Source organism: Triticum urartu, chromosome 1A, assembly GCF_056163025.1.
Source record: "Triticum urartu cultivar PI428250 chromosome 1A, HENAU_Tu73, whole genome shotgun sequence".
Taxonomy (NCBI): domain Eukaryota; kingdom Viridiplantae; phylum Streptophyta; class Magnoliopsida; order Poales; family Poaceae; genus Triticum; species Triticum urartu.
In genome coordinates, this window is record NC_141873.1 from 517669157 (window position 1) to 517812945 (window position 143789).

General features: G+C 45.6%; 6 protein-coding genes, 1 long non-coding RNA gene, 2 other non-coding genes and 2 pseudogenes across 12 annotated transcripts; 4 read left to right on the forward strand and 7 right to left on the reverse strand.

Annotated features, from left to right (window-relative positions):
• Positions 1 to 45235: 45235 nt before the first annotated feature.
• Positions 45236 to 53612, forward strand: LOC147992139 (uncharacterized; annotated as a pseudogene).
• Positions 53613 to 54874: 1262 nt separating this feature from the next.
• LOC125529171 (Translation initiation factor 2, small GTP-binding protein) lies at positions 54875 to 61472 on the reverse strand. 3 transcript variants are annotated; one of them, XM_087528080.1, is made up of 7 exons: positions 61125 to 61472; positions 60892 to 60982; positions 59643 to 59738; positions 58891 to 59207; positions 57203 to 58237; positions 56638 to 56787; positions 54875 to 55568 (listed from the first exon to the last, which is right to left on the reverse strand). In XM_087528080.1, the coding sequence occupies exons 1-7, from the start codon at positions 61152 to 61154 to the stop codon at positions 55134 to 55136; spliced, it is 2154 nt and encodes a 717-aa protein (XP_087384206.1). In that variant the 5' UTR covers positions 61155 to 61472; the 3' UTR covers positions 54875 to 55133. The 3 variants fall into 3 exon arrangements, with proteins under 3 accessions (XP_087384206.1, XP_087384208.1, XP_087384212.1); XM_087528082.1 differs by having other exon boundaries at positions 58891 to 59221; positions 59672 to 59738; positions 61125 to 61471; XM_087528086.1 differs by having other exon boundaries at positions 59672 to 59738; positions 61125 to 61469.
• Positions 61473 to 67340: 5868 nt separating this feature from the next.
• Positions 67341 to 71969, reverse strand: LOC125524506 (2-oxoglutarate-dependent dioxygenase 11-like). The gene is made up of 2 exons (XM_048689548.2): positions 71663 to 71969; positions 67341 to 68193 (listed from the first exon to the last, which is right to left on the reverse strand). Exons 1-2 carry the CDS (start codon positions 71915 to 71917, stop codon positions 67363 to 67365), a joined length of 1086 nt encoding a protein of 361 aa, XP_048545505.2. The 5' UTR covers positions 71918 to 71969; the 3' UTR covers positions 67341 to 67362.
• LOC125524510 (uncharacterized) lies at positions 68161 to 70518 on the forward strand. The gene is made up of 2 exons (XR_007290791.2): positions 68161 to 70143; positions 70224 to 70518. It is a non-coding gene; the product is annotated as an uncharacterized LOC125524510 (long non-coding RNA).
• Positions 71970 to 72254: 285 nt separating the features above from the next.
• TRNAD-GUC (transfer RNA aspartic acid (anticodon GUC)) lies at positions 72255 to 72326 on the reverse strand. Its single transcript has one exon. It is a non-coding gene; the product is annotated as a tRNA-Asp (tRNA).
• Positions 72327 to 73659: 1333 nt separating this feature from the next.
• LOC125533021 (uncharacterized) lies at positions 73660 to 78324 on the reverse strand (annotated as a pseudogene).
• A 9339-nt stretch (positions 78325 to 87663) lies between these two features.
• On the forward strand, positions 87664 to 89207 carry LOC147992140 (protein SRG1-like). Of its 2 annotated transcripts, XM_087528106.1 has the most exons (3): positions 87666 to 88044; positions 88145 to 88389; positions 88492 to 89207. In XM_087528106.1, exons 1-3 carry the CDS (start codon positions 87790 to 87792, stop codon positions 89054 to 89056), a joined length of 1065 nt encoding a protein of 354 aa, XP_087384232.1. In that variant the 5' UTR covers positions 87666 to 87789; the 3' UTR covers positions 89057 to 89207. The 2 variants fall into 2 exon arrangements, with proteins under 2 accessions (XP_087384227.1, XP_087384232.1); XM_087528101.1 differs by having other exon boundaries at positions 87664 to 88044; positions 88145 to 89207.
• A 5864-nt stretch (positions 89208 to 95071) lies between these two features.
• LOC125537191 (protein SRG1) lies at positions 95072 to 96751 on the forward strand. Its single transcript, XM_048700501.2, has 3 exons — positions 95072 to 95525; positions 95621 to 95868; positions 95982 to 96751. Exons 1-3 carry the CDS (start codon positions 95274 to 95276, stop codon positions 96547 to 96549), a joined length of 1068 nt encoding a protein of 355 aa, XP_048556458.2. The 5' UTR covers positions 95072 to 95273; the 3' UTR covers positions 96550 to 96751.
• Positions 96752 to 105322: 8571 nt separating this feature from the next.
• Positions 105323 to 105394, reverse strand: TRNAD-GUC (transfer RNA aspartic acid (anticodon GUC)). The gene has a single exon. It is a non-coding gene; the product is annotated as a tRNA-Asp (tRNA).
• Positions 105395 to 107226: 1832 nt separating this feature from the next.
• Positions 107227 to 111388, reverse strand: LOC125524515 (uncharacterized). Its single transcript, XM_048689561.2, has 9 exons — positions 111110 to 111388; positions 110227 to 110387; positions 109381 to 109469; positions 109166 to 109301; positions 108976 to 109050; positions 108726 to 108847; positions 108392 to 108467; positions 107698 to 107757; positions 107227 to 107614 (listed from the first exon to the last, which is right to left on the reverse strand). Exons 2-9 carry the CDS (start codon positions 110359 to 110361, stop codon positions 107480 to 107482), a joined length of 828 nt encoding a protein of 275 aa, XP_048545518.1. The 5' UTR covers positions 110362 to 110387; positions 111110 to 111388; the 3' UTR covers positions 107227 to 107479.
• Positions 111389 to 113807: 2419 nt separating this feature from the next.
• Positions 113808 to 116234, reverse strand: LOC125537204 (putative F-box/FBD/LRR-repeat protein At4g03220). The gene is made up of 3 exons (XM_048700504.2): positions 115179 to 116234; positions 114867 to 115070; positions 113808 to 114218 (listed from the first exon to the last, which is right to left on the reverse strand). Exons 1-3 carry the CDS (start codon positions 116214 to 116216, stop codon positions 113841 to 113843), a joined length of 1620 nt encoding a protein of 539 aa, XP_048556461.2. The 5' UTR covers positions 116217 to 116234; the 3' UTR covers positions 113808 to 113840.
• Positions 116235 to 143789: the final 27555 nt, after the last annotated feature.

Consider the following 143789-nt stretch of genomic DNA (forward strand, 5'->3'; position numbering starts at 1 on the left):
TATGTCATCCCTGGATCGGTAATGCTGACACGCACAGTACTTGAGGATTTATAACAGAGTAGCAATCACACACTTATTACATCGAATGTCTCAAAAGAGAACTTATTACAATAAATATGGCTTAAGGCCATCTAATACGATAACAGCGGAAGGCTTGGAAGATAAAGTGAGTCCATCAACTCCAATGGCATCACTGAGTGAAAGACCACGACCTAAGGCTCCTTACTCGTCGTCTGAAAAGTCTGCAACATGATACGTTGCAGCCCGAAATGGGTCAGCACATGGAATATGCTGGCAATGTAACACAAGAGAGTAATGAATAGAATAATGCTATCACTACATGCATATTTGGCTGGTGGAGGCTGTATGGTTAATATGTTTTGCGGAAAGCCAATTTTTCCCTACTGCAAAGGAATATATTTTATTTAACTACAAAGTTGGTTAAAAACATTGAGAAGGTAAACCCCCTCTCAATCCCAATTAAAAGGTAAGTAATAACCCAATCAAATTATATTAAAGGTGATGAGATCCACATGATAATCCAAGAACTAGATACTCAAAAATGTCCATAACCGGGGACACGGCTAACCATGATTAGTTTGTACACTCTGCAGAGGTTTGTGAACTTTTCCCCACAAGACTCGATCTCCTCCGTTAGATTTCTCGCACTACATGATGTTTGAGAAATGGATGACCGAGACACGGTCTTTCCGAAGAGGTCCCCTTAACCAATGGATAGGCATGTACACCTACAATCCCCTACATCTGCTAGCCCATCATGGAAAGGTTTCCCACAACTTACTCAACTATGCCAGAGCCCATATTGATGGGGAACGTAGTAATTTCAAAAAAAATCCTACGCACACGCAAGATCATGGTGATGCATAGCAACGAGAGAGGAGAGTGTTGTCTACGTACCCTCGTAGACCGAAAGCGGAAGCGTTAGCACAACACGGTTGATGTAGTCGTACGTCTTCATGGCCCGACCGGTCAAGCACCAAAACTACGGCACCTCCGAGTTCTAGCACACGTTCAGCTCGATGATGATCCCCGGACTCCGATCCAGCAGAATGTCGGGGAAGAGTTCCGTCAGCACGACGGCGTGGTGACGATCTTGATGTTCTACCGTCGCAGGGCTTCGCCTAAGCACCGCTACAATATTATCGAGGATTATGGTGGAGGGGGGCACCGCACACGGCTAAGAGATCAATGATCAATTGTTGTGTTTCTGGGGTGCCCCCCTGCCCCCGTATATAAAGGAGCAAGGGGGAGGAGGTGCGGCCAGGCAAGGGGCACGCCAGGAGGAGTCCTACTCCCACCAGGAGTAGGACTCCCCCCCTTTCCATGTTGGACTAGGACTTGGGGGAAGGAGAGAAAGAGGGGAAAGGAAAGGGGGGCGCCGCCCCCCTCCTTGTGCAATTCGGACTTGGGGGGAGGGGCACGCGGCTGCCCCTTGGCCTCCTCTCTACTTCCTCCACTAGGCCCATTAAAGCCCATTAAGTAACCTCCGTGTACTCCGGTAAAATGTCGATTTCAACCGGAACACTTCCGATGTCCAAACACAGGCTTCCAATATATCAATCTTTATGTCTCGACCATTTCGACACTCCTCCTCATGTCCGTGATCACATCCGGGACTCCGAACAACCTTCGGTACATCAAAATGCATAAACTCATAATATACCTGTCATCGTAACCTTAAGCGTGCGGACCCTACAGGTTCGAGAACAATGTAGACATGACTGAGACACGTCTCTGGTCAATAACCAATAGCGGAACCTGGATGCTCATATTGGCTCCTAAATATTCTACGAAGATCTTTATCGGTCAGACCGCATAACAATATACGTTGTTCCCTTTGTCATCGGTTTGTTACTTTCCCGAGATTCGATCATCGGCATCTTAATACCTAGTTCAATATCGTTACCGGCAAGTCTCTTTACTCGTTCTGTAATACATCATCCCGCAACTAACTCATTAGCTGCAATGCTTGCAAGGCTTAAGTGATGTGCATTACCGAGAGGGCCCAGAGATTCCTCTCCGACAATCGGAGTGACAAATCCTAATCTCGAAATACGCCAACCAAACAAGTACCTTTGGAGACACCTGTAGAGCACCTTTATAATCACTCATTTACGTTGTGACGTTTGGTAGCACACAAAGTGTTCCTCCGGTAAACGGGAGTTGCATAATCTCATAGTCATAGGAACATGTATAAGTCATGAAGAAAGCAATAGCAACAAACTAAACGATCAAGTCCTATGCTAACGGAATGGGTCAAGTCAATCACATCATTCTCTAATGATGTGATCCTGTTAATCAAATGACAACTCATGTCTATGGTTAGGAAACATAACCATCTTTGATCAACGAGCTAGTCAAGTAGAGGCATACTAGTGACACTCTGTTTGTCTATGTATTCACACATGTATTATGTTTCCGGTTAATACAATTCTAGCATGAATAATAAACATTTATCATGATACAAGGAAATAAATAATAGCTTTATTATTGCCTCTAGGGCATATTTCCTTCAGTCTCCCACTTGCACTAGATTCAATAATCTAGATTACACATTAATGATTCTAACACCCATGGAGCCTTGGTGCTGATCATGTTTTGCTCGTGGAAGAGGCTTAGTCAGTGGGTCTGCAACATTCAGATCCATATGTATCTTGCAAATTTCTATGTCTCCCACTTGGACTAAATCCCGAATGGAATTGAAGCGTCTCTTGATGTGCTTGGTTCTCTTGTGAAATCTGGATTCCTTTGCCAAGGCAATTGCACCAGTATTGTCACAAAATATTTTCATTGGACCCGATGCTCTAGGTATGACACCTAGATCGGATATGAACTTCTTCATCCAGACTCCTTCATTTGCTGCTTCCGAAGCAGCTATGTACTCCACTTCACATGTAGATCCCTCCACGACGCTTTGTTTAGAACTGCACCAACTGACAGCTCCACCGTTTAATGTAAACACGTATCCGGTTTGCGATTTAGAATCGTCCGGATCAGTGTCAAATCTTGCATCAACGTAACTATTTACAATGAGCTCTTTGTCACCTCCATATATGAGAAACATATCCTTAGTTCTTTTCAGGTACTTCAGGATGTTCTTGACCGTTGTCCAGTGATCCACTCCTGGATTACTTTGGTACCTCCCTGCTAGACTTATAGCAAGGCACACATCAGGTCTGGTACACAACATTGCATACATGATAGAGCCTATGGCTGAAGCATAGGGAACATCTTTCATTTTCTCTCTATCTTCTGCAGTGGTCGGACATTGAGTCTTACTCAACTTCACACCTTGTAACATAGGCAAGAACCCTTTCTTTGCTTGATCCATTTTGAACTTCTTCAAAACTTTGTTAAGGTATGTGCTTTGTGATAGTCCAATTAAGCGTCTTGATCTATCTCTATAGATCTTAATGCCTAATATGTAAGCAGCTTCATCAAGGTCTTTCATTGAAAAACTCTTATTCAAGTATCCCTTTATGATATCCAGTTCTTCAAAACTTTGTTAAGGTATGTGCTTTGTGAAAGTCCAATTAAGCGTCTTGATCTATCTCTATAGATCTTAATGCCTAATATGTAAGCAGCTTCATCGAGGTCTTTCATTGAAAAACTCTTATTCAAGTATCCCTTTATGATATCCAGAAATTCTATATTATTTCCAATCAATAATAGGTCATCCACATATAATATCAGAAATGCTACAGAGCTCCCACTCACTTTCTTGTAAATACAGGCTTCTCTAAAAGTCTGTATAAAACCAAATGCTTTGATCACACTATCAAAGCGTTTATTCCAACTCCGAGAGGCTTGCACCAGTCCATAAATGGATCGCTGGAGCTTGCACACTTTGTTAGCTCCCTTTGGATCGACAAAACCTTCTGGTTGCATCATATACAACTCTTCTTCCAGAAATCCATTTAGGAATGCAGTTTTCACATCCATCTGCCAAATTTCATAATCATAAAATGCGGAAATTGCTAACATGATTCGGACAGACTTAAGCATCGCTACGGGTGAGAAGGTCTCATCGTAGTCAATCCCTTGAACTTGTCGAAAACCTTTCGCAACAAGTTAAGCTTTGTAGACAGTAACATTACCGTCAGCATCAGTCTTCTTCTTAAAGATCCATTTATTCTCAATTACTTGCCAATCAACAGGCAAGTCAACCAAAGTCCATACTTTGTTCTCATACATGGATGCCATCTCAGATTTCATGGCTTCTATCCATTTTGCGGAATCTGGGCTCACCATCGCTTCTTCATAGTTCGTAGGTTCATCATGATCTAGTAGCATGACTTCCAGAGCAGGATTACCGTACCACTCTGGTGCGGATCTTACTCTGTTTGATCTACGAGGTTCGGTAGTAACTTGATCTGAAGTTTCATGATCATTATCATTGGCTTCCTCACTAATTGGTGTAGGTGTCGCAGAAACCATTTTCTGTGATGAACCACTTTCTAATAAGGGAGCAGGTACAGTTACCTCATCAAGTTCTACTTTTCTCCCACTCACTTCTTTCGAGAGAAACTCCTTCTCTAGAAAAACTCCGAATTTAGCAACAAAAGTCTTGCCTTCAGATCTGTGATAGAAGGTGTACCCAACAGTCTCCTTTGGGTATCCTATGAAGACACATTTCTCCGATTTGGGTTTGAGCTTATCAGGTTGAAGCTTTTTCACATAAGCATCGCAGCCCCAAACTTTTAGAAATGACAACTTTGGTTTCTTGCCAAACCACAGTTCATAAGGCATCGTCTCAACGGATTTCGATGGTGTCCTATTTAACGTGAATGCAGCCGTCTCTAAAGCATAACCCCAAAATGATAGCGGTAAATCAGTAAGAGACATCATAGATCGCACCATATCTAATAAAGTACTATTACGACGTTCGCACACACCATTACGCTATGGTGTTCCGGGTGGCATGAGTTGCGAAACTATTCCGCATTGTTTCAAATGTAGACCAAACTCGTAACTCAAATATTCCCCTCCACGATCAGATCGTAGAAACTTTATTTTCTTGTTACGATGATTTTCAACTTCACTCTGAAATTCTTTGAACTTTTCAAATGTTTCAGACTTATGTTTCATTAAGTAGATATACCCATATCTTCTTAAATCATCTGTGAAGGTGAGAAAATAACGATATCCGCCACGAGCCTCAACATTCATTGGACCACATACATCTGTATGTATGATTTCCAACAAATCCGTTGCTCTCTCCATAGTACCAGAGAACGGCGTTTTAGTCATCTTACCCATGAGGCACGGTTCGCAAGTACCAAGTGATTCATAATCAAGTGGTTCCAAAAGTCCATCAGTATGGAGTTTCTTCATGCGCTTTACACCGATATGACCTAAACGACAGTGCCACAAATAAGTTGCACTATCATTATCAACTCTGCATCTTTTGATTTCAACATTATGAATATGTGTATCACTACTATCGAGATTCATCAAAAATAGACCATTCTTCAAGGGTGCATGACCATAAAAGATATTACTCATATAAATAGAACAACCATTATTCTCTGATTTAAATGAATAACCGTCTCGCATCAAACAAGATCCAGATATAATGTTCATGCTTAACGCTGGCACCAAATAACAATTATTTAGGTCTAATACTAATCCCGAAGGTAGATGTAGAGGTAGCGTGCCAACCGCGATCACATCGACTTTGGAACCATTTCCACGCGCATCGTCACCTCATCCTTAGCCAATCTTTGCTTAATCCGTAGCCCCTGTTTCGAGTTGCAAATGTTAGCAACAGAACCAGTATCAAATACCCAGGTGCTACTGCGAGCATTAGTAAGGTACACATCAATAACATGTATATCACATACACCTTTGTTCACTTTGCCATCCTTCTTATCCGCCAAATACTTGGGGCTGTTCCGCTTCCAGTGACGAGTCTGCTTGCAGTAGAAGCACTCAGTCTCAAGCTTAGGTCCAGACTTGGGTTTCTTCTCCTGAGCAGCAACTTGTTTGCTGTTCTTCTTGAAGTTCCCCTTCTTCTTCCCTTTGCCCTTTTTCTTGAAACTGGTGGTCTTATTGACCATCAACACTTGATGCACCTTCTTGATTTCTACCTCCGCGGTCTTTAGCATCGCGAAGAGCTCGGGAATAGTCTTATTCATCCCTTGCATATTATAGTTCATCACGAAGCTTTTGTAGCTTGGTGGCAGTGATTCAAGAACTCAGTCAATGACACAATCAACAGGAAGATTAACCCCCAATTGAGTCAAGTGATTATGATACCCAGACATTTTGAGTATATGTTCACTAACAGAACTATTCTCCTCCATCTTGCAGCTATAGAACTTATTGGAGACTTCATGTCTCTCAATCCGGGTATTTTCTTGAAATATTAACTTCAACTCCTGGAACATCTCATATGCTCCATGACGTTCAAAACGTCGTTGAAGACCCGATTCTAAGCCGTAAAGCATGGCACACTGAACTATCGAGTAGTCATCAGCTTTGCTCTGCCAGACGTTCATAACATCTGGTGTTGCTCCTGCAGCAGGCTTGGCACTTAGCGGTGCTTCCAGGACGTAATTCTTTTGTGCAGCAATGAGGATAATCCTCAAGTTACGGACCCAGTCCGTGTAATTGCTACCATCATCTTTCAACTTTGCTTTCTCAAGGAACGTATTAAAATTCAACGGAACAACAGCACGAGCCATCTATCTACAATTAAACATGGACAAGCAAGATACTATCAGGTACTAAGTTCATGATAAATTTAAGTTCAATTAATCATATTACTTAAGAACTCCCACTTAGAAAGATATCACTCTAATCCTGTAAGTGATCACGTGATCCAAATCAACTAAACCATGTCCGATCATCACGTGAGATGGAGTAGTATCAATGGTGAACATCAATATGTTGATCATATCTACTATATGATTCACGCTCGACCTTTCAGTCTCCGTGTTCCGAGGCCATATCTGTTATATGCTAGGCTCGTCAAGTTTAACCTGAGTATTCCGCGTGTGCAACTGTTTTGCACCCGTTATATTTGAACGTAGAGCCTATCACACCCGATCATCACGTGGTGTCTCAGCACGAAGAACTTTCGCAACTGTGCATACTCAGGGAGAACACTTATACTTTGATAATTTAGTGAGGGATCATCTTATAATGCTACCGTCAATCAAAGCAAGATAAGATGCATAAACGATAAACATCACATGCAATCAATATAAGTGATATGATATGGCCATCATCATCTTGTACTTGTGATCTCCATCTCCGAAGTACCATCATGATCACCATCATCACCGGCGCAACACCTTGATCTCCATCGTAGCATCGTTGTCGTCTCGCCAATTTTATGCTTCCACGACTATTGCTACCGTTTAGTGATAAAGTAAAGCATTACAGCGCGATTGCATTGCATACAATAAAGCGACAACCATATGGCTCCTGCCAGTTGACGATAACTTGGTAACAAAACATGATCATCTCATACAATAAAATTTAGCATCATGTCTTGACCATATCACATCACAACATGCCCTACAAAAACAAGTTAGACGTCCTCTACTTTGTTGTTGCAAGTTTTACGTGGCTGCTATGGGCTTAGCAAGAACCGTTCTTACCTACGCATCAAAACCACAACGATAGTTTGTCAAGTTGGTGCTGTTTTAACCTTCGCAAGGACTGGGCGTAGCCACACTTGGTTCAACTAAACTTGGAGAAACTGACACCCGCCAGCCACCTGTGTGCAAAGCACGTCGGTAGAACCAGTCTCGCATAAGCGTACGCGTAATGTCGGTCCGGGGCGCTTCATCCAACAATACCGCCGAACCAAAGTATGACATGCTGGTAAGCAGTATGACTTATATCACCCACAACTCACTTGTGTTCTACTCATGCACAACATCAACGCATAAAACCTAGGCTCGGATGCCACTGATGGGGAACGTAGTAATTTCAAAAAAAATCCTACACACACGGAAGATCATGGTGATGCATAGCAACGAGAGAGGAGAGTGTTGTCTACGTACCCTCATAGACCGAAAGCGGAAGCGTTAGCACAACGCGGTTGATGTAGTCGTACGTCTTCACGGCCCGACCAATCAAGCACCGAAACTACAGCACCTCCGAGTTCTAGCACACGTTCAGCTCGATGACGATCCTCGGACTCCGATCCAGCAGAATGTCGGGGAAGAGTTCCGTCAGCACGAAGGTGTGGTGACGATCTTGATGTTCTACCGTCACAGGGCTTCACCTAAGCACCGCTACAATATTATCAAGGATTATGGTGGAGGGGGCACCGCACACGGCTAAGAGATTAATGATCAATTGTTGTGTTTCTGGGGTGCCCCCCTACCCCCGTATATAAAGGAGCAAGGGGGAGGAGGTGCGGCCAGGCAAGGGGCACGCCAGGAGGAGTCCTACTCCCACCGGGAGTAGGACTCCCCCCTTTCCATGTTGGACTAGGACTTGGGGGGAAGGAGAGAAAGAGGGGAAAGGAAAGGGGGGCACCGCCCCCCCCCCTCCTTGTCCAATTCGGACTTGGGGGAGGAGCGCGCGGCTGCCCCTTGGACTCCTCTCTACTTCCTCCACTAGGCCCATTAAGGCCCATTAGGTAACCTCCCGGTACTCTGGTAAAATGCCGATTTCACCCGGATCACTTTCGATGTCCAAACATAGGCTTCCAATATATCAATCTTTATGTCTCGACCATTTAGAGACTCCTCGTCATGTCCGTGATCACATCCGGGACTCCGAACAACCTTCGGTACATCAAAACATATAAACTCATAATGAAACTGTCATCATAACGTTAAGCGTGCGGACCCTACGGGTTCAAGAACAATGTAGACATGACCGAGACACGTCTCTGGTCAATAACCAATAGCGGAACCTGGATGCTCATATTGGCTCCGACATATTCTACGAAGATCTTTATCGGTCAGACCGCATAACAACATACGTTGTTCCCTTTGTCATTGTTATGTTACTTGCCCGAGATTCGATCGTCGGTATCTTAATACCTAGTTCAATCTCGTTACCGGCAAGTCTCTTTACTCATTCTGTAATACATCATCCCGCAACTAACTCATTGGCTGCAATGCTTGCAAGGCTTAAGTGATGTGCATTACCGAGAGGGCCCAAAGATACCTCTCCGACAATCAGAGTGACAAATCCTAATCTCGAAATACGCCAACCCAACAAGTACCTTTGGAGACACCTGTAGAGCACCTTTATAATCACCCAGTTACGTTGTGACATTTGGTAGCACACAAAGTGTTCCTCTGGTAAACGGGAGTTGCATAATATCATAGTCACAGGAACATGTATGAGTCATGAAGAAAGCAATAGCAACAAACTAAACGATCAAGTGATATGCTAACGGAATGGGTCAAGTCAATCACATCATTCTCTAATGATGTGATCCCATTAATCAAATGACAACTCATGTCTATGGTTAGGAAACATAACCATCTTTGATCAACGAGCTAGTCAAGTAGAGGCATACTAGTGACACTCTGTTTGTCTATGTATTCACACATGTATTATGTTTCCGGTTAATACAATTCTAGCATGAATAATAAACATTTATCATGATACAAGGAAATAAATAATAACTTTATTATTGCCTCTAGGGCATATTTGCTTCACATATTGGCATGTGGCTGCACACGGAAGTTTCCAGCATGAAAAATCTTATGATCGCTTTGAGCCTGGGTGGCAGTCCATAGGAGAATCACACGGTACCCCAGGATTTCCAAAAAATACAGGCAATCACTGGGTTCCCCAGGTGCCTCAATCCACCCAGATGTGTATTTAAGTTGCCACCTTAAGTTGAACCATTAATTAACAATTCACATCTATCATAGATACCCTCAAACCCAATCCACATCTACGAGCATAACATGGCAATATAAGCATAACATAGAAGTAACTCCCAAGGGTTTGATAATAAACAGGTGAATAAGTACTACCTCATCTACTTCCCAACCCACAATTTATTCAGGTCCTAACCATGCAAGTGTTTGAGGGTTGATCTAATGCAATAAAACTGGGTAGTAGAGAGGTATGATCAAAGTGTTACTTGCCTTGCTGATGATCCGTGAAACCTAGAGACTCGTAGTAGCACGCTTCACACACCAGGTACTCTATCGCAATCAAACAAGCATACAATAAGCAATCAAGCAAGGTGCGTGGCTAAAACTCAAACAAGATCTAACCAGAAAGTTCAACTTAAGAACTCCGATTTGCAAAAAGAATCAAATCAAACAAAGCAACGAAACTCAAACTACGAAAGAAACAAGCTTCATTTATTAATCTGGACTAAAGTCAAATTTTACAGTAGCCAAAACCTGTTTAAGTTGGTTAAACAAAAAGAGGGCTTCGAGACGGAACTCTAGGCGCTTGAATCGCCCGATTCCGATAAACGAGCGAAAAGTTAAACTAAAACGAAAATCGGATCAGGAATCGCGATCGAAAATAATCACAAAAAATCCGAGAAAAAGAAAAACTGACGAACAGTCTAACGAACGAACGTTCGCTATCTGCGGCTAACGGGCGAAAACCGTTCGTTAAAACGAATGTACGGATGAACATCCGCTAAATAACTAAACCGACGGAAAACCGATCTAACGAAAATAAATCGAAAAAATAAAGAAAACCGGGGTTTAATCGAAGAAAACCGACCGGTCAACCGGTGGTCAACGGCGACGAGATCTGGCGGCGGCGGCGCGGTTCCGGCGACGGCGGGCGGCGGCGGTGGCGGCAGGGGGCGGCTAGGGTTTGGCGGCGAGGAGCGGGCTGGTGGGCTGCGAGGCTCGGTCGGCGCGGCTTATAAAGCCCCCCCCCCCCGGGCGGAGTCCCGCTCGGGTATGGCCCGGAGTCGGTTTCTCTTTTTTTTTACATATTGTGACATGCAAAAAAATAAAGAAAAGAAATACTAAACGAACTCCAAAAATCCTGAAATAAATTTTCCCTGTCCTTTAAAAATCTATCGAACAAGGTGAACATTTATTTGGGACTCTAATGCAATTTGGAAAATGCATATTTTTTCTAATTCAAATAAAATAGTGATAAAAATCTGAATAAAACTCTTATTTGATTTTAATTTTAAATCTCCAATATTTCTTTATTTTGAGGAAGTCATTTTATCCTCTCTCTTTTATTTTTATAAAAGAAATATTCGAAGATAAAATAATTAAAATCAAACGATCCTCTTTTCAAAATTCGAGAAAAACTCAAATATGAAAATAAAAAATTTCCCGACTCTCTCCGTGAGTCCTTGAGTTGTGTAGAATTTCTGGGATCAAGCCAAAATGCAACAAATATGGTATGCAATGATGATCTAATGTATAACATTTCAAATTGAAAATTTGGGATGTTACAGATTTAGCTGTAGCTTAGTGTTCATGTTTTGTCAAGCATCTCTTGTGCATCACTGCCATATGCTTTGTTGTTATGTTGGAGTGCAGTAGCTTAGTTTCTTGTTGCATTCTAAGTGGCATCGTGCTGTTAATTACAGTTTTGCACCATTCTTATTTTGCTTGCCATTTGCAAACCATGCATCCGTTTCCGGTGATCTTTATATCGATTTCAACCAAAATCATCTCATCTTTCCAACGGCATACTTGGTTTCCCAAGTTGATGCCTTGATCATCCTTTCCCTTCCGGAGCTCGCATATGCATTGCATATCATATCTTGCATTTCATGCCATGTATTGCATCATGTTGCTTGTGCATTGCACCGTGATTGATTGCCGTTCCCTTGCTTGTGTTTTTGCTTTGGGTAGAGCCGGGAGACAAGTACGTGATGAGGAACCTGTTGAGTACGCTTTCGAGGTTCAAACTTTTGTCAACTCTAAGTACATTGCAGGCAAGATGACCATACCCTCGAAATCACTTCTATCTTTGCTTGCTAGTTGTTTGCTCTATTTCTATGCCGCGCTACCTACCACTTGCTATATCATGCCTCCCATATTTCCATGTCAAGCCTCTAACCCACCTTTCCTAGCAAACCGTTGGTTGGCTATGTTACTGCTTTTGCTCAGCCCCTCTTATAGCGTTGCTAATTGCAGGTGAAGTTGAAGTTTGTTCCATGTTGGAACATGGATATATTGGAATATCACAATATCTATTATTTTAATTAATGCATCTATATACTTGGTAAAGGGTGGAAGGCTCGGCCTTATGCCTGGTGTTTTGTTCCACTCTTGCCGCCCTAGTTTCCGTCATACCGGTGTTATATTCCTTGATTTTGCGTTCCTTACGCGGTTGGGTGTTATGGGAACCCCTCGACGGTTTGCTTTGAATAAAACTCCTCCAGCAAGGCCCAACCTTGGTTTTGAACATTTTCCACCTAAGCCTTTTTCCCTTGGGTTCCTTGGACTCAAGGTTTATCTTTATTTTAAACCCCCGGGCCAGTGCTCCTCTGAGTGTTGGTCCAAACTGGGCGATGTCTGACGCCCCCTAGGCAACCAGGGTCTATGCCAACCCGACGTCTTGCCCATCCGGTGTGCCCTGGGAACGAGATAAGTGCGACTCCTATCGGGATTTGTCGGCACATTGGGTGGCTTTGCTGGTCTTGTTTTACCATTGTCGAAATGTCTTGTAACCGGGATTCCGAGACTGCTCGGGTCTTTCCGGGAGAAGGAATATCCTTTGTTGACCATGAGAGCTTGTGATGGGCTAAGTTGGGACACCCCTGCAGGGTATAAACTTTCGAGAGCCGTGCCCGCGGTTATGTGGCAGATAGGAATTTTTAATGTTTGGTTGTAGAGAACTTGACACTTAACGTAATTAAAATGCATCAACTGTGTGTGTAGCCGTGATGGTCTCTTTTCAGCGGAGACCGGGAAGTGAACACGGTTCTTGTGTTATGCTTGAACATAAGTAGCTTTCAAGATCACTTCTTGATCACTTCTAGTTCATGACCATTGCGTTGCTTCTCTTCTCGCTCTTATTTGCGTATGTTAGCCACCATATATGCTTAGTGCTTGCTGCAGCTCCACCTCACTACCCTTTCCTACCCATAAGCTTAAATAGTCTTGATCTCGCAGGTGTGAGATTGCTGAGTCCTCGTGAATCACAGATACTTCCAAACAGTTGCAGGTGCCGATGATACCATTGCAGGTGACGCAACCAGCTCAAGTCGGAGCTCGATGAAGATCTTGGTCGTTGTTTTGTTTTGTTTCCTTTTGATCGGTAGTGGAGCCCAGTTGGGACGATCGGGGATCTAGCATTTGGGGTTGTCTTCCTTTATTTTGGTTCTGTAGTCGGACCTTTGATTGTACTTTGGATGATGTATGAATTATTTATGTATTGCGTGAAGTGGCGATTGTAAGCCAACTCTTTATGAAAGAATTCCTTATTTAACACTACTTTAAATTTCGTTTCCTTATTTGACACTGAAAACATTTTTCTTCCCTATATAACAACGAGTCTAAATTTTATGCCCTTTATGACACTTTCGTCAATTTTGAGCATAAAAGACACTTGAAAAGACCCTTTTGCCCCTCATGTAATATGTGCGTGTGCGGGACAGTAGCAAACACAACATCAGTACGGGGCAGTATCGCGCACACACACGCAGCAGCACATACACGCACAACAACACACACGCATGCCCGCGCACACAACAGCACACAGTGGAGAAGCCACGTTATACGTGTAGTGGCTTGACTACACAGGATTTTGGTACGTCGTTCCCGCATACCACGCTAGTGAACGAACGAAAATTGGAATTTGACTACACAGGCTCATGCATCATCTGCTATTCTGCTTGCAATTAGTTGGGCCACGGGGCCATACAGTAAGAAGAAGGCCTAAATCACGTGATCTCCTACATGCCTCTCCAATGGCCGGGTACAACCGCCGCACCGCAGCGTATTCCCATCCTTTGGCTAGCGCTGGCGATCTCCAATCTGGCCTCTGATCTGGCCGTGAGATGTGAGGCACGACCACCTCCGGCCGTCCGGCGAGCCGCTGAGTGATCACCGCAGGAAGATGCACGCACGCAGCACACACAGCAGCACACATGTACGTGGCAGCACACACCGAGCAACACACGCAACAGCGCACACGCGCGCGCGCACAGCAGCACACACGTACGCATGCGCGTGCACACACACGCACGCACCCACAAACACGCAGCAACACATGCACGCACACGCGCATCATCAGTAGCACATCTATCATCAGTAGCACAGATGTGCGCACGCGCACGGCAGCACACACCCGCTCACGCACAAACATACTACATGAGGGGCAAAATGGTCTTTTTAGACACCATTTAGGCTAAAAATGGATAGAAGTGTTATAAAAGACATAAAATTTAGACTTCTTGCTAGATAGGGAAGAAATCATTTGTCGATGTCAAATAGGGCATAAAATTTAAGCACGGTGTTAAATAAGGAATTCTGTCACTCTTTATCCCTTTCTTATTCAGTACATGGGATGTGTGAATATTACCCCTCTTGCGACAAGCCTACCATGCGGCTATGCCTCTAAGTCATGCCCCAACACATGGGAGATATAGCCGCATTGTGGGTGTTACAAGTTGGTAATCAGAGCCTTCCCCGACTTAGGAGCCCCTGCTTGATCGAATCGCTGACGTTGTTGAGTTTAGAACAAAATGTTTTGAGTCTTAGGATTATATATATCGGAGAGTAGGATTGTTTTTACTCCTCAGTCCCTTCGTCGCTCTAGTGAGGCCTCCTGGCGTAGAAGTTTTGACTCTCCTCTCCTCAAATTTCATGAAAAAAATTAGGATCACGCGGGTATCTTGGAATCGTTCCGATAGTCTTGTGACGAGAACATTGTTCTTGGTGCCTCCTAACATTTAAGGGTTGTGGCAGTGTCACAGGGAGTTGAGCTCCGAGGTATTGTCGTCACAATTTTATCGTTGCAGTTCTGGAATACCTGAGTTCGCCGACATCGTAAATCTCTTTTATGCAGTTGTTGGTGAGATAACCTCGATGCCACCCAGTACTGGGGCGGGAGTTCAGGAGTATTGCCATAACTTGTATAATGGATGCTTTTCGAAGGTTGAGGTACACGATTTCCGAAGGTTTCTTGGTTATGTGTTGAAGGATGGATACAGCTAGATGTAGGGATTGTTAGTTTGGGTGAGATATTATGCTTCCCCTGTATCCCCAACACCTGATTGCATAACCAGAAAGTTTCGGGAGTTTATAAGTGGGAATTCAAGTAGCTCCTAGAATATCTTTCCGACAGATGCATGATATGGGATTGGGTAATCTCTATCATATGTATTTGTTCCGGCTTATTTTGCAAGCCAATCCTTTGTTTTTGTTTTTGTTGTGGTATTCGAGTTGCTTCAATGCCAAGTGTTGATTCCATACCTTTCCTAAGCGATGTTCTCATATTTCCATGTGAATAATAATCCTTCATGATAATCGAGATTGTCATGTCAATCCTTTTCAACCAGCGTGTTTCTCTTCAAGTGGATTCGATCATTTCAACATACGCAAGATCACCTCTCGGTTTTCCCAACGTTGTTCGTTTCACCTGTCCCTAAGTTGCCTTTGTTTTCCCGCCCACCCACCCTTTTTTCTTCAAGGACTCATATTTCTTAATCAAGTATCAATTTCATTCATGTGAAGACTCTTCATCATTTTCCTTCAATGTTCTTACCCGGTGTTTCTTATGAAGATGCTAAGGAAACTTCAAGTTCATTATTCTTCATTCTTTTCTTCTATGGTGGATTCAATTCAAGCTTTGTCGATCATATCTTTTCCTCGTTTCAAATGTTGTCTCATGTCGGTGCACCTCTTAATCGTTCATCTCTCTCTATTCTTATCCGAAGTGCTGAAGATATCTCAGAAGATTCAAGTTTACATTCTCAATTCGCTCAAGTTCTTTTGAGGTTGTTACCTCATTCAAGCCATTTAATTCAATAGGCACAATCTCTCTTTTAAATCATTTCAATGGTTTTTCTCTTCAGTGGGCCGTAACCCACAGGTCTTTTCCCAGGATTTTACCTGACTCTTCTTTTAAGGAGTTATTCTCAAATTCTTTTCAAAGTGTGACGTAAGAATGAATTTTCATCAGTCATATGTCTTTCTCCAAGATCTTTCAAATTCTTTTCATTGTTGATTCAACCTTTATATTCTACATTATTCCGGAGTGTCTCAAAAATTCATGGTGGTGTTTCTCGTCGTCATTCTCGGATTTTGAAGACCGAAGAAGAGTTTTTCCTCCAAATCTTATCCGTTCTCTTAGAGATGCGTAGTTCAAGCTTGCTTCCATCCTCTCATAATTTTTTTTGATTGTGAGAATTCTTTTCACCCATCCGGAGCAATTCAAGACTCTTTTCAGTTTGATTCTCCGAAGGCCATCATTTCGGGTTTATTCATTCTCAGCTTTCAGCTCTCGTTCTCAAATCTTACCGGTGCATCGTTCAAATATCCTCTAATCAGCTCGTGATCTCTTTGTTTCACTTGTATCTTAATTCTTCTCGAGTATCTTCTTTCATTTTTTAATTCTTACGGTGGTCCGTTCAAGATTCCTCTTCCTATGTTCTCATATCAATTCATTCGTTCATTCCAAATCCTACAAGAATAAATAGTGTGCCAAATCCATTTCTTGTCATCAATCTAAATTGGTGAAGGATACGCATAACATAATTCTTATTCTTGTTTCATCCAAGTGATGGATTCATTCTTCCGGAGTGTGTTCTCAATGAGTAAATTCTCGGTTCAAGTGCTTCATACTTTCTCGGAGTTCCAACATCTCTCAATTATATCATCGCGAAGCTCCATCTAATCATTGCAAGGCTTCAATCTTGTTCGCTTCAAACCTACAATTCTTTTATGTTATCATTTCCTTTCCAGAGTTTCTTCATGGAGGCTCAACAGGGTGGTTCGTCAAGGATTCTTTTCATTCTTCAATTGTTCTTCAAGTTTTATATCGAAGCTAAGATCCGCCAAGATATACTCTAAAATGAACATGGTGTTCAACACATGTCTTTTTTTTAGGAGTTCAAGCATTCTTCATCTTGCATTCTGAAGTGCAATTCTTTCTACCTTATCTTTTGAGGTGGTGTTATGTAACTCTTGACAATTTCCCTTCGGGTGTCATGATTCAATAGTTTTCAAGAATGAGATAGTTAAGCATGAGTTCTTCTCAATCCATCAATCTCTTCATTGGAGTTATCTTGGGTTATATTTCACCTAAGACCTTCCCTAAGGAATGTTGCTATTGTGGTGCTTATCAATAATTCAAGTTTCCTCCTATTCTCGAGTTGAAAGAAGTTTTCATCTCTTCATTGCTCTCAAGCAAGCAATTGATTCCGTTAGTGGCTGAATTTCACCTCAAATTTTGAGAAGTTTTTTCCATAAGCCCACTACAAGCTTTTCATTTCATTGTCGGTTTTCCAACAACTCCCTATGACCTTCTTGGAAGGGTGCTTTCCAAGCTCAATTGTGGAAGAAGTTTTCCTTTTCTTCTCCATTTTGTTATTCCAATGATCTATCTTCTATTATTTCTTCCGGAGGCATTGTGATGTTGCTCTATTCACTCATCATCTCGAATTGTGAGGATTGTGTTCTCTTCGTGCTTATCCATTTAACCGGAGTGTCGTGCCCTCTTTTCAAGTTCTTCCCATTTTGTCAAGTTTTACCTCCCTTCTCAACCGGAGTGTTGTGTCATCTCTTCAAGTTCTTTTCATCTTATCAAGTTTTCCTTCTCCTTTCAGTCGGAGTGCTATCCAAATTATACCAATATTATTCCTTCTCCGTCTAGTTTTAATCGGAGTGGTTTCAATATCCATCTTATCACTAAACCTCTTGGTTCTCGTCGTATACCATGTTCCTCTTTTCTAACGGAGTGTTTTCAAATTTGTTCATCTTTGTTGTTTTCTTTCTTTCAATTTGCTCAACCTCTCAAGGTTCTTTGGTTTCACTCATTTGTCAAAGAAGCAGCTTAGTTTTACCTCTTCTCTTCCTCTTCCATTTTCTCTCGGGTGCCATCCTAGATCTTGGGACGAGATCCTCTCGTAGTGGTGGAGTGTTGTGATACGTCTCCAACGTATCTATAATTTTTTATTGCTCCATTCTATATTATCTACTGTTTTGGACATTACTGGGCTTTATTATCCACTTTTATATTATTTTTGGGACTAACCTATTAACCAGAGGCCCAGCCCAGAATTGTTGTTTTTTGCCTGTTTTAGGGTTTCGAAGAAAAGGAATATCAAACGGAGTCCAAACGGAATGAAACCTTCGGGAACGTGATTTTCTCAATGAACAAGACCCAAGAGACTTGGACCCTACGTCAAGACACAAAAGAGGAGGCCATGAGGTAGGGGGCGCGCCTACCCCCTCCCCCTAGGCGCGCCCTCCACCCTCATGGGCCCCCTGTTGCTCCACCGACGTACTCCTTCCTCCTATATATACCTACGTACCCCCAAACGATCAGATACGGAGCAAAAACCCTAATTCCACCGCCACAACTTTCTGTATCCACGAGATCCCATCTTGGGGCCTGTTCCGGAGCTCCGCCGGAGGGGGCATCGATCATGGAGGGCTTCTACATCAACACCATAGCCCCTCCAATGAAGTGTGAATAGTTCACCTCAGACCTACGGGTCCATAGTTAGTAGCTAGATGGCTTCTTCTCTCTTTTTGGATCTCAATACAATGTTCTCCCCCTCTCTTGTGGAGAACTATTCGATGTAATCTTGTTTTTGCGGTGTGTTTGTTGAGATCGATGAATTGTGGGTTTATGATCAAGTCTATCTATGAACAATATTTGAATCTTCTCTGAATTCTTTTATGTATGATTGGTTATCTTTGCAAGTCTCTTCGAATTATCAGTTTGGTTTGGCCTACTAGATTGATCTTTCTTGCAATGGGAGAAGTGCTTAGCTTTGGGTTCAATCTTGCGGTGTCCTTTCCCAGTGACAGTAGGAGCAGCAAGGCACATATTGTATTGTTTCCACCGAGGATAACAAGATGGGGCTTTCATCATATTGCATGAGTTTATCCCTCTACATCATGTCATCTTGCTTAAGGCGTTACTCTGTTTTCATTAACTTAATACTCTAGATGCATGCTGGATAGCGGTCGATGAGTGGAGTAATAGTAGTAGATGCTGGCAGGAGTCGGTCTACTTGTCTCGGATGTGATGCCTATATACATGATCATACCTAGATATTCTCATAACTATGCTCAATTCTGTCAATTGCTCAACAGTAATTTGTTCACCCACCGTAGAATACTTATGCTCTCGAGAGAAGCCACTAGTGAAACCTATGGCCCCCGGGTCTATCTTCATCATATTAATCTCCTACTACTTAGTTATTTCCTTTGCTTTTTACTTTGCTTTTATTTTACTTTGCATCTTTATCACAAAAATACCAAAAATACTATCTTATCATATCTATCAGATCTCACTCTCGTAAGTGGCCGTGTAGGGATTGACAACCTCTTATCGCATTGGTTGCGAGGATTTATTTGTTTTGTGCAGGTGGATTGATACCTTGGTTCTCAAAAACTGAGGGAAATACTTATGCTACTTTGTTTCATCATCCCTTCCTCTTCGGGACAAACCAACGCAGTGCTCAAGAGGTAGCAAGAAGGATTTCTAGCACCGTTCCCGGGGAGGTCTACGCAAAAGTCAATATACCAAGTACCCATCACATACCCTTATCTCCTGCATTACATTATTTGCCATTTGCCTCCTGTTTTCCTCTCCCCCACTTCACCCTTGCCGTTTTATTTGCCCTCTTTCTCTATTTGCCTCTTTTTGCCCGCTTGCTTTTTGTTTGCTTGTGTGTTAGTTTGCTTGTTTGTCACGATGGCTCAAGATAACACTAAATTGTGTGACTTCGCCAATACCAACGACAATGATTTTAGTAGCACTCCGATTGCTCCTCTTACCGATGCTGAATCTTGTGAAATTAATATTGCTTTGCTGAATCTTGTCATGAAAGATCCATTTTTCGGCCTTCCTAGTGAAGATGCCACTACCCATCTAAATAGCTTCGTTGATTTGTGTGATATGCAAAAGAAGAAAAATGTGGATAATGATATTGTTAAATTGAATCTATTTCCTTTTTCGCTTAGAGATCGTGCTAAAGCTTGCTTTTCGTCTTTGCCTAAAAATAGTATTGATTCTTGGAACAAGTGCAAAGATGCTTTTATCTCTAAGTATTTTCCTCCCTGAGGGAGTCCTGGATTGGGGGGTCTCCGGAAAACCGGACTATCTCCATTGGTCGGACAGTTAGACTATGAAGATACAAGATTGAAGACTTCGTCTCGTGTCCGGATGGGACTCTACTTGGCGTGGAAGGCAAGCTAGGCAATACGAATATGGATATCTCCTCCTTTGTAACCGACCTTGTGTAACCCTAACCCTCTTCGGTGTCTATATAAACCGAAGGGTTTTAGTCCGTAGGACAACAACCATAACATACAATCATACCATAGGCTAGCTTCTAGGGTTTAGCCTCTCTGATCTCGTGGAAGATCTACTCTTGTACTACCCATATCATCAATATTAATCAAGAAGGACGTAGGGTTTTACCTCCATCAAGAGGGCCCGAACCTGGGTAAAACTTCGTGTCCCCTGTCTCCTACTACCATCCGGCCTAGACGCACAGTTCGAGACCCCCTACCCGAGATCCGCCGGTTTTGACACTGACATTGGTGCTTTCATTGAGAGTTCCTCTGTGTCGTCGCCGTTAGGCTTGATGGCTCCTACTATCATTGATAGCGATGCGGTCCAGGGTGAGATTTTTCTCCCCGGACAGATCTTCGTATTCGGCAGCTTTGCACTGCGGGCTAATTCGCTTGGCCATCTGGAGCAGATTGAAAGCTACGCCCCTAGCCATCAGGTCAGATTTGGAAGTTTGAACTACATGACCGACATCCGCGGAGACTTGATCTTCGACGGATTCGAGCCACAGCCGGGCACGCCGCACTGTCGCGATGGGTATGACCTAGCTCTGCTGCCGAACAGTACCCCAGAGGCCGCGCCCGCATCAGCTCCGACCCTTAACTCGGAGCCAACTGCGCCAATCGAGGATGGGTGGTTAGACACCGCCTCAGGGGCTGCAGTCTCAACGGCGATCGAGCCAAACACTAGCATAATCCTCTGCGCAGCCCGTGACTCCAAGGTGCCAGACTCTTTTTCTGACTCCGAACCATCCACGCCCCTGCCAATCGAATCCGATTGGGCACCGGTCATGGAATTCACCGCCGCGGATATCTTTGAGCACTCGCCCTTCGGTGACATTCTGAATTCACTAAGGTCTCTCTCTTTGTCAGGAGAGCCCTGGCCGGATTATGGCCAACAGGATTGGGATGCGGACGACGAAGAAATTCGACGCCCACCCACCACCCACTTCGTAGCCACTGTCGATGATTTAACCGACATGCTCGACTTCGACTCCGAAGACATTGACGGTATGGACGACGATGTAGGAGATGAACATGAACCAACACCTATAGGGCACTGGAAAGCCACCTAGTCATATGACATATACATGGTGGATACACCCAAAGAAGGCAATGGCGACGGGATAGCGGAGGATGACCCCTCCAAGAAGCAACCCAAACGCTGATGTCAGCGGCGCCGCTCTAAGTCCCGCCAAAGCAAAAGTGGTGATACCGGCATAGGAGATAATAACACTCCGGATAGTGCCGAAGAAAACAACAAACCCCTCCAGCAAGATTTAGAGCAGGAGGATGAAGGAGCCAGCTCTCTTGAGAGAGCGGCAGACGAAGAGGAGGAGGATGATCACATGCCCCCCTCCGAAGACGAGGCAAGCCTCGGCGACGATGAATTCGCCGTACCAGAGGATCCCGTCCAACAAGAGCGCTTCAAGCGCCGGCTTATGGCCACGGCAAATAGCCTGAAGAAAAAGCAGCAGCAGCTTCAAGCTGATCAAGATCCGCTAGCTGACAAATGGACTGAAGTCCTCGCGGCCGAGGAATATAAACTCGAGCGTCCTTCCAAGAGTTACCCAAGGCGCAGGTTACTACCCTGACTGGAGGAAGAAGCGTATGATACGGCTGATCGGCCACCTCGTGGCCGCGATAGAGAGGCATTCCAGCCAAAAGCTCAGCCTCCACCCCAATGACATTCAAATAAAAAGGCATGGGGAGATATGCCAAACCTGCGAGACATGTTGGAGGACAAGGCAAAGCATTCAAGATCGATCTACGGATCAAGAGGGCGCACCACTCTGCGAGACGACAAACGACATGCCGGATATAGTAAAATCAAATCCGGCCGGGGCGAACACAGCGGGCAAGACCCATTCGAGCTGCGTCGCGATTAGCCCAATACAGAGGCGCCGCACACCCCTTATGCTTCACAGACGAACTAATGGAACATCAATTCCCAGAAGGTTTCAAACCTGTAAATATTGAATCATATGACGGCACACCAGATCCCGCAGTATGGATTGAGGACTTCCTCCTCCACATCCACATGGCCTGCGGCGATGACTTACACGCCATCAAATACGTCCCACTAAAGCTCAAAGGACCAGCGCGGCATTGGCTTATCAGCTTGCCAGTGGACTCCATTAGCTGTTGGGAAGATCTGGAAGCCGCATTCCTCGACAACTTTCAGGGCACTTATGTGCGACCACCAGACGCCGATGATTTGAGCCACATAATTCAGCAGCCAGAAGAGTCGGCCAGGCAATTCTGGACTCGGTTCCTTACAAAGAAAAATCAAATCGTCGACTGTCCGGATGCGGAGGCCTTAGCGGCTTTCAAGCACAACATCCAAGACGAGTGGCTAGCCCGGCACCTTGGTCAGGAAAAGCCAAAATCTATGGCAGCTCTCACGGCGCTCATGACCCGCTTTTGTGCGGGAGAAGACAGCTGGCTGGCTCGCAGTAATAACATATCAAAGAACCATGGTACCTCAGATACCAAGGACGGTAATAGTAGGTCACGTCGCAACAAGCATAAGCGCCGCATTAACAGCGAAAATACTAAGGATACGGCAGTCAATGCCGGATTCAAAGGCTCTAAACCCGGTCAGTGGAAAAAGCCATTCAAACAAAGTATGCCGGGTCCGTCCAGCTTGGACCGTATACTCGATCGCTTGTGTCAAATACACGGCACCCCCAAACAAGCCAGCCAATGACACCAACAGGGATTGTTGGGTGTTCAAGCAGGCTGGCAAGCTAATTGCCGAAAACAAGGACAAGGGGCGGCATAGCGATGACGAGAAGGAGCCCCGGCAGCCGCACACTGGAGGCCAGAAGAGGTTTCCCCCGCAAGTGCGGACGGTGAACATGATATACGCAACCCACATCCCCAAGAGGGAGCGGAAGCGTGCGCTTAGGGACGTATATGCGTTGGAGCCAGTCGCCCCAAAGTTCAACCCTTGGTCCTCTTGTCCGATCACCTTCGATCGCAGGGACCACCCCACTAGTATCCGTCATGGCGGATTTGCCGCACTGGTCCTAGACCCAATCATCGACGGATTTCACCTCACTCGAGTCCTTATGGACGGCGGCAGCAGCCTGAACCTGCTTTATTAGGACACAGTGTGCAAAATGGGTATAGACCCCTCAAGGATCAAACCCACAAAAACGACCTTTAAGGGCGTCATTCCAGGTGTAGAGGCCCATTGCACAGGCTCAATTACACTGGAAGTGGTCTTCGGATCCCCGGATAACTTCCGAAGCGAAGAGTTAATCTTCGATATAGTCTTGTTCCGCAGTGGTTATCACGCGCTGCTCGGGCGAACCACATTTGCTAGATTCAATGCGGTACCGCATTACGCATACCTCAAGCTCAAGATGCCAGGACCTCACGGAGTTATTACAGTCAATGGAAACACAGAGCGCTCTCTCCAAACAGAGGAGCACACCGCGGCCCTCACAGCAGAAGCGCAAAGCAGCCTCTCAAGGCAATCAACCAGTTCGGCGCTTCAAAGCCCGGACACCTTCAAGCGTGCTTGGGGCAATCAGCAAATAGACCACCTGGCGCGATCTGAGCTCGCGTAGCAATACGGCGGCCACCCCAATCCCAGCCCAACGGCGATATTCATGCCGCGCGTACATAATTATGCATTAAAAATACCATGGGCACAGGTGGGGAGGGGGGCACAACTGCAGCACGCCCCAAAACGCGGCCTAAACCGCACTAGGGCTTCCCGTTTGGTTTTTTTTCAGGACCTTAATCTCTCGAAACACTGTCCGGCAGCACTGTTGCCGAGCACATGATGCAGCAACCAAGGAGGCAGACAGCTACGTCATACCACGGAATTCCCAGGTTGATTACAGTAACGAGTGAAATATTCAATTTAATATCATTCCTCAGCTTTCCCTTGGAAGGGACATAGTCCTACTCTTTGCTTATCACACTATCTGTATCACTCTGCTTTAACGCAATTTTTCAATAAACAATGCATGACATTACGACTATTATTACATTCTTGTTATATATATATATATATATATCTATGTGTTCATTAATGACGCCTTGCAACCGTACACTCTGGTACGGCCAATACACCAGGGGCTTACGTACCCCACAATGCGGTGTGAAAAGTCCGAACACTTCCACAAGTGCGGCACCCCGAACTTATAGCATTATATGCATCAGCTCCAAATCATGTCTTTGCTCAAATGTTGGGTTTGCCCGGTGTAACGCCCCGAGACCGATGCGCCAGGTGTCTGCCAGTTATTCGCCGGCGTTGCCATGTCATTTGCTTGCGTGTTGCATTTCATCATGTCATCATGTGCATTGCATCATCATGTTTTCAAAACTTGCATCCGTCCCGGTCTCCCACCTCCTTCCGTTGTCCGTTCTGAGCCCAGACACACTTGCACGCGCCCGCGGCACGTCCGAAATAGTATTTTATAAGTGGCCGAAAAATGTTCTCGGATTGGGTTGAAAGTTGGTGTGTGGTTTTATTATAGTGTAGGTAGGCCGCCTGCCAAGTTTCATCGCGTTCGGAGTCCGTTTGATGCCCCAACGGATACCTGTAGCGGCATTATAGCCGGTCTAACGTCGGACGTTTCCGGTCTCCGAAAACTGCTGTCGGGCCCTCTCTCTCTCTTCTCTCCTCTGAGCCTCGCCACAGCCCACCTAGTCCATCCACCTACCCCTCTTCGTGTTCGGAGTCGTTCGATGCGATCGCATGGTCCGGAAACCCTCTCTGCGCAGTGCATCGAACCCCTCGCGCGCGCCCGGAAGTTGTCCCGAACCCGACCTGGACAGTTGCCACCGTTGGACTCAGATCATCCCCAATCATCTACAAAATGTGTCCATTTTCTTATTGGACCTTCCTAGCCTATTTATTCGCGACCGTCCGATTATGATCGGAGGGACGAGGTAGCCCCTAAACCTAGTTCCCTACTATATAAACCAACCTAACCCTAAATTCTAGGAGGTTTGTCCCCTCAGCCGCCGCCACCCACTCAAAATCTCTTGGGATCCATTCCCCAATCCCTTTGTCCCACCGATCCAACCAGCTCTCTCCACTGCTCCTCATCGATCCAGCTGCCTGCGCCCCCGATCAAAAATTCTCTCGGCCTCCAACCTGCAGTCCTTCTGCTCGATCCGGATGGGATCGAGGCCGTGCCCCTCGTCCCCGTGCCCCTGGTTTGCTCGATCCAGAGGAGAGGAGCACGCCATCGTCAAGCTCCTCCCGCTTGCTCCTCCCTCCATGGCATCGTCGTCGCTGGCGACACATGAGGCTATGGGGACTGCCCTTCTGCACCTCGTCACCATCCCCTACCCGCCGGAGCCATGCCTCCCTGTGACTCGCGGCCACGGCGACGGTCTTCTTACACTACCTGCTCCCCTCGCCTCCGCCCGGTTCCTCCTTGCCGGAGTCTCAGCACCGCCGTCCCCGATCTTGCAGCGCCGCTGCCTGGAGCTTCTTTGCCGGAGGCCTTCTCCTCGTCCGCGTCGTCGGCGTCCATCCCCGCCTGAATCCTCGTTTCCTCTCTGAACCTTGTGCCTGCAGCTTTGCCTCTGCATCAACGAGTCTCTGCCTCCTCCGCCTGAGCACCCACACGGGAGATGCTCGGCGCTCCACCCCCAAGAAGGAACAGCGCCCAAGCGCTCCCCCTCCTCGCGACCCGCCGCCCCGACGAACCTCGCTGCCGGCGACTACCTCCCGCAGGAGCTCCTACCCCCTGGTCATGGACACCCATTCTTCCCTGGCGTCTTGCACGTCCACGTCGCCAACGACAGCAGCAGCAGGGAGACCCGTCGCCGGATCCGCCTCCATCGGCCTCTGTTCGGTGTGGCACCGCCGGGATCTGCTCGCCACCTCGCCGACCTGCCGCTTCCCCTGCATCATCTGAAGCTGCCCGCGTTCCCCTCTGTCTTCTTCCTGCCGCACAGAGGAACCGCTGCCTCGCTCGCCCGTGTTGACCCCGTCCCAACGCGCCTCCAGCCCAGGGCCAAGGCCCAGTTCCCTCCACCGAGCCGGGCCACGGCCCATTGGTGAGCCGCCCCCTCTCCTGTGCACCTTGGGCCCAGCAGTTTTGGCCTGCTTCTGTTTTTTCCTTTCAGTGATTTTCCTTTTTATCCAGAGAACGGCAGATTTACAGAAAACCCCCTAGCTTCATGCATTTAATAACTCTCAAACCGTGCATCCAAATTAATCAAACTTAATATGAAACTTGCTTAGAATTTTGTCTAGTTTCATAATATGTCATTTTCATCCATGTTCGAAATGCTTAAAATGATGTTTGCTTTAATTTGCTTTAATAACATGTTAAAATGATTTAATTCATAACAAATTAACCGTAGCTCCAAACTTAATAAACTTTATATGTAAATGGGGTAGAAAAATGCCTAGTTTAACATGGTGGCCTCACTTTGCATGTTTAACAACTATAAAATATGGTTTAGGGCAGAACAGAACCAAACCTAATATATGCACATGGGGAATTACCGGAATTGTTGTTTGTTGTTCCGGCCTCATTTAAACTTGCCTAGTTAGGTAGTTTTATTATGCTTCACCCTCTTGCCATGTTAATCAACATTTAATCTTGTTGGGTACATAAACGAGAGAGAACTAAATAAGTCATGTGGTGTTTCGCCAATATGCAACGGAGTTGCATATTGAGCTCCACTTAATTTGTAGGGTTGTTTGTGCACTTTGCCATGCCATGCCTCATTAAATCGGACATGCATCATACTTGTTTGCGCATCGTGCCATGCTTATGTGATGTTTGTTTACTATGTTGTTTGTTTCTTTCCGGGTTACTTCTCGCGTTAGCTTCGGTTTCGTTCCGGAGTTGTGAGGATCCATTCATCTATGTCGGTTTGTCTTCTTCATGGACTCGTTCTTCTTCCTTGCGGGATTTCAGGCAAGATGACCATACCCTCGAAATCACTTCTATCTTTGCTTGCTAGTTGCTCCCTCTTTTGCTATGCCTATGCCAAGATACCTACCACTTGCTTTATCATGCCTCACGTATTGCCATGTCAAACCTCTAACCCACCTTGTCCTAGCAAACCGTTGTTTGGCTTTGATACCGCTTTGCTCAGCCCCTCTTATAGCGTTGTTAGTTGCAGGTGAAGTTGGAGTTTGTTCCTTGTTGGAACATGGATATATTGTTGGGATATCACAATATCTCTTATTTAAATTAATGCATCTATATATTTGGTAAAGGGTGGAAGGCTCGGCCTTATGCCTGGTGTTTTGTTCCACTCTTGCCGCCCTAGTTTCCGTCATACCGGTGTTATGTTCCTTGATTTTCTGTTCCTTACACGGTCGGGTTATAATGGGAACCCCTTGACAGTTCGCTTTGAATAAAACTCCTCCAGCAAGGCCCAACCTTGGTTTTACCATTTGCACTAACAACCTACCACCTTCCCTTGGGTTCTGCAGACTCAAGGGTCATCTTTATTTTAACCCCCCCGGGCCAGTGCTTCTCTAAGTGTTGGTCCGAACTGAGTAGACTGCGGGGCCACCTTGGGGAAACTTGAGGGTTGGTTTTACTCGTAAGATGTCTCATCCGGTGTTGCCCTGAGAACGAGATATGTGCAGCTCCTATCGGGATTGTCGGCGCATCGGGTGGCTTTGCTGGTTTAGTTTTACCATTGTCGAGATGTCTTGTAACCGAGATGCCGAGCCTGATCGGATTGTCTTGGGAGAAGGAATATCCTTCGTTGACCGTGAGAGCTTGTGATGGGCTAAGTTGGGACACCCCTGCAGGGATTTGATCTTTCGAAAGCCGTGCCCACAGTTATGGGCAGATGGGAATTTGTTAATATCCGGTTGTAGAAAACCTGAAACTTAACTTAACTAAAATGCATCAACCGCGTGTGTAGCCGTGATGGTCTCTTTCCGGCGGAGTTCAGGAAGTGAACACGGTGTTGGAGTTATGTTTGACGTAGGTTGTTCTAGGATCACTTCTTGATCATAGATTCTCGAACGTGCTTTGCCTTCTCTTCTCGCTCTCATTTGCGTATGTTAGCCACCATATATGCTAGTCGCTTGCTGCAGCTCCACCTCATACCTTTTACCCTTCCCATAAGCTTAAATAGTCTTGATCGCGAGGGTGTGAGATTGCTGAGTCCCCGTGACTCACAGATACTTCCAAAACCAGCTTGCAGGTGCCGATGATATCGTGCAGATGATGCAACCAAGCTCAAGGAGGAGCTCGATGAAGATCTTGTCCTTTGTGTTGTTTCGTTCTAGTTGATCAGTAGTGGAGCCCAGTTGGGGTCGATCGGGGATCTGTGTAGCATTTGGGGTAGTCTTCTTTTATTTTGGTTCCGTAGTCGGACCTTGATTGTATCTGGTTGATGTAATGCTTTATTCATGTAATTGTGTGAAGTGGCGATTGTAAGCCAACTATGTATCTCTTTCCCTTTATGTATTACATGGGTTGTGTGAATATTACCTCACTTGCGACATTGCTTTCAATGCGGTTATGCCTCTAAGTCGTGCTTCGACACGTGGGAGATATAGCCGCATCGAGGGCGTTACACCCGGCTCCTATGTTTTGGTACCTTACGTTCCGCTCTATCGGCTAAGGTAGCGCTAGGAGAACTACTGCGATTGTGCCCCGGTTCTGCCGGGCTGAGCACCTCAGTAGAGAAAGCTAAAACTGACTGTCATGATAAGGCGAGAGACTGGTCGCTGTTCGGCGAGGTTTTTTGAGTCCCTAAAGACTTATGCCGCTTAGGGCGAGGGGCCGTCCCTGTCTGTCTTACAGGCGTTTATCGCGCCCCGAATTCGGCCTTACGAATACCAGGGGCTTCGCCGAAATTTAAAATTATAGAATTCTATGGCTAAGTGAGAGTGTTAAAGCATTATTAGTCCGGTTGCCTTGTTCATTGTGCTGAGCACCTCCCTCGAAGGACCCAAACATGCGAACAAGAGTGCTCAGGTTTATCCCGAACACCCCAGCACTCGTGGCATGGGGGCAAAAGCCGAGGACTAGCCATCTCTCAGATTGGATAAACAACCAAACAGAAGTTAATATTTTAAATTCCAACAAGCGTTGCATAGCGCATATGAAACAAGTTTTCATACATACAGGATAAAACGAGCAAGTCTCATTCAAATATTACATCTTTCGAACACTCGTCCGTGATGAGACAGGCGCCCGGCAGAACACCCTCGTAGTACATCTCGGGGTGGCGGTGCTCCTTGCCCTCTGGCGGCCCCTCCTTGATCAGCTTCACGGCGTCTAGCTTGACCGACTGCAATTTCACACGGGCGAAAGCCCGGCGTGCACCTTCAATGCAGACAGATCGCTTGACGACCTCCAGCCATGGGCAGGCATCCACGAGCCGCCTCACCAGGCTGAAGAAGCTGTTCGGAAGGGCGTCGCCAGGCCACAACCAGACTATAAAGCTCTTCATGGCCTGATCAGCCGCCTTATGTAGCTCGACCATCTGCTTCGGTTGGTCGCTCATTGGCACCGGATGTTCGGCCTCAGCATACTGAGACCAGAACAGCTTCTCCATCGAGCTTCCGTCCTCGGCCTGGTAAAATTGTGCGGCATCGGACACACTACGGGGTAAATCTACGAATGCTCCTGAAGAGCTCCGGATCCGGGTAAGTAATCGGTAATTTACTTTTACATGCTTGCTTTGCATATAGAAAGCCTTACCCGCCGCTATCTTCTTCATCGCCTCGATCTCTTGGAGGGCCTTTTGGGCTTCGGCCTTGGCACTTTTTACACTCTCGAGGGCCGCGGCAAGCTCAGACGCCCGCGTCTTGGAGTCAAGCTCCAACGCCTCATGCTTTGCCACGAGAGCCTGGAACTCTTGCTGCACCTCGCCCACCAGAGCCTCGTGCTTCTCTCGCTCGGTGCGCTCCTTGGCTGCTTTATCTTTGGCCTCGGTTAGCGCTTGCTTCAGGGTCGCCACCTCGGTCGTGGCCCCTGGCAAACATACAATGATCCTGTCATTTTGCAATCGCGTCCTCTTTTATATATATACATATCTATAGACCGGGTATTACTTACCCTTATTCTCCTCGAGCTGCCTCTTGGCAAGGCTGAGCTCTTTCCTGGACCCCTTGAGGTCGTGCTTTAATACGGCGACCTCCGCAATCAGTGCGGCGGACGCCAGCAGCGAAGCCTGCATACGCATATTGACATACTTATATTAGACTCCTGCGATATTATTTGATCCACTGTTCGGCTTTTCTTTGTGAACACCGAACAAAGCATCAGGGGCTACTGTCTATGCGGTAATATTTCTACTACATTTTAAAACACTTACCTCAAATCCTGTTAGAAGGCTGGCACAGGCTTCAGCCAATCCACTCTTGGCGGACTGAACCTTCTGGATCACCGCACTCATGATAGTGCGGTGCTCCTCATCGATGGAAGCGCTGCGAAGTGCTTCCAGCAGATTGTCCAGTGCCTCTGGATGGACAGAGGTCACCGGCACAGGCATCTTGCCCCTCTTAGAAGGAGGCCGCCTGCCCGATCCTGGAACCGCTGGAGGGTCCGGTACGGTGTTCGGTTGAGGGCCGAACTCGGAGCTCTCAAGGGCCATGTCCCCGCGGCTCCCGGAGTCCGGAAGGTCGCCTTGAGGCGCCTCCAGGACTGTCTCCCCTCGGTCCGCTGCCTCTTGAGACAACACCTCGGCATCGTCGGCAGGATGAGGGGAGGTGGCGGTCGGGACTGGATCACTATCCATGTCTGACAAGCCCAAGGAGCCGGCCGATGATACATCGATACTGGCTCGCGGCATCCTGCATAATCATGTTCGGTGTTAGGGAAAGCAGTGTGACAAAGGAATGCTATGAGTTACTCTGGTATCCGAATACTTACGATCTCCCCGGGGGCTTGGCCCGGGGCAACCACTCGCCTTCGCCCTCGTCGGCGGCGGTGGAACTGTCCGGAAGGAGAGTCCTCCCCTTCTTGGACCCTTCGGCCTCCCCAGTTGGGGCGGCCTTCCTTTTCTTGTCTCCCCAAGTCAGTGGGGGAGCATCTTCTTCTTCTTCTTCCTCATCTTCGGGGGAAGAGTGCACCGCAGAGTCATCGGACGGTGAGTCCGACGACGCCTGGCATCGGGAACTCTTTCGGGTTCCCTTGGCCTTCTTGGTCTTCTCCGACACCTTATAAGGGGCCGGAGTCAACATCTTCGCCAGAAGAGCATCTGCGGGGCCTTCGGGCAAAGGAGCCGGACAGTCGATCTGTCCGGCCATCTTCTGCCAGTCCTGTCAAAGGTACGGGAGTTTAGATCCTGCATAGAGTCAATCTATATAAAAAATAATTATCCTGTGAAAGGTAAAATAGCTTACCGCACTGGCTTGGCGCTTCGCGCTGAATCCGCGATCCTCGGTAATAGGGGGACGTCGGCACTTTTGAACAGCACCCTCCAGGCGTCTTCATGAGTTGTGTCGAAGAGCCTGTTCAGAGTTCGGTGCTGCGCCGAATTGAACTCCCACAAGTTGAACTCCCGTTGTTGGCACGGGAGTATCCAGCGGATGAGCATAACTTGGACTATGTTGACAAGCTTGAGCTTCTTGTCCACCATGTTTTGAATACATGTTTGGAGTCCGGTCAGCTCTTTCAAACTACCCCAGGACAGGCCCTTCTCTTTCCAGGAGGTGAGCCGCATGGGCATGCCAGATCGGAACTCGGGGGCCGCTGCCCATGCAGGGTCGCGCGGCTCAGTGATGTAGAACCACCCCGATTGCCACCCCTTTATGGTTTCCACAAAGGAGCCCTCGAGCCATGTTATGTTGGGCATCTTGCCCACCATGGCGCCTCCGCACTCCGCCTGGCGGCCGCCCACCACCTCCGGCTTGACATTGAAGGTCTTCAGCCATAAGCCGAAGTGGGGCTTGATGCGGAGGAAGGCCTCGCACACGACGATAAACACCGAGATGTTGAGGATGAAGTTCGGGGCCAGATCGTGGAAATCCAGGCCGTAATAAAACATGAGCCCCCGGACGAAGGGATGGAGAGGGAACCCCAGTCCGCGGAGGAAATGGGTGAGGAATACTACCCTCTCATGGGGCCTGGGGGTGGGGATGAGCTGCCCCTCATCTGGGAGCCAGTGCGCGATGTCGTCGGGCAGGTATCCGGCTCTCCTCGGTTTCTTGATGTCTCCCTCCGTGACGGAGGAGACCATCCACTTGCCTCCCGCTCCAGACATGATTGGAGAAGGTCGAGTTGGGAAGTGCGGACTTGGGCGCTAGAGCTTGAGTGTGCGAAAACGGATGGGTAAGGGAGGAAGGAGGCGTGGATAGAAAGGTGAATCATTATCCCTTTATATGGGCGGACGAAACTAAGCGTCCCCACTTGCCTGGTAAAACTCACTTATCCCCCAAGCACAGTAATTGATGGCGCGGTTGGGTTACCCACGCCCGTATTGATGAGAATCCCGTAATAAGGGGACACGATCTCTGCTTTGACAAGACGTGTCAAAAAACTGCCTCGCGTTATGTGTGGGGCTGGTTAAAAGAAACGGTTCGAATAATCACCGGGCCATAGCGTAACATCATGCTGCCAAAACAAGCCAGCAAATTAGATCTGTGAAAATATTATTCTCTCTACGGTGGAATGTGGAACTTATTTTGCAGGGTCGGACACTATCCTCGTATTCAAATTCTTCTGCGGTGTATTCAGAGAAGGAACCCGCCTTGCAATGCCGAAGACAATACTGCGCGTCGGACTCATCGTCATTGAAGCCTGGTTCAGGGGCTACTGAGGGAGTCCTAGATTAGGGGGTCTCCGGACAACCGGACTATCTCCATTGGCTGGACTATTAGACTATGAAGATACAAGATTGAAGACTTCGTCTAGTAAATGTGTTATGTGTACGTGCAACTTGTGTGGTTGTTGCACGGGCTCCAACATGCTCTTTGAGAAAAAAAAAGGTGGCACAACTTTGGATATACATGATGTGGCGGCATCATATAGTAGCATCATTCTCTATAGTTGTAGTACGCTCCTACTAGGACGACAATACGACAACTCTTATAAAACCTTGCGCCTGGCTCTTTGCCTCTTCGGCAGGTTCAACAGTTCATACTCGTGTGAACCTTGCACTTGGCTCTTCGCCTTTGCGGAAGCTCCAACAATGATGATACTACAATACACATTATGCTTCTGGCAATCTGACACCGGTTGAACTGCTCCACGTCCACTACGAGGGCGAGGGCGAGGGAGAGGGCGTTGTAGTCAAAACCCTCTCCTCGTCCTGCGAACCACCGCGCGCGTGGGCAAGGGAGAGGCGTAGTAAGCAAGCTTCTCCTCATTCGGCGATTTGACGAGACACATCAAAGCAGTACTAGTACTAGTCCATACTGCGTCCTTTCCGGTTAATATGGCTTAATTTGAAACGAGAAAAATACACTAGCGGTCAACGTATTCTTGTTACACTTGCTGTAAAAAAAATAGAAACTATAGCGCTCACGAGAACTGCTGTAATTTTTATTTGGAAAGTGATATTTAGTTAATTATTTTTGCAGATGATTAATAGATAAATTCCTCACGTCCAGCAGTTTATTTTAGAATTTTTGGGGTTCCAGATCTTGCGCTAGCTACAGATTACTACAGACTGTTCTGTTTTTGACAGATTCTGTTCTTTGTGTGTTGTTTGCTTATTCTGATGAATCTATGGCTAGTAAAATAGTTTATAAACCATAGAGAAGTTGTAATACAGTAGGTTTAACACCAATATAAATAAAGAATGAGTTCATTACATTACCTTGAAGTGGTCTTTTGTTTTCTTTCGCTAACGGAGCTCACGGGATTTTCTACTTTGAGTTTTGTATTGTGAAGTTTTCAAGTTTTTGGTAAAGATTTGATGGATTATGGAACAAGGAGTGGCAAGAGCCTAAGCTTGGGGATTCCCATGGCACCCCCAAGATAATCTAAGGACACCTAAAAGCCAAAGCTTGGGGATGCCCCGGAAGGCATCCCCTCTTTCGTCTACTTCTATCGGTAACTTTACTTGGAGCTATATTTTTATTCGTCACATGATATGTGTTTTGCTTGGAGCGTCTTGTATGATTTGAGTCTTTACTTTTTAGTTTACCACAATCATCCTTGCTGTACACACCTTTTGAGAGAGCCATACATGATTTGGAATTTGTTAGAATACTCTATGTGCTTCGCTTATATCTTTTGAGTTATATAGTTTTGCTCTAGTACTTCACTTATATCTTTTAGAGCACGGTGGTGGATTTGTTTTATAGAAACTATTGATCTATCATGCTTCACTTAAATTATTTTGAGAGTCTTAAATATCATGGTAATTTACTTAAAATCCTATTATGCTAGGTATTCAAGATTAGTAAAATTTTCTTATGAGTGTTTTGAATACTAAGAGAAGTTTGATGCTTGATGATTGTTTTGAGATATGGAGGTAATAATATCAAAGTCGTGCTAGTTGAGTAGTTGTGAATTTGAGAAATGCTTGTGTTGAAGTTTGCAAGTCCCATAGCATGCACGTATGGTAAACGTTATGTAACAAATTTGAAACATGAGGTGTTATTTGATTGTCCTCCTTATGAGTGGCGGTCGGGGACGAGCGGTGGTCTTTTCCTACCAATCTATCCCCCTAGGAGCATGCGCGTAGTGCTGAGGTTTTTGATGACTTATAGATTTTTGCAATAAGTATGTGAGTTCTTTATGACTAATGTTGAGTCCATGGATTATACGCACTCTCACCCTTCCATCCTTGCTAGCCTCTTCGGTACCGCGCATTGCCCTTTCTCACATTGAGAGTGGGCGCAAACTTCGCCAGTGCATCCAAACCCCGTGATATGATACGCTCTTTCACACATAAACCTCCTTATATATTCCTCAAAACAGCCACCATACCTACCTATTATGGCAATTCCATAGCCATTCCGAGATATATTGCCATGCAACTTTCCACCATTCCGTTTATCATGACACATTAATTATTGTCATATTGCTTAGCATGATCATGTAGTTGACATAGTATTTGTGGCAAAGCCACCATTCATAATTATTTCATACATGTCACTCTTGGTTCATTGCATATCCCGATACACCGCCGGAGGCATTCATATAGAGTCGTCTTTTGTTCTAGTATCGAGTTGTAATCACGGAGTTGTAAATAAATAGAAGTGTGATGATCATCATTTTCTAAAGCATTGTCCCAAGTATGGAATTATAAAAAAAGGGAGAAAGGCCATATAAAAAATGAGAGAAAAATAGAGAAGGGACAATGTTACTATCCTTTGCCACACTTGTGCTTCAAAGTAGTACTGTAATCTTCATGATAGAGAGTCTCTTGTTTTGTCACTTTCATATACTAGTGGGAATTTTCATTATAGAACTTGGCTTGTATATTCCAACAATGGGCCTCCTCAAGTGCCCTAGGTCTTCGTGAGCAAGTTGGATGCACACCCACTTAGATTCTTTTGTTGAGCTTTCATACATTTATAGCTCTAGTGCATCCATTGCATGGCAATCCCTACTCCTTGCATTAACATCAATCGGTGAGCATCTCCATAGCCCATTGATTAGCCTCGTTGATGTGAGACTTTCTCCTTTTTGTCTTCTCCACATAACCCCCCTCATTATATTCTATTCCACCCATAATGCTATGTCCATGGCTCGCGCTCATATATTGCATGAAAGTTTATAGGTTTAAGATTACTAAAGTATGAAACAATTTCTTGGCTTGTCATCAGGGTTGTGCATGATGAGAGCATTGTTGTTTGACAAAAATGGAGCATGACTAAACTATATGATTTTATAGGGATGAACTTTCTTTGGCCATGTTATTTTGAGAAGACATAATTGCTTTGTTAGTATGCTTGAAGTATTATTATTTCTATGTCAATCTGAACTTTCGTCTTGAATCTTTCGGATCTGAATATTCATACCACAATTAAGAAGAATTGCATTAAAATTATGCCAAGTAGCACTCCGCATCAAAAATTCTGTTCTTATCATTTACCTACTCAAGGATGAGAAGGAATTAAGCTTGGGGATGCTTGATACGTCTCCAACGTATCTATAATTTTTGATTGCTCCATGCTATATTATCTACTGTTTTGGACATTACTGGGCTTTATTATCTACTTTTATATTATTTTTGGGACTAACCTATTAACCGGAGGCCCAGCCCAGAATTGTTGTTTTTTCCTATTTTAGGGTTTCGAAGAAAAGGAATATCAAACGGAGTCCAAATGGAATGAAACCTTCGGGAACGTGATTTTCTCAATGAACAAGACCCAAGAGACTTGGACCCCACGTCAAGACACAAAAGAGGAGGCCACGAGGTAGGGGGCGCGCCTCCCCCCCCCCCCAGGCGCGCCCTCCACCCTCGTGGGCCCCCTGTTGCTCCACCGACGTACTCCTTCCTCCTATATATACCTACATACCCCCAAATGATCATATACGGAGCCAAAACCCTAATTCCACTGCCACAACTTTCTATATCCACGAGATCCCATCTTGGGGCCTGTTTCGGAGCTCCACCGAAGGGGGCATCGATCACGGAGGGCTTCTACATCAACACCATAGCCCCTCCGATGAAGTGTGAGTAGTTCACCTCAGACTTGAGGGTCCATAGTTAGTATCTAGATGGCTTCTTCTCACTTTTTGGATCTCAATACAATGTTCTCCCCCACTCTTGTGGAGAACTATTCAATGTAATCTTCTTTTTGCGGTGTGTTTGTTGAGACCGATGAATTGCGGGTTTATGATCAAGTCTATCTATGAACAATATTTGAATCTTCTCTGAATTCTTTTATGTATGATTGGTTATCTTTGCAAGTCTCTTCGAATTATCAGTTTGGTTTGGCCTACTAGATTGATCTTTCTTGCAATGGGAGAAGTGCTTAGCTTTGGGTTCAATCTTGCGGTGTCCTTTCCCAGTGACAGTAGGGGCAGCAAGGCACGTATTGTATTGTTGACATCGAGGATAACAAGATGGGGTTTTCATCATATTGCATGAGTTTATCCCTCTACATCATGTCATCTTTCTTAAGGCATTACTTTGTTTTCATTAACTTAATACTCTAGATGCATGCTGGATAGCGGTCGATGAGTGGAGTAATAGTAGTAGATGCTGGCAGGAGTCGGTCTACTTGTCTCGGACGTGATGCCTATATACATGATCATACCTAGATATTCTCATAACTATGCTCAATTCTGTCAATTGCTCAACAGTAATTTGTTCACCCACCATAGAATACTTATGCTCTCGAGAGAAGCCACTAGTGAAACCTATGGCCCCCGGGTCTATCTTCATCATATTAATCTCCTACTACTTAGTTATTTCCTTTGCTTTTTTACTTTGCTTTTATTTTACTTTGCATCTTTATCACAAAAATACCAAAAATATTATCTTATCATATCTATCAGATCTCACTCTCGTAAGTGGCCGTGTAGGGATTGACAACCCCTTATCGCGTTGGTTGCGAGGATTTATTTGTTTTGTGCAGGTGCGGGGGACTCGCGCGTAGCCTCCTACTGGATTGATACCTTGGTTCTCAAAAACTGAGGGAAATACTTACGCTACTTTGCTGCATCATCCCTTCCTCTTCGAGGAAAACCAACGCAGTGCTCAAGAGGTAGCATGTTGTAACGCCCCGGATGCAACTTTCCATATTTGTAACTCTGACTCTTGCCTTTTCCGGAGATGTGATATGAGTTTCCCTTCGATGGTTGGGTTTTTGTCTTTCGTTTTGCATTTTGTTCATGTCATGCATTTCATATCATGTCATCATGTGCATCGCATTTGCATTCGTGTTCGTCTCATGCGTCCGAGCATTTTCCCTGTTGTCCGTTTCGCAATCCGACACTCCCACATGCACCGGCGCACCCCTCTTGTCTCTTTTCATGAGCAGGTGTTAAAAGTTCTCAGAATGGACCGAGATTTGCCAAGTGGCCTTGGTACACCACCGGTAGACCGCCTGTCAAATTTCGTTTCATTTGGAGACCGTTTGATGCTCCAACGGTTAACCGGGTAACCGCAAAGGTCTCTTGTGTGTTGCAGCCCAACACCCCTCCAAAACGTCCCAATAACCCATCTAAACTAACTCCATGTCCTCCGTCGTCGGATCACGATCGTGTGGGCGAAAACTACACCTCATTTGGACACTCCCACCTCCTTCTACCTATATATATGTGATCCCCTCCGAATTTTGCGCAGTTGAACCCTAGCCCCGCTCCCCTCGCGCCGCCGGACACGTCCAACTCCGGCCGGACATGTCCAGCCTCCACGTCGCCCGGACCAACCCGGGGATGCCACGTCACCCCGCCGCCGCTCTCCTCCAACCGGAGCGCGCCACGCCAGCCTCTCTCTCCTCACACCGCACCGGGCCCGCCGGAGCCCATCGCGGGCCCTCCCAGCCCGTTTCCCCGCCGCCGCCACCCACGGGCGTCCGTGCCCGAGCGACGCCCTTGCTCCACCACCCGCCGCCACCTCGCCGCGCCCCGTCATCGTGCACCGCGCTGCCCCGCCGCCTCCCATCGCCGTGGTCGCCGTCACCGGAGTTCGCCCCGGCCAGATCCACCCCGGGTGGATGAGATCCACCGGGAGTTGAACCAAGCGGCCTCCCCGCGCCCCGGATCTCTCCGTCCCGGATATCCTCGTCCCGTTGACTTTTCGGAGGATAAAATTCCACTAAGTGCCGAATTCCTGATATTTTGTGCACTTCTTCAACATGTCATATCTCGGTGAACGTAGCTCCAAATGATGCATATGATATGTCAAATTGTTCGTCTCGTTGAGCTCTCCATGCTAGAAGTATTTCCATGCATTTTAATGTTCTTTATGATGCCATTTTCATTGATGCAAGGGTTCTATAAAATGTTAACTGCTGGTACTTATCATATCATGAGGTTTTGTCATTTTTGTCACATTTGATGTGTGCTTCGTATGAGCTTGAGGTATACATGTGTTTTGAACTACAACATGCCATCTTTACAAAGGTGCTTGTCTTGTATTTTGGTGATCTTTGTGGTGACTAGAACAAGCATGCAAAGTAGCCTTCGTGATGTTGTTGTTTTCATGGACTTAGGATTTTGCTAAGACTTTTTCCTGATGTTATTTTGATGCCATATAAACTTGATGCTATAGTGAGATCCATGATTATTTTGGGATACTTCAGTAAGGGTGTTTTGAACATGTGGTTATGCTCTATCCATCCATGTCCCTGTTTGCAATTATGGAGTTGCCTAGCATATCTTGTTCTTGTTGTAATTTTGCTATAAAATGTTCTTGGCACAATGTTAACATGTTAATCAATATTGCCATGGTTGTTGCTAGTGATCCATGCATCCTATGAACTTGATATTGCCATGGTTAGCTTCATGAACATGTCATCTTACTATTTGTATACTTATATTGTCATTCAATACTTTGTGGTGAGTGGCATGAACTCATAAAGTTGCTATCGTGAATCTGTTTATACCATGCTCTGATTTTCTAAGTCTGAATATGTTAATAAATCTCGCTATGTTTACATGGGTGCCATCATATCTTCAGTGCCTTTTTGGCTCATGATTAGTAAGAAACTTTTGATCTATGCATTTAGTAGAATCATGCCATGCCTTTGTTTGCTATGATATGTTCCTGTAGCATGTTGTTTGCTTGCTCTAAATAGTACTTCATGATGTTGTTTTTGACATGTTAGTATTTTCACTAAGTCTGTGATGCTGATATCTTTTGCACTTTTTCCATGCTTGTTTGAACCTGCTCTAGTGTGATTTAGCCGTAGCTCAGTGTTCATGTTTTGTCAAGCATCTCTTTTGCATCACGGCCGTATGCTTTGTTGTTATGTTGTTGTGTAGTAGCTTAGTTTCTTGTTGCATTCTAAGTGGCATCATGTTGTTAATTGCAGTTTTGCACCATTCTTGTTTTGCTTGCCATTTGCAAACCGTGCATCCGTTTCTGGTGATCTTTATATCGATTTCAACCGAAATCATATCATCTTTCCAGCGGCATACTTGGTTTGCTAAGTTGGTGCCTTGATCATCCTTTCCCTTCCGGAGCTCGCATATGCATTGCATATCATATCTTGCATTTCATGCCATGTATTGCATCATGTTGCTTGTGCATTGCACCGTGATTGATTGTCGTTCCCTTGCTTGTGTTCTTGCTTTGGGTAGAACCGTGAGACGAGTACGTGATGAGGAACCTGTTGAGTACGCTTTTGAGGTTCAAGCTTTCGTCAACTCTGAGTACATTGCAGGCAAGATGACCATACCCTCGAAATCACTTCTATCTTTGCTTGCTAGTTGTTCGCTCTATCGCTGTGTCGCGCTACCTACCACTTGCTATATCATGCCTCCCATATTGCCATGTCAAGCCTCTAACCCACTTTTTCTAGCAAACCGTTGTTTGGCTATGTTACCGCTTTTGCTCAGCCCCTCTTATAGCGTTGCTAGTTGCAGGTGAAGTTGAAGTTTGTTCCATGTTGGAACATGGATATATTGGGATATCACAATATCTATTATTTTAACTAATGCATCTATATACTTGGTAAAGGGTGGAAGGCTCGGCCTTATGCCTGGTGTTTTGTTCCACTCTTGCCTCCCTAGTTTCCGTCATACCGGTGTTATGTTCCTTGATTTTGCGTTCCTTACGCGGTTAGGTGTTATGGGAACCGCTTGATAGTTCACTTTGAATAAAACTCCTCCAGCAAGGCCCAACCTTGGTTTTTAACATTTTCCACCTAAGCCTTTTTCCCTTGGGTTCCGCGGACTCAAGGGACATCTTTATTTTAAACCCTCGGGCCAGTGCTCCTCTGAGTGTTGGTCCAAACTAGGCGATGTCCGGTGCCCCTGGGCAACCAGGATCTATGCCAACCCGACATCTTGCCCATCCGGTGTGCCCTGAGAACGAGGTAAGTGCGACTCCTATCAGGATTTCTCGGCACATCGGGTGGCTTTGCTGGTCTTGTTTACCATTGTCGAAATGTCTTGTAACCGGGATTCCGAGACTGATCGGGTCTTTTCGGGAGAAGGAATATCCTTTGTTGATCGTGAGAGCTTGTGATGGGCTAAGTTGGGACACCCTTGCAGGGTATAAACTTCCGAGAGCCATGCCCGCGGTGATGTGGCAGATGGGAATTTGTTAATGTCCCGTTGTAGAGAACTTGACACTTAAAGTAATTAAAATGCATCAACCGCGTGTGTAGCCGTGATGGTCTCTTTTCGGCGGAGTCCGGGAAGTGAACACGGTTCTTGTGTTATGCTTGAACGTAAGTATCTTTCAGGATCACTTCTTGATCACTTCTAGTTCACGACCGTTGCGTTGCTTCTCTTCTCGCTCTTATTTGCGTATGTTAGCCACCATATATGCTTAGTGCATGGTGCAGCTCCACCTCACTACCCTTTCCTACTCATAAGCTTAAATAGTCTTGATCTCGCGGGTGTGAGATTGCTGAGTCCTCGTGACTCACAGATACTTCCAAACAGTTACAGGTGCCGATGATACCATTGCAGGTGACGCAACCCAGCTCAAGTGGGATCTCGATGAAGATCTTGGTCATTGTTTTGTTTTGTTTCCTTTTGATCAGTAGTGGAGCCCAGTTGGGACGATCGGGGATCTAGCATTTGGGGTTGTCTTCCTTTATTTTGGTTCCGTAGTCGGACCTTTGATTGTACTTTGGATGATGTATGAATTATTTATGTATTGTGTGAAGTGGCGATTGTAAGCCAACTCTTTATCCCTTTCTTATTCAGTACATGGGATGTGTGAAGATTACCCCTCTTGCGACAAGCCTACCATGCGGCTATGCCTCTAAGTCGTGCCCCGACACGTGGGAGATATAGCCGCATTGTGGGTGTTACAGTAGTCCTTTCGATAAGTAAGAGTGCCGAACCCAACGAGGAGCAGAAGGAAATGACAAGCGGTTTTCAGTAAGGTATTCTCTGCAAGCACTGAAATTATCAGTAACAGATAGTTTTATGATAAGGTAATTTGTAACGGGTAACAAGTAACAAAAGTAAACAAGGTGCAGCAAGGTGGCCTAATCCTTTTTGTAGTACAGGACAAGCCTGGACAAACTCTTATATAAAGGAAAATGCTCCCGAGGACACATGGGAATTATCGTCAAGCTAGTTTTCATCATGCTCATATGATTCACGTTCGTTACTTTGATAATTTGATATGTGGGTGGACCGGTGCTTGGGTACTTCCCTTCCTTGGACAAGCATCCCACTTATGATTAACCCCTCTCGCAAGCATCCGCAACTACGAAAGAATAATTAAGGTAAACCTAACCATAGCATGAAACATATGGATCCAAATCAGCCCCTTACGAAGCAACGCATAAACTAGGGTTTAAGCTTCTGTCACCCTAGCAACCCATCATCTACTTATTACTTCCCAATGCCTTCCCCTAGGCCCAAATAATGGTGAAGTGTCATGTAATCGACGTTCACATAACACCACTAGAGGAAAGACAACATACATCTCATCAAAATATCGAACGAATACCAAATTCACATGACTACTTATAGTAAGACTTCTCCCATGTCCTAGGGAACTAACTTAACTACTCACAAATCATATTCATGTTCATAATCATAGGGGTATTAATATGCATAAAGGATCTGAACATATGATCTTCCACCGAATAAACCAACTAGCATCAACTACAAGGAGTAATCAACACTACTAGCAACCCACAAGTACCAATTTGAAGTTTTGAGACAACGATCGGATACAAGAGATGAACTAGGGTTTGAGAGGAGATGGTGCTGGTGAAGATGTTGATGGAGATTGACCCCCTCCCGATGAGAGGATCGATGGTGATGACGATGGTGAGGATTTCCCCCTCCCGGTGGGATGTTTCCCCGGCAGAACAGCTCCGCCGGAGCCCTAGATTGGTTCCGCCAAGGTTCCGCCTCGAGACGGTAGTGCTTCGTCCCGAAAGCTTCCTTCTTCCTTTTTCCATGGCAAAAGACACCTTATACCAGAAGATGGACATCGGGGGGCTTCCAGGTGGCCCACGAGGCAGGGGGCGCGCCCCCCACCCTCATGGACGGTGGGTGGCCCCCCTCTGGTGCTTTCTTCACCCAATATTTTTAATATATTCCAAAACTAACTTTCGTGGAGTTTCAGGACTTTTGGAGTTGCGCAGAATAGGTCTCTAATATTTGCTCCTTTTCCAACCTAGAATTCCAGCTGCCGGCATTCTCCCTCTTCATGTAAACCTTGTAAAATAAGAGAGAAAAGGCATAAGTATTGTGACATAATGTGTAATAACAGCTCTTAATGCAATAAATATCGATATAAAAGCATGATGCAAAATGGACGTATCAAGAACTTGGTAGCCGTCCTAGCCAGATTTGGAGAACAATCTAGAAAGGACGGGACATTTTAAAATAGGGTTTGATCAAGCGGATAGGCAATGGAGCATGGACACCCATATGGACAGAAAATTGGATACCACGGGATGTGATGATGCGCCCTTTTGGTTGTCGGTGTGACAATCCACCCTCTTTCGTTTCTGAACTTATTGATAGTGCTAATGCAAAATGGGACAAGGTGAAGATTGCCGAGGTATGCTTACCAATTGATGTGCAAGCCATACTTAGTATACCATTATGCACTATTGACATGGATGATAGCTGGGCATGGAACTTCAAGAAGAGTGGTAACTTTTCAGTCAGATCGGCCTATAAAATGATGATTGCAACAACACTAAGGAGGGAAGCCTGGCTAGATGGTTCATCTGGTTCATCGCGTAATGGCAGAGATGCGGCATCATGGAAATTACTATGGAAAACACCAGTCCCGGGCAAGATACATATGTTTCTTTGGAGATTAGCAAAGAGCTTGCTGCCAACGGAGGATGTTAGAGCACACCGAAAAATGTCTAGCTCATGTGGCTTATGCGGAGCCGCAGATTCGTGAAGGAATTATCTTCTTGAATGCACTATGGCGAGGTGTATGTGGGCACTCGTCAATGGGGAGCTGGCAGAACACTGGTGCGAGACAACGGAGCCTAGTGCAAGGCAGTGGCTGTTTACGATGATTGATACACTATTGCATGAATCCTTCGTCAGGCTTTCAGTGACTTTATGGGAAATCTGGTGGGCAAGACGACAGATTATCCATGAGGAAATTTATCAAAACCCTTCGGCCACACACCGGCTTATCAATAGGTTCATAGCAGACCTTGAATTAGTCCCTAAGAAGTTGGTAAGAAACTGAGCTATACCAAGCCGTTGAAAGATCAGAGGCACCTCCACCAGGATATGCAAAGATCCATGTAGATGCCAGTCTCGCACGCAATGGCCAGGTAGGTTCTCCAGCAGCGGTGTGTAGAGACGCTAATGGCCTTTTCCTGGGCAGCTCGGTCCTGGTCATTCATGGAGTTAATGAGGTAGCAGTGTTGGAGGCAATAGCCTGTCGCGAAGCCCTGTGTCTCGTTCATGATTTGCTGATTCAAAATTCCATTGTTGCATCGGATGCGAAGCAGGTACTTGGAGATATTAAGAAGGGTACTAACAGTAGCTATGGACACATTATCAGAGAAATAAAGCACCAATCCATAAACTTTAACTGCAAATTAAATTTTGAAGGCCGAGCTGTGAACATAGAGGCAGATAGTTTAGCTAAATTTGCTAGTTCTTTGGATGAGGGTCGCCATGTTTGGTTCACCCGTCATGATCCTATTTATATCCCTTTCCATGTTACATTTGATCAATAAAATTTAGCTTTCCCCCTAAAAAACAGAGGGAAATTTGTCTAAAAAACAACTAGGGAAATGCAAAAAAATGCAGAGAATCTAGTGTGGCGGCGCCACATCCAAAATATCCAATGCGGCGGTGTCGGCATCGGTGCTGGCCATGGAGATGGAGCCGGTCATTCCTAGTGCCAAGAGGATAAAACTAATGGACACCCATGAAGCGACCGTGGAGAGAAGCGAAGAATGGCCGCCCGGACCGGAGGGCGGTGTCCACGACCACATCAGCAACCTCCTGGACGCCGTCCTCGGTGAGATCATCTCCCTCCTCCCCACCAAGGACGGCGCCTGCGCCCAAGCCCTCGCGCCACAGTGGCGCCACCTCTGGCGCGCCGCCCCTCTTAACCTCGATCTCCGTGACCTCCCTGACGATCGGGAAGCCCTCCTTGGCGTCATCCTTTCTGCCCACCAGGAAAGCTTGTTGCTTAACTCCATTTTCGGCGTCCGTTGTCTCCGGATCAACTCCCCTACCCTTAAGAGCATCGGATTTGTACTATCCCCGCCCCGGCGGAACTCATCATCGAGGATGCCCCTTTTCTTGAAAGGTTGCTGCTCCATCTTGACTTGCATGGGCCAACTGAAATCTCGGTTACCTCTGTGCCTAATCTTGAGACATTGGGCTGCATTTCTGAATTCTGCGACTCCAAAATCATGTTTGGCTCAATAGTTATTCAGGTAACTATGCATGTTGTACTTCTTGCATTTTCGACAAGGCTTGTTCATTAGTTGCATTTGTTACAAATCATCTACACATATTTATGTCTACTGTGCTAAACTGCTAATGTTGTGTTCTATGCTTGATAAAGGGATTGTACATTAGTAGCCTGACAACTGTGGTGCATAATGTCAAGATCTTAGCTATCAACATGTATATTTACAATCTGGATATGGTTATTGACTTGATGAGATGCTTTCCTTACTTACTTACTTACTTACTTACGAAGCTTGTTATCCCAAACAAATTGGGGTAGGCTAGATATGAAGCCCTTTCACGAGGACTTCCCAGGAGGTCACCCATCCTAGTACTACTCTCGTCCGAATGGGTTTCATACCCAAAAGACTGGCTAGTTTTTACGTTGGCTCACCAAAGTCTATCACAACCCTTAGATATGAAACCCTTTCACGAGGACTTCCCAGGAGGTCACCCATCATAATACTACTCTTGCTCAAATGGGTTTCATACCTATGGGACTGGCTAGTTTTTATGTTGGCTCGCCAAGCCTATCACAACCCTCCTCCTTTACCCGGGCTTGGGACCGGCTATGCCTAGAAGGCATAGGCGGCGTTTGATGAGATGCTTTCCTTGATAAGCAAATAGGTAGTTTTCCGATTAAATTAATTCATGAATAAATCATGAGCATGACATTGACAGCATTGATAACACACTGGTTATGATCTAACAGAGCATGTACTACGCATATAGTAGAAACATCTACGCATATCGCTAGTACTGCTACAACAGAAAGAAACATGAGAGGGGTAAACGATGTATACCCTCCAATCGGCCATGCGGCGGCGGTGGCGGTGGCAGTAGCCGCGGCATCCTCGGCGGCCTTCTTGTCGGCTTCGGCCTTCTCAGCGGCGGCACGGTCGGCGTCGGTCGACATGGTGATGACGAAGGTGATGTGGACGTAGATGAACAGAAGCGAGCAGTCGCGTAGTCGCTACCCAAAAACCTAATCGCCCCTCTCCCGTACAGGATCCGGAGAGGCGGGGTTTCAGAGGCCTGCTCTCCCGTCAACCGTGTATGCGGTGAACGGGACGGAGTCGCCGGCGGCGGCGGCAGCAGAGGAACGACGTGGGCGTGGAGGCGGAGATGCGTTCTGTTTTGTGGCGGCTAGGGTTGGCAGCGCCCCACATATATATGTGCGGCTACGCGTGGAGAGACGTGGGCTGAACCCACGTCCAAGTCGGTAGCCCACGATCCGACATCTCAGATCATGGCCCCACCTGTCAAAGACTCTCCGTTCCTGACCGGCAAAAAGAAGCGCATAGGAGTGAGCTCGGCTCGGCTCAATCCCGCAACCCGCGGCGCGTCGTGACGAGGCGTGGCGTGGCGAGGCGAGCGGAGGAGGAGGAGTGCGCGAGGGCCTCATCTCTTCTCAAGCTCCAATGGCATGAGGAAGAGAATCCCTTATAAACCACTCCAACTCTCCTTCCACTTCCGGGGTGGGACTAAACTTCCCACCACCATGTCATGCCACCTACATGGGCCCTTAGAGATCAATCTGAAATTGTCATATGGGCTCTAGGCCCATCTCATAGTTCAACAATCCCCCACCGGATCTCAGGGGCCCAGTTTGTCCTTTGTTCCAAACGCTGTTTTGATATACCAGCATCTCAGTGGAGACCGATTAAGGTTGAGCTCCACCTAGACCAAGTAGTTACACTCCTTCACAACTGAACAATGGACTATGCTTTGAATTGTCAGTTTGGCGTCAAGAAGTTTCACCACAAGTCTCACTGATACGAGGCTGCCGAAGGCCGACCCCTCGGGTGGAGCATATTAGTCACACTCCTGGCCTGTTCATGAGCTTGCTAGAGATCACCCCAATCTCATAGACTGTGACCAGCAGTCGGGCTCATATACGTGTGTGTTCCTCCAAAGATCGCTCTGTAGGATAGCATCTTGCTTATTATAAGCCTTGGAACACATTAAGACAGTAGTCATCCTTCCATACAGTTTCCGAGAGTATTGCATCTCCAACGGAGTGGGTTAGTAAAGTTACTCTCCTCAGTTCACCACTGGCTTGTTTTCCCAGGTCCTACTTCACGGGATCTCTGATCACATAGATTGGGTTACTACCATGGCAACTCATGCGGGTCTCATACCCATCTCCTTTGATGCGTTATCTATCACAACACGTGATAGCCCTTTAGTAAAGGGATCTGCCAGATTCTTAGCCGTTTGAATATAATCCAACGCTATCACTCTGGAGTTCCTCAATTTTCTGACAGCTTTCAATCTCTTTCTTATGTGTTTGTTGGACTTCATGTTGTCCTTTGAACTCTTCACCTTGACAATAACTGTTTGATTGTCACAGTTCATAAGGATGGACGGAACCGGCTTCTCAACCACTGGCAAGTCCATCAACAGATCTCGAAGCCATTCTGCTTCGCCACTCGATGTGTCTAATGCTGTTAATTCTGCTTCCATTGTCGATCTTGTTAAGATCGTTTGCTTGCAAGACTTCCAGGAAATAGCACCACCTCCAAAAGTAAATATATACCCAGCTGTGGCCTTCATCTCATCAGCATTAGAGATCCAATTCGCATCACTATACCCTTCAAGTACCGACGGGTATCCGGTATAGTGAAGTCCATAGTTCATAGTACCTTTCAGATAGCGCATAACTCTCTCAAGAGCACGCCAATGTACATCACCCGGTTTGGAAACAAATCGGCTCAGTTTGCTGATAGCAAATGCGATGTCAGGCCTCGTTGCGCTCGCTAGATACTGTAGTGAACCAACAATCTGAGAGTATCTCAATTGATCTATAGTTGTGCCTTTAGACTTTCGAATCAACACACTAGAATCATATGGTGTTTGAGATGGTTTGCAGTCCGAATATCCAAAACGACTCAACACCTTCTCAACATAATGGGATTGCAAAAGTGTAATCCCACCCTCATCATCTCTCAATAGCTTGATGTTCAAGATAACATCAGCCACTCCAAGGTCCTTCATCTCAAAGTTCTGAGATAGGAAAGACTTAACCTCCTCGATTAACTTGAGATTAGTCCCAAATATCAATATGTCATCAACATACAAACACAGTATAACTCCTTCGCCCCCACCATAGCGATAGTATACACATTTGTCAGCCTCATTAACAACAAAGCCAACAGATGTCAACGTTTCATTAAACTTGTCATGCCATTGCTTAGGCGCTTGTCTCAGGCCATACAAAGATTTCACCAACTTACATGCCTTTCCTTCCTGACCATCTATCACAAAGCCATCAGGCTATTGCATATAGATTTCCTCCTTTAGCTCTCCGTTCAGGAAAGCCGTCTTAACATCCATCTGATGAATGAGAAGACCATGCGAGTCCGCCAACGAGAGTAATACTCGAATGGTGGTCAGTCTGGCCACAGGTGAATAAGTGTCAAAGAAATCTTCTTCTTCTTTCTGGGCGTAGCCCTTGGCCACAAACCTAGCCTTGTACTTTTCTATCGTACCATCGGGCCTAAGCTTCTTCTTGAACACCCACTTGCATCCCAATGGTTTGCAACCATAAGGACGTTCAGTAAGCTCCCAAGTCCCGTTAGCCATGATGGAATCCATCTCGCTATGGACCGCATCCTTCCAGTAGTCAGCTTCTGGAGATGCATACGCTTCTGAAATAGAAGTGGGATTATCCTCCACGAGGTATATGAAGAAATCATCACCAAAGGTCTTTACAGTCCTTTGTCTCTTGCCCCTACCAAGGGATTCCTCATTATCCTCCTCAGGATTTTCATCATGTGTTTGATTATAATATTCCATCGGAATGGCAGGTTCAGGAGTCTCCTCAGATTCCTGTCTAGAAGTGCTTTGTACATCTCTCATGGGAAAAATGTCCTCAAAGAATGTAGCATCTTTAGACTCCATAATTGTACCGACTTTCATGTCAGGTACCTCAGATTTCACTACTAGAAATCTATAGCCAACACTATTCATAGCGTAGCCCAAATTAACATAGTCCACAGTCTTTGGTCCAAGCTTACGCTTTTTGGGGATCGGCACATTAACTTTCGCCAAGCAGCCCCAGGTACGTAAGTACGAGAGTGTTGTCCTTCTCTTGGTCCACTTCTCGTAAGGAGTGATCTCGTTATCCTTTGTCGGAACTTTATTCAGGACATGACAGGATGTCATTATAGCCTCCCCCCACCATGCCTTGGATAAACCCAACGTATCTAACATGGCGTTAACCAAATCAGTTAGAGTACGGTTTTTCCGCTCGGCAACCCCGTTTGACTGGGGTGAGTAGGGAGGCGTCCTCTCGTGAATAATGTCGTGTTCCGCACAAAAGGCATCAAACTCTTTCGAGAAGTACTCTCCACCACGATCTGACCGGACTCGTTTAATTTTCTTTTCAAGTTGATTCTCAAATTCTGCCTTATAGATTTTGAAGTAGTGTAGAGCCTCATCTTTAGTATTTAACAGATACACATAGCAATATCTAGTGGAATCATCTATCAAAGTCATAAAATATTTCTTTCCACGTTTAGTCAACACACCATTCATCTCACAAAGATCAGAATGTATGAGTTCCAGTGGCGCCAAGTGTCTCTCCTCTGCTGCCTTGTGAGGCTTGCGAGGTTGCTTAGATTGCACACATGAATGGCACTTAGAACCTTTGGCTAAAGTGAAACTCGGGATTAAATTCGATTTTGCTAGCCGCGTCATAACACCGAAACTAATGTGACAAAGACGTGAATGCCATACTTCAGATTCATTAACACTCAAATGAATATTGTTCACGACTTTATTACATAGATCTGCAAGAGAAAGGCGGAACATGCCTCCGCATTCATAACCCTTTCCAACAAATAGTCCATATTTCGTAACAACTAATTTATTAGACTCGAATACCAACTTAAACCCTTCTCTACATAGAAGGGAGCCACTAACGAGGTTCTTCTTGATGGCGGGGACATGCTGCACGTTCTTCAGCTGCACGATCCTTCCCGAAGTAAACTTCAGATCGACCGTGCCAACACCAAGAACAGAAGCACTTGCGCCATTCCCCATCAGTACGGACCCGTGACCTGTGGCCTGGTAAGAAGAAAATAATGAAATGTCAGCACACACATGAACACCTGCACCTGTGTCGACCCACCAATCGGTGGACGGCCAAACTGAAAATACAGCAAATAAATTACCGTACCCAGATGCACCACTCTCATTGTTGCTCACAATCATATTGACAGACTTGGAGTCCTGCCCTTGCTTCTTATACTTGTTTGGGCACTTTGTTGGCCCAATGTTCAAGCGAACCACAAGTAAAGCAGCCCTCATCCTTCTTGTTCTTCTTGAAGGTCTTCTTACCTTTCTTCTTAAAGTCGGCACTCTGTTGGACACCGTTCATTCCCTTGGGCTTGTGGGAATTGGAGTTCTTCTGATGCACCATGTTGGCCACAGAAGTTCCTTCGACCCCTTTTCCGTGCGAGTCCTTTGCTCTTGAATTCTGCTCAACACTCAGATGGCCAATGACATCCTCCACAGAGAATTCACGCCTCTGATGTTTCAGAGTGGTGGCAAAGTTCCTCCAGGAATTGGGAAGCTTAGCGATTATGCAGCCCGCGACAAACTTGCCCGGTAACTCGCACTTAAGAAGCTCAAGCTCCTTAACAATGCATATTATCTCATGAGCCTGCTCCAATACAGGACGGTTTTCAACCATCTTGTAATCATGGAACTGCTCTATAATATACATCTCGCTCCCTGCATCGGCAGCCCCGAACTTAGATTCGAGCGCCTCCCACAAGTCCTTGGCAGACCGCACATGCAAATATGCGTCAACCAGCTTATCTCCAATCACGCTCAGAACTGCCCCGAGGAACACGACAGTGGCCTCCTTGAACGCCTTCTCCTGATCAGGAGCGATCGTTCCTGTGGGAGTCACACCGGCGACCCAGAACACGTTCATGGCAGTGAGCCATAAGGTGGTTTTAGTCTGCCAACGCTTAAAGTACGTCCCCGTAAACGGCGACGGTTTCAGTGCAGCAGCAAAACCAGAATTCGAAAAACTCCTACACATATTAGGTTTTTGGATTGATAAGCAAATAGGCAGTTTTCCGATTAAATTAATCCATGAATAAATCATGAGCATGACATTGACAGCATTGATAACACACTGGTTACGATCTAACAGAGCATGTACTGCGCATATAGTAGAAACATCTACGCATATTGCTAGTACTGCTACAACAGAAAGAAACATGAGAGGGGTAAACGATGTATACCCTCCAATCGGCCATGCGGCGGCGGTAGCCGCGGCATCCTCGGCGGCCTTCTCAGCGGCGGCACGGTCGGCGTCGGTCGACATGGTGATGACGAAGGTGATGTGGACGTAGATGAACAGAAGCGAGCAGTCGCGTAGTCGCTACCCAAAAACCTAATCGAAACGCATAGAAGTGAGCTCGGCTCGGCTCAATGCGTGGCGTGGCGAGCGGAGGAGGAGGAGTGCGCGTGGGCCTCATCTCTTCACAAGCTCCAATGGCATGAGGAAGAGAATCCCTTATAAACCACTCCAACTCTCCTTCCACTTCCGGGGTGGGACTAAACTTCCCACCACCTTGTCATGCCACCTACATGGGCCCTTAGAGATCAAATCTGAAATTGTCATATGGGCTCTAGGCCCATCTCATAGTTCAACATTCCTTGCTTGGAGAAATTGTATATCAAGGTGGCCTTCCTCATTTGTACAGTCCATAGCGTACTAGTGGTCACTGTTCACCTGTTCTATTGATCTACCAGCTGTTTTCAGGTGGTTAATTTTTCTTTTCCATGCCTATTTTCAGAGAGCTCAATCAGGAAAACCAAATTTGTGGCGTCAGAAACATCACAGTCTTCTCAGATCTCTTGACATCCGTTTGAAGACAATAGTGATGGGATTATATCCGGGCATCAAAACACAAGTTAGCTTTTCCCAATTCTTTGTGCTGAACGCGAGAGTCCTAGAATCACTTAAACTGGAGGTTGAATCTTGTGATTACAATGATGAATTTTTCACTGAGCAAACATAGGATGCTTCAGATGGAGAAGAGGGCTTCTAGAGGTGCTCGTCTTTGTTTCAAAAAATATTGCCGGCATGCTGCTTCGGGTATAGTTCATGTCGGTGATTTGGATTCGACTGATCCCTTCACATGTGAATGTTGGAAATTGGGTTGGCCTTTCATTTTTCTTGCCTGTCTCGTTTTGTGTGCTTTTAGTAAGAAACGCTTGTATTATACCAAACCTTTATGATATCTAAACAAGTCATTTGATGGAGCCATGCACAATCGCACTGAAAATAAATTCAGGACTGTTTTCAGCGAGAAACTCCTCGCGGTGCTGTTTTTGATTCTCCAGTGGAGCATCGTTGAAAATTTGCATGCTACTGAACTCCATGATTTGACTGATGCTGAGTGCACAAAGCCTGAAGAAACAAGTTGGCTTTCTGAGACATGCTGCCGAGATTGTATTTTGAAAAGAGAGTTGCGGGCATAGAGGAAATGTTCGCCTAGTTTATGGTAACATTAGTTGGTCTGGTGGAGTGAATACTGATGTACACCTGCAATTTCTGGGCTGAATCACGCTGTCAGCTACTGGTGTTCTTTATATCCACCTTGTGGCTGAAGCTGCAGGAACGAATGTTCAGGTAACAGTTAAACTGACGACTCGGACCCTCCATTTTTGCTCTATAAGGCGAAACTGTCATAGTATTTCAACTTTCAACACTGCAGGTTCCAGTACTGCAAATAAGCCACAAGATCCACCGCCCGATACATAGCAATTGTAGCAAAAACATGCCGCCAATCTTTACCTATATAATGCGACATCTACTTGCATTAGCTCTTTTAATTTAATTTATGTTTTGATGTAATTCTGCATGGGAGCACAAAATTATACATACATTAACACAACACGGACATAACATTTTCTGGACTACGAAACCAATGCTCTAAGGTAGCCTTTTCAAGTACTTTTTTAATTTTGGCCGAGATCAAAACATATGACATTTCGTCATGAAATTTTGCACGCAGTTAGAAGACATTAATATGCTGTTAAATTTTCCAAAAGAAAAATCAAATTACTGTTCACCCAGGAGCATGTGAGCTTGAGCTCATTTTGAATATGTTCGAGCCATGGTATCTATAAGCGGGTAAGCGCTTCATATCTTCCATTTAGGATTGAATATTTGAATCATACTTCAAAATATGCTTGACTCGGTTCATTAGTTTGTCAAACTGGGAACTATCTACCATGGCACAAATAACGAGCGCCTCACTTTTGCCTGAATGGCAAATTCCAGCAATTGTATTGCATGGCGAAGTGATCATTGAACAAACATGATAAACTTATTGTTGTGTTTAAGCCTAAAGTTAGCCTGAAATTATGATTCACTCTTAATCTTTAGACCACACTCTATCCGCTCTAAAATATAACGTGTACACGCTTCTTAACTTTTATCTTAACGGGAAATTTGTTTAAGAATATTTGAACTATGTGAGACACAATCGATATTGATGTGTTCATATCAACAACACTTTACATTGGCATCAATTTTGTACCGAAAAATACACACAATTAACTATCAAAAATATCCACACGAATCTCAATGTAAGATTAATGACATAGTACTTGGATGTACAATATTTATGACACATCTAGATATGCTTTAGCAAAACTGTTAACTAATAACCTGTCAGACTTGTATCTTTGAAGAAATCTATTTTAGTTGTCCAAGAAATTGGCAATCCTAAACAATGACAATAACACATTTTAGTACCAGTCATGCTTCATCCCAGTAATTACGAATATGCCAATCACTAGTCTAATGATGATTTAGAATCTTAGCTAGAACATTTCGTTGGATCACAACCGACTGAAAAAAAAAACAAGATATTGTAAGACAACAGCCGGTTAAATATTAGCTTCTCAAATATGACTTCTAGTTTCAGACGTGCAAAGCATCAATACGATTATATAGTAGTAACATTGAATTGCACCCTTTGGGTCATTTGGGGGCTAGTAATTAGCCATCCTTGTACCTTACGAAAACTGCAAGTATATACAACTCGAGGTTCCTCTCTTAAATTTCACACAGTTCGTCATCACTGAAAGCATCACGATTCTTTTTCTAGGCGTAAAACATAAAGGTAACTTGCATCTAGCCGTCTGCGTGGTGCCAAAATAGTAAGCATGCCAGCCTGGTTTTTATCTCGCTATATCGTCAAAACTTCGGTCAGTTCAAAAAAGTAGCTGAATTCGCAGCAATGCGATCATGCCAGTGACAAACAATTATTCTCAATCAGCACTCTATACGGACTGCGCCGCTTTGTGTCGATACGAACTTGGGCTTCCTGATCACCTGCTCCAAGCACTGGATGGTATCCCCAACCTGGTATTCGTCGCAGTCCTCGATCACCAATCCACAGTCGGTACCCTTGTCGAGCGTGTCAGCATCCTGCTTCTCTCGCTTCAGCGAAGAACACGGACCCTCAAAGACAACGTCTCCGCTTCTCAACAGTCTCATGGTTCCAGTTCTGCTAAAGCGCCCATCGGTTATCCGGCAGCCAGCAATCTTGATGTCTGGCCCTTTTGACTTGCTACGCCCTTTCAGCTCGAATATGTTCAGAACCTCAGCCTCCCCTGAAATTTGGGTTTCAGCAGTCCCTGGTGCCTTCTCCACAATCAGCCTTCCCATTTCCTCGAGGAGATGGTAGATCACCTTGTGCAGCAAAATCTGAAGAGTAGGCATGGTCAAGTCAGCTAAATTCATTTTCCAGTTTCAAAGTTAAAAAGACTAAAAAAAATCAACCAGCGAATTTAGACTCTTAACAATATGTATCATATACTTTCCTTTTGGGGAACATATGTTGTGTACTTGTGGAACATATAGAATGGGACCAGATTTAACTCAGGATACTGAGAACTAGCGATATGAGAACTAAATCGAGTTTATATAGGCAATATTAGAGGGACTTTGGGCAATCTCACTTCCTGTATGACATTCAAAATTGATCAGAGGTTGAGATCGGGATTCTCTTATCATATTTCAAGTCCAGTATTTAACGAGGTCAATATGATGTAGGCCATATCCTCAATTCCCCACACACATAAGAGCTGAATTATGTTTACTCTTCCTAAATTCACTATAACATATCCTAGTGTCTACACAATATAAAGAAACATCAGAAACAAGAGAAAGAGAAGGGACGCGGAGTTTCTGCTCCCGGGTTCATCTGCACCCCCTCTCAGAAAAAAAATCAAAACAAATGCTAAAAAAATTCAAAAAATTCCAAATTTTTTTGGGTGATAGATAATTTGATGCGTGAGGTCCACTCCAAATTTCAACCCATTTGGACATCTGAGAAGCTCTCGGCAAAAAAGACAAAATCGGGGTCTGTAAAAATGTTTACTGTTCACACACTGTTCTGACCCGATTTGTCTTTTTTGCCGAGAGCTGCTCAGATGGCCAAATGAGTTGAAATTTTGGGGGGACCTCACGCATCAAATCATCTACCACTCAAAAAAAATTGGAATTTTTTAAATTTTTCTAGTATTTTTTTTCCTAAGCGGGAGCAGATGAGCCTGGGCACCGAGTTGGATTTCCGAAAATGTTATCTTAAGTAAGATCTACCCTTTTTGCACGTAACCCAGGTCCCAGAAGGCATATTTACATCCTATACTGAGCATTAAAATATGACATAAAAAATCACAACCAATATCCAAGCCATAGAACTTGATTTCTACCAAAGGTGTACACTTAATCAAAAGCAGTACAGGCACTAGAGCAATAATAAACATGGTACCTTTATGTTGGCTTGTGTTGCTCCTAGAGTAATCGCACTCGGTGGATCGCGAACGTTGAAACCAACTATGCATGCTCGGCATGCTTGTGCCAGATCAATGTCATGTTCACTTACAGGGCCGACACCAACATGAACAACATTCACAAACACCTACAAAGAAGGTACCATAGGCATGACTGAATCTAACAGAAATATCGGCATACTGTAAATAGAACATGGGTGTGTCTAGGGCACATCTAGATGTGCCCTAGTTATTGCACATCTAAGTGAGTGAATCAAGTAGAAAGAAAAAAGTTAGAAAGAAAAAGAAAATATTCACACGAATCTCAAAGTAAGATCAATGACATAGGACTTAGATGTGCAATACTTATGGCACATCTAGATGTGCTTTAGCAAAATTGATAGAACATATATCATACCAAACCACTGGAACAAACCTACATTACGTATGGTCTAAAATGCAGTGTCAGCGATCAGGAATTCAGCACTGCTTGAGTGCTTATATAGTCAAGTTTGTGAGACTACAAAAATAAAAATGAGGCATCCAATGTGGTCAAGAAAATACCTGTGGGCTATTAAGACTTCTTAAGGCATCCGTAACTGCTTGAACACTGCCCTGTACATCAGCTTTCACAATTATGGGCATCTCAACTCTTTCAGGCGTCTCTTCTCCAATTTCTGCCTCCTCTGTCATGTTTTCATCAATCTTCCGAAGCCTATCTTTCTCCTGTTTCTTCTTCCGCCCTTGACTAAGCATTCTTGCCCTTTCCTCGGAGTCAACAACCACTACATCATCCCCAGCCATTGGGAGGCCCCTCAGCCCCTCAATCTCAACAGGCATGGCGGGTTTTGCAGACTCTGTTACTTTCCCTACCGTGTCTCTCAGTGATCTAATTCTTCCCCACTCTGCACCCACAACAATGTATTGTCCACTGACTAATGTGCCGGACTTAACTATAGTTGTTGCAAGTGGTCCCCTGCCCCTGTCCACCCTTGCCTCCACCACAAAAGCTTGAGCAGGCCCATCTGTTCTGGCTTTCAGGTCCATTATCTCGGCCTGAAGGAGCAAAGCCTCTTCCAACTTATCCAAACCAAGTTTCGATAATGCAGAAATTTCAACAACCTGTACATCACCACCCATATCCTCCAAAAGCAATCCTTCAGAACCAAGCTGAATTCTGACCCTCTCAGGGTCAGCTCCAGATTTGTCACATTTGTTTATGGCAACTACAATTGGAACATTTGCTACTTTTGCATGTGACATAGCTTCAAGTGTTTGAGGCATCACACCATCATCTGCTGCAACCACAAGCACTACAATATCTGTGACAGCTGCACCTCTAGCCCGCATAGCACTAAATGCAGCATGCCCTGGTGTATCAAGAAATGTGATAGAGGCTCCAGATTGCATCTCAACAACAAAGGCACCTATATGCTGAGTGATCCCACCAGCTTCTTTAGCAGCAACAGATGTTTGCCGCAGGGAATCCAGAAGCGATGTTTTACCATGATCAACATGACCCATAACTGTTACAACAGCAGGCCGTGGTTCAACTGTGCCTTCACCTGTGTGCATTCTTCTGATATTAACACCAAGTTCCTGTGCAAGAAGGATGAAAGATATCGATTAATATCATGATTCATAAGAAATAGAAGCTTTCCTAAAGCTGCATAAATATTTCATGATGACAAAGCTTAGGTGTAAACTGGAGACAATAGTACATATAATTAACAACAACATCAGCGTATGTAAAATTTGAACATGTAAGTTTGCGCCAACATAATATCATCAAAAAAAGTAAGAATTCCATTTTTAGTGAATATATGGTCAGAAAGGGGGGGAAACCTGGGCACAAAATAAGCATAGAAAAAAGATTGCAAACCAAGGCACAATGCACGACTACACTTGCTAAATGGAAGTCAACCAGTGAACACAAGTTGGATCCACCCTTCTCATAATCGACAGCTTGAACTTGCTTAATGAGAGCACTAACAAAATAGCAGAATATGAAGAAATAAAGAATGTGTTTTAGCATCACCATATCACACCTTGCAACAAGATCATTTTGATAGATGAGGTCAAATGCAACATCCAGAGTGATTTATAGCCATTGTCATAATGAGTTATAGTCTCATATGACATGATATACAACAAATAAAGTTATCCTGGTACGACTGGTTACTAAGATGAATATGCTTCAGAGTAGCATACAGAAACATAGAAGTCGCAAAAGGAAGATTATAAATACATACCATACCCACTAGCTCAGCTAGATCGATGGTAATAGAATCGAACTCTGATTCAACCCTTTCGCCAAGATCTGCAAGTATGCTTTGAAGCGCATTGATTTTTGCACCAGATCGTTTAGATAGGTCACGCAATGTCATCCCATCAAAAATTTCAACAATTTTATCTGGCGCTGATTTGGTCAGCTTTGGTTTTGGTGCAACATATGGCGCTTCTACAGGAGGTTGACTGCGAGTTTCCTTTCTCACTCGCTTCTCCCTTTTCGGTGCTTTTAGCCCAACAACATCCTCCTTTTTCTGGTGCCATGCCAACATATACACACCTGCATGAAAATTCCTATAAAGAAGACAGTACTGTCACCTAATATATAAATCCTAAAATCTGCATCAAATAACAATGTACCGATAGTAGCATACCTACAAAACAAGACCTACATTTAACGACTAAAAAATCTGAACAGTCGCTCCAGAAGATGAGATAAACAAAGATAGAGTAGAATTAGAGTATGATAAAAGAACCTAGTGAATGCCTTTCCCAAGCAAGGTCAGATAAGATAAGAGGTAAATACATGACTCCATGCAAAAGTTGCAAGATCATTTAGTGGGGTGCAGGAAATTAACATGGTGTCGAGGTTGGCTTTTCCAAAGAAATATGATTCAGATTCCTTGTGTGAGATAACACTCAAATTCAATTTGATGCACTGAGTGCGTGCCATAGTTTGTTGAATATGTCAATGTAACAAGAGTAGCGATGCCACCTGAATAATAGGAGAGCAGATTGACACACCTGATAGTGGACTGTTTAAAGACCGTACAGTTAGCAGCACCTTGGAGTCCATTGCCATGGACGAACTCTGCAATTGAGAATTAAATACTGATCAAATCACTGAAACATAGACTTATGAGGTATCCAATAAGGAAGAAAGTACTTGCTCTTAGAAAAGTGACCAAAAAGGACTTCATGAGGATTCACTATGCTAAGCTAGAGTCTGAGTCCATTAAGTTCATCGTGTAACATATGAAATACTCTTCTCTAACCAATAGAAATCATAAACCAAGAACCGAGTATAGCCCAGCAATGGGTGAGCGGTGGCGTTAGCGTGAAGGTTCAAATCCTATGGTGTGGATTTAGCCTCGTTTATCATTTCCTGGATGGAATAAAGCTGAGCGTATCACTGCTTCTTAAGATATGCTGAGGGGATTCTTCCTGCACTGTAATCTATTTATTTTTAAATAATAACATAGGCGGTACAGACACTATGGGCACACTTGGAATGCAGGAGTTGAATACACAGGAATAGGAACAACATGGACGAGATATAGGATCTAAAAACAAAGAAAAATAATATAGAAGGGTGAAAGGAGAAGGAGAAGAAACTGAAGTGTGCGTACTCCCTCCGTTTCTTTTTAGTCTGCATGTAAAATCTGTCTGAAGTCAAACTTCGTAAAGTTTGACCATCTTTATAGGAAAAAATATTAACACTCACAATATAAAATAAAAATCATTAGATGCATCACAAAATTAATTTTCATACTATACATGACCATAGTATTGTAGATGTTCATATTTTTTATTATAAATTTGATCAAACTTTGTGTAGTTTGACTTCAAACAAATCATATATGCAGAGTAAATACATCTTCATCTCACTCAAGCGAGGTGCTACACATAAGTGCCCTCCCCGTGTGAGACAGTACTTGTAACAAACTTTGGAGCAGGATGGTACAGAGGGAACAAAGCAATATCACAAACTCACAACTATAGAGATGATACTATGGCAGAGATGGAGGTGACTTTCCAGAAAATGACAGCAGCAGTCAAGAATTATTCATGTTGATGAAACGATAAGATACTTAGCACGCAAATAGTGATCGTACTAGCAATGCTTGAGGCCTTCCCAGAAAACAATGCTAGAGGCTAGAGCTTAATTTGGCAAAACAATGATTGGACAATTAACAAGCTAAAATGGATCTATGCAATTGCGGTACGACATCAATTGAACTTACGTGATAGCTTTCCCAATGTCCCACTGGCGAAATGCTTCGTTCGACCATGATCTGAGCGGAAGGCCAGATTCAAGAGGCCTGTGTGGACATCCTGCAAATTATGTCTCCAATTGTTAGTCCCGTGCTGCGGAGGCTCCAGCCGTATTTGTTCCATGCGAGGAAATCGAGTATGTTCTAACTGCGCGCTCTAGGAACAGGAAATGCAACAGATTTCAGAGAAGAAGGAGCCCTACCTTTCTTCGCAGCATCCGCCAGGCCATCATCGTGCCCTGGGCAAGAGAGGCGCGGCGTCCGGTGGAGGAATGGCAGAGGAGAGGCGCCGCGTGTGACAGAGGAGCGGTGGCGGCGCGGCCGCGTGAGCTAGCGCGCTAGCGCCGCCGGCGGGGTGGGGACCGGGAAGCGCGATGCGGGGAGGCTTGGGGTCAGGGTACCCGGCGGCGGGTCCAGGGAGGAACGGTCGCGGGAGCGGCGGGACGAAGGGGACGAGGAGGCGGGATGACGCGGCGCAGGCGGCCCGGCGGCGGAGGGGCGCGGAGGTGGAGAATTTTCCCAGCAGAGCGACTAGGTCCGGCTCCTTCCTATCGACCCGTCGGACCAGCCGCCCACCGTTGGATTGGGTTGGAGCAGTCTGGTCCGTCGATCAGCCGGTAGAACGTGCCCCTCTGCTGTCAAATGGGTGGCTCCACCGTGAATCTGTAGCAGCAGCAGCTGACTGCTGGCGCAAAATCACAAACACAATTGCATCAGCGCTCTCTCTCTCAATAAAAAAACACAACTGCATCAGCCGAAATGTAAAAAATCACACCAGAAACACAAGCAAATCACCACTAATCTCGGTCTCCAAAGTTTTGTTGGGTCCCTACCGTGAAGCTACTGGTCACCTGCTCGGTCATCCGTGGGTGATGGACCTTGGTCACCGGCGTCGTCCTAGTCGTCGACCGTGCAGAGAAGACTGAGGGGCGGGACCGGTCGCCGAAACCCGCTGTCAGACATGGCCGCCGTCGAGGGTCAAAGACATGGGGAGAGATATGGTTACCATATAGGGAGATGGCGAGGAATGGTACCTTTGGATGAAGGTGGGGGGTTGGGCAAGGAGGCGAGCAGAGATCAAGACGGTGGCGACAGCCTGGCGATCTCTAACCCTAGTTGGTCGCGTGGCAATGGCAGTGCGATGTTGGTTTCGTGTGTGCTTTTTTCGAGACAGAGCTGGTGTCATGCGTTGTCGTGATTGGTTTGCTTGACTGTTTTTTGTACATGGACTCAAACGGTCTCAGCCTGCACCAGACTAAATTATCGTAGGGGCCTGACCCATTCCAATCAAACCAAAGGCATCCAAACACGAAACCACTAGTTAAGAGTTACCCCTTGCAAAGGTCACTCTCATCTTTTCGGACGCCAAAGTTATGAGTTTTTGCATGGAGGTTAGGGCAACAAAGTCTACCTATATCAGATGTTGCTAATCACATACATATTGCGGAATAAAGTACTTGCTTGGTATGTGGATGGGGGGCTGACTCATGGAGACATTCTTTGCTTGAGTTTCGTATGACGCCCTGTGTATGGGGCTTGGTGGATGAGGAGCTTTATGATGATATTCGTAGGTGCACCGAGTCGAATGCCAAAAACTGGATGTTTGAGCTACAGGACATGCTCTCTGAACAAAAATATGCGAACGTGTTAGTGACGCTTTGGGCAATATGGAAGGCAAGGAGTGATGTGATATATGAACAGATTTCTCAGTCGCCTTTCGCCACTAGTGGGTTCATTGCAAGATTCATAGCAGAGCTAGATACGGACGCCGTAAGGACTGATCCCCCCACCCCTCACTTAGTCCAGCCGTCGATACAACGATCAGGATGGATTCCTCCTCCTAACGGGAAGCTTAAAGTAAACATCGATGGTGCTATGTCTGAAAGTCGGAGGAAATATGTTGCTGCTGCAATATATCGTGAAGAGGATGAAACTTTCTTGGAAGCCTCAGTACTGGTCATGGGAGGAAATATGGAGCCTAGAACTGTTGAAGCGGTAGCTTGTAGGGAAGCATTATGCCTTGCGCATGTTATGAGACTGAGTTCACCGGTTATAGCTTTAAAATATGTAGGGGTAGTCAGGATCATTGAAGAAGAAACGTTGGGTGAAAATGTTATGCTCATTAAAGAGATCACAGAGCTAAGGCAAGGAAGAGATGATGTCATTTTTAAGTTTGAAATTAGAAAGTGTAATGGGATGCCCACGATATTGCAAGGTCTTCTCTCAACCTTAGCATAGGGCGCCATTTATGGCACTTAGAGCCTTCGGACTATGTAGAAATCTACTATCAGTGTTAAATAAAGTTTGTGGGTGTTTTGCTAAAAAAACTTCTCAAACGCGGAGAAGTGGGAGTTTTTTTTTCATAGATTCGTTTATTCAAAAAGGTTTATCTTTTGAATCGTGTGTCCAAATCCCAAACCATTTTTATCGTTAGATTTCTCACGTTGATATCTTCAAAACTAGATCACATGTTAATAGGTATTAATAGGTTTCAGCTAACTTTTTTCAAAAAAAACAGGAAAAAAAAAGGAAGCCAGAAGCATTTTTTCCCTTTTCCCTTTTTGAGAAGCATTAAATGTATGCCTTCCTCGCCTTAGAGCACAAGCCAGATAGCTAGTTATAGTAGTATATTTTGTTGAATAGATATTGGAAACAATAACACACAAGTATTGGAGTTCATAGGTATATCTTTTGTGTATAAGTTTTTGATCCATCAATCCAATGAAACTTAATTATGGTATGAGGTCGTTGTATAGATATACCATGTTAAGGTTCAATTAATCTTTGCATGAGGATGATGAGCAAAGCTGAAGACATGGCTATAATACGTGTAGCTTCCGGCATGAAAAAAATAAAATAAAAATTAGAACAATGAAGTTCTATAATGAACAGTGAATTAGTCGCATTGGTATTGCCTTTTTAGAAGAAATAAAATAAAACAATAAAAGAAGATAATAATAAAAATAAACACAAACTTACACAGAAATTGTGTTATTACAAAATATGCAAGAATAAACATATAATAGTGGAATTAACCTTAAAGATGAAGAAAATAAAACAAATCAAAATAATGAAGTTTTCTAATGAAGAATGAATTGGTGAATTTAGTATTACCTTTAAGAAGAAAAGATAATGAAAAAACTAAAAAATATATAAATAATGATGTTTTGTAAGAAAGAATAAATTAGTGGCATTGGTACTACCCCTTAAGAAGAAAGGAAGTGAAACCAATAAAACAAAATGATGACAAAAGTTACACACAATTTACAAGGAAATTGCACTTTTTTATAATATGCAAGAATAAACATATAATAGATTTTTGCAAAATCAAATAGTTTCCTAAGAATTAATGAATTAGGGGTATTGGTATTATCTTAAAAAGATAGAAAATAAAATTACAATAATGAAGTTTTCAAAGAAATAATGAATTAATGGCGTTGTTATTACTACCTCCGTCCTGGTTTATTAGTCCTCCTTGTATTCATGGCCATATTTTGACCAAGATTTTCACTAATAAAATATAAGTTGTACATAGACAAAATAATATCATCGGAAACTATATTCAAATACGAATCCAACAATATTTTTTTATGACACACATTAACATTTTGTTAGGTAAATTTGTGGTCAAAATTTGACACAAAATACGAAAGGGACCAATAAACCAGGACGGAGGTAATACCTTGTAGGAAGAAATAAAACAAAAAATATAAAATAGTGAAAAACAAATGCACACAATTTACATAGAAAATGTGTTTTTACAATATGCAGGAGTAAACATATCATAGTGGAGTTGTCCTTAATGATGAAAGAAAATAAAATAAAAAAAAATAAAATTTAAAAATAATGAAGTTTTCTAATATAGAATGAATTGGTGACTTTAGTATTACCTTTTAAGAAGAAAGAAAATAAAAACTAAAACTAAAACAAAATATAATTATTGAAGTTACTAAGGGAAAATGAATTAGTGGCATTTGTATAACCCATTAACAAAAATAAAAAAATAACGACAAAATTTACACACAATTCACATAGAAATTGCCCTCTTTTTGTCATATGCAAAAAATAAACATTTAATAGTGGATTTATTGCAAGAATAAAATCTCCTAAGAAGGAATAAATTAGTGGCATCGGTATTATCTTTTTTTTAGAACGAAGGCTCAAGAAGAGTCCGGCTTTGAATTAACGAAGCCATCAACCGGCCAGGAAATTAAGATACAAGGGTGTTGAACGACAGCTTACAACACAACACACACCATAAGGCACTAAGGAAATCTAAGAATGAAACACAGTCTGAAGTGGAGTCGCCCTACAAGAAGGGAAGCCCAAGGAAGGAGAACAGAACAACATCAAAGGACAGACCAACGCTCAGAGAGCGAGCATGGCGACTACAACACCAGGAGACGATATGACCACGCACCCTCCTTCTCCCTCGACGAAGGGGAACCCTTTCCCCTCGTCCAGGCTCGTGGACGCCGCACCGTCGGCCGAGAGGAGGCACTCACCCTAGAGCTGGGAGGAATGCAGACCGGAGTACACCTTCGTCTGTTGATCACATGAGCACCTCATTGCAAAAGATGTCCTTGTCAGAAGCCAAGCCGCACCCCTTGGACGACCAAACAGAGGGGGTAAACTGCAGAAGAAACCTTGGAGCAGAGGAAGCTGGGAGCTAGAAGGCGGCGAACTGAACCGGAGAGGCCTGTCGGTGCTCCAAACAGGGGAGCTCGCCGGACTGCAGTCACCGGAATCCCAACCCACCAGCCAACCGACACCAACCACACTCATAGCCCACACACCTACGCCTCAGGTTCCCCCAACGCCGCCCCCAAGGAGGACACGACACAAAACGCCGACGGCGCCGAATCCAGAGGATACTAGACTTTCATCCGGGAACCGAGGGGAGGGGATGGGGAGAACATACCTTGTCGATGCCTCCAGGGAGGGGCGCGACGTCCGTGGACGTCGCCACCGGCAGGCCATCCGGGACGGCCCAGGGATTTCTCCCGGTCAGGAGCTCACACCACCGCGCCCGGCCGGTAGCCGTACGGTGACCGGGGTCACCAGCAGCTGGATCCGTCGGCGGCAGAGGCCAGAGGAGGTGGACGGGCGCCATACTTCAGATCCAGGCACTGGAGGCCGACGGCACGACCCCGGGCCACAGGAAACTTCTGTCGGAGCCTCGCCGCCCACGCGGCCGAGGAGCCGATCCAGCATCCGCGGGCGCCCCTGGCGAACAAGCGGGACCGCGCCACCACCCGAGGCCGCCGCCCCGGCGCACCAGAGACCCTCCGCCCGAACGACGAAGCAGCCGAGAGCCTCGCCGTCGCCCTCCTCGACGGTCGCACGGGCTTGCCCGGCGGTTGCCTCCGACAACGGCGAGGGAAAGGGGATCGATGAGGGTGGCGGCGCGGCGGAACCCTAGTCGCCCTCGTGTCGCCCGCGGGGCGACGCGAGGGGGGGGGGATCGCATCGGTATTATCTTAAAGAAGGATAGAAATAAAATAAAATAATGAAGTTTTCTAAAAAACAATGAATTAGTGACATTGGTGCTACCCTTAGAGAAAAAAGGAAATAAAACAAAACTTAAAACAAAATCAAAATAATGAAGTTTTCTAAAAAAGAATGAATAAGTGGCATTGGTGTTATCCTTAAAGAAGAAAGGAAATAAAACGAAAAGTAAAACGAAATCAAAATATTGAAGTTTTCTAAGAAAGAATGAATTAGTGGTTTTGGTATTACCCTTTAAAAAGAAAGAAAATAAAACAAAAACTAAAACAATCAAAATAATTAAGTTTATGAAAAAGGAATGAATTAATAATATATTGATATTATCTTTTAAGAAGAAGGAAAATATATTTTTCTAAAAGAAATAATGAGAAAATTGACGCACTATTTAGCCCGAAATTGCGCTTTTTTATAACATATGAAAGAATAAGCATAATATTGATTTTTCGTGTTGGGCACTGTGTCTGTTGGTGATGGCAACTGTGTGTGCTGGTTGTGGATGATGCATGGTTGCTCTTCATGTCAGTGGGTGGTCTGTATTAGTTGTGTAATATGTGTGTTGTTTTGGCAGGGCTGTAGGTTAGGATTTTTCATCATATGACAGATTTGATGTCGGGTGTTTCAGATCTTTTCAAGGGTTCAACAACGATGAATGCGGCTCCAGGCGCTGGTCCTTATGGTCATGTGCATGAAGACTTTCCGGTTGTCATGATAATGTCATGCCGACTCAAGTGATGACAGCGGCGTATCGACGGCTCGTTCTGGCGGCGGTAGTTGTAGTTCGATGGTCTTGAAGTCTTGATGTGATTTTTATTATGTTTAGGGTGCTTTTTACTACCGGTGAACTTTGATGATATATCGGAATCATTTTTGAAAGAAAAAAAAAACACAATGCCCAACACCAAAAATCAATATCTTGTCTTTCTGGCGTCGTCTTTAGACTTCCTTCTCGTCATGCGTTACACTGATCTGGAGACTATCCACGAACCTCGTCCCTTCAGCCAGTGCCGTGTAATTCCCCTCGAAATACTCAGCATACTCGATAGCTCTGTACCTCGCGTCGCCGAGCCCCGGGAGCGGCCTCACCATGCCGCCGACGCAAGCCTCCTGGAACACCACCGCGGTCGCCCGGCCTCTCTCGGCGTCCGCCATCACCCTGTGCTCGGGGCTCTTGTATCTGCCGTTGGTGAGGATCTGGAGCATGTCGCCGACGTTGATGACGAGGGCGCCCGGCAGCGGGTCCAGCGGGAACCACCTGCCGTCCCTCCTCACCTGCAGGCCGGGGGTGTCGTCCACGTGCAGCAGCAGCGTCAGGCCGAGGCCGTCGTGGTGCGGCGTGATGCCCAGCACCTTGTCCGGATGCTGGCACGGAGGGTAGTGATGCAGGGCCACGGTTTGCTTCTTGCCCCGGAAGGCCCCGGCGAGCGCCTCCGGCTCCACCCCGAGGTCGCTCGCCATGAACGCCAGGAGCCGGCTCGTGAGCTTGGACATCTCCAGCGAGTACTTGTCCAGTGAGGACCTAAATGCTGCCGGATCGGCCGGCCAGAACTCCATGCTCCTCTCCTCCATCAGCTGCGTCTTGAGGACCAGGCTCTCTGCCCAGTCCAGCTTCCCGCGGGATGCTCCGAGGAAGTGGTGCCCGAACCCTTCGAACCCGCCGGCCTTGGTGGCCACTGCTTTCTTCATGTCCAGCGGCAGGCGGAAGAACTGCGTAGTGCTATCTTTCATGTCTTGTGCAACTGATTCCTCAACTCCGTGGTTTGTTAGCTGCAAACGAAGAATACTCTAGTAAATTCGATACACACAGTCCCGTAGACAGATCAACGGAGTATATCTTCCAGTGCAGATAGTTTTTGGGCGAGTGAATTGTAAAAAACATCGACGCTTCATGCTAGGTTTACAGGAACCATATATTTACGGAATTGTGCCAAAAAACACTACTCTCTCTGTTCATTTTTGTAAGACGTTTAAGACAGTTGAAATTGAACTGTTTTGGGTGTTGTCTTAAATGCCTAAAATGTCTTACAAAAGTGAACGAGGGAATAATTTTTTTACAAAAAACACTAGTCACTGGCTTAGACCGTTTTGAGCACGATTATGACAGGTGGGTCCTGCCAGAAGGGATGACGTGGCACAACATAACGGTTCGCAAATAGACAGAATAACAGGGACTGATTTGGAAAAGAGCCTGAGAGGATAAGGTCATCTCCTCAGCTGTGCGCACGAGCTCCCGGCCGGCGAGCTCGGCATGGACGACGGCTCCGCGACGCCCCGCCTCCTTCTCCTTCTCCTCCTCTATTCCCCCGCCCCCACCTTCCTCCCACTCCCCGGCCTCGGCCTCCCCTTGTTGCTCACATGCATCGGCTCCGGCGAGGAGAAGAGGATGCGCGACGGCGGCCCGCGTAGGCGTGAAGAGGAGGCGCGACAACGACGGCCATGGATGAGCTCCGGCCGGAGCTGTGCATCAGCGGGGCAAATCCACTAACGGTGGGCATGGAGGTGCGGTCCATGTCCCTCGACCGTGAGCTCCTCTGCCGGCGGTGCCCTCCCCTATCTCTCCCATCTCTCTCTCTGAGGTCGGTGCCTTCCTCAATCTCTCCCATCTCTCTCTGATGCGTGCCTGATGCTCAAGCCGACGGCGCCGGAGCTCAATCATGGCTGCTCGATGCCCAAGCTGGATCAGCCGGAGCTCATCCATGGCCGCTGATGCTCAAGCCGCCGCTGGAGCTCCGTTGCCTCGCCGTCCTAACCGACACCGCCGCTGGATCCACGCCCTCTTGCCCGTCCCAGACAACGCCGGACCTCCCCTGTGCCCCGCCGCCGGCGTCCACCACCGGGGCGGTGAGAGATGAAGGTCACGATCTCACGGAGAGGACCCGATTGCTTTTTTCTTTCTCAGGGTCCTTTTGCAAAAAAAATTGTAACGGGATGTAATTGACTATTTTTTTGCCACGTCACCCCTTCTGGTGGGACCCACCTAATAATCGTGCTCAAAACGGCCTAAGCCAGCGACTAGTGTTTTTTTGCAAAAAAATTATAAAAAAAATAATGTTTTTTGGCACAATTCCGTAAATTTGTGGCTCCTGCAAACCTAGCCTGAAGTGTTGATATTTTTTGCAATTCACTCGTTTTTGGGCCCCCGCTTTCAGTGCCAAAACTTTGCAAAAATTCAGGGGAAATCCTTCCTTTTGCCTGACTGATTTTCTACCCGAAATCAACCGCCTCAAAGGATCGCCACGTGTCCCCGTGTGGGCGCAGGAATTGCTCAACCTCCTCTGCCTTATCTCATGCAGCGAAGCCCCTCCACTCGTTCTTCTTCCACCCACACGCGTTGACTACATCCTTTTGGACGTCGCCGGCATGTCTTCACACGCTCCTCCGCCACTACTCCCTCGCTCAAGCTGACTTGCGCTGCATGGACTACAACGAGAGCACCGTTGCTACAAAACCACGCTGCAGTGCTTTGAGTGGAGGAAAAACATTTTTACGAGCGCCTCGACACCAGTGCGAGCTGACGTTCGCCGGTGCTCGCGGGAGGTGACGGCAGGTGGTGAGATGTCGCGGCGGACGCTGCTGCGAACGAACGGGACTGCAACCAGGGGCTCTCCGGTGCTACCATGGAGCATCCTCCGGCCGCCGTTTGCTGTGACGGAGCATCGTCAGAACGCCAGAGCTTCACGGTGCTGCGATGGAGCATTTGTCGTGAGACCTTTTACGGTACATTAAGATAATATGAGCCGTTTATTTTTGTGCATGAAGGGTTTAGATGAAGTAATACTACACCTGAATATGAGCAGTATTTTTGAGACAGAAGGGTAAATTTGGCATGTTCAATTCCGCTGGGGGACATGGCAACCGGCGCCGCTGCTCCCGTACGTCGTTTCCCGGAGAGATGTGCACTGGTACTGGCTAGTACGTAGCAGATCAACTTAGCAGCTAGCTTCGTACGTGAGTTCATCAAGGATTCCTGGAGATCAATTTGTATGTTTGTCTGTATCTCGACTATTCCACCTGCCAGGTTGCTTTGGGAGATCAGCTTGTACGTTTGTGTGTGTCTCTCGATCAAAAGCATCGGCAAATCAAGTCGTACAAGTATATGCCGGAAGGTATTTCGTGTATGGGGTTGTGCTAACAGAGATTGATGCACCAGGAGGGCTGAGCGAGACGCGAGCAGTCGAGCACGCCATGGTTAATCTCGCAGGGCTCCTCGAGGCGACATGCCATCTTGCCGTCGTGTTGGTGCTCCTTGTATCATGGGAGGTTGGTAGAGGGAGGCAGCTGCCTGATGGAGGCGGGCAGGCCGCGTCAGGATTTCGGCGAGGTCGCTCCAGTGCGTGGCGTTGTGAAACGACCAAGGGAAATTACATATCTGTCCTTCAATTAAAATTAAAACTGCAGCATAATAACCGTTGGATCGACTTAATACTACCCACTAATTTCGGTAGTATGATGTACCGTAGAAAATCTCATCGTCGGGGCCGCCGGAACATCGCCGTTGCAGGGATGGAGCTTTGCAGAGCATCACCGGAGCATCATCGAGGCCGCCGGAACACCATCATTGCTGCAATGAAGCATCTCCGAGCAGTCAGAGCATCGCCGCTGCTACAACAAAGCATCACCGGTGTTGTTTTGGGGCATTGCCGGGCTGTCAGAGCATCACCGATGCTGCATCGAAGCATCAGCGGTGTTGTGTTGGAGCATTGCCGGGCCGTCGGAGTATCGTCGGTGTTGCAACGAAGCAGCACCGGTGTTGTGTTCGAGCATTGCCTGGCCGTCGGAGCATCGCCGGTGCTGCAACAAAGCATCACCGTTGTTGTGTTGGAGCATTGCCGGGCCGCCGGAGCATCGCAGGTTCTGCAACGAAGCATCACCGGTGTTGTGTTGGAGCATTGTCGGGCTGCTGGAACATCGCCGGTGCTTCAATGGATGGTTGCAGCAGCGTCGTTGTCGCAACCTGGCGCTGCACCTATGGCCGTGCATGGCGACCTCGTGGGCGGTTTCCCGTGAGATGACCTGTGAGTCTGTGACGGGGCTGCCGCAACCTGGAGAAACGAGGATGCTGTGCAGATAGCCGATAGCTAGCTGGTCTAGAGATCAAACGGCCCAAGTCAAACCAAATCAACGGCTGACAAGGCGGTTTATAAATCCCTAACATCAGCCGGTTTACTAGCTACTAGGAGCATGCCAAAATATTTGCATTTTCGTCAAATTAAACTTCGAAATAGGGATGTCTGACCTGGAAGAAGCCCCAGTCTCGACACGCAGAGCCGAGCTTGGCCGTCTCCGCCTCCGAGGAGTCCGGGTCGAGCAGCCTCGCCATGTCTACCAGCGGCACCTCGTAGTTCTCGTCGTCGCCCACGACGACCCCGTCCCTGACCTCGTCCGGCCGGGCATACCTGTCGGGGAGCACAGTGGAGTCCGCGAACGTGGCCGCCGTGGCGTCCGTGATCTCGGCCCTGCTGAGGACGACCTCGTCGACGACGCGCTCCATCGGTCCTCCCTTGCTCGTCACCCACTGCAGAAATGCTGAACTGCGCTGTACTACTCTCGTTGATGTCCCATATACTACCTTCAATCATCAAAGAGTAAATAAAAGAGAGAGCCCCTACATAATGATGGTTTTCACCGGAAGAAGACTACATTTCCGGTGCGAGTTGTACAATGTTTTCCCTTTCCTGAATAAAGTCACATGTTGCGTGTCTCTGGAAGAGTTGACGATGTCTTGGCGTTGTCCATGACGTTTGGGAAACACGTGCGCTTCACGTTCGTGGAAAAGAATAGCACCGTGGGACGTAACAAAAGAAACGAACAGACAAAAATAGTTGTACCGCCGTTGCCGGGGATCGAACCCGGGTCACCCGCGTGACAGGCGGGAATACTTACCACTATACTACAACGACTTGCTTGTGCTTGCATCGAACTGAAGCTAACTTGACTGTTATCAACTAGCTCCCTCAGGCCCCACCAAGCAGCTAAGCACGCTGGCTCTGTTCTTGCCTTCACTAGTAGATTCCGCCACAACAAAGTCCCCCTTGTTTTCTAGCAGCACCGTGCTCCACGTGATCTGTGCCTTCTCCTTCATGAACTCCCCCATCATCAGAGAAATCTTTCTCGTCCGCACGCCGGGGACCAGTACACCACCACCGTAATAACCCTTTTTTTTTTCAGATTTCGCAATATAATCCTACTCATGAACGCCAGGGACCGAGCACCCTGAGTTGTGGGAGCTATGGACGTCTACGCAGAGCTAAGCCAGACTCTCGGGATGTGGAGAAGAAGGTTGGACTTGGAGTTGGCCTAGAGATGCCATGCTCACTGCCACATACCAAGCGCTAGTAATCATATTATTAAGATACTGAAAATGGAGGCAGAGATTAATGATTACAGTGTTCTTGCCAGAGAGCTCCATTCTATATATGTCCTACACAGATCACATAATCTAAGCTTTTCAAGGTAGAATGGGCACTTTGTAGGCATCTGATTAGTTGGTATATACTCCTTCTATAACAAAATACTCCCTCCGTCCTGAATTACTTGTCTTGCATTTGTCTACATAGGAATGTATCTAGACACATTTTAGTGTTAAAGCTACGACAAAATTTTGAGGGCAGAGGTAATACAAGACATGTTTGAAGTTCAAAATTAAAAAACATCTTATATCTAGTTGCAGAGATCGTACCTTGGAGGAATCTTGGTATTTTGATTCACCTACAACATCCTTCACCCAATCTGCCTTAGTAAAGACAAAGCAAAGCCAATCGAGCTTGTTGAGTGTGCTAAAAATTTGTTTATACTGGGCCTCCAGCTCTTCTTTCTTTTATTCATCCTTTGCATGTTGGAACCCACAAATGATCCTCGAAGCACTGCCAAACCTAATAGCCTGAGTTTGCACCAATTCTAACTTATCGTTTTGAAGGCAGACTGTCTAGACCACTAGGGATCTCCGGAACTGATAGAAAATGACAAAAATATGCAACTCAAACACAGAAATTGCTCAAAAGATACAAGCACATATACACAACTAAAAGATTTAACATACAAATAAGTAAACGCAGCTGTAACCAGACATATATACAAATTGAGCACTAGGAAAGGTTGGATAGTCAAACACCGAAACATGACAGCCGAGCTGGAGCTATGGTAGTAACTACTCGGAAGCTATATGCAGATGTAATCAGATCTACAGATGATCGGATGGTGGTTGTATGTTAAATCATGAATATACTCATTCCACTACTCAGTATGCCTCTTGGCTATCGTCTCCTTGAGACCTTTTACGATCTTGGAGAACCAAAGCACATTCATCAGAAAGATTATGCAAGGCGCAATAAATACTAGAAAATAGCCAAAGGGGTTCATCTTCTTAATCTATCAGTGAACAAGTATAACTTGGAATTATGTGTGCAGTACCTGTGGTGTATAGTGAACTCGGTTGAATCGTAGTGTACCTGATCATAATGTACAAACATGTGATGGAACAAGTACATGAACAGAATTATCCTTGCAACCTTCATGAAGACATTTGTTTCGAGATTAGGAACCAATTGGTGGTAATAAAAATATATAATATTTGTTTTTTAGACATACACATCATAATACTAATTTAGCAAATAGATTTGAGTAAATCTAAGTGTTTGCATCACTGGTCGTGTTACGGTTGTAAATTTGATAAATTTATCTCAAGTCCCCCAGGAGTTACAAAGGCCACGTTTGCCTTACAAACAATCCAATACTTATATGACCTATCAAAACTTATGTGATGTATGCTACCAATTTGAAAAGGTGAAATTCAGAAGATCCAACGGATAAGTTATTCCCTTTGTGGTGTGCAACAACAAATTCCAGTTTCTAATGTAGGACAAAAAGACTTATGTATCAGTAATATACCCTCGAAGCCAGCCACTTGTCAGATTCAAAGTAGTCAACAGTCAACACAACTACACCGCGTTGTGAATCAGAAAATTGTAGGACTACTGCAGTCAACAATCTTGGATGCGGTTATACAAATTCAATGTTTTTCTAGACATGTATATGATGTGTCATTATAAGTGAATAGTGTCTTGTGCTTATCAGACAAGCAAGAACAATTACAAATAAATGTCATTTATAGCAACTAGTGTCGTGTGCTTACCAGCCAAGTAACAACCATTGCAACTCCGTTAACAAGTAAGCTTTGGAGTTTTTCATTCCAGCAACATCAAGGAACGTTGATGAGATCAGGAGACATAATATCAGTTTAGACGGATTGAAGTATGACAATATATAAACAACAATTGTGTAATTTGTTCACATCTCCAAGTTACCATCTTAGACCGATTCCTCGTTGTAGTCTCACTGATGAGACCCATGTATATGTATACATGTGCTTCCCCAGAAAGCATAGCGTACATTGTAGACATAAGTGACAACATGTGGTGGATAACCTAACAAGTAAACAATAGAGACAGAAAAGACAGTTTAGAAGAGTCAAACGAGAGTAGTAGGCAAGACTAGTCAGTTCAAAATGCTAAACAGGAGGTAGAGAAGGGAAGGCATGGCAAAAACATATTTACTAACATACTCCATTCCACCAAGGGCAGGGTAAAGCCAATATATCATGGCATATATGTAATGAAATACCCAATAGAGACCTGGCAAACATGAGATTCAGCTCACAACGAGGCACGGGGAAGACACATGTGCCAAAGAAAAGCTTTTTGTGCATTCTCTCAAGAAAAGTAAATGAAGTAATAGCATACAGATACCCCTAACGTAAAACTGGAGAGGCTTGAACTTCTAACCGTTACTGGTCCATCCTGCTGGTCAGAAAACAAACCCAGGAAGAACACTAGGTATACTGACATAACTGTAATGAATATTGCATGGACATTGGACATGCCCCTAGATCCCGCAAAAAAAGTGAACATGCCCCTAGAACATAAAAGAGACATAAAAATTATGCATAACAAAGGAGGGAGTTAGATATTACTCCCTCCGTCCCATAATATAAGAGCGTTTTTATATTATGGGACGGAGGGAGTAAGTTGTAAAATTAATCTGACCTGTTGTTCCATTAGATCTTTTGCATCTTGTTAAGAGAAGCATAACCTTTGAAGTTAAATGAACTGATAATGCGCGTGAAATCATAGGCCTGAGCTAGCAAACACAAATAGTGTTATGTGATAGTACATAAACTGTTACAATGATTGGAGTTCAGGTATGATAGATGTACTTAGGACTGTGATATTTGTCAACTGTGTGGCAGATTGCAAAACTACCACACGACCCCCTCCTCTCGAACGAATCACTCCCTTCGATCCTACCTCCTCTCGCGGGCTCCTCTTGATTCTGGGCTGCCAGCCTTTGATCCCACCTCCCCTCGAACAAACCAACTCTTAGTTTGCGGGGTCCACCCGATTTTTTGGGCAGTCAGCTGTTTAAAAATAGGCGAAAAAATGGAACAAATGGGGATCGAACCTACACTGTCACATATACAGAATGTAATGACATCCAGCTGTGCTAGCCACCTTTATTGATTAGGTTCAATCTACATGCTAGATGTATCTACTTGAGACGAGATTAAACAAAAAAAAGACAACCAACAGTAACTGAAAATCCAAAACACCAGCCTCATTTGGTTGGGTTTTAGGACTATGCATTCTAGTTCCATCTTTTTTTCTGCATGTTACATATCGATTCACACGGTTCACAAACCCGGAAGTCCCCTTCCTCCTTTTCAGATGCAAATTACCACGGTGTTTGCACTTAAGTTATCAGAAATGAGGGGCATATATTACCATACTATTTACATAGAAATTATCAGGGTATATTCGTAAACAACGTTTTCCCTTTGTCAAATGTTACTGTGGTGACTGTTACCGCAGTGTTTGTACTAAATTGTCAGATATGTGGTTCGTATATTACCGTGCTATTTTCACATAAATTACCGGGGTACAGTTTTCAGTAACTTTTTCCCCTTTGGACAAAGTTACCGCGATGCTTGTACATAAACTATCCACTATGCGGTTCTTATATTACCGTGTCATTTTCACATAAGTACTGGGGTATGGTTTTTCAATAACTTTTTTCCTTTGGTCAAAGTTACCGTAGAGTTTGTACATAAATAATCGGGTACGTATATTACTGTGCTATTTTCACATAAACTATGGGAATATTTTTCACCAACTTTGTTTTTCTTTGGTCAAAGTTACCATGGTGTCTGTATGTAAGTCATCGGGAATGCGGTGTTGTTTATCACATAAGTTACCGGGGGTGTATATTTTTCAACAAAATTTTTCCCTTCGATCAAAATTATCGCGGTGTTTGTAATAAGTTAACAGGTATGCAGATAATATGGTACTGTGCTATTTTCACATAAGTTACCGGGGTATATTTTTAACAACTTTTTTTTCATTTGGTCAAAGTTACCGTGTTATTTGTGTCTAAATTATCACGTCTGCAGTGAATATATTATCATGCTATTTGCACAGAAGTTATTGGAGGAGGGTATGCTTTTTCAACATTTTTACCCGAGTCAAAAGTTACCGTGTTATTTGTATATGAGTTATCAGCTTTATTGTGTGTATATTACCATGTTATTTTACACATGAGTTATTGGGGTATATTTTTCAATAAATTTTTTCTTGGTTCAAATTACCGTGGTGCTTGTATGTAATTTATCAGGTTATGGTGTGTATATTATTATGCTATTTGCAAAGAAGTTACAGAGGCATGTTTACAATAACTAATTTCCCCCGGTTCAAAAGTTACCACATTGTTTGATCATGAGTGATGTACACAAAAATTACCACGCTAATTTGGCTAAAAAGACCCGCTACTCTATTCTGCTCCCTCCCGATTAATTTTCATGAATACAAGTTCCCTGTTACCCTTGATCAGATCTTTCGCTTCAAATGGGTAAATGTTTTGTAATAGTTCTAAATAAATGTATTTTAGAATAAGCTTAATCAGCATGAACATAATTAGTGTTGCAGGACACACTCTCTATTGAAGCTCTTCCACATGAACTAAGCAAAATATACTGCTCACAGATGAGATGTAAAAGGTCAACAAAAGAGGTGCCTCATATCTCATAATTCATACTTGAATATAGGCTCTGAAAAGAAGCCCCAAAAATCCGTTCAAGGAAATTCCAAATGCTAATCACTAACACAAAAATGTGAGAATCCTCAAACCCAATGACCAACTCATGTGCCCAAAGATTATAGATCATGGTAAACCTGATCCTGACCCCAACAAAATGGGGGAAAAGGAAGCCAAAAATCTACCGATCAGTTTCTTTTGGTTATTGCTCGTCCACCTATCTGAGTATAACTTCTTGCTCGTCAGCATACTGATCCACTTGCTTCTTCTATCCTAGGTGATGTTAACAATTAAACTGAAGCAAGGCATGGGGAATTTGTTAAAAAAGACATGCAAATATTTTTGCTTCGTTTTTTCCAGCAAAGTCTGCCTAAAATGTACTTCCTCCGTCCGGAAATACTTGTCCAAGAGATAGATGTATCTAGACGTATTTTAGTTCTAGTTACATCCTTTTTATCCATTTCAAAGACAAGTATTTCCGAACGGAGGTAGTAGTAAGTACTACTTGTATACTAACCATGTCTTCATCTCAATGAACCGTCTTGCGAAAAATAGAATTGTTCATTCAATCATCATCATCACCTTGCGGGATTCATCACGAGTGGTTAGTAGGCGCTGCTGGAACCAGCCACAGAACTAGTTCAGTAAGGTAAACTGAACCAAGGAGAACACACCATATTCACAGACGAATTCAATAGCAACAGTGGAGTGACGACGTTGTGTGCAGGAGCTGGTGGCTCGGGGCGTGAGTCCGTGGAGGCCATGGAGGCTCTCGTCGGCGGAGGTCTGTGGCTGCTTCGGGTATAGGAGCGACATGCCGCTGCCGATGGCCAGCGAGTAGGGCTGCTTCTGCGGCTCTGGCGCGTGCCTGGGCCCAACGCCCGTCCGCCGCTGAAGTGCTCCTTTTTCAGAATTGGATCAGCACGTGCGTCTGCAGCAGAAGCGCTTCTGTTCATGGTCCCCTATGTTGGATTATGGATGGGCTTAGGCCTATATAAGACACTAATCCCTGGTTAATTTTGAGGCCCATGCATGAGATGGAAGGTGGTGGGAAGTTTAGTCTCACCTTGCTAGTTGAGGAGAGTTGAGACCCCTTTATAAGGGCTGCTCTACCATTTGTCATTGGGAGCTTGGGAAGAGGAGTGGTACACGCGCGCTCCTCCTCCGCCGCCGCCCGCCTCGCCGCACGCGCGCGCGCACTGCGGGAATGAGCCGAAGCTTATTTTTGCCGCTCAGGAATGAATTAATTAATCAGGGATTAATTAACGAGTCGCTAACATGTGGGCCACTGTCCAAGGCGTTGGACTGTGGGCTGACTTGCGTTGCCGGGATTCGTCGACTCCCTTGCCGGGGGCGCGACCCTTGCCGGGACCCGCATATTCGTCGACTCCCTTGCCGGGAGTGCAACCCTTGCTGGGAACAACGACTCCCTTGCCGGGAGTGGGATGACTCGGTCGGGGGCCTCGGCAAGGCCCACGACTTTCTTCCTTACGGACTATATAAGAAGGCTCTGGCCAGTGAAATAACCTAGTTCGGTTCACTCACTCCCTCTCGCGTGACCTAGCCGTCATCTACTGTTCCTCACTCCGTGCTGCCTCCGGTGATCCCATCCCGACGACCGCGTGCACGGCTGCTCGGGAGAGCAGGTGCCTCCAGAACCCTGTCGTTCGAGATCCTGCCCGAGAGAACAGCAATAAGGTTTTTGGGGAGCGTCTCGATGCGACTGCTCCCGATCCGTCCCCAACTCTGTTCGCCTCTGCTTCCACTACTTCCTCTGCAACGACACCATGGCCGACGATGCCGCCGCTAAGAAGAAGGCCACGGACGACGCCGAGGCTGCTGCTGCAGCCGCCGCGTTGGCCTGGCCAACCGGAGGGTATGATCTGTTCATCCCTCGTTTACTCGTACTTATGCTAGCCGTATATGTGCTGCTCATAGAAGGTTCGATTCTATGTTCTGTACGTGCTAGTATGCTTGGGTTTCATAGTAATTTCAAAAAATTTCCTACGCACACGCAAGATCATGTGATGCATAGCAACGAGGGGGAGAGTGTTATCTACGTACCCAACGCGGACCGACTGCGGAAGCGATGACACGACGTAGAGGAAGTAGTCGTACGTCTTCACGATCCAACCGATCAAGCACCGAAACTACGGCACTTCCGAGTTCGAGCACACGTTCAGCTCGATGACGATCCCCGGACTCCGATCCAGCAAAGTGTCGGGGAAGAGTTCCGTCAGCACGACGGCGTGGTGACGATCTTGATATACTACAGCAGCAGGGCTTCGCCTAAACTCCGCTACAGTATTATCGAGGAATATGGTGGCAGGGGGCACCGCACACGGCTAAGGAATAGATCACGTGGATCAACTTGTGTGTTTTTGGGGTGCCTCTGCCTCAGTATATAAAGGAGCCAAGGGGGAGGGGGGCGCCGGCCAGGGAGGAGGGCGCAGGAGGAGTCCTACTCCTTCCGGGAGTAGGACTCCCCCCCAATCCTATTCCAACTAGGATTCCCAAGGGGGGAAAGAGAGAGAGGGGGGCCGGCCACCTTCTCCTAGTCCTAATAGGACTAGGGGAGGGGGAAGGTGCGCAGCCACCTTGGGCTGCCCCTTTCTCCTTTCCACTAAGGCCCATGAAGGCCCATATGGCTCCCGGGGGGTTCCGATAACCTCCCGGTAACCCGGTAAAATCCCGATTTCACCCGGAACACTTCCGATGTCCAAACATAGGCTTCCAATATATCAATCTTTACATCTCGACCATTTCGAGACTCCTCGTCATGTCCGTGATCACATCCGGGACTCCGAACAACCTTCGGTACATCAAAATGCATAAACTCATAATATACCTGTCATCGTAACCTTAAGCGTGCGGACCCTACGGGTTCGAGAACAATGTAGACATGACCGAGACATGTCTCCGGTCAATAACCAATAGCGGTACCTGGATGCCCATATTGGCTCCTACATATTCTACGAAGATCTTTATCGGTCAGACCGCATAACAACATACGTTGTTCCCTTTGTCATCGGTATGTTACTTGCCCGAGATTCGATCGTCGGTATCCAATACCTAGTTCAATCTCGTTACCGGCAAGTCTCTTTACTCGTTCCGTAATACATCATCTCACAACTAACATATTAGTTGTAATGCTTGCAAGGCTTATGTGATGTGTATTACCGAGAGGGCCCAGAGATACCTCTCCGACAATCGGAGTGACAAATCCTAATCTCGAAATACGCCAACCCAACATCTACCTTTGGAGACACCTGTAATGCTCCTTTATAATCACCCAGTTACGTTGTGACGTTTGGTAGCACCCAAAGTGTTCCTCCGGTAAACGGGAGTTGCATAATCTCATAGTCATAGGAACATGTATAAGTCATGAAGAAAGCAATAGCAACATACTAAACGATCGGGTGCTAAGCTAATGGAATGGGTCATGTCAATCAGATCATTCAACTAATGATGCGACCTCGTTAATCAAATAACAACTCATTGTTCATGGTCAGGAAACATAACCATCTTTGATTAACGAGCTAGTCAAGTAGAGGCATACTAGTGACACTTTGTTTGTCTATGTATTCACACATGTATTATGTTTCCGGTTAATACAATTCTAGCATGAATAATAAACATTTATCATGATTATAAGGAAATAAATAATAACTTTATTATTGCCTCTAAGGCATATTTCCTTCAATGAGATGCATACCTTTTATGCCATGCTTACTGTTTACTCGTGGATAAGTCTAATCGGGAAAGTGCTAATATTTCCAACAATCCAAAAACCTTATTTTAGGCACTTTTCGATTCAAGGCTTTGCTGCTACTGTGAAATCGAAAATTTTTACCAGGACGCATTTTAAGCGTTGGCAGACTAGGACCACCTTGTGGCTCACAGCGATGAACATGTTCTGGGTTGGTGGTGTGTCCCTCACAGAAACGATTGCTCCTGAATAGGAGAAGGCGTTTAGGGAGGCAACCACAATCTTTCTGGGAGCAGTTCTGAGTGTGAAGACAAGTTGGTTGACGCCTATATTCATATGGGCGTTGCCAAAAACTTGTGGGATGCGCTCGAAGTCAAATTCGGCGCAACTGATGCTGGCAGTGAGTTGTATGCCATGGAGCAGTTCCATGATTACAGGATGGTTGATAACCGTTCTGTATTGGACCAGGCTCATGAGATACAGTGCATTGCTAAGGAGCTGGAGCTGCTGAAGTGTGAGTTACCGGACAAGTTTGTCGCGGGTTGCATTATTGCAAAACTCCCTCCTAGTTGGAGGAACTTTGCTACTTCTCTCAAGCACCTAAGACGTGAATTCTCTGTTGAGGATGGCATTGGTCATCTCAGTATTGAGCAGAACTCGAGAGAAAAGGACTCACACGTGAAAGGGGCAGAGGGTTCTTCTAGCGCCAATGTGGTGCAGAAGAACTTCCACAAGTTCAAGGGAAAGAACTCTGTCCAGCAGAATACTACCTTTAAGAAGAAGGGTAAGAAGAAAGACAAAAACAGAGATGGCTGCTTTACTTGTGATTCAGATGAACATTGGGCAAACAAGTGCCCAAGCAAGTACAAGAAGCCAGCACAGGACTCCAAGTCTGTGAATGTCACTCTGAGCAACAATGATGCGGCATCTGGGTATGGTAATCTGTTTACCATACTTTCAGTTTGTCAGTCCACCGATGGGTGGATTGACACTGGGCCAATATTCATGTGTGTGTTGATGTGTCTTTGTTTTCTTCCTACCAGGTCACACGAGATTATTCCGCCCTGATGAGGAATGGCTCGCATGCTTCTGTTCATGGTGTTGGCACGGTAGATCTAAAGTTTACTTTGGGAAAGATCGTGCAACTGAAGAACGTGCAACATGTCCCCGCCATAAAGAAGAATCTCGTTAGTGGCTCCATTCTATGTAAAGAAGGGTTTAAGTTAGTATTTGAGTCTAACAAAGTAGTCGTATCTCGGTATGGACTATTTGTTGGAAAAGGATATGATTGTGGTGGTTTGTTCGGCCTTTCCCTGGAGGATTTCTGTAATAAAGTCGTGAACCAAATTCATTCTAATGTGAACGAATCTGAGGTTTGGCACTCACGTCTTTGTCACATTAATTTCGGTTGTACGACGCGGCTAGCTAAGATGGATTTAATCCCGAGTTTCACTTTAGCCAAAGGCTCTAAGTGCCATGCGTGTGTGCAAGCTAAGCAACCTCGTAAGCCTCACAAGCCTGCGAAGGAGAGACACCTGGCACCTCTAGAGCTCATACATTCAGATCTCTGTGAGATGAATGGTGTGTTGACTAAAGGTGGAAAGAAATACTTCATGACTCTGACTGATGATTCCACTAGATTCTACTATGTGTATTTGTTAAATACGAAAGATGAGGCTCTACACTACTTTAAAGTCTATAAGGCTGAAGTTGAGAACCAACTTGAGAAGAAAATAAAACGAGTCCGGTCTGATCGTGGTGGAGAGTACTTTTCTAATGAGTTTGATTTATTCTGTGCGGAACATGGTATTATTCATGATAGGACACCTCCCTACTCACCCCAGTCAAACGGGGTTGCCGAACGGAAAAACCGTACTCTAACTGATTTGGTTAACACCATGTTAGATACATCGGATTTATCCAAGTCATGGTGGGGGGAGACTGTATTGACATCCTGTCATGTCCTGAATAAAGTTCTCACAAAGGATAATGAGACTACTCCCTATGAGCAATGGGAAAAGAAAAGAACTACAGTCTCTTACTTGCGCACTTGGAGCTGTTTGGCGAAAGTCAATGTGCCGATAATCAAAAAGCGCAAGTTGGGACCAAAGACCGTGGACTGTGTTTTTCTTGGCTATGCCAAGCATAGCGTTGGCTATAGATTTCTAGTGGTGAAATCTGAGGTACCTGACCAGAAGGTCGGTACAATTATAGAGTCTAGGGATGCTACATTCTTTGAGGATATTTTCCCCATGAGAGATGTGCAAGGCAATTCTAGACTGGAATCTGATGAGACTCCTGAACCTGCTATTTCGATGGAATATTATGAACATAAAAGTGATAAGAGTTCCACGGAGGATGACGAGGAAGCTCCTGTTAGGAGCAAGAGACAAAGGACTGCAAAGTCCTTTGGTGATGATTTCCTCGTGTACCTCGTGGATGATGATACTCCCAGCTCCATTTCAGAAGCTTATGCATCTTCGGGTGCTGACTACTGGAAGGATGCGGTCCGTAGTGAGATGGATTCCATCTTGGCTAACGGGACATGGGAGATCACTGATCGTCCTTATGGTTGTCGACCATTAGGATGTAAGTGGGTGTTCAAAAGGAAGCTTAGGCCTGATGGTACTGTTGAGAAGTACAAGGCTAGGCTTGTGGCCAAGGGTTATACCCAGAAAAAAGAAGAGGATTTGTTTGACACTTATTCACCTGTGGCTAGACTGACAACCATTCAAGTGTTACTCGCTTTGGCTGCCTCGCATGGTCTTCTCGTTCATCGGATGGACGTTAAGACGGCTTTCCTTAACGGAGAGCTAGACGAGGAAATTTACATGCAACAGCCGGATGTCTTTGTAGTAAATGGTCAGGAAAGAAAGGTGTGTAAGCTAGTGAAATCTTTGTATGGCCTGAAACAAGCGCCTAAGCAATGGCATGAGAAGTTCAACACTACTCTGACATCTGCTGGCTTTGTTGTGAACGAAGCTGACAAATGTGTATACTATCGCTATGCTGGGGCAAAGGAGTTATACTGTGTCTATACGTCGATGACATACTGATATTTGGGACCCACCTCAAGGTCATTGAGGAGGTCAAGTCCTTTCTATCTCACAACTTTGAGATGAAGGACCTGGGTGTGGCTGATGTTATCCTGAACATCAAGCTACTGAGAAATTCTGAGGGTGGAATTACACTTTTGCAATCCCACTATGTTGAGAAGATTTTGAGTCGTTTTGGATATTCGGACTGCAAACCTTCTGCAACACCATATGATCCTAGCGTGCGGATTCGAAAGTTCGAAGGCATGACTGTAGATCAATTGAGATATTCTCAAGTGGTTGGTTCACTAATGTACCTAGCATGTGCTACTCGTCCTGACATCTCATTTGCTGTGTGCAAACTGAGCCGGTTTGTTTCCAATCCGGGAGATGTGCACTGGCATGCTGTTGAGCGAGTGATGCGTTATTTGCAAGGTACTTCGAACTATGAAATTCACTATTTTGGGTACCCGACGGTACTTGAGGGGTATAGTGATTCGAATTGGATATCTGATGCTGATGAGATGAAAGCCACAAGTGGACATGTCTTCACACTTGGTGGTGGTGTTGTTTCCTAGAAGTCTTGCAAGCAGACGATCTTAACCAGATCGACTATGGAAGCAGAACTCACAACATTAGACACATCATGCGTCGAAGCAGAATGGCTTCGAGAGCTTTTGATGGATTTGCCGGTGGTTGATAAACCAGTGCCGGCTGTCCTTATGAACTGTGACAATCAAACAGTGATTGCCAAGGCTAAGAGTTTAAAGGACAACATGAAATCCACAAAGCACATAAGAAGAAGATTGAAATCTGTCAGAAAATCAAGAAACTCCGAAGTAATAGCGTTGGATTACATCCAGACGGCTAAGAATATGGCAGACCCTTTTACGAAAGGGCTATCACGGATTGTGATAGAAAATGCATCGAGGGAAATGGGTATGATACCCACGTAAGTTGCCATGGGGGTAACCCAACCTATGTGATCGGAGATCCCGTGAATTAGGACATGAGAAAACAATCCAGCGGTCAACTGAGGAGAGTATCCTTAATTAACCCACTCCATTGGAGATACACAATACTCTCAATTTTGTAAGGCAGGCTGACTTTTGTCTTAATGTGTTCCAAAGCTTGTGTAAGCAAGATGCTAACCTACAGAGCATTCTTTGGAGGAACACACCTATGTAAGCCCGACTGCTGGTCACAGTCTATAAGATTGGATAATCTCTATTAAGCTCAAGAAGGTACGGAGTATGACTAATAAGCTCCACCCGTGGGGTTTAGCATTCGGCAGCCATGTATCAGCTGACAATAGGCGAAACTTCTGCACGCCAAACTAACAATTCAAGGCATAGTCCATTGTTTAGTTGTGAAGAAGTCTAATCCTGATGCTCTAGGTGGAAGTTCAACTTAACAGTCTCCACTAAAAATTCTGGTATATCAAACATTGTTTGGAATAGTTGACAAACTTATGTGCCTCGAGATCTGGTGGGGGATTGTTGGATTATGGATGGGCTTAGGCCCATATAAGACACTAATCTCTGGTTAATCTTGAGGCCCATGTATGAGATGGCACGTGGTGGGAAGTTTAGTCCCACCTTGCTAGTTGAGGAGAGTTCAGACCCTTTTATAAGGGCTGCTCTACCACTTGTCATTGGGAGTTTGGGAAGAGGAGTGGTACACGCGCGCTCCTCCTCCTCCGCCGCCCGCCCGCCTCGCCACGCCTCGCGCACGCCGCTGGTTGTGGGAATGAGCCAAGCCGAAGCTTATTTTTGCCGCTCATGAATGAATTAATTAATCAGGGATTAATTAACGAGTCGCTAACATGTGGGTCACTGTCTAAGACGTTGGACTTTGGCGTTGCCGGGATTCGTCGACTCCCTTGTCGGGGGTGCGACCCTTGCCGGGACCCGCGTATTCACCGACTTCCTTGCCGGGAGTGGGCCGACTCGGTCGTGGGCCTCGGCAAGGCCCACGACTTTCTTCCTTACGGACTATATAAGAAGGCTCTGGCCAGTGAAGTAACCTAGTTCGGTTCACTCACTCCCTCTCGCGTGACCTAGCCATCATCTACTGTTCCTCACTCTGTGCTGCCTCCGGCGATCCCATCCCGACGACCGCGTCACGGCTGGTCGGGAGAGCAGGTGCCTCCGCAACCCTGTCGTTCGAGATCCTGCCCGGGAGAATGGCAATAAGGTTTTTGGGGAGCGTCTCGACGCGACTGCTCCCGATCCGTCCCCAACTCTGTTCGCCTCTGCTTCCACTACTTCCTCTGCATTGACACAATGGCCGACGCCGCCGCCGCTAAGAAGAAGGCCACGGACGACGCCGAGGCTGCTGCTGCAGCCGCCGCGTTGGCCTGGCCAACCGGAGGGTATGATCTGTTCATCTCTCGTTTACTCGTACTTATGCTAGCCGTATATGTGCTGCTCATAGAAGGTTCGATTCTATGTTCTGTACGTGCTAGTATACTTAGGTATCGCTATGAGATGCATACCCTTTATGCCATGCTTACTGTTTATTCGTGGATAAGTCTAATCGGAAAAGTGCTAATATTTCCAACACCCGACGCCAAGGAGGTCCAGCCATGTCTGCCACACTTCCAACCTATGCATATCGGCAGCGATGTCGGGAACTCGTGGCGCGCGCTCGGTCGCCGCCCTGGACGACCATGAACCCAATCGTTTCTCGTCGTCCTTGGGAACGGCCTCCCCTGCCACCCTTGGACCGCACCTCGCTGCTGCAGCTCATCTCTGTCGGCGGCGCCGTTCCCGCGGCTCGCCCTCCTTATCGTCGTCTTCCCCGGACAACGGCACCACGGTGATGTGGGGATGGTCAGCAGCATAATATGGATTGGAGCTTCATCGATGTAGGCGCGTGAGAAACAAGGAGGTGGCAGTGGGAAGAAGGGGATTCATGTTGGAGCACTCGCCGTGATTATTTATCAAAAGGAGCGGCCATGTTTTGAGGGAGATCGGGATCTGACAGCGTTGGATGGATGTGATCGTTTTTGCAATCTGTCACACGGTTGCCATATACATATTTCGTTAAAAAATTCCAGTGAGAATTTAAGGTTCACAGAGACAACGCATGCCAGAAAGCATGTTCATTTCTAACACCATACTACTCTATTTCCGCGAGCTACTCAAAGAATACCTTTATATTGAGTTAGCTCAGCCAAAATTCGTTTGAGTTAGCTCAACCAAAATCCATTTGCGTTAGATCAGCAAGTGACGTAACAAAAAAATAGATCAGCAAGTTGTTCCTAGTGTATATGCGCACATACATATACAATACATGTAGTATAATTTTGCCGTTGACATCACTGGCTCCATGTCCTATAGCCGCCACTGTTTTGGACCGTTGTATCACGTACTACTACACCAACCCACTCACAACAACAACAATGACATGCACATGCCCACCCTCAAACCACCGGCAGCGATAAAAACTAGATTCCCGTCAGGGCGCACAACCCAACCAGCACAGTACCTAAAGTCCTGAGAGCAGGACAGAAGGACAGAAACCGGAGGACCGATGGAGATCGACGACGACGTCGTCGTCACCAGGGCCGAGATCACGGACGCCGCGGAGGCCACGTTCGCGGACTCCACCGTGATCCCCGACAGGTATGCCCGGCCGGACGAGGTCGGGGACGGGGTCGTCGTCGGCGGCGACGACGAGAGCCACGAGCTGCCGCTCGTTGACATGGCGAGGCTGCTCGACTCGGAGTCCTCGGAGGCGGAGACGGCCAAGCTTGGCTCCGCGTGTCGACACTGGGGCTTCTTCCAGGTCAGGCATCCTTAATACTACCCTTTTTCGTATAAGAGCGAATTTGCATTCGCATTATACTTCTCTGGGTATCCAATCTACACATTCTTCGGTTTTGCAGCTAACAAACCACGGAGTCGACGAATCGGTTGTGCAAGGCATGAAAGACAGCGCTATGCAGTTCTTCCGCTTGCCGCTGGAGAAGAAGAACGCACTGGCCGTCCACGCCGGCAGCTTGGGAGGGTTCGGGCACCACTTCACCGGATCATCCCGCAAGCTGGACTGGGCAGAGAGCCTCATCCTCGCCACGCAACAGAACGGGCAAACGAGCATGGACCTCTGGCCCGCCGACCCGCCAACATTTGGGTCATTTTTTCATTTAAACATTTGGGTCTTCTTTTCAAGCGTCACACGCCCATTACTGCTCTGTTTACTTCGTCTCATTCGCCCGCCTGCTTATAACACCAGGGATGCGCTTGAGAAGTACTCGCTCGAGATGTCTGGCCTCACGAGGCGCCTCCTGGGGTTCATGGCGAGCGACCTCGGAGTGGAGCGGGAGGCGCTCGACGGGGCCTTCCGTGGCAAGACGCAGAGCGTCGCCATGCACCACTACCCTCCGTGCCGGCACCCGGACAAGGTGATAGGCATCACGCCGCACCATGACGGCCTCGGCCTGGCGCTCCTGCTGCACGTGGACGACACCCCCGGCCTGCAGGTGAAGAGGGACGGCAGGTGGTTCCCGCTGGACCCGCTGCCGGGCGCCCTCGTCGTCAACGTCGGCGACATCCTCCAGGTCCTCACCAACGGCGAGTACAGGAGCGCGGAGCATAGGGTGCTGGTGGACGCCGAGAGAGGCCGGGCGACCGTGGTGATGTTCCAGGACGCGTCCGTCGCCGGGACGGTGAAGCCGCTCCCGGGGCTCGGCGAGGCAAGGTACAGGGAGATCGAGTATGCTGAGTATGTCAAGGGAAATTTCAGGGGGCTCGCTGAAGGGACCAGGTTCGTGGACAGCCTCGAGATCAATATAGCATAGGACGGTGGGCATCTTCGAGAGAAGAGATGCAGGGCCAGTTCTTTTCGCTAGTAATTCTTCAAAATATATGATTCTGGAAAACTGCTCACAGAATCGTCTGCTCACAGAATTGTCTGCCCAGTTTTTGATGCAATTCTAGCCTTGATTGTTCTATGAGTTGTTTGTTGAAATGTATGTAACGTCCTTAGATTGAAGTGAGTGATGAATGGGCAACACTCGGTTATTCCTGACAGTTTCATGTCTAATATGGACATGAAAACAAGATGCAAGTCTCATTTAGATATATTATAACTACGCACTCTAGGAAGCTTCTCAGGCTATCAGACTACAGAGCCGTTCATTCTTCAGGTCTGATCGTGCATGGCCATCCGATTCACATAGAAGTTATGTCAAGCGCGTCGTAGGCTGAAACTCACACGGATGTCCTTAAGGGCCGCTACTCCACCGACATTTTAGGAGGCCCGTGGTTGCATGTTCCTAGCGGGCCGCCCTCGGCTCAGCCCATTAGATAGATCACTCCATGCTCCTAAGGTCCTCCCTCCCGATCTCCCCTCTTTCTCCTGGGAGGTGAACATTGAACGTAACTGCGCCGCGGCCACGGCTGCTACAACCCTAATCATCCACCACAGATGTGATTCCCAAAGAAAAATCCAGCACACACGACATGAGAAGCAGTGGGTACGAGGCGAGCGCTTCGTGCCTCACAGTCGCCGCTCTGGGGTTGCGCCTGGTCCGTGCGACTTGGGCAAGAAGGTCGCATCACGGGTCGATGCAAGGGTGCTGTGATGAGAGAAGCAATCTTCGCTGTAGATTGAAGTCGAGGCGCTACTGGACTTTAATGACGCGTGATGTGCGCCACTCGCAGGCGTCGTACATGGAGCAATTTCGATGGATAATTGCAGGTCAGTTACCATCTCGCAGAGGCCACAGTATTCTCCTTACGCCCTCACACAATGCGAGAAGTCGTGATTTCACTAGTGGTGCCCTTGAAGACGGCAACTGAACCTTTACAAACAAGGTTGGGGCTCTCTCCACAACCAAATTGTAGGCTCCCAACAACACCACGAAGTTTCAACACAATGGAATATGGCTCCGACGTGATCTCAGCCGTCTAGGATGCTCAAACACCCAAGAGTAACAAGATCCGCAAGGAATTAGTGGGGGAGTCAAATTTGTCTTGGTGGAAGTGTAGATCTAGGCATTCTCAAGCAATCCCTAAAGAATCAACAAGTTTGATTGGCTAGGGAGAGAGATCGGGTGGAAATGAGCTTGTGAGCAATAATGAAGCTTGGGGGAGGAAGAGGTATCAACTTGGGAAAGATGACTCCCTTATATAGTGGGGGATGAAACACAACCGGTATGCACCCACAGCCCATGCACAAGTGGTAGTACCGCTCAGGGGAGCGGTACTTCCGCTGGCACGGAAGTTCTAGCCGCTGCATACAAATGACCAAGTCAGGGAGGCGGTAGTTCCGTCGGAGCGGTACTACTGCTCCTACCAGCGGTACTTCCGCTTGGTGTTGAGAAGTAGCCAGAATCCGCGGTAGTAGAGGGAGGCAGGGCGGTAGTGCCGCCCTGGGCGGTAATACCGCTAGGAACTGCCGCTCTACTTCTGCCCCCGGGACAGACCAGTCCAGAACGCAACAAATAAGTGGTACTCCATGCGGCAGAAGCCAGCGGTAGTGCTGTCGGAGCGGTACTACCACGCCGAGGAGCGGTACTTCCACTTAGCATGAGAATGCCCAGTAAACCCGCGGTAGTAGGGTGGTAGTTAGGCCCGCAGTACTGCTGGAGCGGTACTACCGTGCTGAACTGCTGCTCTACTGCTGCTCATTTACAGAACATGAAGTAGGAGCCGCACTGCTTTGTGGCAGTACCGCTGGACCGGTGCTACCGCTGAGCGGAGCGGTACTACCGCTTAAGCAGTTCTGAAAAGGTCCAAGCAAATAGGTGGGACAAGCTCAAGAGCTGGGAAAGAAAGAGGGTGCAAGGTGACAGTGTACGTGTTGATTCCACCCAAACCTTTCTGAAGCGGACCCCCTCTTAACAGTGCGGTGATCCTACAACTCAAGTCCACTAAAAATGAAACGCAAGAAAAACACCGTCTTCATAAACATTCCGAGGGGTTCGAATCGTCTTTGTGCCAAATGATAAATTATCTGAAATGCTCAATGCACACGATTAGTACGCAAAAGTATTGTCATCAATAACCAAAACCACTAAGGAAGAAATATGCCTTACCACTCTCTCTCCTCTCTTGTGCCTAAATTCTTCATGTGGTACAGTTCATCAGAGAAAGAAAATCATTGTGTTTGCAACAGTGCATATAGGTTCAGAAATGTTACATCTGAGCTGCATATCTTCCTATCCAAATTATGTTAAGCATCCAAGTGAATCCCAACATCCCAAACAACATCATTCAAACTACAATTGACGGCAAAGTTGAAAATTTCAAAGAAACTAACCCTAGCCCCCAATTTGAAATAGGCAGAAAGAAGAGACGAGAGGAACTTACAACACGCCACCAGCTCCACTGGTCCAGTGATCGCAACTGGTAGGGTTGGCCACCCAAATCTCTGCCAGCCTCGCTGAAAGTGCGTTATATCGACTAGAGGGGGGGTGAATAGGCGATTTTTATGAAAGTCTTCAAAACGTGGAAGTTTCGAAGATAAACGATAGAAATAAACCTATTACCATGCAGCGGAAGGTAGACTACACTAGGCAAGCCATAGTCAAGTATTCAAGTGAGAGCACAATGACTAATAGCAGCAATGCAGTAAGGATCAGGTAGGAAGATATTATGACGCCAAACAGAACACGCAGTCACTTAGTGAAGACAAAAGATAGTGCAATAATACAATGACTTCACAACGAGTAACAGTAAGTAGAGGGACAGGAAGGATGAAACCAGTGACTCGTTGAAGACAATGATTTGTTGGACCAGTTCCAGTTGCTGTGACAACTGTATGTCTGGTTAGGGCGGCTAGGTATTTAAACCTGAGGACACACAGTTCCGGACACCCAGTCCTGAACACGCAGCTCAGGACACCCAGTCCTCACCGTATTCCCCTTGAGCTAAGGTCACACAGACCTCGCCCAATCACTCTGGTAAGTCTTCAAGGTAGACTCCCAAACCTTCACAGACTTCGTTCACCGGCGATCCACAATGTCTCTTGGATGCTCAGAACGCGACGCCTAACCGGCTGGAGGATGCACAGTCCTCAAGTGTAATAAGTCTTCAGATCACACAGACACGAAGACTTAAGTGATGCCTAATTCTCTTTGGCTCTGGGTGGTTAGGGCTTTATCCTCGCAAGGAATTCTCTCTCAAAGGCTTCGAGGTGGGTTGCTCTCAAACGATAAAAGCCGTACACTATCTCTGAGCAGCCAACCGTTTATGGTTGTAGGGGGTGGGCTATTTATAGCCACTAGGCAATCCGACCTGATTTGTTCGAAATGACTCTGGGTCACTAAGGAACTGACACGTGTTCCAACGGTCAGATTTCAAACTCACACGGCAACTTTACTTGGGCTACAAGCAAAGCTGACTTGTCCGACTCTGGACAAGATTCGCTCTCATAGTCTTCACTCGAAGACATAGGTTTTGTTTAAGCATCACTTCAGTCATTCTGAATGGTTCTCTTGGACCCCACTTAACAGTACGGTGGTTCCTATGACTCAACAAGGAAGAGGAAAAAGAGCTACGAAAGATCTAAGTCTTCGAGCTTCACAGGCTTCATGCGATGTCTTCTCTTGTCATAGTCTTTAATGTGAATATCTTCATATACCACCTTTGACATCAATGTCTTCATACATTTTTAGGGGTCATCTCTGGTAAGAAAACCGAATCAATGAGGGACTTCTACCTGTGTTATCCTGCAATTCTCACAAACACATTAGTCCCTCAACTAGGTTTGTCGTCAATACTCCAAAACCAACTAGGGGTGGCACTAGATGCACTTACACTCGCCCTATCCTCCATGGACAGCGCCGCCTCCTCCAAATCCTCATCGTCGGTGCTGGAGTAATACGAACTGGAGCCGCCGTCGTCCAGACCTACCTGGTAATTGCTCCCGAGGCCAGGAAGGTCACCGTAGCCACCCACACCGTCACCGCCGCCGTGAGTCGCCGCCACCATCGCCAGAGAGCGAGGGGAAAGGGAGAAGGGAAACAAGAGCTAGGGTTCGTCCCGCTCGAACCAGTTTGGCCGAGCCAAAACGATCGAGACGGGTTCGTCCGAGTCAGCGGAGCAGTGCGCGCTGGTAGGCTACCATGTCACCTGACAGGTGAGGCCACTCGGTCAGATACACTGTCAATACGTGGTTAGATGGTTGGCAGGCCGTTTTGCAACACTTAGGCTGAGAGTTGGTACTGACTTGCAAAAAATTGACTAATGGTACCAATTAGTTACGACGTGCTGAAGTATGGTAGTTCCTTGTAATTAACTCTTCGTGGATAGTCTCCAGCGCAGGATGAGAAGGAAATCTAAATGGGTTTTGTTAATGGTCAGGCACGTGTAATCAGTTGATTTTGCACGTTGGCACACTTAGAGTCTTTTTTTTACATCAGCACAGTTGGGCCTAGGGATATCACAACCTCATTTAGGGCCTCCACAGTGGTTTAAAGTGTCCGCGTGGGTGTTCGGTTGGCTTTTTTAGGTGTGTTTTGTTTTTACCTCAAAAAAGGTGTGTTTTTGCTTTGTGTGCCTGTTGTTGTGTGTGTGTGCTTGCTCTCTCTGTGTGGGTTGTGATTGTGTGTTCTTGTTCTGTGTGTGCGCACTTTTTTTGCGGGGGAGTGTGTGCGCGCTTGTGTGTATATGTCTCCGTATGGAATAAATGGGGTAGTTCTACATTAACAACATGAAATGCAAATCCATTTTAAGATGACCCCGGCCCAACACTGTAGCTCCACCCCTGCCCTTTAGAAATGATGAATTGCCTCGGTTTCTGTCATAGGTAGGTGTTGTAATGGGTTGAGTTGTGTGCCCTAGCGAGAATCCAGTTTACTTAAGTTGTCCATGCTCGTTCGATGGCGGGCATGTGCACGATAATCATGTTGCCATGCTTCTGTTCTGCTCCACTCTATTACATGTAATGTGCTTTCATATTTCTAGATCATTATATTTGTTGGAGAAACATTTTTAAGTATGCATATTGGTTCAATCACTTCATATCCATCGCCACTCATTTGGCCATCTTCATCTCATCTTGTCACTTCATGAGGTTCTAAGTTCTAACTAGTTCATGAGCTATGTTGTACTGGACTCTGTGTGCAGACATTTTGGAGACGGTTGCTAGGGCTTTGTCCATTCGATTTGGCCGGCCACATGGCAATAAAATTTGTGATGCATAAGTGCGCCACGTAATCGCTATTGTCAATGCCTTTTGCCATGGGACCTTTTTTTTCTAGTCCATTTACTTCTAACATGAACAATGGTGTTATTATATAAAGGAAAACCCACCATTCGTCTCCCTCGATGCATGCTTTCGCCTCGCTTTACAAAAAAAAGTGTATAAAGCGCAAACAAGATAAACAACTAAACGATACGAGGTAATGAGGAAGCCCTCTTACAAAGCAGAACTTGGGGTAACGGATAACAAACGCATGTGACTACGTTAATGACAGATAACGAATGAAGACCTGAACACAACGCCACGACACGCCCTAGTACACCTAACCTCTGCAACAACGCCCTAAGAGGGAGAACGGCGCGAAGTGTCACTGCTGCCTAGCCCGAAACTGACAAGCATCTTCACCCGGAACCTGGCACAGAGAGAAGAACCACAACGGCATCCTAAAAAAAAGTGACACCCACACGGAGCTTTCGTTTAATAGTTCACCCGTGACATCACGAAGCACCTAGGGCAACCACGACAAAAGTTTTCAGATCCAGATCTGTGCGTCGTCACTGTCAATGACAGAGACCATGCCCACCGCCACAGTTGCCATGACTCAAAAGTCAAAACAATGTGGATTCGTTACCACAAAATGGTCCGACCGCTGTATCACTATACCTACCCACCCAAAACAACATTATTGAGATGCGCATGCCCACCATCGAACCATTGACAGTTTTTCTTGGATAAAATCTAGATTCTCAACAGGGCGCACAACTCACGACTCAGCACATACCTGAACGCAGCAGAGAAGGACCGGGGCGACTCAGCACTAATTCCTGGGAGGAGGAGGGGGAGGACGTACACGCACGGGAGGGTCGATGGAGATCGACGGCGACCTCCTCGTCACCAGGGCCGAGATCACGGACGCCGCGGCGGCCACGTTCGCGGACTCAACCGTGATTCCCGACAGGTACGCCCGGCCGGACGAGGTCGGGGACGGGGTCGTGGTGGGCGACGACGAGAGCCACGAGCTGCCGCTCGTAGACATGGCGAGGCTGCTCGACTCGGAGTCCTCGGAGGCGGAGACCGCCAAGCTTGGCTCTGCGTGTCGAGACTGGGGCTTCTTCCAGGTTAGGCATCCTTCATCCTTTTTCGTATATATAGAGGGAATCTGCATTTGCATTATCCTTTTTCTGTAACAAATCTACACATTCTTCGTTTGCAGCTAACAAACCATGGACTTGACGAATCGGTTGTGCAAGACATGAAGAATAACGCTATGCAGTTCTTCCGCTTGCCACTGGAGAAGAAGAACGCGGTGGGCATCCAAGCCGGCGGCTTGGGAGGGTTTGGGCACCACTTCACCGGACCATCCCGGGACAAGTTGGACTGGGCAGAGAGCCTGATACTCACGACGCAGGAGAACGAGCAAACGAACGTGGAGTTCTGGCCAGCCGATCCGCCAACATTTAGGTATTCCTAATACACTACTACTCGTATGACTTTCGTCCAAAGTCAAATAGTGCACATGCTTATCACTCTGCTTGCTTTAATTCGGAGGTCTTATTCGCCTGCTTATAACACAGGGATGCACTCGAAAAGTACTCGCTCCAGATGTCTGGTCTCACGAGGCGCCTGCTAGGGTTCATGGCGAGCGACCTCGGAGTGGAGCGGGAGGCGCTCGACGGGGCCTTCCGGGGCAAGAGGCAGACCGTGGCCATGCACCACTACCCTCCATGCCGGCACCCGGACAAGGTGATAGGCATCACGCCGCACCACGACGGCCTCGGCCTGGCGCTCCTGCTGCACGTGGACGACACCCCCGGCCTGCAGGTGAAGAGGGACGGCAGGTGGTTCCCGCTGGACCCGCTGCCGGGCGCCCTCGTCGTCAACGTCGGCGACATCCTCCAGGTCCTCACCAACGGCGAGTACAGGAGCGCGGAGCATAGGGTGCTGGTGGACGCCGAGAGAGGCCGGGCGACCGTGGTGATGTTCCAGGACGCGTCCGTCGCCGGGACGGTGAAGCCGCTCCCGGGGCTCGGCGAGGCAAGGTACAGGGAGATCGAGTACGGTGAGTATGTCAAGGGGAATTTCAGGGGGCTCGCTGAAGGGACCAGGTTCGTGGATAGTCTCCAGACCAATCGGTTTTGCTAATGGGTATTCTGTTGGCTTTGTTTTAGCTGTGTTTTGTTTGCCTCGGCGTGTGCGTGTGTGTGGGTTGTGAACTTGTGGTTGTGTGTTCTTGCCCTAATGCCCTGTGTGTGCGCGCGCGCGCGCGCGCGTATATGTCTCCGTATGGAATTCATTTCTGTAAGTGATCTGCTTGAATCATAATAATATTAAAGTTGCACTACTATATGCTTGTTTCTTGCATTTTTGGAATAGTGGAAGTTCTATAAAATCTGCTATAAATTTAGTCTATCATTTTCTTGATATTTTTATTTGTTTGTTCTTCTTTTAGGTAATACCGGTACACTCATTTCATTATAGTAATAAATGTCCTTTTATTTTTTTATGATGTCTTTGTTTATTTATGCTTAGTCAAAAAAGTTTGTCCGTTGGATTTTCTCTAATATTTGTGCATGTGACAGTGTATTCGATGTCCAAATCATGTGTCACACATTAGTTTTGCGTTAGGAACTTGTATGTAATTTATTTTGTAAGTGATCTAATTCAATCATAATAATTGTTGAAGTTGCACTACTCTATGATTGTTATTGAAAAGGCTCAGGTAGAAGTTCTCCAAGGGTCACAGTCCCCTCCCGAGGCGCTCCCACGGGCACCCCTGGGAGGGAACCCTAGCGCCGCCGCCCCCGTCCCTCCGCCCCTTCCCCCTTCCCTTGCCGCCGCCGGTGGCGTCGCCGGCCAAAGGCCGCGTGGCGCAGGCAGCGGCAGTGCGGCTCTCTCCCTCGCGCGGGTGGCGGACGTCGCGGGGCGGCCTCCCCTGCTCGGTGGCGTCGGGCGTCGGCTTGCCTCTGCTCCGGCTTCCCTCCTCCGCCTCGCTCCCTGGTGACCGGCCGGCGGCGCCTCCTCTCCTCCTCCCCCCTCCTCGCGGGGCTCTGGAGGCCCGGGGGTGTGCTGGCGGCGGATCTGGAGCCCCCTGCCCAGATCCGGCGGGTGCTGGCGGTTGGCGGCTGCAGGGGCGACCGGCGACCCCTTCTAAGGTGGTGGTGGTGCAGCCGGGGTTCTTCCTCTCCGGCGGGCTGGCTGGGCATCGGCTGGACCTGGCCAGGGCGTGGAGACGCGGGGGGGGGGGGGGGTGTGCATGCGGCCGGTCTCTTGCTGGATCCGGCCGGATCTGGCGTTGGGGGCCTGCCTGCGGCGCGTGGTATCTGTGGTGCGTGCCCGGCGGCTTCGGCGCTTGGAGCTCGCCAGGCGACGCGGGTAGGGTAGCGGCCGGGCATGGCCGCTGCTTCGGCCGTGGGCCGCGGCGTGGGGAGGTCCGACGGTGGTACTCTCCCGGTGTCGTGGCGGCTTCACGGTGGTTGACGGATCTGCCCGCGACGGCGGCCGGCTTCTCCGGCGTCGGCTCGTCTGTGTTCGGGCCGTCTCGGCCTTCGCCCCATCTCCTCGTCGCCCTGGCTTTACTCCCATGAAAGGGCTGGTCCTCTCCTAGCTGCGGTCTATCGCTCATCTCGCGCCCGGTGCTGCAGGACCGAGCTCGTCTCGCGCACGATGCAGCAAGACTGAGCTCGTCTCGCGCACGGTGCAGCAGGACTGCCCTCGTCCCCTTTTCGGTGCTGTAGGACCAAGCTCGCCTCGCGCACGGGGCAGCAGGACGGGCGGATGGATGCCAGTTCTGGCCGACCTATCGGGTCTCGGCGCTGGGGGTCGCCCAGGGGTGCGAAAGGTGGGACCTTTTCGCTCGTCTCTTTAGTTGGGGTTGCGGCGGGTCTCGGGTGAGGTGGTGTCAAGGTCTTGGATGCCGGGTGTAACACCCCATACGTAACATGCCATATTTGTATTCCAACCCTTGCCATTTGCGGCATTAAGTTATGATATTTCCTCGTTGTCGGGTTTTTTCTTCGTGTTGCTTTTGTCTTTGTCATGCATCTCATATCATGTCATCATGTGCATTGCATTTGCATACGTGTTCGTCTCATGCATCCGAGCTTTTTCCCCGTTGTCTGTTTTGCATTCCGGCGCTCCTATGTCCTCCGATGCCCATTTCTACCTCTTTTCGTGTGCGGGTATTAAACATTTTTGGATTGGACCGAGACTTGCCAAGCGGCCTTGGTTTACTACCGGTAGAGCGCCTGTCAAGTTTCGTGCCATTTGGACTTCGTTTGATACTCCAACGGTTAACCGAGGGGCCGAGAAGACCTCGTGTGTGTTGCAGCCCAACACCTCTCCAAAGTGGCCCAAAACCCACCTTAACCTCCTCCATCATCTAGATCGTTCAATCATGATCGCGTGGCCGAAAACCGTGCTCAATTTGGAGCCCCCTAGCTCCTCCTACCTATAAATATAGCCTCTCCCCCGAAATTCCGGATCCCTACCTACCCTAACCCTAGCCCCCTTCCTCTCCGCGCGCCGGACAATGTCCGGGCCGCGCCGGACAACCGCACCGCCACCACTCCCGTCGCGCCACATGGCAGGCGCCCACATTGCCGCCGCTGGCCCGCCTGAGCCCGAGGGGAGCCCTCCCGGCCCGGCTCCCCCGCGCGCCGCCCGCACCTCCGCCCGAGACGCCGCGTCGCGCCTCGCCTCTCCTTTCCGCCGCGTCGCTGCCCGCCGGCGCCGCCCAGCTCGCCGCGCCGCCGCCCCGGTCCGCCCGGCGCCGCATCGTCACCGGTGGTCGCCGCCCCGCGTCCACCGCCGCCTCGGGTGATGCCCTCCTCGACGTCCGCGCCTCCGCCGCCATCGTCCTCGCCGGCGCCTACCACAACCCGGCCAGCCTCATCCTCTCCCTCGTCTCCGGCGAGCCCCTCCTCTCCGTCGTCCCCGACTCCGGCCACCTCCTCTCCGGCGACTCCCGCTCTGGCCAGCTACAGTGAACTCCGGCGAGGACCTCGGTTTCCGTGCGATCCCGATCCAGATCTGGATCCAACCCTAGGGGTTGACTTTTTCCCTCTCTCCCAGTAATTTTATGCATTTTCATCGCATCATAACTCTGCAACCGTGGCTCCGTTTTGGGCATGTAGCATATCATATTGTTCGTCTCGACGAGTACTTCATTTCATTCCATTGCACCATGTTCATTTGAGCTCATCTTGATGCCATAAATACTGTTGCAAGAGTGCTAGTTTCTGTTAGTTTCAGATTCATATCAGTAATTGGACATTTGTCATTTTTGCCATGATTGATGTGTGCCTCCTATGAACTTGAGCTCTACATGTGTTTTGAAGTATGCCATGCCATATTTACAGGGGTGTATGCCATGTATTTTTGTGATCTCTGTGGTGACTAGCACAAGCATGCAAAGTAGCCCTAGTAATGTTGCTGATTTCAGTGACTTAGAAATATTCTAAGTCTTTTGTCCTGTCAATATTTTTATGCCATGTATTCATGTTGCTATCGAGTGATCCGTGCCTCTTTTGAGCATGATCTGTAAGGATGTTTTGTAGATATTGTTGTGCTCTATCCATTCATGTCTTTGTTTGCAATTATGGAGCACCCTAGCTTGAGTCAATCGAGCTCTACTTTTGCTATAAAATGTTCCTGGCAGAATGTTTACATGTTAAGCATTTTTGCTGAGCTTGTTGTAGTTGATCCATGCATGCTATGTTGTTGTTCTTGCCATGTTTAGCTTCTATGCCATGTCTACTTGTTGGGTGTATGCTTAGTTTGTCATGCAATGCCTTGTGGTGAGTGCATCGAGCTCGTAAACATGCCTACTTAATATCTATTTTGCCATGCTCCAGTTTTCTACTAAGTCTGAATCTGTTAACGATAATTGCTATGTTCACATGGATGCCATTGTATTTTCTGATCCCTTTTGGCTTATGGTCAGTAAAGGAATTTTGTTGTATGCTTTAAGTAGCTTCATGCCATGCCCTGCTTTGCCATGATATGATCCTGTAGCATGTTGTTATATTGCTCTAAACATTGCTTCCGGATGTTAAATTCCTGGCATGTTGTTATTTTCACTAAGTCTGTAACCTGTAATCTTTTGCACTTTTGTCATGCTTGTTTGAACCTGCTATTGAGTGAATTAGACGTAGCTCAGTGTTTATCTTTTGTCAAGCATCTTGAGTGGATCCCTGCCATGTTTTTTGTTGCTATGTTAGAGTGCAGTAGCTTGTTGTTCTTGATGCATTTATATGGCCTCGTGCTGTTAATCGTGGATCGGTGCCATATTTGTTTTGCTTGCCATTTGCAAACCGTGTATCCGATTTCGATGATCTTTATATCGATTTTGACCGAAATCAACTCCTCTTTTCAGTGGAACTCTTGGTTTTCCAAGTTGAGGCCAGGTTCTATCTTTCCTTTCCAAAACATGCATATGCATTGCATATCACATCCCGCATATCATGTCATGTTTTGCATCATGTTGTTTGTGCATTGCACGTGGTTGATTGTGTCTCCCTTTGCTTGTGTTCTTGCTTGGGTAGAGCTGGGAGACGAGTACATGATCGAGGAGCCCGTTGAGTACGTTTACGAGGATCAAGCTAACGTTAACTCGGAGAACCTTGCAGGCAAGATGACCATACCCTCGAAATCACTTCTATCTTTCCTTGCTAGATGCTCGCTCTTTTGCTATGCCTATGCTACGATACCTACCACTTGCTTATCATGCCTCCCATATTGCCATGTCAAACCTCTAACCCACCTTGTCCTAGCAAACCGTTGTTTGGCTATGTTACCGCTTTGCTCAGCCCTCTTATAGCGTTGCTAGTTGCAGGTGAAGATTGGAGTTTGTTCCTTGTTGGAACATGTATATTGTTGAGATATCATTATTATATCTTGTCTATCTTAATGCACCTATATACTTGGTAAAGGGTGGAAGGCTCGGCCTTATGCCTGATGTTTTGTTCCACTCTTGCCGCCCTAGTTTCCGTCATACCGGTGTTATGTTCCTTGATTTTGCGTTCCTTGCACGGTTGGGTTATAATGGGAACCCCTTGACAGTTCGCCTTGAATAAAACTCTTCCATCAATGCCCAACATTGGTTTTACCATTCGCCACCTAGCCTTTTCCCTTGGGTTTCGCGGACTCAAGGGTCATCTTTATTTTAAACCCCCGGGCCAGTGCTTCTCTAAGTGTTGGTCCAACCTGAGCGATGTCCGGGGCTACCAGGGGCAACTCTGGGCTGGCCTACCCGACGTTTGGCTCATTCGATGTGCCCTGAGAACGAGATATGTGCAGCTCCTATCGGGATTTGTCGGCACATTCGGGTGGCTTTGCTGGTTTAGTTTTACCATTGTCGAGATGTCTTGTAACCGGGATTCCGAGTCTGATCGAATTGTCTTGGGAGAAGGAATATCCTTCGTTGACCGTGAGAGCTTGTGATGGGCTAAGTTGGAACACCCCTGCAGGGATTTGATCTTTCAAAAACCGTGCCCGCAGTTATGGGCAGATGGGAATTTGTTAATGTCCGGTTGTAGATAACCTAAAGCTTAACTTAATTAAAATGAATCAACTGAGTGTGTGGCCGTGATGGCCTCTTTCCGGCGGAGTCCGGGAAAAGAACACGGTCTCGTGTTATGCTTGACGTAGGCTGTTCTAGGATCACTTCTTGATCATAGTTCATCCTTCTCTTCTCGCTCTCATTTGCGTATGTTAGCCACCATATTGCTAGTGCTTGCTGCAGCTCCACCTCATACTTTTACCCTTTCTATAGGCTTAAATAGTCTTGATCGCGAGGATGTGAGACTGCTGAGTCCCCGTGACTCACAGATTACTTCCAAAACCAGATGCAGGGACCGATGATACCGCTCCAGGAGATTCGACTGAGCTCAAGTGGGAGTTCGATGAGGACTCAGGACTCAGGACGATACTACGTTTCTTTTCCAGACAATCAGTAGTGGTGCCCAGTTGGGGCGATTGGGGACTTTGTTGCATTTGGGGTTGTCTTTATTTTTGGTTCCGTAGTCGGACCTTGAGTGTATCTGGATGAATGTAATGATATTTATGTATTGTGTGACGTGGCGAGTGCAAGCCAACTATGTATCTCTTTTCCTTATTCATTACATGGGTTGTGTGAAGATTACCTCACTTGCGACAATGCTTACAATGCGGTTATGCCTCTAAGTCATGCTTCGACACGTGGGAGATATAGCCGCATCGTGGGCGTTACACCGGGGGGCGGCCCTGGTGGTGGTGGCGCGGTGCTCTTGGGCAAGGCCCGTGCCTTGGTGCTGCCCGGTCATCATGGCCGTGTGGGCGGCGTGGTTGCCGGGGTGTGGCGTTCGGTGGCGGTGAGTGTTGGCCGAGGTGAAAACCTGCTCTATCTTCGGACGGACCGGCGACGGCGGAGATCGTTCCCTTCTTGAAGGCGTCGTCGCGGCTCTCATTGCCCATCATGCGGCTCCAGGGGAAACTCTGATCCTTGGATCGGGCGGTGGTGGCGCTCCGGTGTCGTACCCTTCCTGAAGGCGCCGCCTTGGAGCACATGGTCCGTCATATGTAGCTTCATCTCTTCGTAGTGGTAGTGCTAGGGGTGGTGTTGCTGCGCTCAGCGCCTATGTATCCTGTCTTGGGTGTGTGTGTGTTGCGGTGGCGTGTGTTTGTCATGGGTGCTTGTTGTGATCGGTGCTTTATATATAAAGCGGGGCGAAAGCCTTTTTCGATATGATTGTTATTGCATATTACGCAACAATGCAAGTTCTACAATATCTATTACAAAAAAAGCATTTACTTCTAGTTTTTTCCTTTATTTTCTTTCTTCTTTTAGCGTAATACCAATGCACTTCATTCATGCTACCATCAGAAAATATTTGTTTTTTTATTATGTCTTCTTTATTCATGCTTAGTCGGTTTTTGGCCTTAAGATTTTTCCAATATTTGTGCATGTGACAACGAATTTGATGCTGCAATAGTGTGCCACTACTTAGTTTTGTCTTAGAAACTTAAAATGGAATTCACTTTTAAGTGATCTACATTAGTTATAATAATTACTGAAGTTGCACTAATATATGCTTGTTATTGCTTAAGTGGGGTTTCCCTGCTCCCAACTGCCAAAAATGATTTAGGGGCCTCGGCATAGCCTTGCTAGGGATGCTTTGGGGGAAAACGCCTAACTACCGCACAGAAGAGGCGATGGGATGTTGCATGGAGTCTACATATTCTGCTTAAATTGTGTGTGCAAAAACAAGAGGCGATGGCACGTTGCATGAAAAATAGCAGAACCAGTCACTTGGCAGTTTTGGTCAACTTTTGCTGCCCCTGCTGGAGTGGGGTTCCCCTGCCCCCAACTCCCTAAAACGGTCTAGGGGCATGTGCATACCCTTGTTTGCGATGCTCTTAGGGGGAAATGCCTAACTACCGCACACAAGAGGCGATGGGATATTGCAAGGAGCCTACATCTTCTGCTTGAATCGTGTGCCTGAAAGCAAGGGCCCATGTCACGTTGCATAATTTGAAATTTAGTGCATAATTTGAAGCCCTTTCAATCAGAAATCTAGAAACTTGTCAATCTAGAAAATTTGTATCATTTGAATCGACTATCCAATTTAAGATCCATTTGAACTATCATGGTATATGGTAGTTTGGTTCCAATATTCAAGGATACAATACGATTAAGTGATCCTAGAGTTATGAGGTGCAACTGCAACCATAGAATCTCGGAAGAAACATGCATGTCCATTATCCCTTACGAGTGCCTACTCTGGTGCCGCACGACTCAAACCCCCTTAGACACCTGGGCTGATAATAAGGTTTAGGTGCATATGTACTGTTTCTCTATCCTTTGGTTTTAGGTGCACCCTTTTTGTGGCAGCCAGTCGGTCCACGTCGGTTTGCATCTCAATGTTTGTGGCCTGATCTTGTAGAGATCGAGTGTTAAAAGCTAATGACTTGAGATCCTCCACCACCTTGCCCAGATGATACCTAGTCGCCATAAGAGTTTCAGTTGTTGGATTTTGGATGACAGTTTTATATGTTACTTCATCTCCGATCTTGCTTGACGCATTTCATCTCGAGAGGGGCGGCCCCAAGCTTATTGAGATTTTTTTTTAATCTTGGCCTAGTCCCTCCTCGCCGACATGCCGACCATGCACATGAAGGGAAGGTTAGAGGTTGGGATTAAATCTGATACTTCTTTGGTCTTGGGGTGTATCCACGAGAATGTGGCCCCGAAGCCACAAACCAACGAGAGCTATCTATGGTGACGTAATTACGACATGTTTGCCTACCTTTTTGTGGCAGCCAGTCGGTCCACGTCGGTTTGCATCTCAATGTTTGTGGCCTGATCTTGTAGAGATCGAGTGTTAAAAGCTAATGACTTGAGATCCTCCACCACCTTGCCCAGATGATACCTAGTCGCCATAAGAGTTTCAGTTGTTGGATTTTGGATGACAGTTTTATATGTTACTTCATCTCCGATCTTGCTTGACGCATTTCATCTCGAGAGGGGCGGCCCCAAGCTTATTGAGATTTTTTTTTAATCTTGGCCTAGTCCCTCCTCGCCGACATGCCGACCATGCACATGAAGGGAAGGTTAGAGGTTGGGATTAAATCTGATACTTCTTTGGTCTTGGGGTGTATCCACGAGAATGTGGCCCCGAAGTCACAAACCAAGGAGAGCTATCTATGGTGACGTAATTACGACATGTTTGCCTACAGTTTTGGTGAGAGTTTTGACTTTTGATGAGGCACAAAGTAGGAACTTGCACAAACGATTTTACTTTCAATGCCGACTGTACAATGTTTGTACGAGGGACCATTATTCGATTCTTCAGGACTGATTGATGTCTTGGCGCTGAATAGAGCCACGGCGGTCGAAGAAAAGAAGAGCACCGCAGGACGGAGAAAAACGAAAAACATGCGCCGTTGCCGGGGATCGAACCCGGGTCACCCGCGTGACAGGCGGGAATACTTACCACTATACTACAACGACTTGACTGCGCTTAAACCGAATATAGAAGCTTACTTAATGCTAATAACTGGTTGCTTCAGGCCTGACGAAGCAGCCAGGCACGCTGGCTCTGTTCCACGCTGGCTCTGTTCTTGCCTTCTATATTCCGCCACACACAAAGCCTCCTTATTTTTCATCACTGCAAAAAAGAAAAAAGTCACCTTCCTTTTTTCATGCGTCGCAGAAGCAGTAGCAGCACCGCATTCCACGTGATATGTCGCTTCTTCGTCATGATTCATGAACGGACGCCCCCACTGGAAGCCATCTTTCTCGCACGCCAGGTCCAGGGACCTTCTCCATTCGCATCATCAACTCCCCGACTGGAGACACTTCCCTTTCTCGTAGGCCAGGGGCCCGTGCTCCACCACCGTAATAATAACCCTACTCCTGCACCGACGCAGGGACCGAGCACCACGACTTGTCGGGGCTATGGACGCCCACCGTCCACGCACAGCTTTGCCAGATTCGATCTTGGGATGTGGAGAAGAAGGCTGGAGCTGGCCTAGAGATGCAATGCTCACCGCCACACTCCAAGCGCATAATGCAGTAAAGCCTTCAAGGTAGAGGGGGCACTTTTTTTTCTTAATCATGGTAATGCAACAAACAGTAGAAATAATTAAAATTACATCCAGATCCGTAGACCACCTAGCGATGACTACAATCACTGAAGCGAGCCCAAGGCGCGCCGCTGTCATTGCCCCTCCCTCGCCGGAGCCGGACAAGCCTTTTTGTAGTAGAAAGTTGGAAAGTCGTCGTGCTAAGGCCCCATAGAACCAGAACAGCAACCGCCGCCGATGAAGAGTGTAGATAACAAGGAGAGGGGGCACTTTTCTAGGCATCTCATTAGCTGGTACTTCAACTTGGAGGGGTATTGGTGTTTTGACTCACTTACAAACACCCTTCACCCAATCTTCCCTTCTTTGTGTGTGGGAAATAACTTGTATATTACTCATGTAGCATAGCTACTATCAGAATTACAAAGTTCAACAAAAAAAAAAATTGGGCCAGAAGCAAGCCACACAACCGTTCGGCCACTACCTCTACCATGACTAGCAAGATCACTATTCAGTCGAACATGAGCAATACAGGTATTTTGTTGTGCCATGAGCAATTTGATATCATGCACAAAGAAGCCAAAGCTTTGATATATCCACACCTTCTTTCCTCTGAAGATTAACAGCTTAGGACAGTCGGTCTCAATATGTATTGGGAGTTGGCTCCATTCCAAGGCCAGAGACGGCCCTTCCTTGATCGAAGATAACTCAGCTTCCAGGGCAAACGAGCAGTGTTGAAGGCATCTGCATGATGAAAAATAACTACCACTCCCAGCAAATCCTGTAGGCTGGACAAAGGAACCGTCCGTATTTAACTGAACCCATCCGGCTTCAGGAACCCGCCACGACAAAACCTGAATTTCAGCTATCCTTAACTGCAGGGGCAAGAGGGTATTCAGCAACCACTGATTTGCCTTTGATGGGATCTGCCTTCTTTGAGACAAGGCAATGCTAGTCCAACTTGCTGAGCGTGCTCGAAATTTGCTTATATTTGGCCTCCAGCCCTTCTTTCTTTTCTTCATCCTTTCCATTTTGGAACCCACAAATGATCCTCAAAGCATTGCCAAACCTAATAGCAGGCTGCGCCGAGTTTTCACGAATTCTAATTCAATTGCGTGGGAGCTAAAGAGGAAATATCCTTAAGGTGACCGTATTTTCGTTTCAAAGGCAGACTCCCTAGAGGGATCTCCAGAACTATGGAAAATGACAAAAATATATGCGGCTGAAACACAGAAAACAATTCACTCAAAGACAGGCTCAGAGATAAAAGCATATATACACAACTAAAAGATTTATTAACATGCAAATAGGTAAATGCAGCCGTAACCAAACATATATACAAATCGAGCATCTAGGAAAGGCTGGGTAGTCAAACACCGAAACGTGGCAGCCGAGCTGAAATCACCGATATGAGCTACGGTAGTGACTACTACTCAGAAGCTATAAGCAGATGTAACCAAATCTACAGATGATCGGGCGGTAGTTGTACGTTAAATCATGAATACTCATTCCACTACTCAGCATGCCTCTTGGCCATCGTCTTCTTGAGACCTTTTAGGATCTTGGAGAACCAAAGCACATTCATCACGAAGATTATGCAAGGCGCAATAAGTACCAGAAAATAGCCGAAGGTGTTCATCTTCTTAATCTGTCATCGATGAACAAGTATAAATCAGAATTATGTGTGCGGTAGCTGTGGTGTATAGTGACCTCGAATGAACCGTAGTGTACCTGATCATAATGTACAAACATGTGATAGAACAAGTACATGAACAGAATTATCCTTGCAACCTGCATGAAGGCATTTGTTTCGAGATTAGGAACCAATTGGTTGTAATAAAAATACATCATATTTGTTTTTAGACCATACACATCATAATACTGATTTAGCAAACAGATTTGAGTAAATCTGATTACTATTAGTGGTCACGTTATGGCTGTAAATTTGATAATTTTATCTCAAGTCCCTCAGGAGTTACAAAGGCCACGTTTGTCCTTACAAACAATCCAATACTTAAATGACCTAACAAAACTTATGTGATGTATGCTACCAATTTGAAAGGTGAAATTAAGATCCAATGGATAATTATTCCCTTTGTGGTGTGCAACAGCAAATTTCAGTTTCTAGTGTAGGACAAACAGGCTTATGTATCAGTAATATAGCCTCGAAGCAAGCCACTTGTCGATTCAAAGTAGTCAACAGTCAACACAACTACACCGATTTGAAGGCTGGGACACGTTGTGAATCAGAAAATTGTAAGATTACTGCAGTCAACAATCTTGGATGTGGTTATACAAGTTCAATGTTTTTTTAAACATGTATACGCTGTGTCATTTTATAAGTGAATAGTGTCTTGTTCTTACCAGCCAAGTAAGAACCATTGCAAATTAGTGTCGTTTATAAGCAGATAGTGGTTGTGCTTACCAACCAAGTAACAACCATTGCAACTCCGTTAACAAGGTAAGCTTTGGAGTTCTTCATTCCAGCAACATCAAGGAACCTTGATGGGACCAAGAGACATAATATCAGTTTAGGCAGATTGAAGTATGGCAATATATAAACAACAATTGTGAACTTGTTCACATATACTCCCTCCGTTCCCAAATATTTGTCTTTCTAGAGATTTCAACAAGTGACTACATACGGAGCAAAATGAGTGAATCTACAGTCTAAAATATGTCTACATGCATCCGTATGTTGTGTCCATTTGAAATGCCTAGAAAGACAAGTATTTGGGAACGGAGGGAGTACAAGTTACCATCTTAGATTGATTCCTGGTGTAGTAGTCTCAGTGATGAGACCCATGTATATGTATACATGTGCTTCCCCAGAAAGCATAGCGTACATTGTAGACATAAGTGAAAGCATGTGGTGGATAACCTAAAAGTAACAATAAAGACAGAAAGGCAGTTTAGAAGAGTCGAATGAGAGTAGCCGGCAAAGGTTAGTCGGTTAGAACGTGGAACAGGAGGAGAAGGGGAAGGCATGACAAAAGCATATTTACTTACATACTCCATTCCACCAAGGGCAGGGTAAAGCCAATATATCATGGCAATGTCTGTAATGAAATACCCAATAGAGACCTGGCAAACATGAGATTCAGCTCAGAACGAGGCAATGGAAAGATAGAGATGTTAAACAAGAAGCTTGTGGTGCATTCTCTCAAGAAAATAAAATGAAGTAATAGCATACACATACCCCTAATGTAAAACTGGAGAGGCTTGAACTTCTAACTGTTACTGGTCCATCCAGCTGGTCAGAAAACATGCCCGAGAAGAACACTAGGTATACTGACATAACTGTAATGAATATTGCATGGACAGTGGACATGCCCCTAGTAGAAGATAAAAAGTCATAAATATTATGTATACCAAAGGAGGGAGTTGGATACTAAGTTGTAAAATTAATCTCACCTGTTGTTCCATTCGATCTTCTGCATATCGTTAAGAGAAGCATAACCTTTGAAGTTAAATGAACTGATAATGCGCGTGAAATCGTAGGCCTGAGCCAGCAAACACAAATAATGTTATGTGATAGTCAAGAAACTTTAACAATGATTGAAGTTCAGGTATGATAGATGCATTTACGAAGTTCCATTGAGAATTAAGATTCACAGAGACAACACATGCTACAAATAATGTTCAATGCTAGCATCACACTACCCTATTGCAGCGAGCTACTAAACAAAATTCATTTGTGTTAGCTCAACCAAAAATACGGCTGAGTTAGCTCAACCAAAATACGTTTGAGTTAGCTCAACCAAAATACGTTTGAGTTAGCTCAACCAAAATCTGCTTGCGTTAGCTTAACCATAACATGGTGGGGCTTTGGGCTGTATCGCATTTGACCTTAGCTTATAAAGTCATAATGAATACTGAACTGAGGTGGAACAAATAAAATATATCTACAAATAAATACCAAACCTTAATAAGCAAATATGTACTGCTAAGCAAAATTTCTTTGCTCAACTGGCGCCTGATCTACACTCTCATCAGTGTAATCATGGTTTGGAAGGGCGAATAAAATCAATACAAATTGACATGTTAAAGAAAAAAAAACTCAAAATATAATGAGAACATTTTCTAATTAATAGATTAAAGTTAAGCGCCCACATGAAACTCAGTAAGTCAAACTACATGAGCATGAAAAGAAGTTTAACACATTTTTTGCCCAATCAACATGCTACACAAAAAGGTTATTGCACGGTTACTAGTAGAGTTGTCACAAGGCTTAAAAAGAACAAGGGTGAATGACATTACCAATTTGCACATCAGGATCCCCCCGAGCACAGCAGCGTATGGAGCATACGAGTCTGCCAGCAAGTAGTCCCTAACAAGAACCTCTTTGTACTTGTAGGCTTTAAATGCCATGGCTGGAGCCGCAGGCACATCCATATCGAGATTTCTGGCCACTCAACAGCCTAATGAAGAAACCAGACAGAGACATGTAAAGTACCAACAAGTTAGGAATTGACGATGCGCAAGCATGAAAAAACTCAATAGGATCAATGAGCATTTTAGGGTATCTACACTACTTATAGTGGCCGGTCCAATTATCTCCAGCCAGGTACAGCAAACAACCTTCCATCAAATGGGTAACGGATCAACGAATTCAGGAGACAAATCGCTATCAGAGAAGACATGTTCTGTTTCTATTCTACCAGATAAAAAGTAGTAGTCCTATTAGAGAAGACGAAAAGTGGGACTAAACGCCAGCATTCAGCCCTGTCCCATGCAACCGATGGTAGTAAAAGTGAAATTCCGTTGCAATCAGGGTAAAACTAGGCTTGAACTGATAGAAAGTAGGTACAGTATCCATCCATCCAGAACGGTAACAATCAGCAGACGCACTGCCCGTGGACTGTGTGTGAGGTAGCCAAGCCAACGCGTGCCCAAACTACAACCAAGATCAGGCGCAGCAACATCTGTACCATCGACCCCCAGCATACCAGAGGTTAAAAAAAAAAAAGAGGTTTAACCGAGCTCCCTAAATCCCCGCGGGAAACCGCCGCCAGGACCGGGTCTACCCTCTCCCAATCTCCGCGGATTGGACGACGTCCAAGCTTGCAGCCCTCCAAGCACGCGAGCAGAGCAAGCTGAAGCGCGGAAGGAGCGGGGCAGGGGGGAGGGAGGGGAAGCTCACCTGAGGGGAGCGGAGGAGCTTGCGGTCGCCGAGAAGGCTGCCTGGCTGGGGTTGGGGTGTTGGGCCGGAGGGGAAGCGATGGTGGTATTCCGTCCTCTTGGCAAGGCAAAGCTTTGCTTGTGTCCCGGTTCTTGCTTGGCTATTGGAGGGGAGGGGAAGGGTGGGGTGGGGTGGGAGCGAGGAGAAAGCGCTGGACTGGATGGAAGGAGGAATCCGCAGACGAGACGATGCCCACGGGCCACGGCGGGCGAGAGAAAATTCCGGGACAAGGATTTCGCTCCACGGCAGCAGGAGCATTATTGCGACGCGGCCGGAGCAATAAATAATGCAAAGTGCTGTCGCGGCCGGAGAAATTTTATTAATATTAATTAATTAAATACATAATAAACCAATAAATAAAGCAGATGATAGTACACGGCGACCGGAACGGTTCGTGCGCGTCCCGGGCCGCGACACGTGGCGTAACTTCGTTCCGCCGGTGCAAAAATACAACTTCTTAAATTAGTTTTCTCTAACACCGTATGCTTTTTTTTCGAGAAAACATAATCTTGCCACAACAGTACAACGAACACCAGAAATAATAAAAATTACATCCGGATCCGTAAACCACCTAGCGACGACTACAAGCACTAAAGCAAGCCGAAGGCGCGCCGCCAACCATTGGTTCTCCTTTACCGGAGCCGGGTAAAACTTATTGTAGTAGACAGTCGGGAAGTCGTCGTGGTAAGGCCTCATAGGACCAACGCAGAAGAATAGCAACCGACGCCAATGAAGAGTAGCGTAGATCGGAAGGATCCAACCTGAAACCACATGAACATAAGCGTACTACGACAAGATCCGAGAAAAATCCATCCACGACAGATTCGCCGGAGATACACCTCCACACGCCCACCGATGATGCTAGGCACAACATCAGAACGGGGGCTAGGGAGCCACCGTCATCTCGTCTTTCTGAGCAGGACACAAACCTTAAGAAAACGCGAAGATATAAATGAAAGCAGAGCCCTCCCGCTGGCAAGTGCCGAGATCCACCGCGTCACCATGACGCTAAGGCCACCGGAGAAGACGCGGACCAACGGCGACGCCGGCAAGAAGCAGGGGAACCCTAGACTTTTCTTGGGAGGAGGCAGCCCGATTGTGTTGGAACCAGAACAGGAAACAGAAGGGTCCCTAACACGGTATACTTACAAACACGGATGCCCACATATCGAACACCTATTATCACGTTCAAAACACCGAGCCGACACAACATCTTGAAATCAATAAAATTGTCACAGGTGCCTTGCAGAGAATATCGACTCTCACTGAATAAAACATCACCTAAAAGACCAAAATAAACCCAAAAGATACAAGCATTACTGTCAAGTCTATAAATGTGTAGTACAGACGCACATGATTTTGTAAGCCATATGTGCATATAAAAGGGCTGCAAAATAAAAAGTTGAAACCAAACTAATATTTCAATTCGATGTCCGGACTTATGTACACATGATAGACAGTGAAAATACAAAAATTGCAGAAAAATAAAAAAAAATCTATTTTGTGTGTGTGGTGTAAAATGCTCAAATACATACATGAGCATCTTGCATCATAAAATAATCAAAAAAATTCACACCTGGGCTCCTCTGATCCCGAGCGCAGAATAGTCGCGTCCATACAACATGAGTGGTACTTGCAATAGTTGAGCTACAAAAATGTGATCTTGTTTCTCTGAATGACGCGGCCAGAACAGCGGGCAGATATCTTTGGTCACCGGCATCTGCGAAAATGTGCATGATTTGATTGACTAGCTGCTTTGGGGGCATGAACCGGTGCACATCACGCCGATTGGATGTACTATGGTGCTGATTTTATTTTCGTGATGCCCACTGTTTATCCTTTGCTTTCTCCCTGCTTGGAACGGACGGGTTGCATATCAGTGGCTTCGTAAATCTCAAGATGAAATACCGGCTCAGTCTCTCGAAGGTGCTCGTAGGGGTAGGGTATGCGTGTGTGCGTTCATAGGGGTGAGTGTATGCACGTGTATATGAGCGCTTGTGTCTGTACTGGTGCTTAAAAAAAAAGATGCTACAATGAGGAATATTTTTTGGGTCACAAACTTCTCAGGAATCTTGCAGATAAGGTCATATCTGTGTCGACAAAGTTGCAGAAGATCCTAGACACAAAATATAGTACACTACAACATGTGTACTTGGAAAAGTTGCAGTGCAAAAAAATGTGGGTTTTCGTTTCCTGAATGATGCAGCCACGACATATTCGTCGTCTGCATCCGCAGAGATGCAAGAGTTGTTTTTTTTTAAAACAAGAAAAAAATTGAAACAAGGTGCAAGAGTTGATTGACTTGCTGACAAATGCTCGTCGGCTGGTTTCTTCCTGTTGGATTGAGGAGGAGGAGGATAATTTCAGGCACTGAGGCACAAACATTTTCAGAAACTGAACCTGTGGATAGACAAGGAGTTCAGCCCCAACTCAGTCGTCAAAATGAAGGCTCGGCTCATCTGCTCGCGCACGGAAATAACATCCCTCGTACAAACCGCATGTTCGCATGCACTTTGCACCAGTTTGTGTCAACCAAATAGTACTTCCGACATGCTTGCAACACAGGAATTTCACAAGATTTTCTATGCAAGACATGCATAAATAGAATCTGAATTTAAGGAAAACTGAACGGAAGCACCAACTGATCATAGGTGCTACGTAGTACATTCCATTGCTCAACATATATCTGCAACTACATTATGGTTGTTGACCTAAGAGCATTTGATATTTCCAGCCCGTCATTGTTCTTCGTCCACGTGATCTCTTCCAAGGGGGAGGTCTCCCAGCGCCCTCCCGCAAGAGGGAACCGAGCCATCATCTTCTGGGCGATCCTGCCAATGCGATCCTTCAGCTGTGCAAATGATGATATAGATATCCCCTCGAGCGCCGACCGCTCGGCTCCAATTCCGAACAGAAGATCGGCGAGCTCCATCTCAGCATCCGTTCCGGCAAAGCCACTGATTCTTATCTTTCGAAGAGAGCCTAGTTGCAATTGATATTTGTGTGCTTTAGGCGGATCATATTCACGGTCTTGACATGGCTTTGCAGCTTTAGTTTCAGCATCATCATCCTGACAGTTCAGTTGGGAGTGAAACATAAATGATATGGGTTAAAAATCAAATTGACAGAAAGAATCCCAAAGACACATGCAGATGCAATTACGTTTATCACAATTCCAAATAATCTCATCATATAAAGTTTCAACTTCAATTTCAGTTTACGATGCTATATGTGAAAAGGAGAATCTTGATCGGTCATATATAAACCAAGAAGATCTAAGCAGTTTTATAGTATGTTCAAATCACAAGCTCTATATGTTGCTAGGAGCCTAGGACTACATGTTATTTCTAGTATTTCTTCAGTTAGGTTCACGTCAAATATGTGTTCACCAGACTAACGCCCAACAGCTAGAAATGCACATTCATCCAAGCACATCCAATGTCAAATAAAGTTAGCTAACTCTTACAAATATTCAACCAGATAATTAGTTACTCAAAGTTTGTTGCTCACAATAAACTTGCATGTGTCATCCTGTACCACCATCTGAGTTTGAAGCTGACATTTTATAAAGAATTCTTCTATATCAACGCTATGAGCTACCTGTTTTGATATAGAATTCTATATAACTGACCATGCTTAATGAGTAATAAATAGACTAACATGGTCAGTTTATGAATAAAAGTCATTAAGCATTGAGAAATCTCAGGTGCATACTTACCGGAAACACAAGATAATGCGGCTCCTGCCTTGTAAACTGGTGCAGCGTCGATAGGTCGATGTGAAGCAGAGTTAGGTTCGGGCATCGCCTAAGGAAGCAGAAGACAATTTCACCAATTGGAGAGCGGAGCATTCGGAGAATCGTGACGATCGTCAGGGAGAGTGCCCTGATGTTGGGAAGGTGTGGCATGCGTTCCATGAAATCCTGCACACAAGCAAAAACAAAAAACATGAAAACACATGTGCATTTGTGATGATTTATATAGTTTGCAATCTGCAGAGCTAGCTACTAAGCTTGAATTTGTGTTCCTACCTGTTTTGATACCATGGATGGAACCCATCCATCATAGATGTCGACACAAAGATCTAGCCGGTCAGCTCCAGAGCATGTCTCGAGCAACTGCATGACACCCGGCAAACAGTAGTCAGCCCACGATATGCTGGGCCAGTTGACGATGATGCCGGACAGTCGACGGACACATTGCGCGTCGGGTAGGAAGTTCAGCTGCTTCGGGAACCAGCCGGTCCAGCTGATCGCCTCCAGCCCCGGCGCGGAGACCTTGAACACGATGTCGGCGCGGAGCACTGCCAGACTCTCGAAGCAGTGTCTCACGATCAGCAGCCGGAGTTTGGCAGCCACCACCTGCAGCATCGTTAGTTGGTGGATGCTGTCGACCTCTAGCTCCTCGAGCATGTCCATGTCGAGCATCAGTGGCCACAGTCTCGGCTCTGCGGCCACATTGCAAACTTTGCGAAGGCGCAGCTTCCTCAGCTGCGGGAAGCATGATGACAAGAACTCGCCAAGCCTGTCTGGCTGCACCTGCAGACGCACATTCGAGAGGCTCAGCTCTGTCATCCGCCGGAAAGCGGCAGGTTCGGCAGGCTCCGGGAGGACGAGCACGCCTTTGGAGAGGACGTCGCCGCTCAAGTCCAGGGTCATGGCCGTGGCTCGCAGGCTGCGTGGCAGAACCAGCTGATCCAGCGGAGGGGTGTGCCGGTCCACCTGGACGCGGATGGATCCGACGACGTGCTCCATGGCGCCGCGGAGCCAAGCGGCCGTGGCGGGGCCGAGACTGGACCGGCGACCGATGGTCACGGCGAGCGACGGGATGTCGGGCTGGCCGTACCGCGCGAGCGCCGCGCCGGCGAACTCGAGGAACCGGTCGGGATGCTGCTTATCGGAGATGTTGAGGACGGGGGCGTGGGCCCAGGCGCCCCGCCACCGCCTGGAGAGCGCGGACAAGCGCACGGCGTCCCAGACGGGCATGAAGGAGAGGGTGTGCCCGAGCAGGTCGTCCGTGAGGCCGCTGATCCGGTCGATGCCGCCGGGAAGTCGCGGGTCCCCGGCCATGGCGCGTCTCTTGCTGGATCGGCTTTGTTCCGTGATGGAGAGCTCCACCAGTTTCGTCTGGGCGAATGCGGATTATATGTTCAGGGATGGTTCCTCAGGGATGTATTTACGCGTGATATGTAAGTGCGACCGAGGAGGAGCGACGGCGGCGGCCGCGCGTGAAGTGGAGCGGCGGCCGCGCGTGAAGTGGAGCGGCGACGTCGGCGGATAAGTGCGGCGGGCGATTTCGGGGCGCGGCGTTAGGGCTTTTTTTTCCCGAGAGTACCCAATAACGTATCTTATACGTAGAAGCGATAAAACATGATTACAAGAGACCGTGACGGATGCGAACATTGTCACGGAACACCAACTCCAAACGAACATGAATCCTGGTTGGCTGGGAATATGACTGTCCCTCTAACCATCTCGTATTATTTTTAGACTTATTTCAGAATTTCCGGCGATGCGTTTTCAGTGAGAGAAGACGTTCCCGTCGACGACGAGGCGCCTACAATGACTTCATAAATCTCAAGATGATATGCCGACTCAATCTCTCGGAGGTGTTCATATGGATAGGATGCACGTGTGTACATTCATAAGAGTGAATGTATGTACGTATGTATGAGCGTTTTGCGTCTGTACTATGTTAAAAAAAACTCCAAATGAAAAAAAAACTACTCTCTTATGAATCTAATTAAGCCCACCACTCCCACACCGGCAAGTTTCCACAACTTTATCTCGCCGAAGATTTGATGCACTAGACTAGCCGGCGTTCTAATTTGGTCGATCTGATTGAACACTCTCGCATTCCTCTGCTTCCATAGCTGCCATGCGGTCGCAATGATAAAGGAGTCGAACCCTCTCTTGTCCAATCCTTTCAAAGTACCACAAGTCCTTCCCCACCACTTCATAAAGGATTCACCTTGGCTCGGGATGTGTATGTTGACTCACAAATACTCAAAACATCCATGCCGCACTTGCCACACAAAAATACATTGTGCCAAGATATGATCCATGTTGTCCTCCTCCTGACAGCACGTGTAACACGCCGAGGGAGCGTCTTACAACCCATGGCGTGCCCTTCGATTAGACGTCCATAGTCGATATTGCAAAGTCAACCAAGCAAAAAAAATTGCACTTGAGGGGTGCCCAGCTGCGCCAAATGCGCTAGGGCTTTGGTTCGCCGGATTTGGGGGGCATCCGGATGCGAACTGGTCTTTTTGTTTAGCAAATTTCAGAGAATCACAAATTTACCGAAACTTATGTAAAAGAACTAAAAATACAATATGAACAAAGCTAGCTCGAATGCATTGCTAGTTAGCATGAAACACAAATTCATTGCATTATTACATTTTTAAATTCAGCATCATACACATATGGATCTTCGACGTTCTTCAAACCAAATAATACAAGAAACTACAACATGTAGGTTTTGAATTCTTACCGATTTTTGAGGGGTCTTCAATCAACGTGGTAGCGGCAGCTGTTTTTCTACGTTGCTGATTCGCTACAGTTTTTACCTCCCGCTAGACATCCGGTTTTTCTGGCTGGCATGTTGGTTCACCGCTTTGTCTCTCCACTGTTTGCCCGTCTAGAAAAATCTTCCTCACGCCTACCTCTCTCTCTAATCTAGAAAAATCACCCCAGGCCCCGCACATGTTCCCTCCTCGTGCACCGCCACTGTCGGCCTCATCTCGCTCTGTCATCTCCACTTCCCCTACTACGCCGTCGCCGTTTACACCTCCATGATTCAAGCGACCACACCATGGAGAACTATCTCCTCCCCCTCTATGGCTCTCTTCCTGTTCCTCCACTCCTTTTCCTCCCTCAGATCGACCGTGGCCTGGAGGAAGGGTTCCAGCAGGGCCAACAACCACGGACGCGTGCCTCAGAGCGTCACCTCCGGGCTTAGTGTCAGGACAGTGAAAGTGCAACTAATCCCAGTGTGATTTTGCTAATCCATAACAACATATACATAATTGAACTAATACATATTCAAAGAATATTTTAGGAAATTTCATTTAGGTATGGCAATGATATGTGAATGTGGATCCCTCAAATGCAAAGAACAAAAACATTGGCAAAAGCTCCAAGACTCTATACTTTTTGTTTTCTTTATTTCTGTTTTTATTGGTTTTCTTTGTTTCTCTCTCTAGTTTTCTTTATTCCTTTCTTTTTATTTATTTTTTCAGCACATTTCTACATTTTGCACATTATACATTTCTAGTGTACGCCAAGAATATATTTTAATACATCATTTTTTTGTCAAAAAAATGTTTCGATGTCTATTGTTTTCGTATACATTGCACGTTTTTGCTATACATACATGAAAAAAATTATACATATTTAACATTTTTAGATAAATTATTAACATATTCTTAATATATGTTTTGACATCTATTGTTTTCATACACATTGTACATTTTCTGTATACATCCAAATTTTTTTATATGGGTTTACATTATTCGTATACATGATTTTTTGCAAATAAATGTTTTGATCTCTACTTTTTTTCATACACATCGTAAATTTTTGTTATACATCTTTAATATCTTTTTTATACAAGTTTAACCATTTATTTAATAAAGCGAACACCTTTTTACACTGTATAAACATTTTTCTAAAAATTACATGTACAATTTTTTGAAAAGCGTGTACATTTTTAAATGTCACAAACTTTTTAAAAAGCTATGAAATTTTTTTGAAGTTATGCTAACAAAAACTTACACTGCATTGGCATTTTTCAAATTCTCAATCTTAAGTTTTTGAAATAAATATAAAGTTTTTATTTTAAAATGTGAATACAAATAAAAGTTATAAAAGAACCTAATAAAAAAAGAATAACGACTTTCGCAAAAAATAAAAAATAAAAAAAAGAATAACGAGTGACGTTAGCAAATGCAAAGAAAATATAACTGGGTCGGCACACTACTAGTTCTCTTCACACGATTGCGACCACATCTCGTTATAAGCGAGCTATAGACGCTGCCCTGTAGTGACACCAGATTTAGTTGTTTTTGTAACTTCAAACACTTTTTAAAATACTAAATATTTATAAAGTGAAACATTTTTGCAAATTACAAATTGTTTTCGAAATTTATACATTTTTTTAGAAGCGTGAACTTTGTAATTCTGAAAATTGGAATATCAGACATTTTCTGAAAAGGCGTGCAAATGTGAATAAAATTAAAAACGTGAACATTTTTCTGAAATTATAAGTACTTTTTTTAGACTAGGAAATTATAAGTACTTTTGATCGTGAATATTTTTTAAAATTTCAAACAAAAGAAAATAGGAAAACAGATCAAAAACCTTTTAGAATGTTTCTAAAAATGATAAAAAAGGGGCTAGAGCCTTCCCAAAACTGGCTCCAGTGTCCATGGCACAGTTTAACGTTAAATGGCCCGGTCGAAATTGGTCTGCTCGTTTGCTCCTGTGCGAAGAGGCGAAATCATTAGTTGAGGAGTACTTGTTACAAAGATCACTTCCACCTCTCAGGTTGTGACAAGTGGCGCACTGCATGTGCTTCATTTGTCGCAACCTGGAAGATTTCTCTTTTTTCGTAGATTCATTTATTTAAAATATTTTATCTTTTAAATTGTGCGTCTAAATCTTGAACCGCTTTTATCGTCAGATTTCTTGCGTCAAGATCTTCAAAACTAGATCCTATGTTAATATGTTATGACGAACTTTTTTCACGAAAAAACTGGACAAAAAAACCGATCCAGGAGCACAGATTTTTTTCTCTTTTCGAAAGAGGCACGCCCGTGCCTCTTGCGAAGGCACAACCGTACCTCTCGCGAAAGAAAAAGAACTTTTTTTCGTTTTCAAGAGGCACGGTCTTGACTCTCGCGCAAGCAAAACCATGCCTCTCGCGAAAAAAAAACAGAAAACACGTTTTTTTTCATTTTCGAGAGGCACGGCCGTGACTCTCACGAAAGCACAACCGTGCCTTTCGCGGAAGGAAAAAAACTGAAAACACGTTTTCTTTCCTTTTCCGAAAGGCATGACCGTGACTCTCGCGAAAGCACAACCGTGCCTCTCGCGGAAGGAAAAAATAGAAAACATGTTTTTTTTTATTCTGTTTCTGAAAGGCACGGCCGTGACTCTCGCGAAATCACAACCGTGCCTCTCGCGGAAGGAAAAAACGCGTTTTTTTATTCCGTTTCTGAAAGGCAGGGCCGTGACTCTCGAGAAAGCACAACCGTGTCTTTCACGGAAGCAAAACCGTGACTCTCGTGAAAGGAAAAAAAATATTTTTTCATGCCAAAAAATCAAAAAAATTGACCCAAAAGCTAAGAAAGACCGGTAGAAAACCGAAACGTCGAAAAAACTAGGAGAAAAACCGTTTAAAAAGCCGAAAACACGTGCGGAAAAATAAAAAAACAAAAGAAGCATCCAGAGCGTGACACGTGGCAAATGGCTAAAAGGGCGCCAAGTGCAGCTCGAGGTTTTTGAAGGAGCGCTCGTTAGTTAGTTGCTCCCGCGAATAGGCTACTCTTTGACGAGAGGTCCTGTCAGACGCTCGCGAGCGGCAAACAGTCTAGCATTCGCTAAGGACGCGCAAAACTGGCCGGCCCATTCACAGGCATTGAATGGGAAAACTTCACGAAAAATAAGATCTTGCGCCTGGAATAGAACTCCCGACCGCACGCAACAAAGCAACGTTCGTAGCCGGTCGAGCTAGCAACTCTACTAGACTAAAATGCAACACGAGAGCTGTAATAAAATACAACGGCAGATCCGTTTTTTTCTTATAAAAACAATATTTCTTGGGAAAATGTGAACAAATTTCCTTTATAATAATACGAATAATGTTTGAAAATGTAAAAAATATCCAACCACTTTTAAAACGTGAACAATTTTTGAAAAAAGTGAACAATTTCTTATATAGGATGAACAATATTTAAATGTACATTGAATATTTTCATAATATACGCTGAACAATTCCTAAAACACACATTGAACATTTTTGTGATATATGCAGAACAATTTTCTGAAATACACCATGAACATTTTGTAGTATATGTTGAACTATTTATTCATATATGCGGTACAAGTTTCAAATAAAGGTGAACAATTTCTTAAATACGATGAACATTTTTGTGATATATGCAGAATAATTTTCTGAAATACACCATGAACATTTTGTAGTATATGTTGAACTATTTCTTATTATACGCTGAACAAGTTTCAAATAAAGGTGAACAATTTCTTAAATATGATCAATATTTTTGTAATAAACCATGAATATTTTTATAATGCATGGTTGACTTTTTCATAATATACGGTGAATATTTTCTTAATGAACAATTTTTTAATACACAATGAAATTTATACTGTAAGGTTTTCCACTGTTTCTTCTCTGTTTCCCACTGTTTCATAATATCAGTAGGGTGGGATCACTTACGAGAAACCTGGCTCGTTCGGACCCCGGTTTTTCTCTGTTTTCATTTGGTTTTTCTTTTCTTTCTTTTGGTTGTTTTCTTTGGTTTTATTTATTGTTTTTCATTTTCTTTATTTGGTTTTGATTTTCTTTCTTTTTTCATTAGTTTTGTTTATTTATTTAGTGTCTATCTTTATTCTACCCTGATTTTTTCATTCTTTTGCATTTATTTCTTCGGTTTTATTTTTCATTTTCTTTTTTATTTGGTTTGTTTTGTTTGTACTGCGGTTTTAATTATTTTGCTTTCTCTTTTCTTTTGGTTTTCATTCTAATTTCTTTTGTATATGTCAACAACATTTTCGTAATACACGTTTAACAATTTTCCAATACAGATTTAACAATGTTTTAATACATGGTCAACATATTTTCTAGAAACATTTTTAAGTTCCTGATTAACATTTTTCAAATACAAGATTTACATTTTTTGAATACTTCGTCAACATGCTTCCTATACACACTTTTAATCTTGTTCAAATGCTTGATTATTACTTTTCAAATATAATATTAACATTTTCTAATGCATGGTCAATACTTTTTTATGGATATTAATATTTTCTAAATGCCATATTATCATTTTTTGAACACGTGGGGAAGATTTTTTGTAAACACATTTAACCTTTTTCATATGCTTGATTAACATTTAATATTATTCAAATGCTTGATTAGCATTTTTCAAATATAAGATTAACATTTTCTAATGCATGGTCAATACTTTTTTATGCATATTAACATTTTTCTAAATGCCATATTATCATTTTTTGAACACCTTTGAAGATTTTCTGTAAACACATTTAACATTTTTCATATGTTTGGTTAACATTTTTATCAAAGAGAAAGTTGTCCTTCAAAATTTCCAGAGCTATGTATTGTCTACCACAAGCTCTTTTTTTTTTACCAAAATATGCCAATGACACCGCGGAACGGTTTCTTGAAAGAAAGGCGCTAAAGCTTGCCAAACATGCCATACGCCTAGGTCAATTATGCAAACCACGATGATAGGTGGAGTTGTCTAACATTGATCGGTTGGGCTCAACTTTTCTACAGTACACTCTTCCTAGTCCACTCAATGGGGTAGTTTTGGACGAAGCTAGCAACTCATTTCTTAGTTATTTTTAGTGATGTTTAATTAGCCATGGAGATTGATACATCTCCAACGTATATATAATTTTTGATTGCTCCATGCTATATTATCTATTGTTTTGGACATTATTGGGCTTTATTATCCACTTTTATATTATTTTTGCGACTAACCTATTAATCGGAGGCCCAGCCCAGAATTGTTGTTTTTGCCTGTTTTAGGGTTTCGAAGAAAAGGAATATCAAACGGAGTCCAAACAGAATGAAACCTTCAGGAACGTGATTTTTAGGAAGATTATGATCCGGGAGACTTTGACCCTACGCCAAGAAAAGAAACAGGAGGCCACGAGGTAGGGGGCGCGCCCACCCCCACCAGGCGGCCCTCCACCCTTGTGGGCCCCCTGTTACTCCACCGACGTACTCCTTCCTCCTATATATATATCCACGTACACCCAAACGATCAGATACGGAGCCAAAACCCTAATTCCACCGCCGCAAATTTCTGTATACACGAGATCCCATCTTAGGGCATGTTCCGGAGCTCCGCCGGAGGGGGCATCGATCACGGAGGGCTTCTACATCAACACCATAGCCTCTCCGATGAAGTGTGAGTAGTTTACCTCAGACCTACGGGTCCATAGTTAGTAGCTAGATGGCTTCTTCTCTCTTTTTGATCTCAATACAATGTTCTCCCCCTCTCTTGTGGAGATCTATTCGATGTAATCTTCTTTTTGCGGTGTGTTTGTTGAGACCGATGAATTGTGGGTTTATGATCAAGTCTATCTATGAACAATATTTGAATCTTCTCCGAATTCTTTTATGTATGATTGGTTATCTTTGCAAGTCTCTTCGAATTATCAGTTTGGTTTGGCCTACTAGATTGATCTTTCTTGCAATGGGAGAAGTGCTTAGCTTTGGGTTCAATCTTGCGGTGTCCTTTCCCGGTGACAGTAAGGGCAGCAAGGCACGTATTGTATTGTTGCCATCGAGGATAACAAGATGGGGTTTTCTTCATATTGCATGAGTCTATCCCTCTACATCATGTCATCTTGCTTAAGGCGTTACCCTGTTTTTAACTTAATACTCTAGATGCATGCTGGATAGCGGTCGATAAGTGGAGTAATAGTAGTAGATGCAGGCAGGAGTCGGTCTACTTGCCTCGGACGTGATGCCTATATACATGATCATACCTAGATATTCTCATAATTATGCTCAATTCTGTCAATTGCTCAACAGTAATTTGTTCACCCACCGTAGAATACTTATGCTCTCGAGAGAAGCCACTAGTGAAACCTATGGCCCCCGGGTCTATCTTTATCATATTGATCTCCTACTACTTAGTTATTTCCTTTGCTATTTCCTTTGCCTTTATTTTACTTTGCATCTTTATCATAAAAATACCAAAAATATTATCTTATCATATCTATCAGATCTCACTCTCGTAAGTGGCCTTATAGGGATTGACAACCCCTATTTGCATTGGTTGCGAGGATTTATTTGTTTTGTGCAGGTACGAGGGACTCGTGCGTAGCCTCCTACTGGATTGATACCTTGGTTCTCAAAAACTGAGGGAAATACTTATGCTACTTTGCTGCATCATCCCTTCCTCTTCGGGGAAAACCAACGCGGTGCTCAAGAGGTAGCAGAGATCAACCATGTGAGCTAACCATGGAAGCAGGCAGCCATGCATGCATGTTACTAGGCAAGGCTGGCTGTACAAGGTCCCATTTAGTCCATGAGGATGGAGTTCCAATCATTGGGCCATATTGCATGAACTGTGTTGGTTAGGTGCATCATGTTGATCTTGGTACATAACTGAAATTGCAATACAAATCTTCCTCTTAAAGACCCAGCAAATTCAACATTTGTTTAAATAATTGATAAAGCTCCTATATCCATGGACCTACCCGAGGACTAAACTCATTACCAAGAGATATTTCGCTACTGGCCTACTGGAGGACCGATGGCTTTATGTCACTCCATACCATTCCGACCTTTTATAAGCAGTAAGCCTTCCCTAAGCAAAGGTGGGATAGTTTATTTTTCATCCTATTCACTTCTCCGTCTTAGAACCACGTAGTCTCATTTCATATGTTGATCGTCGTGCTTCTATGCACCATGGATATGGATTTGGTATATATAGGCATATGAGGCATTATGAACTAATGATTAATCATCGGAATTGCAGCATGCATTCCCCGGTGCAAGCTACCACCTTGAATGTTCCTCTCAGGCATGACCGGCTCAGCTTAGCCATTCGTCACCGCGTCCCTTACCTCCATGTCCTAATGTTCTAGCCATCCCATATTCCATGTTCTCGTGCCACCTTTATGAAGCGGCGCGATGATATTTGATCAACCAAGATCGAAGAAGATTGGTTCGAGTTGAAATATGCTATGGTGTAATGGTGGACTGAGACGAAGGGGCCAGTGTAGTAGAGGGATAGGTAGACGCAGTGAGTGAAAAATTACTCATAAATGTAGCTCATTTTTTTGGTAACAATTCTTTCCCTTTTTGTTTTTGAGAAACAGGAAAGTGTAGTTTTCCCCCTCAAATCCTTCCTCATGGATCAACATCCCCTAAACTCTAAAGCCAGATTATCCCCCACCCCACCCCCAAAAAAACTCTGCAAACGCGGGTGAATGTGGCCCTGGGTGGTTTTGGGGAGGAATTAGGGTGGTTTTGCCCACTTGGTGACTTATCAAAAATCCCCACAACCTCCCCACGCAGCGCCGCCGTGCCGGCTCCCCTCTCCGCGACCTCCTTCCTCCATGTATTATAAGGTGTACACGTACTCCGGGCAACACAGCGCCACCGTGTACGTCAATTCCATCTGCCAGCTGGTCAAGATCGAGTTCGCTGATGTCAGTGCGCGCCGCAGTAGCTGACCAGGGCGGAGAGGACGTACGTGCAACAACTGTACGTGGAGGTGTTCGAGCAGATGGAGAACCTCACGAGGTCGAGCCCGCCACTATGCTCGGCCACGCCAGCCACAATAGGAACAACCTTCCAATGCTGCAGAGAAAAGCATCCTACCTTCAGACTACTTACGTCACGCCCATTTTTATGAATTCTAGCGTCTCATGTTCAAAACCGTCTTCTTTCAGATGCAGCGTCGGCCGCACCGCCGCCTCTTCCGGTGACCCAGAGATGAAGTTCCAGGTCGTTGATGAGCTCTCTGTCCGAATGGCAACTTTGCCTTTCAGATGTTCAGGTCCTTCTCATGAATGATAAAGATGCTATAGGAGCAGATTTCAGCGGGGGCGGCGACAAGGGGCGATCGATTTGAGTGAAATTGTTTGGTTTAATCCATATCCTTTGTTGTAGTTCTATTTCTCCTACAAAGTTGTGAAATGAGTGATCTATAAAGGCCAGACTCTAAAAACTGATTATGCCGGCTGCTCCTCATGGCACTTGTATTGTTGGAGCACATGAAGACCAGTCTCACTAGTCAGATGGTGGGGTTCGACATGGCGGCCAAGACCTTCCAGCGGATGCCTCCTCCCTCCTTCGGCCGTCACCTACAAGGAGCACTTGCAGCTGCTCGTCAATGACAGGTCACTAGAGGCTTCCGATGCCACCTATGCGTGGACCTCTGGGTTCTCGAGGACTACGACGGCGGTGCGGCTACTAAGTCCACGATTCCGAGGGCGGTAGCTTCATTGCATCCATCGGGCTGGTGATTCAATTCACTGGCGATCAATTCCGACGGGCAGCACAGTGGCACTGTGCGGGGAGGTTTGTGGAGATTTTTGAAGTCAGCAAGCTAGGTGTAAAACCGCCCTAAATCCTCCCCAAAACCACACCAGGCCACATGTATCCAGTTTTGTAGAATTCAGGGGTTAAAAAATCTAGTTTTACAGTTTAGGGGAATAATGATCCATGAGGAAGGATTTATGGGGAAAACTATACTTTCCTCTTTGTGAAAACCACACATTTGCTTGTTTTTAGCCCGGCCTGCCTTGTGGCCCGTACACACGTTGACCGGGCCGGTTCCTCTAGCGAGGTGTGCGGCCCTTAACTACTTTCCTGGGTTGTCTAAAAAAACTAGTTTCCTGGGCGGCCACTGCTGATTCTCGTACGTATTCCTCTATGATTTCTCAAAACAATACACTTATTCGTCTGGGCATTCTGCCTTCTGTTTGTGTGTCAATTTTCTCAAAAACAATTGAACATTTTTGGAGTTAGACGACCATTTTTAAAATTTAGAGACAATTTTCTAAAGTTCGTGATATTTTTTTGAAAATGCAGAACATTTTTCAAAATACACAAAACTATTTTTAAAATATGTGAACATTCTTTAGAATTGATGAGCTTTTTATGAAATAAACACAAAAAATGAGAATATTTTTCAAAAATACGTGATCATTTTTATAAAAGACGAGTAGATTTTTTTCAAATTCTTCATTTTTTTTAAAAATATACTGATATTTTTATATTTGAGAAAAAAAATAAAATTCTTGAACCTTTTAATAATATTTTTTGGTAAATTTTATGAAAACAATCTTAGGATAAACTTTAACAAAAGTTTAGTATTGTGTTAACACCCAAATCAAGATCGTCTTACGAGAAACTGATTTATGTGGGAGTTCTTTGCTTACATTCCGATTGATCCGACTAGTGTCATATTTCTTTCTATAGACCAATGGGCGCTTTTGTTACACGTTTGGGAGTTGTAACGATGTTGTTATGTCTTTCAACCCAATGTTATCAATTTTTCCTTTGTCATAAACTTATGTAGTTAGCTTTTGTATCATCGGATGGTTCCACTAATGAACTCAAAGATGAACACCCTTTTGTCAAAGGCAAAGTTGTGCTCCACATTTTTCCACAGTATGCATTGTCTATCACAAGTTCATTTGCTTACCAAACTTTGAGAAAGATACCACGATGGTTTCTTGAAAAAGGGTCCTAAAGCTTGCCAAACAGGCCATACACCTCGATGATAAGTGGGGTCATCTACGTTGTTGGGCCCAACTTTTCTATAGTACACGCTCTTCCTAGTTCACTGACTGGACTGGTTTTGGATGAACCTAGCAACTCATTTCTTAGTTGTTTTTACTGATGTTTAATTAGCCATGCAAATGACTATGTGAGTTGCTAACCATTGATGCAAGCATCCATGCATGCATCTTACTAGTTGAGATTGGGCGCACAAGCTCCCATTTTCTCCATGAGGACGGAGTGATAACATTGGGCTCTATTTTCATGAACTATGTTGGTTAGGTGCATCATGTTGATCTTGTACGTAACTGGAAGTGCAATACATATCTTCCTCTTAAAAAATAAGAAAACTCATCACTTATCTAAAGAACTGATAAAAGCTCCCATATACAGTGAGCTACCCAAGGACTAAACTCATTACCAAGAGATATTTCACTACTGACCTACTGGAGGACCGATGGCCTTATGTCACTTCCTACGATCCAAACCTTTTATAAGGAGCAAGGCTTCCTTGCCTAAGGAAAGCAAAGAAGGAATCATTCACTTCTTCGTCTTAGAATCAGTTAGCCTCATTTCATGCACTGTACGTTGTGTGCCTGCAAGATTTGATATATATAGGCATATGAGGCATCAGGAATTACCGATGGAGTTCCGGAATGAGATCATGCATTCACTGGCACGTGCCACCATGTCTGACCCTCATGGGACGCAGTCATGCCGCTGCTTAATCTCCCTGCACCTCGTCGCTTGCTGCTAGGCCCTGCAGCTCCAGCCATCCCATGCTCCATGCTCTCATGCCATCTCCAGAAAGCACCGCGTTGTTTTCTTGTTGGCTGTAGTGGTGTAGGGATAGAAGGATATTGATTCAGCCTGGTATGCAGTTTTTGCTGAGTAAATAGACAATTTTTCGACTAATTTAATCCATAAATAAATCACTAGCATGACATTGATAGAATTAACGACATACTGGTTCTGATCTAGACAAGCATGTACAATGCAAACAGTAGATACATTTACACATAATGCTAATACTGTTAATACGAAAATAAACATGAGCGGGATAAATGTGTTATACCCTCCAGTAGGCCAGGAAGAAGCCGCGGCGGCGGTGGCAGTAGCGGCATCCTCGGCGGCCTTCTTGTCGGCCTTGAGCTTCTCGGCGGCGAGACGTCGGCGTTGGACTGAGATGTGGTGGTGATGAAGATGATGTGGACGTAGAGGATGTAGACGAACAGCGAGCAGTCGCGTCCCAAAAACCTATTCGCCCATCTCCCGTACAGGATCCGGAGAGGCGGGGTTTCGGAGACCTGCTCTCCCGTCGACAGTGTACGCGGCGGACGGGATGGAGTCACCGGCGGCAGCAGCAACAAAGGAACGACGGTGGGCGATTCGCGTGGAGCAGATATTTGTTCGTGGCGGCTAGGGTTAGGAGACGCCTGACACTTATATAGGTGCAGCCACGTGGAGAGATGTGGGTTTGACCCACGTCCAATTCGGTGATAGCCCACGATCCGACGTCTCAGATTGTGGCCCAGCTGTTCAAAAACTCTCCGTTACTGGCCGGCAAAAATAAGCGCGTAGCTATAAGCTTGGCTCGGCTCATTCCCGCGGCGCGGGCGGCGGCGGCGGAGTGCGCGAGGGCCTCTTCTATTCTCAAGTTCCAATAGCATGCGGAAGAGAAAGCCTTATAAGGAGGTCCAACTCCTCTCAGAGTTTCGGGGTGGGACTAAACTCCACCTAGTGTCAACTAAACCCACATGGGCCCTTAGAGATTTTGAGAAATTGATAGATGGGCCTAAAGCCCATCCCATATTTCAGCAGTTTTGTTGAGGGGTAGGCAGACACTTGATCTAATGCAATACAGTGAGCCACTTCTTTCAGGGTAAAAGACAAAAAAATCACATTTTTTGTGGGAAAGAACATATATTTGAGTTGTGAAAAACATCTAATTTGCTTGTTATTAGCTCGGCCTGCCTTTGTAGCCCGTACACTGGCCAGGCTAGCTGGTGCATCGGCGAGGTTTGCGACCCACCCTAATGCCTGCCACAGGTCTCGGGTCTAAATGGCCCTTACCTGCTTTCCTTGGTGCTATTGAAAATCAATCAGCAGGGTCATTAACAACTTGCGATACTAAGCAAAAGCAGAGCAACACTGCTTTGCTCCATCCTCACTCCTGCTTATTTCAATCCATCTTGATCTTGGTCAGAACAAGAAGGGATGCCATTTGCCACTCGTCCCGATCGAGATGAGATCGCTCAGCCAACGACGGGACGGCCTCATGCATGCTCTGCAGTCCGTAAAGTCATAAGCCGGCCATACGCACGCAGGCTTTGCACGCACGGAAGGTTTCCGAGCTCTGACACGGCGGCCGGCGCGGCAAGCAATCTTCCCCGTCAGACAAATACAATAGAGAATTCAGTCCCGCCCCAGGGACAACGACTTTCTCCTCCCGCTCTGTTGAGTTAATGAGGCGATTAAACAAAGGCAAAGATGGTTCCACTAATGAACTCAAAGAAGAACACCCTTTTGTCAAAGGCAAAGTTGTGCTCCACATTTTTCCACAGTATGCATTGTCTACCACGAGCTCATTTTCTTACCAAACGAAAGATACCACGAGGGTTTTTTGAAAAAGGGTCCTAAAGCTTGCCAAACAGGCCATACACCTCGATCATAAGTGGGGTCGTCTATGTTGTTGGGCCCAACTTTTCTATTGTACACGCTCTTCCTAGTTCACTGTTTGGACTGGTTTTGGACGAAGCTACCAACTCATTTCTTAGTTGTTTTTACTGATGTTTAACTAGCCATGCAAATGACCATGTGTGTTGCTAACCATTGATGCAGGGAGCCATGCATGCATCTTACTAGCCGAGATTGGGTGCACAAGATCCCATTTTCTCCATGTGGACGGAGTGACAACCATTGGGCTTTTATTTTTGTGAACTGTGTTGGTTAGGTGCATCGTGTTGATCTTGGTACGTAACTGAAAGTGCAATTATCTTCCTATTGAAAAACAAGAAAACTCATCACTTATCTAAATAACTAACAAATGATAGATTCTTTAGATTGTGTAGGCTTAGGAATTTGAAGTAGTTCTACCTTCTCCTTGTCTCGAGGAGCTCCCGGTGCCGGTGGTGAACGGAGGGGAGCTCGGCGTAGAGGTCGACGGTGAAGTGGCTGGTGGCGCTTCCCATCGCTTCAGTGCCTCCCTCTCGATTGAACTAGGGTTAGGAGTGGGGAACAGTGGCTGCGGCGAACCTCGTACCTTGTGCCCTAGTCCCCACCTCCTCTATATGGCACTGCGCGACAGGGGCCCACCAGCCTTGCTTGGGCTGGACGCCCCCGATCAGGGCGTGGGTCAAGGGTCCAATGGGCCGTTGGGCCCATTGGGGAAGAGATCAATCTAACATTCTCCCCCTTGATCTCATCATATACTTTTAACTTTATACTTTGAAATAACTCTTTTTGAAGTACTTGTTCCATCACAGATTTGCATGTAGAGCATGTCTCATCATCACGGTCTATCCCCATAGAATAAACACCTACAACACACTCCTATGTTTTGAAACAGATTCTTTAACATTGGGCCTTTTATTGTCTAGAAATCTTAGACTATACCATAAAACCCATGTCGATTGTGTGTTCTCCGAACACACTGGGCGGTAAGCCTTTAATAAGCAGATCTGCAAACACTTGTCCGTTGTTTTTATGCTTCAAGCATTTCTACATAATTCCGGAGTTTCTCCTTTACAACGCATAACTCGGTGTCACTGTGTTTGGCATCAACACTTGACTCGTTGTCATAGGAGTGAAAAACTTAAAATGGTTATCGCTGTTGCCAACCATTATCAGCTCCGGGTACAGGTCTCCTTAACCATTTTGCTTGTCCCTCAGCCTCATATCAAGCTATAACATGTTTTTGCATCACATTGATGATTATTGTTTCACTCTTTGGAGCTTTTCCACACAAAAAAATGCAAATGTGAAAGTTAGCGACAATTGTGGATTTCTCTATACATTTAACAAGTCCTATCTTTGTACTCACAATCTTTTTAGAGCACTTATTTCTTTCAGCATGAGGCCGATATCTTTGACTCCATTCCAGTGATCTATATATGGACTGGACATTGCCAAAACAACCTGGATATGTGAACTGTGTAATATATATTGAGCTTCCAACAGCTGAAGCATATGGCACCATATCCATTTTCAATATTTTCTCATTAACTTTTGGAACACCAAAGTTTCCATTTCCATTACCCTTGACTATAATAACAGGCGTAGGTTTTCTCGCATGCATACTTTAGAGACCTTTCTTAGCATGCCCATGCGACATTCCTAATACCCCATTTTATTTTTTTCTTGGTGAATCTCGATAATTATAATGATAGACACTCTACCGAGAACATTCTTTTGAACTTTGAGGACCAGAACTTCTTTTCTCCTCCTGCAGTAGATTGACATGACCACTAGCAAGTAGGACGTCATCCACATGCACAGGATTATAATGAACTTCCTATTCTATAACTTTGCATGAATACAATTGTCCTCTCATTTTCTTTAACCCAAAATAACACCTGATTCTTTTAACTTTAAATGCCACTGTCTAGAGACCTGCTCTAGTCCATAAAAAACTTCTTGAAGCAATATCCCTTGTGTTCTTTACTTTCATCTGATATAACTCAGATCATGATGTCAGTCATGATGTGCCACTAACACTCATTGTAATCTATTCATGCACAAAATCTTTCGATTTAAGTCGCGCTTTACACCTTTACAAATTTCCTTTGGAGTCACATTGGCCTTGTAGACTCTTTATAGCCTAATGTTTTGGCTCCGTTGGAAATTACTTATGAGTCCCATACATCATCGGGATTCACCAATTTTATTTCATCTCACATAGTCTCTTATCATTAGACAAAAAACAGACACTTCTCAAAACTCGATTGAGTGCTTTAAATGAGGTGGGATCAACCTCCATTTGAATTTCACTAACATAGACTTTATAGTAATCAGAAGTATCTGATTTTCTCATTCCTTGAGACCACTATGTATCAGGTACTGGCACTTCTTTCATATGGGGTTGTTGTTGCTCTGTCATTGCCAAGAGGTAAATTAATTATATGGTCTTTCATTTCCAAGAGGCAATAGGTTTTACAGGGACCTGTATCACAAGATCCATATTTACTCATGCATCCTTTATAGAGCTAACAACAGGTGTTGTATAGGTCATACAACATGCTCCCCCAAATTACTCCATCTTCACTAAAATTGGCATATCTTTAAAATTTATTATTTGGGTTTATTCTTTTAAAACTTTCTTATTTATGGCACTTTAAGCGCCATCTTAGTATTCCTTAGTCTGCTTTCGGAACTGTAAAAGATCCAGGAATACAGCTATTTCTATTCTTTAGGGGTATTATTATGACCGTCATACTCCCCCAGGCGATCACATTCTTTATTAATGGATCAATTTAGATGCATTATGTGCATCACATTATCTAAAGTATAGGGGACTTTCAACATTCTTAATTTATCTTATATTTCTTTCTCCCCCTCGAAATGTGGCAAGAACTTTTCTGCTACAATTTCGAAAAACCATTCATAACTCTTGTGAATTGAGGAAACTTCATTTATCTGATTACTTCATACGAAATGAAGTTACCTGTTAACTGGTATGGGAGTACTTTTTCCTCATTCCATTTCAGAAACTCAACAGAGTTCTTTGTCATTAGTACTTTTGCAAGTCACACTTGCATATCATTCTTATATTTAGGTTTGTCTGTAATTTTTATTCTCTTTGGATCTATTGAGTGCCTAATGACTGTTACACATAAGGTGTACTGTTGATACAAGGAAAGCATAATAGCTACTCCATACTTTTCTCCTAGAGGTGGACACATTAAAAGCACATGAGTCATCATATCTTTCTCCTATCATACAGGATAAGTCCTTTTGCCAGAATTTCTCCCGCCATACGGGATTTTTGACATAATATTATGTTAACTTTACCCCGTTACGCAGGTATTTTCCCAGACTTTTCCCGCCATGCGGGTAATTCCATGTAAGGGGCATAAATGCCATAATTGGCTCTTTTGACTGCATATTCAATCATCAAATTTAGGAATAAATCCGAATGCTCGTTGACACACATGCTTGATCCAACGTTGGTCAAATTAAACACGCATGTTGCTTGTTTCATCTCAAATCATGTTGACTGAATAATCTTCTTCATAGAGAGTACATGAAAGACATTCGTCAACAAAGACTTCTTAATGATCTATCTCTTTTCTTTTGAAGCCATTCTTTAGAGAGAACATACTCCCTCATGTTATGACCTTTCTTGGTAATCTTTCGGGTCACAAGTACCCAACCATTCTCTTTCATGAATGAAAGCATGAAAAACTTTTAGTCTGAGAAAAATTAGCCAATAATCAACAATAATGAGCATAAAAATAACCCCATGTTGATCTGGTTAAAAGAATATGCACATTAAACTCTTAAATTTTCTTTGATATTCTAAATCACCGTTGTGTAGAATTAGAATAAAACATCATCCTTCTACATTAATTACATATCATCGTTGGGCGGAAATAGAAATAATGCATATAACTCATAAACAACATGTATGTTTATTAAACAACTTTGCTAAGAAATAATAATCATCATCAACTTTATTGCAACGGGAACAAGAAATATACATTTCTCTAGTTCAAGAGCATTTCTCGATCTTTATCTGTTCTCTGATCACTTTGATACAAAATTTATCATAGATTTAAGCTTTGAACATAAGACTCATAGAATTATAGTCATGTTATCATCAACATTGTTCAGAAAATAACAATACCATATTTTTACTTTAAAACAAATATCTTTCTTTTGTCATAGTGGAAACAATCTCCATCTTATTTCACCCACAGGGAAAAACCATTGCTAAGAACAATTCTTCCAATTAAATTTTCCCATTGGTTCCAATTTAATTGGAGGATAAAACTTTTACATTGCAGCGGAAGCTTTACAATATTCTATTCAGAAACAATTCTGTACTCTTTTACTCTCTAAGTAATTTTAACCGGTTGGTTCAAAATTGCATTAGAGAAACAACAATTTAATCTTTTACTTTAGTTCTATACACTTTTAAAAGAGCACTTTTATTTTTATTCACAGCGGAAAACATGAATAAAAATTTCATGAACTTTTTATTCTTTACGGAAACTTTTCTTTGACCAAATAAAAATTCATGAACTTTATTATTTCTTTGTAAAATTCATGAACATTTATTTTTCAGAAAATTTTCTTTTTTCATTTTCAGAAACTTTTTCTGTTTACTTTCCTATTTTCTAAACAAAAAATTTTGTTGGAAAAATTGCATAGAAAAAGGAATCAAGACTACATATTGTTTTTTTTCTAAAACAGAAACTGTTGGAGCTCTGTGGGCCGAAAACGGCCTGCTCCCTCGCAGCTCCTGGCCTAGGGCGCGGGCCCACCCCCTCTTGGCCCAACCGCAGCCTGTGGGGAGCCAGAGCTCACCCAGCCGCCCCATGTGGGCAGGCGAGATTCGACGCCCGAGCGGGCTTCTCGCGGGGTCAAAACGGATCGGTTTGCAGCGGGGGGGGGGGGGGGGAGGGGGGAACCCTAGTTCATTTCCCCTCCCCCGCGCGCCTCTCTACTCTGTTCCTCTCCTCCATCGCGGTCAAATCCAACCAGCGGAGCCATCACGCCGGCGGCAAGCCGGTCTCGGCGTCGGACGCTGTCGCGCCTCACGAGCTACCTCTTACTTCCCCTTCCCTTCACCTGCTTTTCCTCCTCACCACTCATGGCAGAGAGAGAGAGAGAGAGGGACGGCTGCGCCTCCTCTGCTCCCCTTCGCCTCTCCCCCTTGCCGGCGTGCACCATTGCCGGCCCCTTCACCGGTCGCGCGCTCCCTTTGCGGTGAGCGCGCCGCCGTCGAACGGTCTGGCCGCGGTGCTCTTTGCCCCTTTTGAGGTAGTTCTTCTTCCCTGTCGCCTCGGCTTGCCGATGCGCGACGGGATCGAGAGGAACACGCACGATGGGATCGATAAAAACAAGAAAACTCATCACTTATCTAAAATAACTAATAAAATCTCCAATATCCAGTGAGCTACCCAAGGACTAAACTCATTACCAAGAGATATTTCACTACTGACCTACCGGAGGACCGATGGCGCCCTTATGTCACCTACCATCCAAACATCTCAACCTTTTATAAGGAGCAAGCAGGCTTCCTTCCCTAAGCAAGGCAAAGAAGGAATCGTTCACTTCTCTGTCTTAGAATCAGTTAGCCTCATTTCATGCATTGTATGTTGTGTGCCTACACATCACGGACATAGATTTGATATATATATATATATAGGCATATGAGGCATCAAGAATTACCGATGGAGTTCCGGAATGAGATCATGCATTCGGTGGCATGTGCCACCATGTCTGACCCTCATGGGATGCACTAATGCAGTTGCTTAATCTCCCTGCACCTCATCGCTTGCCACTAGGTCCTCTGCTGCTCTATCCATCCCGTGCTCCATGCTCTCATGCCATCTAGAAAACACCGCGGTGATCTCTTGTTAGCTTGTGTGGTGTACGGATAGGAGGATGTTGGTTCAAGGTGGTATGCGATTTTGTTGAGGGGTAGGTAGGTATTCTATCTAGTGGAGTACGGTGAACCACTTCTTTTCAGGGTAAAAAACAAAAAGAATATATTTTTTGCGGGGAAAAACATATAATTGAGCTGTAAAAACACCTAATTTGCTTGTTATCAGCCTGGCCTGCCTTTGTAGCCCGTGAAAGTGCGTTATATCGACTAGAGGGGGGGGGGTGAATAGGCGATTTTTATGAAAGTCTTCAGAACATAGAAGTTTTGAAGACAAACAATAAAATTAAACCTATTACCATGCAGCGGAAGGTAGACTACACTAGGCAAATCATAGTCAAGTATTCAATGAAGTGAAAGCACAAAGACTAATAGCAGCTAGGTAGTAAGGATCAGGTAGGAAGATATTGTGAAGCCAAACAGAACACGCAGTCACTCAGTAAAGACAAATGATAGTGCAAACATACAATGACTTCACAAGGAGTAACAGTAAGTAAAGGGAAGTGAAGATGAAACCAGTGACTCGTTGAAGACAATGATTTGTTGGACCAGTTCCAGTTGCTGTGACAACTGTACGTCTGGTTGGAGCAGCTAGGTATTTAAACCTTAGGACACACAGTCCTAGACACCCAGTCCTGAACACGCAGCTCAGGACACCCAGTCCTCACCGTATTCTCCTTGAGCTAAGGTCACATAGACCTCGCCCAATCACTCTGGTAAGTCTTCAAGGTAGACTCCCAAACCTTCATAGACTTCGTTCACGGGCAATCCACAATGTCTCTTGGATGCTCAGAACGCGACGCCTAATCGGCTGGAGGATGCACAGTCCTCAAGTGTAATAAGTCTTCAGATCACACAGACAAGAAGACTTAAGTGATGCCCAATTCTCTCTGGCTCTGGTGGTTAGGGCTTTATCCTCGCAAGGAATTCTCTCTCAAAGGCTTCGAGGTGGGTTGCTCTCAAACGACAAAAGCCGTACTTTCAATCTGAGCAGCCAACCGTTTGTGGTTGTAGGGGGTGGGCTATTTATAGCCACTTGGCAACCCGACCTGATTTGTCCGAAATGACCCTGGGTCACTAAGGAACTGACACGTGTTCCAACGGTCAGATTTTAAACTCACACGACAACTTTACTTGGGCTACAAGCAAAGCTGACTTGTCCGACTCTGGACAAGATTCGCTCTCAAAGTCTTCACTCGAAGACATAGGTTTTTGGTTTAGGCATCACTTCAGTCATTCTGACTGGTTCTCTTGGACCCCACTTAACAGTACGGTGGTTCCTATGACTCAACACAAAAGAAAAAGAACTACGAAAGATCTAAGTCTTCGAGCTCCATAGGCTTCATACAGTGTCTTCTCTTGTCATAGTCTTCAATGTGAATATCTTCATATACCACCTTTGACTTCAATGTCTTCATACATTTTTAGGGGTCACCTCTGGTAGTAAAACCGAATCAATGAGGGACTTCTACCTGTGTTATCCTGCAATTCTCACAAACACATTAGTCCCTCAACTAGGTTTGTCGTCAATACTCCAAAACCAACTAGGGGTGGCACTAGATGCACTTACAATCTCCCCCTTTTTGGTGATTGATGACAAACTAGTTGAAGTTTTCAACGGGGAATATAATCTGTGAAATTGTAAAGGATAAGGAATTGTCTTCATAAGTTGCAAGGGCTCCCCTGAAGATGTGCATATGAGTTAATTTGCTTTTGGAATGCAAATGCACATGGCAGGTTGTACTTGTGGAGATCCACTTCAACTTATGATGACAATCCACTATGCATGTGAAAGTATATGAAGATAATGACATGCATAATGGAAAATGGACGTCTGTAGAATGTGCTAAGTGCGGAATTTATCGTCGCACATGCGGAATTTATCTTCGCAAAACAAGGTGGCAAATAAGTAGTAGACGACCATCTAGTTTAAGTGTTACAACTCATAAGAACCAAATGTAGCAAAAACAAGAGTTGTAAGCACGAAGCAAAATATAAAGCACCCGCCCATATGGACCTGCTTGAAGACTATCAATCTCATATGCTTCTCCCCCTTTTGTCAGTAATGACCAAAAAGGTTTGAAGACATAGAGCCTCTACTCGTTCCCATGAGGAGTAGGTGAAGTAGCAGGGTTGTTGGTGTTGTTTGGCGGTGCAGAAGAGCTTGGAGGTGCTGAAGGAGGTGGCAGTGAAGTAGCATCGTCTTCTTCCTCAATAATTCTGGCAGTCACTGTGGCAGCAGAGGAAGAGAACTCAGAGTCTTCAAGGGATGGAGTTCCTAGCAGCACAGCCCTTCGAGGAGGTGTGGAGTCAAACTTGAATCTCTCAATGAAGCCATCCTCTTGAAGATCAGCTTCAGAACACATCATCGTGAGCCCTTTCCATGTGCGGCCACAGGTTTCATGGGCAACGAAAGCATTCTTGGTGGCAAGATTTCGAGTGCGATTAACATCCACCAAGAGGCTTTTCATCTGATGCTTCAACCAGTCATGATGCCTATCCTGTTTCTGATGTAGAGCCACAAGAAGCTCTCGGTCGTTGAGAACATGAGTGCGCTTCTTGGGTCTTGGAGCAGTGGCACTGTCAGTGGCTTCAGTGGAAGCAGGGTGTGGTGCACGTGTAGTGCCAGCCAAAGGATACACCCGAGAAACTGCTTCAACTCCTTCAACGTTCTGAGTAAAACTCTGATGTTCTGCATTCTGAAGACTTAGAGGTTGCTTGGCAGGCTCAGAATATATGGCTTCAGTAGACATGTCCACGCCAGGCAAGAAGATCCGATGGTTGCGGGCTGAGGGCTGATACGAGATGGCGGAGTGTAGCTTGATCAGCCGCATGACCCAAGGGGCATAGAACTTCAAACCAAACAGATCAATTCCTGATGCAGCAAGTTGGCGTATGAAGAAGTCATGTGCATTGAAGCATTTTCCATGAAGTATATAGAAGACCAAAGTCTTCATTGCACCCTGAAGCTTGGCATTTGGAGAGTGCCCTTTGATAGGCCAGAGAGTTCTCCTGATGATGTGATAGATGGTTCTTGACAGATACTTAAGGTCTTCAACGAAGAACTTTGTGGGATAAGCAGCATCTTGGGGCAATGGCTTCATCATGCTGAGCATCTGACTCATATCAGGTTCTGGCCGCTGAAAGATGCTCTCAATAGCTTCAGCATGCAGCTGACAGTCTTGCTCGAATAGATCGCCAGGAGTGGGCAAGCCAGTGAGCTCAATGATGTCAAATGCATTGGCTTCGTGATGAACGTTGCCAGTCATCCACTCCAGGACCCAAGTCTTCGGATCTCTGCTGTACCCTCTGATGTGAAGTGTGGCATAGAATTGAAGCAGCAGCTCTTCATTCCAATGCTCTTCGTCAGTAATGAACTGCAGCATTCCAACTTCCTTGAAGCAATCTAAAGCTTCTTCCAGACAGGGCAGACCAGCTATAGCTTCAACGTCAAGGAGCTTGTGTGGGAAGATGCGACCTTGGTTGTAAAGAATGCAAGAGTAATAGCTTCGCTGAGGATAGCTCCAGAACCGATCAAATGATATCCTTTCCCTTGAGTAGGGGTTCCTGGAGCTATTGAAGAACGTGTTGTCTGCCCTGAAGCCATTGATGTTGAAGGAGCCAGGTGCTGATGCAGGACCTGGAAACCTTGGCAGTCTTGGGATTGGCTTCTGGACCTGAGGCCTGTGCTCAACATGATAGTCGAATTGGGGACCGGTAGTAGACTCCAGGAACGGAAGTGGCAGGATCAGTGGCTTCGCTGTCTTCTAAAGCTTTTGCTGGGGAGGGCTCCACATTAGCTTCATTGGTGGTTGTGGCAGCCTCACAATTTTCATGCTCCACTTGACTAGCTGGAGGGTCGGTCACAAGCACATTCTCCTGGAGAACTGCTTCTTGGTGGGACAGGGGAGTGGGATCTTGTGGGACTCCTTCTTCTGCGGCTGATGCAGCCGGAATTTCTTCAGCAGAGACTTGAGGCCTTGGACCTTTGCGAAGCCTGCGGAACACAGACGACGCCTGTGGAGTTGGAGTGGGCTGGGCCTCATAGTCTTCTTCCTCTTATGGGTGATCCGCCCATGAAGCATCCTGTGCAATTGGCGTCAGTGGAGGACCAATGCTGATGAGTTCGCTGTTTTCATGCTGAGGAAGGACTGCACCATCTTCTACATTGTCATGTTGACCAATGTCTTCAGCAGCGATGGGATCAGCTGCTGGAATGTCTTCAGCTTCATGAGCCTCTGTGAAAGCAGGCTCATGAATTGTCAGTTGTCATTCAGCTTCAGGATAGACCATAGAAATGGGTTCAACTATCAAGGGCTCTGTGGAAGCAGCCCAAGCTTTCTTGGTCTTCCTCTTCTTCTTGGAGGGGGCAGTAGGAGAGGCTTCAGAGTGTTTCCTCTTCCTGGCTTCAGCCTCAGCAGTCCTTGTCTTCTTGAGCTCTGAAGCTGTTGACCGGCTTTTTGGCTTCGAGCCAGTCAGTCTAGTTGGGAAGACAATCGGAACTGCTTCTTGCCTTGGTGCATCAGGTTCAGCCGTAGCAGGCTTCTTCTTCTTCTTTGCGGCCATCCTGGGGTCGATGCCAGGACGCCCAAGTGCCTTGCGCTTCTCAGCCACATTATAGGCTTGCACACATCTGTCAGCCAGAGTCTTCATGCGCTCACGCGAACCCTGAGCTTCTGCACGCTTCTTCACAAAGGCTTCCTTGAGCTCGTGCATCATTGTCTTGAAGTTCTTCACTTCTTGCATGCTGAGCTTGGCCATATGCTTCTTGAACTGAGCCTTTTCATAGTCAATCTTCTGCTTCAGTTCAACAATGCGCTGGGCAATAGCAAGTTCTGAAGCAATGGCGCCTTGGAAGGCGACACTGAGGCCAATGGGTAGCTGCAGATCTTCAAAGCTGATGTTTGGCGTGTTAAACCACTCGTCAATGAAGTTGTGGGTGATGGTGACATCAAAGAGAGGCAGATCATTGAAGATTTATGCTTCTTCTTTGCTCTTGATGAGTTGCTCAAGAGCGTCATCTGCAAGATCTTCATCACTTGACAGATCAATGTCGTCATTGCGCAGAATGGCAGCAGCTGTTAGCTCTTTGCCAGTGTGAGGCAGAGGCATCTTGGCCTTCTGGGGCTTGGAGACGCGTGATAAGTCTTCAGACTGCACACTGTCTTCAGGAGGTGCAGTTGCCAGTGGCTTCGCCCTTGATACTTTTGGTGAAGGGGCAGGTTTTGAAGCTTTAGGCTTCTTCAGCTTCTTTGTCTTCAGAGCTGCAGGAGCTTCTTCTGATTCAGTGTCAGCTGCAGGCTCATTCACTGCAGTCCCTTGAACTAAGATGTAGGTGATGAGGCCTTCAAGGTTGGCGAAAGGACCGATGACATTGGGTTCAACATCTCGTGTGCCATCTGCCCTTGGTGCTGAGGGACCAGGGTTGAAGTCTAACCCAAAAGTCTTCTTGTTCTGCTTCGCTGAGTTCTGAGCAAACTGGAAGTTGCGCTTGAACAGATTGTCGTCACGACACCATAGCAGTGACGATGAGTGTGCATCAGCAGGCTGTGGTCCACGGACCATGCATGGATAGAAGCCTTGAGCAATGGCTTCATCTCTGGAACTGGGTAGAAGATTCTTGAATAGGATGTCTCCCCACGATCTCTTGATGGCGTTTTTCTCAGCATACTCCTGGGTCACAAATCTGTATTTGAACCATTGTTCTGCCCAATATCTTCGAATCCATTGGATTCGGGTCTTGCGCTGACTGTAATCCTCTTCAGGATCTGTCTTGTACATTTCTGATTGTTCATCTGGCAGATCTCTGGAGGTCTCACCACGACGCTTTCTGCCACCCTTCCTTGCTGCTTTCTCTGGAGCCATAAACTTTAACTTGAAAGGCTTCAAGACGTTCAAAGGCTTCAAAGGGTTTCGCTTGCTGGACCAACAGGAACTGGCTTCGGGAGAATTTATGTGATGCTGTAAGAATTCTGCAAATGAATGCAGACTATGAGAACCAAAGGATTCTCCCACGGACATGTACCTGTGACAGCATTAAGGTGCGAGGGAAGGGGAAGAGGTCATATGCATTCTCAGAAGATTTTGAAGATAAATCAGTTTAGAAGACATTGACCTCATCGTGCGAAGACATTCACTCATAGATAAGAAGTTGGTTCCAGATTTGTACGAATCCACAGATCAGTACAAGTGAGGAATCTAACTACTTTGTGAAGCACACGTGAATATACTAGGCATGTTATGAGATGCAGTATGAGAGAGATCTAGCTTGTGTGAACAGAAACTGCTTGTGGTAGAAAGTGACAAATCCATAGGATCAATGGTGCTGTAAAAAGAGGAAGTTTTATTTACCACACTAAGAACTGCTAGACGGAGTGTAAGATGAGGCCGAGCAGTTCGATCTTCCGTGCCCTAACTTGGCGACGGAGGACACCTACGGCGACGGCGGAGAGGACGATGTCCGCGGTCAGCGTGAAGACAACATCGGAGAGGTTGCGGCAGCGAAGTGCTTCGTCGCCGGCGTCGTCGAGGGCTAGCGGTGGCGCTAGGGTTCGTGCAAGGGTGGAAGAAGAGATAATGACCGTTGTGAGTGTGTATTTATAGGTACAGGGGCGGCACTGTGCTATTACACAGGTGCCCCTGGCGATTCGCATCTGAGGAACACGTGGCCATTATGCGGAATTTTGGGGTTTGTTCCACGTCCCACGCACGCCTGGATTGTCGGGTGGTCGTTCCTACTTCTCCGGATTTCATGTGGAGGAATGAGCATTGAAAACGGACTTAATGGTTGTCTCTGTATGTTCTGCTGACAAGGACGCAGAGAAGACATTCGACAGTTTCAATAGAATGCATATGACTTGGAGAGATAGAGTTTGAGATAGAAAGCATAGAGAGGTTAGGGTCCAATCACATTCACTTAGTTCAAAAGATTCAACACGAAGACATAGCTATAAGTGAATGCTGTAGAGGACAGAACACTAGTATATATATATATATATATATATCTATAATCAACATAGTGAAGATAATCATGAAAATATGTTGAGATCGAAGCCAAACCAAATGTGAAGACATTGCAAGGTAACGCCATGAGTGAAACACTTCAAAATAGAATGTTTGGTGGTGGCGTTACCCACCGTATAGGAAGTATTAGACCCAGACACGGCGCACAATTATCGTGGCACTCCGAAGTCAAATTCCAAGTTAATGTATTCACACTTAGAATGTATGTCTTCATTGATTGAAGATATACTTTACTTCGTGTGTTGCACATCTAAGTCATCAATATGCATAAGGGTTAGGATGTGTGCCTGATCATAGGAATTTGAGGATTCCAGGATATTTAGCTCACACCGTAACTTGCAAAACCTCTTCTCATCCAAGGGCTTGGTGAAGATATCTGCCAATTGCTCTTCAGTGTTGACGTGTATGATATCAATGTCTTCCTTCACAACATGATCTCTGAGAAAGTGATGACGAATTTCAATGTGCTTTGTCTTCGAGTGCTGAACTGGGTTGT

Bases quoted from the DNA above. Each gene is read 5' to 3' on its own strand.
- LOC125537204 (XM_048700504.2), bottom strand. From the start codon at position 116,216: ATGGCCGGGGACCCGCGACTTCCCGGCGGCATCGACCGGATCAGCGGC. The intron at 115,071-115,178 runs GTAGGAACACAA...GCTTGTGTGCAG, and splicing joins CATCCATGGTATCAAAACAG to GATTTCATGGAACGCATGCC. The intron at 114,219-114,866 runs GTAAGTATGCAC...CTGAACTGTCAG, and splicing joins CGCATTATCTTGTGTTTCCG to GATGATGATGCTGAAACTAA.
- LOC125524506 (XM_048689548.2), bottom strand. From the start codon at position 71,917: ATGGAGCGCGTCGTCGACGAGGTCGTCCTCAGCAGGGCCGAGATCACG. The intron at 68,194-71,662 runs GTCAGACATCCC...CTTCGTTTGCAG, and splicing joins GAGACTGGGGCTTCTTCCAG to CTAACAAACCACGGAGTTGA.
- LOC125537191 (XM_048700501.2), top strand. From the start codon at position 95,274: ATGGAGATCGACGGCGACCTCCTCGTCACCAGGGCCGAGATCACGGAC. The intron at 95,526-95,620 runs GTTAGGCATCCT...CTTCGTTTGCAG, and splicing joins GAGACTGGGGCTTCTTCCAG to CTAACAAACCATGGACTTGA. The intron at 95,869-95,981 runs GTATTCCTAATA...CTTATAACACAG, and splicing joins GCCGATCCGCCAACATTTAG to GGATGCACTCGAAAAGTACT.
- LOC147992140 (XM_087528101.1), top strand. From the start codon at position 87,790: ATGGAGATCGACGACGACGTCGTCGTCACCAGGGCCGAGATCACGGAC. The intron at 88,045-88,144 runs GTCAGGCATCCT...TCGGTTTTGCAG, and splicing joins GACACTGGGGCTTCTTCCAG to CTAACAAACCACGGAGTCGA.
- LOC125529171 (XM_087528080.1), bottom strand. From the start codon at position 61,154: ATGATGGCCTGGCGGATGCTGCGAAGAAAG. The intron at 60,983-61,124 runs GTAGGGCTCCTT...CATAATTTGCAG, and splicing joins GGCGGATGCTGCGAAGAAAG to GATGTCCACACAGGCCTCTT. The intron at 55,569-56,637 runs GTACCATGTTTA...CCTACTCTTCAG, and splicing joins CAACACAAGCCAACATAAAG to ATTTTGCTGCACAAGGTGAT.
- LOC125524515 (XM_048689561.2), bottom strand. From the start codon at position 110,361: ATGGATGTGCCTGCGGCTCCAGCCATGGCATTTAAAGCCTACAAGTAC. The intron at 109,051-109,165 runs GTATGTGTATGC...CATGTTTGCCAG, and splicing joins TCTCCAGTTTTACATTAGGG to GTCTCTATTGGGTATTTCAT. The intron at 107,615-107,697 runs GTACACTACGGT...CATCGATGACAG, and splicing joins TGTTTGTACATTATGATCAG to ATTAAGAAGATGAACACCTT.